The 106,772-nt window shown below is 37.2% G+C and overlaps 3 protein-coding genes, 15 non-coding genes and 2 pseudogenes across 18 annotated transcripts; 19 read left to right on the top strand and 1 right to left on the bottom strand.

The window, feature by feature from the left end:
- The first annotated feature begins 24,909 nt into the window (after nucleotides 1-24,909).
- LOC140153829 (5S ribosomal RNA) lies at nucleotides 24,910-25,022 on the top strand (annotated as a pseudogene).
- A 9,427-nt stretch (nucleotides 25,023-34,449) lies between these two features.
- LOC140153804 (5S ribosomal RNA) lies at nucleotides 34,450-34,568 on the top strand. Its single transcript, XR_011859151.1, has one exon. It is a non-coding gene; the product is annotated as a 5S ribosomal RNA (ribosomal RNA).
- Nucleotides 34,569-36,392: 1,824 nt separating this feature from the next.
- LOC140153805 (5S ribosomal RNA) lies at nucleotides 36,393-36,511 on the top strand. Its single transcript, XR_011859152.1, has one exon. It is a non-coding gene; the product is annotated as a 5S ribosomal RNA (ribosomal RNA).
- A 1,831-nt stretch (nucleotides 36,512-38,342) lies between these two features.
- LOC140153826 (5S ribosomal RNA) lies at nucleotides 38,343-38,462 on the top strand. The gene has a single exon (XR_011859171.1). It is a non-coding gene; the product is annotated as a 5S ribosomal RNA (ribosomal RNA).
- Nucleotides 38,463-40,304: 1,842 nt separating this feature from the next.
- LOC140153806 (5S ribosomal RNA) lies at nucleotides 40,305-40,423 on the top strand. Its single transcript, XR_011859153.1, has one exon. It is a non-coding gene; the product is annotated as a 5S ribosomal RNA (ribosomal RNA).
- A 1,833-nt stretch (nucleotides 40,424-42,256) lies between these two features.
- LOC140153807 (5S ribosomal RNA) lies at nucleotides 42,257-42,375 on the top strand. The gene has a single exon (XR_011859154.1). It is a non-coding gene; the product is annotated as a 5S ribosomal RNA (ribosomal RNA).
- A 1,846-nt stretch (nucleotides 42,376-44,221) lies between these two features.
- LOC140153809 (5S ribosomal RNA) lies at nucleotides 44,222-44,340 on the top strand. The gene has a single exon (XR_011859155.1). It is a non-coding gene; the product is annotated as a 5S ribosomal RNA (ribosomal RNA).
- A 1,834-nt stretch (nucleotides 44,341-46,174) lies between these two features.
- LOC140153811 (5S ribosomal RNA) lies at nucleotides 46,175-46,293 on the top strand. The gene has a single exon (XR_011859157.1). It is a non-coding gene; the product is annotated as a 5S ribosomal RNA (ribosomal RNA).
- Nucleotides 46,294-48,119: 1,826 nt separating this feature from the next.
- On the top strand, nucleotides 48,120-48,238 carry LOC140153812 (5S ribosomal RNA). The gene has a single exon (XR_011859158.1). It is a non-coding gene; the product is annotated as a 5S ribosomal RNA (ribosomal RNA).
- Nucleotides 48,239-50,087: 1,849 nt separating this feature from the next.
- Nucleotides 50,088-50,206, top strand: LOC140153813 (5S ribosomal RNA). Its single transcript, XR_011859159.1, has one exon. It is a non-coding gene; the product is annotated as a 5S ribosomal RNA (ribosomal RNA).
- Nucleotides 50,207-52,047: 1,841 nt separating this feature from the next.
- On the top strand, nucleotides 52,048-52,166 carry LOC140153814 (5S ribosomal RNA). Its single transcript, XR_011859160.1, has one exon. It is a non-coding gene; the product is annotated as a 5S ribosomal RNA (ribosomal RNA).
- A 1,840-nt stretch (nucleotides 52,167-54,006) lies between these two features.
- On the top strand, nucleotides 54,007-54,125 carry LOC140153815 (5S ribosomal RNA). The gene has a single exon (XR_011859161.1). It is a non-coding gene; the product is annotated as a 5S ribosomal RNA (ribosomal RNA).
- Nucleotides 54,126-55,955: 1,830 nt separating this feature from the next.
- Nucleotides 55,956-56,076, top strand: LOC140153828 (5S ribosomal RNA). Its single transcript, XR_011859173.1, has one exon. It is a non-coding gene; the product is annotated as a 5S ribosomal RNA (ribosomal RNA).
- Nucleotides 56,077-57,902: 1,826 nt separating this feature from the next.
- LOC140153816 (5S ribosomal RNA) lies at nucleotides 57,903-58,021 on the top strand. The gene has a single exon (XR_011859162.1). It is a non-coding gene; the product is annotated as a 5S ribosomal RNA (ribosomal RNA).
- Nucleotides 58,022-59,854: 1,833 nt separating this feature from the next.
- LOC140153817 (5S ribosomal RNA) lies at nucleotides 59,855-59,973 on the top strand. The gene has a single exon (XR_011859163.1). It is a non-coding gene; the product is annotated as a 5S ribosomal RNA (ribosomal RNA).
- Nucleotides 59,974-61,806: 1,833 nt separating this feature from the next.
- On the top strand, nucleotides 61,807-61,925 carry LOC140153818 (5S ribosomal RNA). Its single transcript, XR_011859164.1, has one exon. It is a non-coding gene; the product is annotated as a 5S ribosomal RNA (ribosomal RNA).
- Nucleotides 61,926-76,832: 14,907 nt separating this feature from the next.
- On the top strand, nucleotides 76,833-78,850 carry LOC140152407 (uncharacterized). Its single transcript, XM_072174712.1, is given in 5 exon segments — nucleotides 76,833-76,954; nucleotides 77,916-78,007; nucleotides 78,010-78,204; nucleotides 78,207-78,729; nucleotides 78,732-78,850. Coding segments are annotated over 5 exon segments (1,041 nt in total). The 5' UTR covers nucleotides 76,833-76,842.
- A 406-nt stretch (nucleotides 78,851-79,256) lies between these two features.
- On the top strand, nucleotides 79,257-81,943 carry LOC140152408 (uncharacterized; the record flags this gene model as incomplete). The annotated part of the gene is made up of 3 exons (XM_072174714.1): nucleotides 79,257-79,396; nucleotides 79,739-79,836; nucleotides 81,358-81,943. Coding segments are annotated over 3 exons (753 nt in total), but the record flags the coding sequence as incomplete, so codon positions are not given.
- A 3,366-nt stretch (nucleotides 81,944-85,309) lies between these two features.
- LOC140153766 (uncharacterized) lies at nucleotides 85,310-87,307 on the top strand (annotated as a pseudogene).
- Nucleotides 87,308-91,067: 3,760 nt separating this feature from the next.
- LOC140152409 (uncharacterized) lies at nucleotides 91,068-104,754 on the bottom strand. Its single transcript, XM_072174715.1, has 6 exons — nucleotides 104,674-104,754; nucleotides 103,371-103,579; nucleotides 102,238-102,282; nucleotides 100,009-100,112; nucleotides 98,314-98,507; nucleotides 91,068-93,954 (listed from the first exon to the last, which is right to left on the bottom strand). The coding sequence occupies exons 2-6, from the start codon at nucleotides 103,552-103,554 to the stop codon at nucleotides 91,593-91,595; spliced, it is 2,889 nt and encodes a 962-aa protein (XP_072030816.1). The 5' UTR covers nucleotides 103,555-103,579; nucleotides 104,674-104,754; the 3' UTR covers nucleotides 91,068-91,592.
- Between the last annotated feature and the right edge of the window lie 2,018 nt (nucleotides 104,755-106,772).

Consider the following 106,772-nt stretch of genomic DNA (forward strand, 5'->3'; position numbering starts at 1 on the left):
ATTTTACGATTTGTGTATTGCAAACCACGCCCCTGTTTGTAAATATCTGCACATTTGATATTGTATCCCATCTCCGGGCATTTGCTCTTATTCAAAATTTTTATTGGAGGAAATATATGTTCTCCCATATCAACATCCATGTAATTTGGTTGATGCTCAGTTGAGTTGACTGAGTTGTTGAGGTAAAGAAGTTACCAAAAATAAATTCGGTTTTGGATAAAATGTGCCATTTTTGCCTACACACCCCTTGGGGAGTTTTGATAAGAAGATATATCCTTTGTGAAAAGTAGCGCTGATACCAAACAGTTACGAAATTTATTTAAAACATTCCAAAATTATGGATTAAACTTTTGTTAGGGCCTACAACTTTAAAGGCCTATTTAGCTGGTACCGACTCCATTCACGTACGACATGTTTTGAAAACACAAATTAAGAAGACAATTCAACACTAAAGTAAACGTATTTACATCTTTTTATTTACATAATTACATATTTACATATATTTATTTACATAATTACATATTTACATCTTTTTATTTACATAATTACATATTTACGTCTTTTTACTTACATAATTACATATTTACATAATTATATTTAAAATATACAATTTACATAATTACATTGTTCATTAGTATTAATGACCTCATTAACATTGATTTTACTTCTAATAGCATATTAATATTTCTGTTGCCTCTTTGTATTCATGTCATTAATATGCATCTCTTAATAAACATTCCTGTAACCTCATTAATATACACAAGTACATTAATATTCAACAGATATGAAGAATTACATGAATATTAATGAGGTCATGATTACCAATGTGGTCATTAATAGTCACGTGCCCTCATTAGTATTCATGATCTCATTAATATTGCTGTTACCTAATTAAAATCCAAGTCATTAATATTCATCAATTAATAAACATTCCTGTAACCTCATTAATATACACAAGTACATTAATATTCAATAGATATGTAAACATTACATGAATATTAATGAGGTCATGAATACCAATGAAGTCATTAATAGTCATGTGACCTCATTAGTATTCATGATCTCATTAATGCTGCTGTTACCTAATTAAAATCCAAGTCATTAATATTCATCAATTAATAAACATTCCTGTAACCTCATTAATATACACAAGCACATTAATATTCAACAGATATGTAGAAATTACATGAATATTAATGAGGTCATGAATACCAATAAGGTTATTAATTATCATGTGATAGTAATAGAAAATTACATAATTACTGTCTTCAGTAGATAGCAATAATAATTTACATAATTACTGACTTCAGTAGATAGCAATATAAATTTACATAGTCTTCAGTAGACAGGAATAATAAATTACATAATTGCTGTCTTCAAAGGATAGCAATACTAAATTACATAATTACTGTCTTCAGTAGATAGCAATAATAAGTTACAAGTCATTAATATTCATGAATTAATAAACATTCATGTAACCTCATTAATATACACAAGTACATTAATATTCAACAGATATGTAGAATTACATGAATATTAATGAGGTCATGAATACCAATGAGGACATTAATAGTGTGACCTCATTAGTATTCATGATCTCATTGATATTGCTGTTACCTAATTAAAATCCAAGTCATTAATATTCATGAATTAATAAACAATCCTGAAACCTCATTAATATACACAAGTACATTAATATTCAACAGATATGTAAACATTACATGAATATTAATGAGGTCATGAATACCAATGAGGTCATTAATAGTCATGTGACCTCATTAGTATTCATGATCTCATTAATATTGCTGTTACCTAATTAAAATCCAAGTCATTAATATTCATCAATTAATAAACATTCCTGTAACCTCATTAATATACACAAGTACATTAATATTCAACAGATATGTAGAAATTACATGAATATTAATGAGGTCATGAATACCAATGAGGTTATATTAATGAGGTTTCAGGAACATAATTACTGTCTTCAGTAGATAGCAATAATAAGTTACATAATTACTGACTTCAGTAGATAGCAATATAAATTTACATAATTACTGTCTTCAGTAGACAGGAATAATAAATTACATAACTGCTGTCTTCAAAGGATAGCAATACTAAATTACATAATTACTGTCTTCAGTAGATAGCAATAATAAGTTACAAGTCATTAATATTCATGAATTAATAAACATTCATGTAACCTCATTAATATACACAAGCACATTAATATTCAACAGATATGTAGAATTACATGAATATTAATGAGGTCATGAATACCAATGAGGACATTAATAGTCATGTGACCTCATTAGTATTCATGATCTCATTGATATTGCTGTTACCTAATTAAAATCCAAGTCATTAATATTCATGAATTAATAAACAATCCTGAAACCTCATTAATATACACAAGTACATTAATATTCAACAGATATGTAAACATTACATGAATATTAATGAGGTCATGAATACCAATGAAGTCATTAATAGTCATGTGACCTCATTAGTATTCATGATCTCATTAATACTGCTGTTACCTAATTAAAATCCAAGTCATTAATATTCATCAATTAATAAACATTCCTGTAACCTCATTAATATACACAAGCACATTAATATTCAACAGATATGTAGAAATTACATGAATATTAATGAGGTCATGAATACCAATGAGGTTATTAATTATCATGTGATAGTAATAGAAAATTACATAATTACTGTCTTCAGTAGATAGCAATAATAAGTTACATAATTACTGACTTCAGTAGATAGCAATATAAATTTACATAATTACTGTCTTCAGTAGACAGGAATAATAAATTACATAATTGCTGTCTTCAAAGGATAGCAATACTAAATAACATAATTACTGTCTTCAGTAGATAGCAATAATAAGTTACAAGTCATTAATATTCATGAATTAATCAACAATCCTGTAACCTCATTAATATACACAAGTATATTAATATTCAACAGATATGTATAAATTACATGAATATTAATGAGGTCAAGAATACCATTGAGGTCATTAATAGTCATGTGACCTCATTAGTATTCATGATCTCATTAATATCATGCTTGCATTTATTGTGGCATTAATTTTACAGTTACTGGAACTATCTTGTATTCCCCTGTACATGGTGCACATGCAAATCATTAATAAACCGAGAACTAGAGATGGATTTGAACCATCCAATCTCAATGTTGAGATTGCTACCAGAGTCTAGATTTTTGGTGTACTATACATTTGCATGTTATCCATGTTAAGTTTTAAAAAAAATTTCCTGTAACCTCATTAATATACACAAGTACATTAATATTCAACAGATATGTATAAATTACATGAATATTAATGAGGTCATGAATACCAATGAAATCATTAATAGTCATGTGACCTCAATAGTACTCATGACCTCATTAATATTGATGTTGCTTTATTAATATTCATGCAATTAATAATCTTGAATGCATTAATAATAATGAATTAATAAACATTCCTGTAATTAATGCAAGGACATTAATATTCATGAGTTACATGTAAAACAATACTATAAAACTGTAAAACCACAGCATTCAGTTGGTATCAAGCATCAAAATGCTTTGCTTGAGTTACCTACAATCTATTTTTGGAAGCGTTTTTCCTCCTCAGCAGCTCCTCATCAACTTCATGCTTGAAGTGATCGGTGACCGTATTGTAATAGGACAGAATGTAAATATCTTCTGTGTGCTGCAATCAATCACAAATCAATTGATAATCAATCAAATCAATAATCATCATCAACCACCAAATCAATATTGAATCAAACAATCAATAACAATATCCAATCAATTGATAACAAATTAATAATTAATAATCAATCAATTGATAATGAAATCAATAATCGATCAATCACTGACCAATCAGTCAAACAGATCAATCACCAACCTATCAGACAATCATCAATGAGTCACCAATCAATCACAAATTAATCAATACATCGTTCGCTCATTCTCATCCCACTCCCAGATATATATAGTAACATACGATTCAGCACACCACATATTTATCTTGCTTGTATTTATTGTGGTGTTAATTTTACAGTGACTTGAACTATCTTGTATTCCCCTGTACATGGTGCATATGCAAATCATTAATAAACCGAGAACTAGAGATGGATTTGAACCATCCAATCTCAATGTTGAGATTGCTACCCGAGTCTAGATTTTTGGAGTACTATACATTTGCATGTTATCCATGTTATTTTTAAAAACAATACATGAATATGCCCGATGTGGCTTGACGAAATACAGCATTTCTTTATCACTGTACTGCGAGAAGTCCTTCTTCCCTTTGCGGATGGCTTGGATGACTTGGTCCATGTCATGTTTGTTGTATGCCAGTACATTGATGAACACTCCATACTTGGCAGTGACTGCTTTATCCCACCAGTGGAACCAGTGCCAAATGTCAAGTCTGATGACCATACCATCACCAATCCAGTCTTGGAAGATGGATTCTAGCCATGAGGTCCCACCATCCCTAAAACAAATGCAAACAGAATTGAACAGAATTAATAACCAGTTCCACCTTATCCCATATAAATCTATATAGTGAAAATAAGCACACTTCATAGATTTGTTGGCCAAAGTGATTATTTGATCCACGATACAAAAATATAATCACTTTTTATTAATATTGGTAACAATTTCAAACCTTTGATAATTATGTAATTCTGCCTCAGTACCACGCAGTGTATTTTTATACAGGGATCTGTCATACCTTTTTGAGGTACACTATAAAAATTAGACTGAGCGCAGTCTTAAACACGATGTCAATGACGTGGCGTCAGTACGATGCACTGGGCACAAGACTAGAATATTTGTTTACATCCTATTTTTGAACCATCAGATATGTTTATTATTCTTGATATTAAGGGGGTACTACACCCTCGAGAAATTTTGTCTATTTTTTGCATTTTTCTTAAAAACTAATAACACAGTGGTACATGTATCAACAGTTATGTATATTATTGGGGCAAGGTATCCAATTACTACACTGGAATTCCAGTGACCCAAGACAAGCGGTTCGTTATTTATGATAAGAAATAGGGTACCGCTAGGATGTACCTCATTTCCTATATACTGAACCGCTTGTCTTGGGTAACTGAAATTTCAGTGTAGTAATTGGATTCCTTGCCCCAATAATATACATAAATTTTGTTACCATTGTGTTATTATTTTTGAGAAAAATGCAAAAATAGTCACAAATTTACCACAGGGGTGTAGTACCCCCTTAAAAACATACATAACAATGTTCTTATATGGCTACATGAGTGTAAGATTTATGATACTGTTCTGTGTGATATTATAGGCCTACATATAGTGGAAATTTCATCTGAATGAACACAGCTGCTAAAAGCATGACAATTGTCTGTGTACACGGTGTGATGAACGCCCAAGTGTGAGTGGTGGCACCAGGAATATATTCGGGGGGGGCATGGGGGGGGGGAAGTGAATTTTAGGGTGTAAAATTGTCAAAAATTGTGCAAAATTGCCGCAAAAAGTGGAAATTTACATTTTTTTGGGGATGTCCCCTTGCCTCCCCCCCCCCCGTAGCGCCGCCACTGCCACGTGTGCGTAACGTGGGAGAGAATTTAACCGTGCCACGTTTTTTTTGTGTTTCATAATTTGAAAGATTGCGTACGTACAGCAGTTGACAGCTGTATTCATTCAAATAAAATTTTAGTATTGCAAGTTGCGCTAGCCTATCCAGTTCGGGTAAGTGCAACGACTAAATACGATTTATGTGTTCACCCTGTTCCCATGTGCAGAGTGCATCACACACAATGAATGGAAAGACCCTGTTCAACAAACTCGATACCTGTACCGTATAAAACTTGCAGGCTATAATGATGAGTTTACGTATCACACTCGACTCGGTTTTCTTTCAGTTCCGTATACAATCCTATCTAAATACACACACACGCCTGATTCCAGTTAGTCGGGATTATGCACTTTCAGTTTCTCGCGCGTTTGAACGGGAATTGGATTGCGTACTGTTTCGATGTCTAGTGAGCAAATTTCTTCAATATTTTGAGAAAATGATGTCAAACTATTCTATATTGTTTCCCTAATAAAATTTTGCCAATAGTATGTTTAAAGTTGATTTTGTGTTTTTGATCGCAAAGATCAGATATTTTCGTGCCGATTCGAATTCATGAACCCTTCGCAAGGGTGCCGATTTCAGCAGAACTTTGACGATAATTTTGCCTTTTGGACACTAAAATGCATTCGATCCTTAATTTTGTTTTTTTTCAACCAGGAGTCTTAAATTAGCAAGCATGAATAAGGTTGGTACCACTTTTATATACATTGATAAAAATTTTAAGATTTTTTTTCAAGTTTCTAACCGGCGCAAATCGTTAAGTGTGTATTTCCCATTGACATCCAAAATGGGAAATACGAGTCTGATGGACATAGGAACGGCGTCCATGAGACTCAGCGAGTCTAGTTCCAGTAGTACTATCAAGACACAACATGATGAGTATGATCATCATCAAGCACAGTACAGATCAGAATCACACACTATAAGCTTCCCTAATTAACATTTTCTAACTCACTGAGGTGTTTCAGTAGTCAGCACACATCGTGCCGATTGAAACATGTGGCGTAGTGTAGTATCAACAGCAGTACAGACTCACTACACTATAGTACAGATACGGTACATAATATGTGATAATGTGCTACATCATGACATATATAGAATTTAAGCTTACCTAAATTTACGTTTTTTCACTCACTCAGGGGTTTCAGAGTACACCGTGCATGAACATAGCACTGCTGACGGATCCCGATGTCTTCCTGTCCATTTACCATTTTTATTCGTGCTCTTATTTACTCAAAATTACTGTTTATTTGTGTGTCTTCGAGTGAATGAATTCTTTCGCGAGTATCAAAACAGCTGATCGACCTTTGACCATTATCATGAAGGAAGGTCACAAAGGTCACTCGTCCTCAACATTGGTCGGTGATTGGTCTGTTGAGCAAAGGGCTTGCTCAACAGAGCTCAGTGATTGGTCCGTTGAGGAAACCGGCTGCTCAACAGGGCTCAATGATTGGTGGGTTGAGTGCCCGATTAGATCCTTGGATGGGAGAGCGCCTGGGAATGGGCTATGACCCCTCCAAGGACCTATTGCTCAACACGATCACCGGAAGTCCTGGGCCCGATCACCGGAAGTCAACTGCCACGCCCACTAAATAAAAAATTCCGTTAAAAAGGCAATGAAAAAAGTGCCCATGATGTAGATTGTAAATGTTTGACATAATTTATTGGGAATAATAGTAGGAATGAGTGAACTGGGTTATTTTACGATTTGTGTATTGCAAACCACGCCCCTGTTTGTAAATATCTGCACATTTGATATTGTATCCCCATCTCAAAATGTGGAAATGCCCTCCGGGGGATTGGGCTTGTTTATTTGCTCGCCTTATTCATTTTCAAAGGAATTTTTATTGACAGTTTATTTGAAACTTTATACATGTTCTCCCATATCAACATCCATGTAATTTGGTTGCGCTGAGTTGAGTTGACTGAGTTGTTGAAGTAAAGAAGTTAAAAATAAATTCGGGTTTGGGATAAAATGTGCCATTTTTGCCTACCAGTTTCAGTTTCAGTTTCCTTGGGCTGGAGTTTTGATAAGAATATATATCCTTTGTGGAAAGTAGCGCTGATACCAAACAGTTACGAAATTTATTTAAAACATTCCAAAATTATGGATTAAACTTTTGTTAGGGCCTACAACTTTAAAGGCCTATTTAGCTGGTACCGACTCCATTCACGCACGACATGTTTTGAAAACACAAATTAAGAAGACAATTCAACACTAAAGTAAACGTATTTACATCTTTTTATTTACATAATTACATATTTACATATTTACATATTTACATCTTTTTATTTACATAATTACATATTTACATCTTTTTATTTACATAATTACATATTTACATCTTTTATTTACATACTTACATCTTTTTATATACATACACAATTTACATTTTTTATTTACATACTTACATAATTTATAATTACATTGTTCATTAGTATTAATGACCTATATAAATATTCATGAGTTTTAGAGGGAATATTCATGATTACATTAAACATTCCTGTTACCTCATTAATATACAAAAGTACATTAATATTCAACAGATATGTAGAAATTACATAAATATTAATGAGCATATTAATATTTCTGTTGCCTCATTTGTATTCATGTCATTAATATGCATCTCTTAATAAACATTCCTGTAACCTCATTAATATACACAAGTACATTAATATTCAACAGATATGTAGAATTACATGAATATTAATGAGGTCATGATTACCAATGTGGTCATTAATAGTCACGTGACCTCATTAGTATTCATGATCTCATTAATATTGCTGTTACCTAATTAAAATCCAAGTCATTAATATTCATCAATTAATAAACATTCCTGTAACCTCATTAATATACACAAGTACATTAATATTCAACAGAGATGTAGAAATTACATGAATATTAATGAGGTAATGTAGACCAATGAGGTCATTAATAGTCATGTGACCTCATTAGTATTCATGATCTCATTAATATTGCTGTTACCTAATTAAAATCCAAGTCATTAATATTCATCAATTAATAAACATTCCTGTAACCTCATTAATATACACAGTACATTAATATTCAACAGAGATGTAAACATTACATAAATATTAATGAGGTCATGAATATTAATGAGGTCATGAATACCAATGAGGTCATTAAGAGTCATTTGACCTCATTAGTATTCATGATCTCATTAATATTGCTGTTACCTAATTAAAATCCAGGTCATTAATATTCATTAATAAACATTCCTGTAACCTCATTAATATACACAAGTACATTAATATTCAACAGATATGTAGAAATTACATGAATATTAATGAGGTCATGAATACCAATGAGGTCATTATGAGTCATTTGACCTCATTAGTATTCATGATCTCATTAATATTGCTGTTACCTATTGTCATTAATATTCATGAATTAATAAACATTCCTGTAACCTCATTAATATACACAAGTACATTAATATTTAACAGATATGTAGAAATTACATGAATATTAATGAGGTCATCAATACCAATGAGGTCATTTATAGTCATTTGACCTCATTAGTATTCATGATCTCATTAATATTGCTGTTACCTAATCAAAATCCAAGTCATTAATATTCATCAATTAATAAAGATTCCTGTAACCTCATTAATATACACAAGTACATTAATAGTTATCTTGTATTCCCCTGTACATGGTGCACATGCAAATCATTAATAAACCGAGAACTAGCGATGGATTTGAAGTTTTGAACCATCCAATCTCAATGTTGAGATTGCTACCAGAGACTAGATTTTTGGCGTACTATACATTTGCGTGTTGTCCATGTTAATTTTAAAAACAATACATGAATAGGCAGAAAACTTTATTATTTCACCCTGGAACAATGTACAGTGCTCATTATGTACAGACACGCGTACACAGGTTGTCAAGGCCAAACACTGTAACCACATTAATATACACAAGTACATTCATATTCAACAGATATGTAGAAATTACATGAATATTAATGAGGTAATGTAGTCGAATGAGGTCATTAATAGTCATGTGACCTCATTAGTATTCATGACCTCATTAATATTGCTGTTACCTAATTAAAATCCAAGTCATCAATATTCATCAATTAATAAACATTCCTGTAACCTCATTAATATACACAAGTACATTAATATTCAACAGATATGTAGAAATTACATGAATATTAATAAGGTCATGAATACCAATGAGGTCATTAATAGTCATGTGACCTCAATAGTACTCATGACCTCATTAATATTGATGTTGCTTTATTAATATTCATGCAATTAATAATCTTGAATGCATTAAAAATCATAAACATTCCTGTAATTAATGCAAGGACATTAATATTCATGAGTTACATGTAACACGTTACACTTACACGTGGCATTAATTTTACAGTTACACTGGAACTATCCTGTTTTCCCCTGTACATGGTGCACATGCAAATCATTAATAAACCGAGAACTAGAGATGGATTTGAACCATCCAATCTCAATGTTGAGATTGCTACCAGAGTCTAGATTTTTGGTGTACTATACATTTGCGTGTTAATATCCATGTTCATTTTTTAGTCCACGATGGGGGTTCATAAAAAAAAATTACTCCGGTCACCAACATATTCATGACCCCCTGCTGAAGAAAATGACATCCCCTAACAATGGGAATGCAGCTGTACATATTGTAGTGCACGCTATTGAACTCACCAGTGTTTTAATACTTTACGTTGTATTTGTACATGTATACTCCGGTCACCGACATATTCATGACCCCCCCCCACCCCGAAGAAAAAGACATCCCCTAACAATGGGAATGCAGCTGTACATATTGTAGTGAACGCTATTGAACTCACCAGTGTTTACTTAACGTTGTATTTGTACATGTATACTCCTGTCACCGATATATTCATGACACCCCCCCCTCCCCCGGCGAAGGAAATGACATCCCCCTTATGTAGACACACGTACACAGATTGTCAAGACCGACACAATTAAGAATTGGAATGCAGCTGTACATATTGTAGTGCACGCTATTGAACTCACCAGTGTATACTTTACATTGTATTTGTATATACTTCTGTCACCGACATATTCATGACCCCCCCCCCTCGAAGAAAATGACAGCCCCCCTTATCAGGTTTATGTAGACACACGTACACAGATTGTTAATGTCAACACGTACACGTCTAGCAATGGGAATACAGCTGTACATACAGAGCGTGGTGCACGCTATACTATTGAACTCACCCCTGTTTACTTTACGTTGTATCTGTACATGTATTATTACTGTGTCTGTGTGTAAAGCTTACCGTATTGTGACACACAGCGTAGCTATCTTTGTTGCTCTCTCAAGTCTTATTACGAGAACAACTTCAAATATCAAAGTCACCACAAGTTGACGATTATTCTACACTACATAAATATACTTCTTAAGTTCAGATTTACTCAAGAAATAAGCAGATTTTCTGCTGTGAAGTTTCTCGCTTACTCGTACAGTCAGTGGACACGGGCGCTGACATCTTGGCTTGGAAATTTTGACCCGGGGTCAACTTGCTCAACTCCTTAACAGAGTTGGCTGATTGGTCTGTTAAGGAATAGGTTTGCTCAGTGATTGGTGGGTTAAGCAAAGTGTCTGCTTAACAGAGCTTAATGATTGGTGGGTTGAGCAATAGAATAAGCACTTGTCTGGGAGCACGCCTGGGAATGGGCGATGACCCCTGCAAGTGCTTATCCTGGTTGAGCAACCACCAAAATTTGGTGATTTTCCAGAGGGCGCTAGACCATTTGATGAATTTTACCATTTTAGGGCTAATTTGTCCATCTGTGGGCCGATTTTAGAGCTAATTCGGCTGATTTTAAGTTAATTTGTTCTTACATTATGAACATCTTATTTCTGCTTCGGATCTGCTGAAAATTTAAGCCTATCTTTTAAATAGCAATGCACGTCTTCCACTATTTATTTTATTTATAGCAACAGCTTTATAGAAAAGGGTTGCAATTCATGTTTTCCATTATGTTGGAATTGTTACCTATATAAAGTTTTGAAAAACACAAAGAAGAAGACAATTCAACACAAAAGTAAACATATTTACATCTTTTTATTTACATACATATTTACATCTTTTTATTTACATACTTAAATATTTACATCTTTTTATTTACATACTTAAATATTTACATCTTTTAATTTACATACTTAGATATTTACATCTTTTTATTTACATACTTAGATATTTACATCTTTTTATTTACATACTTACATCTTTTTATATACATACTTACATATTTACATCTTTTTATTTACATACTTACATAATTTACATAATTACATTGTTCATTAGTATTAATGACCTATATAAATATTCATGAGTTTGGTAAAAAGAGGGAATATTCATGTGATCTGATTAGCATTGGTGATTAAACATTCCTGTTACCTCATTAATATACAAAAGTACATTAATATTCAACAGATATGTAGAAATTACATAAATATTAATGAGGTCATGAATACAAATGAGGTCATTAAGTCATGTGACCCCATTGGTATTCATGATCCCATTAATATTGCTTTTACCTAATTAAAATCCAAGTCATTAATATTCAACAATTAATAAACATTCCTGTAACATTGTTAATGTACACAAGTACATTAATATTCAACAGATATGTAGAATTACATGAATATTAATGAGGTCATGAATACCAATGAGGTTATAAGAGTCATTTGACCTCATTAGTATTCATGATCTCATTAATATTGCTGTTACCTAATCAAAATCCAAGTCATTAATATTCATTAATAAACATTCCTGTAACCTCATTAATATACACAAGTACATTAATATTTAACAGATATGTAGAAATTACATGAATATTAATGAGGTCATGAATACCTATGAGGTCATTAAGAGTCATTTGACCTCATTAGTATTCATGATCTCAATAATATTGCTGTTACCTAATCAAAATCCAAGTCATTAATATTCATCAATTAATAAAGATTCCGGTAACCTCATTAATATACACATGTACATTAATATTCAACAGATATGTAGAAATTACATGAATATTAATGAGGTCATGAATACCAATGAGGTCATTAAGAGTCATTTGACCTCATTAGTATTCATGATCTCATTAATATTGCTGTTACCTAATCAAAATCCAGGTCATTAATATTCATTAATAAACATTCCTGTAACCTCATTAATATACACAAGTACATTAATATTTAACAGATATGTAGAAATTACATGAATATTAATGAGGTCATGAATACCAATGAGGTCATTATGAGTCATTTGACCTCATTAGTATTCATGATCTCATTAATATTGCTGTTACCTAATCAAAATCCAGGTCATTAATATTCATTAATAAACGTTCCTGTAACCTCATTAATATACACAAGTACATTAATATTTAACAGATATGTAGAAATTACATGAATATTAATGAGGTCATCAATACCAATGAGGTCATTAAGAGTCATTTGACCTCATTAGTATTCATGATCTCATTAATATTGCTGTTACCTAATCAAAATCCAAGTCATTAATATTCATCAATTAATAAAGATTCCTGTAACCTCATTAATATACACAAGTACATTAATAGTTATCTTGTATTCCCCTGTACATGGTGCACATGCAAATCATTAATAAACCGAGAACTAGCGATGGATTTGAAGTTTTGAACCATCCAATCTCAATGTTGAGATTGCTACCAGAGTCTAGATTTTTGGCGTACTATACATTTGCGTGTTGTCCATGTTAATTTTAAAAACAATACATGAATAGGCTTTCAAGAGAAAACTTTATTATTTCACCCTGCAATGTACAGTGCTCATTATGTAGACACGCGTACACAGGTTGTCAAGGCCGACACTGTAACCACATTAATATACACAAGTACATTCATATTCAACAGATATGTAGAAATTACATGAATATTAATGAGGTAATGTAGACGAATGAGGTCATTAATAGTCATGTGACCTCATTAGTATTCATGACCTCATTAATATTGCTGTTACCTAATTAAAATCCAAGTCATCAATATTCATCAATTAATAAACATTCCTGTAACCTCATTAATATACACAAGTACATTAATATTCAACAGATATGTAGAAATTACATGAATATTAATAAGGTCATGAATACCAATGAGGTCATTAATAGTCATGTGACCTCAATAGTACTCATGACCTCATTAATATTGATGTTGCTTTATTAATATTCATGCAATTAATAATCTTGAATGCATTAAAAATCATAAACATTCCTGTAATTAATGCAAGGACATTAATATTCATGAGTTACATGTAACACGTTACACTTACACGTGGCATTAATTTTACAGTTACACTGGAACTATCCTGTTTTCCCCTGTACATGGTGCACATGCAAATCATTAATAAACCGAGAACTAGAGATGGATTTGAACCATCCAATCTCAATGTTGAGATTGCTACCAGAGTCTAGATTTTTGGTGTACTATACATTTGCGTGTTAATATCCATGTTCATTTTTTTTAGTCCACGATGGGGGGGGGGTTCATAAAAAAATTACTCCGGTCACCAACATATTCATGACCCCCTGCTGAAGAAAATGACATCCCCTAACAATGGGAATGCAGCTGTACATATTGTAGTGCACGCTATTGAACTAACCAGTGTTTTAATACTTTACGTTGTATTTGTACATGTATACTCCGGTCACCGACATATTCATGACCCCCCCCACCCCCGAAGAAAAAGACATCCCCCTAACAATGGGAATGCAGCTGTACATATTGTAGTGAACGCTATTGAACTCACCAGTGTTTACTTAACGTTGTATTTGTACATGTATACTCCTGTCACCGATATATTCATGACACCCCCCTCCCCCGGCGAAGGAAATGACATCCCCCTTATGTAGACACACGTACACAGATTGTCAAGACCGACACAATTAAGAATTGGAATGCAGCTGTACATATTGTAGTGCACGCTATTGAACTCACCAGTGTATACTTTACATTGTATTTGTATATACTTCTGTCACCGACATATTCATGACCCCCCCTCGAAGAAAATGACAGCCCCCCCCCTTATCAGGTTTATGTAGACACACGTACACAGATTGTTAATGTCAACACGTACACGTCTAGCAATGGGAATACAGCTGTACATACAGAGCGTGGTGCACGCTATACTATTGAACTCACCCTGTTTACTTTACGTTGTATCTGTACATGTATTATTACTGTGTCTGTGTGTAAAGCTTACCGTATTGTGACACACAGCGTAGCTATCTTTGTTGCTCTCTCAAGTCTTATTACGAGAACAACTTCAAATATCAAAGTCACCACAAGTTGACGATTATTCTACACTACATAAATATACTTCTTAAGTTCAGATTTACTCAAGAAATAAGCAGATTTTCTGCTGTGAAGTTTCTCGCTTACTCGTACAGTCAGTGGACACGGGCGCTGACATCTTGGCTTGGAAATTTTGACCCGGGGTCAACTTGCTCAACTCCTTAACAGAGTTGGCTGATTGGTCTGTTAAGGAATAGGTTTGCTCAGTGATTGGTGGGTTAAGCAAAGTGTCTGCTTAACAGAGCTTAATGATTGGTGGGTTGAGCAATAGAATAAGCACTTGTCTGGGAGCACGCCTGGGAATGGGCGATGACCCCTGCAAGTGCTTATCCTGGTTGAGCAACCACCAAAATTTGGTGATTTTCCAGAGGGCGCTAGACCATTTGATGAATTTTACCATTTTAGGGCTAATTTGTCCATCTGTGGGCCGATTTTAGAGCTAATTCGGCTGATTTTAAGTTAATTTGTTCTTACATTATGAACATCTTATTTCTGCTTCGGATCTGCTGAAAATTTAAGCCTATCTTTTAAATAGCAATGCACGTCTTCCACTATTTATTTTATTTATAGCAACAGCTTTATAGAAAAGGGTTGCAATTCATGTTTTCCATTATGTTGGAATTGTTACCTATATAAAGTTTTGAAAAACACAAAGAAGAAGACAATTCAACACAAAAGTAAACATATTTACATCTTTTTATTTACATACATATTTACATCTTTTTATTTACATACTTAAATATTTACATCTTTTTATTTACATACTTAAATATTTACATCTTTTAATTTACATACTTAGATATTTACATCTTTTTATTTACATACTTAGATATTTACATCTTTTTATTTACATACTTACATCTTTTTATATACATACTTACATATTTACATCTTTTTATTTACATACTTACATAATTTACATAATTACATTGTTCATTAGTATTAATGACCTATATAAATATTCATGAGTTTGGTAAAAAGAGGGAATATTCATGTGATCTGATTAGCATTGGTGATTAAACATTCCTGTTACCTCATTAATATACAAAAGTACATTAATATTCAACAGATATGTAGAAATTACATAAATATTAATGAGGTCATGAATACAAATGAGGTCATTAAGTCATGTGACCCCATTGGTATTCATGATCCCATTAATATTGCTTTTACCTAATTAAAATCCAAGTCATTAATATTCAACAATTAATAAACATTCCTGTAACATTGTTAATGTACACAAGTACATTAATATTCAACAGATATGTAGAAATTACATGAATATTAATGAGGTCATGAATACCAATGAGGTTATAAGAGTCATTTGACCTCATTAGTATTCATGATCTCATTAATATTGCTGTTACCTAATCAAAATCCAAGTCATTAATATTCATTAATAAACATTCCTGTAACCTCATTAATATACACAAGTACATTAATATTTAACAGATATGTAGAAATTACATGAATATTAATGAGGTCATGAATACCTATGAGGTCATTAAGAGTCATTTGACCTCATTAGTATTCATGATCTCAATAATATTGCTGTTACCTAATCAAAATCCAAGTCATTAATATTCATCAATTAATAAAGATTCCGGTAACCTCATTAATATACACATGTACATTAATATTCAACAGATATGTAGAAATTACATGAATATTAATGAGGTCATGAATACCAATGAGGTCATTAAGAGTCATTTGACCTCATTAGTATTCATGATCTCATTAATATTGCTGTTACCTAATCAAAATCCAGGTCATTAATATTCATTAATAAACATTCCTGTAACCTCATTAATATACACAAGTACATTAATATTTAACAGATATGTAGAAATTACATGAATATTAATGAGGTCATGAATACCAATGAGGTCATTATGAGTCATTTGACCTCATTAGTATTCATGATCTCAGTAATATTGCTGTTACCTAATCAAAATCCAGGTCATTAATATTCATTAATAAACGTTCCTGTAACCTCATTAATATACACAAGTACATTAATATTTAACAGATATGTAGAAATTACATGAATATTAATGAGGTCATCAATACCAATGAGGTCATTAAGAGTCATTTGACCTCATTAGTATTCATGATCTCATTAATATTGCTGTTACCTAATCAAAATCCAAGTCATTAATATTCATCAATTAATAAAGATTCCTGTAACCTCATTAATATACACAAGTACATTAATAGTTATCTTGTATTCCCTGTACATGGTGCACATGCAAATCATTAATAAACCGAGAACTAGCGATGGATTTGAAGTTTTGAACCATCCAATCTCAATGTTGAGATTGCTACCAGAGTCTAGATCTTTGGCGTACTATACATTTGCGTGTTGTCCATGTTAATTTTAAAAACAATACATGAATAGGCTTTCAAGAGAAAACTTTATTATTTCACCCTGCAATGTACAGTGCTCATTATGTAGACACGCGTACACAGGTTGTCAAGGCCGACACTGTAACCACATTAATATACACAAGTACATTCATATTCAACAGATATGTAGAAATTACATGAATATTAATGAGGTAATGTAGACGAATGAGGTCATTAATAGTCATGTGACCTCATTAGTATTCATGACCTCATTAATATTGCTGTTACCTAATTAAAATCCAAGTCATCAATATTCATCAATTAATAAACATTCCTGTAACCTCATTAATATACACAAGTACATTAATATTCAACAGATATGTAGAAATTACATGAATATTAATAAGGTCATGAATACCAATGAGGTCATTAATAGTCATGTGACCTCAATAGTACTCATGACCTCATTAATATTGATGTTGCTTTATTAATATTCATGCAATTAATAATCTTGAATGCATTAAAAATCATAAACATTCCTGTAATTAATGCAAGGACATTAATATTCATGAGTTACATGTAACACGTTACACTTACACGTGGCATTAATTTTACAGTTACACTGGAACTATCCTGTTTTCCCCTGTACATGGTGCACATGCAAATCATTAATAAACCGAGAACTAGAGATGGATTTGAACCATCCAATCTCAATGTTGAGATTGCTACCAGAGTCTAGATTTTTGGTGTACTATACATTTGCGTGTTAATATCCATGTTCATTTTTTTTAGTCCACGATGGGGGGGTTCATAAAAAATTACTCCGGTCACCAACATATTCATGACCCCCTGCTGAAGAAAATGACATCCCCTAACAATGGGAATGCAGCTGTACATATTGTAGTGCACGCTATTGAACTAACCAGTGTTTTAATACTTTACGTTGTATTTGTACATGTATACTCCGGTCACCGACATATTCATGACCCCCCCCACCCCGAAGAAAAAGACATCCCCTAACAATGGGAATGCAGCTGTACATATTGTAGTGAACGCTATTGAACTCACCAGTGTTTACTTAACGTTGTATTTGTACATGTATACTCCTGTCACCGATATATTCATGACACCCCCCCCCTCCCCGGCGAAGGAAATGACATCCCCTTATGTAGACACACGTACACAGATTGTCAAGACCGACACAATTAAGAATTGGAATGCAGCTGTACATATTGTAGTGCACGCTATTGAACTCACCAGTGTATACTTTACATTGTATTTGTATATACTTCTGTCACCGACATATTCATGACCCCCCCCTCGAAGAAAATGACAGCCCCCCTTATCAGGTTTATGTAGACACACGTACACAGATTGTTAATGTCAACACGTACACGTCTAGCAATGGGAATACAGCTGTACATACAGAGCGTGGTGCACGCTATACTATTGAACTCACCCCTGTTTACTTTACGTTGTATCTGTACATGTATTATTACTGTGTCTGTGTGTAAAGCTTACCGTATTGTGACACACAGCGTAGCTATCTTTGTTGCTCTCTCAAGTCTTATTACGAGAACAACTTCAAATATCAAAGTCACCACAAGTTGACGATTATTCTACACTACATAAATATACTTCTTAAGTTCAGATTTACTCAAGAAATAAGCAGATTTTCTGCTGTGAAGTTTCTCGCTTACTCGTACAGTCAGTGGACACGGGCGCTGACATCTTGGCTTGGAAATTTTGACCCGGGGTCAACTTGCTCAACTCCTTAACAGAGTTGGCTGATTGGTCTGTTAAGGAATAGGTTTGCTCAGTGATTGGTGGGTTAAGCAAAGTGTCTGCTTAACAGAGCTTAATGATTGGTGGGTTGAGCAATAGAATAAGCACTTGTCTGGGAGCACGCCTGGGAATGGGCGATGACCCCTGCAAGTGCTTATCCTGGTTGAGCAACCACCAAAATTTGGTGATTTTCCAGAGGGCGCTAGACCATTTGATGAATTTTACCATTTTAGGGCTAATTTGTCCATCTGTGGGCCGATTTTAGAGCTAATTCGGCTGATTTTAAGTTAATTTGTTCTTACATTATGAACATCTTATTTCTGCTTCGGATCTGCTGAAAATTTAAGCCTATCTTTTAAATAGCAATGCACGTCTTCCACTATTTATTTTATTTATAGCAACAGCTTTATAGAAAAGGGTTGCAATTCATGTTTTCCATTATGTTGGAATTGTTACCTATATAAAGTTTTGAAAAACACAAAGAAGAAGACAATTCAACACAAAAGTAAACATATTTACATCTTTTTATTTACATACATATTTACATCTTTTTATTTACATACTTAAATATTTACATCTTTTTATTTACATACTTAAATATTTACATCTTTTAATTTACATACTTAGATATTTACATCTTTTTATTTACATACTTAGATATTTACATCTTTTTATTTACATACTTACATCTTTTTATATACATACTTACATATTTACATCTTTTTATTTACATACTTACATAATTTACATAATTACATTGTTCATTAGTATTAATGACCTATATAAATATTCATGAGTTTGGTAAAAAGAGGGAATATTCATGTGATCTGATTAGCATTGGTGATTAAACATTCCTGTTACCTCATTAATATACAAAAGTACATTAATATTCAACAGATATGTAGAAATTACATAAATATTAATGAGGTCATGAATACAAATGAGGTCATTAAGTCATGTGACCCCATTGGTATTCATGATCCCATTAATATTGCTTTTACCTAATTAAAATCCAAGTCATTAATATTCAACAATTAATAAACATTCCTGTAACATTGTTAATGTACACAAGTACATTAATATTCAACAGATATGTAGAAATTACATGAATATTAATGAGGTCATGAATACCAATGAGGTTATAAGAGTCATTTGACCTCATTAGTATTCATGATCTCATTAATATTGCTGTTACCTAATCAAAATCCAAGTCATTAATATTCATTAATAAACATTCCTGTAACCTCATTAATATACACAAGTACATTAATATTTAACAGATATGTAGAAATTACATGAATATTAATGAGGTCATGAATACCTATGAGGTCATTAAGAGTCATTTGACCTCATTAGTATTCATGATCTCAATAATATTGCTGTTACCTAATCAAAATCCAAGTCATTAATATTCATCAATTAATAAAGATTCCGGTAACCTCATTAATATACACATGTACATTAATATTCAACAGATATGTAGAAATTACATGAATATTAATGAGGTCATGAATACCAATGAGGTCATTAAGAGTCATTTGACCTCATTAGTATTCATGATCTCATTAATATTGCTGTTACCTAATCAAAATCCAGGTCATTAATATTCATTAATAAACATTCCTGTAACCTCATTAATATACACAAGTACATTAATATTTAACAGATATGTAGAAATTACATGAATATTAATGAGGTCATGAATACCAATGAGGTCATTATGAGTCATTTGACCTCATTAGTATTCATGATCTCATTAATATTGCTGTTACCTAATCAAAATCCAGGTCATTAATATTCATTAATAAACGTTCCTGTAACCTCATTAATATACACAAGTACATTAATATTTAACAGATATGTAGAAATTACATGAATATTAATGAGGTCATCAATACCAATGAGGTCATTAAGAGTCATTTGACCTCATTAGTATTCATGATCTCATTAATATTGCTGTTACCTAATCAAAATCCAAGTCATTAATATTCATCAATTAATAAAGATTCCTGTAACCTCATTAATATACACAAGTACATTAATAGTTATCTTGTATTCCCCTGTACATGGTGCACATGCAAATCATTTATAAACCGAGAACTAGCGATGGATTTGAAGTTTTGAACCATCCAATCTCAATGTTGAGATTGCTACCAGAGTCTAGATTTTTGGCGTACTATACATTTGCGTGTTGTCCATGTTAATTTTAAAAACAATACATGAATAGGCTTTCAAGAGAAAACTTTATTATTTCACCCTGCAATGTACAGTGCTCATTATGTAGACACGCGTACACAGGTTGTCAAGGCCGACACTGTAACCACATTAATATACACAAGTACATTCATATTCAACAGATATGTAGAAATTACATGAATATTAATGAGGTAATGTAGACGAATGAGGTCATTAATAGTCATGTGACCTCATTAGTATTCATGACCTCATTAATATTGCTGTTACCTAATTAAAATCCAAGTCATCAATATTCATCAATTAATAAACATTCCTGTAACCTCATTAATATACACAAGTACATTAATATTCAACAGATATGTAGAAATTACATGAATATTAATAAGGTCATGAATACCAATGAGGTCATTAATAGTCATGTGACCTCAATAGTACTCATGACCTCATTAATATTGATGTTGCTTTATTAATATTCATGCAATTAATAATCTTGAATGCATTAAAATCATAAACATTCCTGTAATTAATGCAAGGACATTAATATTCATGAGTTACATGTAACACGTTACACTTACACGTGGCATTAATTTTACAGTTACACTGGAACTATCCTGTTTTCCCCTGTACATGGTGCACATGCAAATCATTAATAAACCGAGAACTAGAGATGGATTTGAACCATCCAATCTCAATGTTGAGATTGCTACCAGAGTCTAGATTTTTGGTGTACTATACATTTGCGTGTTAATATCCATGTTCATTTTTTTTAGTCCACGATGGGGGGGTTCATAAAAAATTACTCCGGTCACCAACATATTCATGACCCCCTGCTGAAGAAAATGACATCCCCTAACAATGGGAATGCAGCTGTACATATTGTAGTGCACGCTATTGAACTAACCAGTGTTTTAATACTTTACGTTGTATTTGTACATGTATACTCCGGTCACCGACATATTCATGACCCCCCACCCCGAAGAAAAGACATCCCCTAACAATGGGAATGCAGCTGTACATATTGTAGTGAACGCTATTGAACTCACCAGTGTTTACTTAACGTTGTATTTGTACATGTATACTCCTGTCACCGATATATTCATGACACCCCCCCCCCCCGGCGAAGGAAATGACATCCCCTTATGTAGACACACGTACACAGATTGTCAAGACCGACACAATTAAGAATTGGAATGCAGCTGTACATATTGTAGTGCACGCTATTGAACTCACCAGTGTATACTTTACATTGTATTTGTATATACTTCTGTCACCGACATATTCATGACCCCCCCCTCGAAGAAAATGACAGCCCCCCTTATCAGGTTTATGTAGACACACGTACACAGATTGTTAATGTCAACACGTACACGTCTAGCAATGGGAATACAGCTGTACATACAGAGCGTGGTGCACGCTATACTATTGAACTCACCCCTGTTTACTTTACGTTGTATCTGTACATGTATTATTACTGTGTCTGTGTGTAAAGCTTACCGTATTGTGACACACAGCGTAGCTATCTTTGTTGCTCTCTCAAGTCTTATTACGAGAACAACTTCAAATATCAAAGTCACCACAAGTTGACGATTATTCTACACTACATAAATATACTTCTTAAGTTCAGATTTACTCAAGAAATAAGCAGATTTTCTGCTGTGAAGTTTCTCGCTTACTCGTACAGTCAGTGGACACGGGCGCTGACATCTTGGCTTGGAAATTTTGACCCGGGGCCTGGGAATACCGGGTGCTGTAGACTTTTGCATTCTGATCCTTCTTTTTTTATTTTTACTCCTGATCGTGTTTGTGTCCTCTATCTGATGTGATGATTTTTTTCTATGTACAGAGCGGCTTTGTTCAAAATAGGATTTTTTTTTTCTCAATTTCTGGAGCACCCGGCCCCGGCATGATAACTTAAAATTAATGGCTACCAGATCACAATGCGCCACCACACAACACCAACATTGAGTCGATCGTGGTCAGCTGCTGGATGGGAGACCAACACCTTTTTGTATAAAAATGGGCCTTTAATGATAACGGACCCAAAAATACCAGATGGGCTGGTGGTGCCTAGCTATCGTTTTGCAATTGCCAAAAATAACCCGCTATAATCCAACTGCAACTTACTATTTTTATGGAGTAGACCTACGGCGTGGTAAAATACTTGCAAATAGGCGTTTAGCATCTCAGGCATCTTCAAGTAGAAATTTCTCCTTTCCACATTATTATAGACACATTTCCTTTTGGTAAAAAAATACAGACGTAATTAGATGAGCGCGAAATATCAGTAGGCCTTTAGCTGCAGCTGAACGGGACAGAGCATCTTCAAAACACGTGTTGACAAACTGCTGTCCACGATTGTTGTGATTGTTGTCATGCGACAATAACTATTGTAATGCGTATAATGTGCGTAATGCGTACGCGTAAACTGAAGTCATTGTTTCACCTTCACCCGCATATGTCCGCGCCCTGACGCCGACGCGCTTGATATTGGCTCGTGCGTGTCAACATGGTCAATGCGATTCAGGTACAAAATAAATCAAACATGTCTCATCTGATGTGTTATGTGCTTCTGAAAATGCAAATGACGCGTTTTGTTTGTTTGTTTGTTTGTTTGTTTGTCAAGGGATAGGCCTACATGTTGGTTTTATGTGTCGCAAAATGATTTATTTATTTACTTTTTTTTTCGTTTCGAGCTCTTTAGCTGTTTCGTCTGGTAGGCCTATATCAATTCAATATTTTCTATCTACTGCATTTTATTTTCCATTTTTATGTAGTAAATGGTTCATTTTAAAACAAGTCTATTTTTAATATCAAATAACATATTTCATTAAAAAACACAGATCTAAACAGAAGACGTAAGGGGGGGCTGTCATTTTCTTCGGAAGAGGGGTCCCAAATTTACAAAAAGTCGGCATCAATAAAATTGCGACCCCCTATCGGCAACAAAAATTTTATAACCCCCACACCCCCCCTACCAACGATATACAATTTTACTAGTGACCCCCATTTTTATTTCCAAACATTTATGACCCCCAGTATATTTGGGACCCTTGCGGTATTGGCTTTCCCGTAATTCAAATGTAAAATGAAGGTGCAATAAAACAACGTTTTCGATAATTCAATTTTTTTTCTAGTAGCCTACTCTAGTCTTTTAGGCCAGGCTTTTAGGCCTATTTATTTCATCTGATTGTCCATACTTGTGAGATCTGCAAGTGAATTTCGATTTTATCCCATATAAATGTTTAGTTTGCTATCTACTGAAGATAGCTCGAACCAAAGTGGTAAATCGAAGGAATGCGTTTCTAATTTTACTCCGCCAAAGACAACCAATTTACCTTGTGAAAGCGGGAGTTGGTAAACTTACGCTGACCGGACGTGCAACCCGTGATATATTATAGTTCCTCAAATGAAAAGACTGGGATCTCATCAGAATAATGCACACTTTGATTGATTACAGTAACTTGTAAGTTTCATGAGAAGATGTCACAAATGTGTGCACAGTATTTTAGAAATGATTGAAAAAAGGTCAATGCTGTAGCTATAAGTAAGCTAAATTTGCATCTTCAAATGTCTACGGCCATACCACGTTGAATACACCGGTTCTCGTCCGATCACCGAAGTTAAGCAACGTCGGGCCCGGTTAGTACTTGGATGGGAGACCGCCTGGGAATGGCGTATGACCCCCCCAAGGACCTATTGCTCAACACGATCACCGGAAGTCCTGGGCCCGATCACCGGAAGTCAACTGCCACGCCCACTAAATAAAAATTCCGTTAAAAAGGCAATGGGCGTACCTTAGAAAAGTGCCCATGATTTAGATTATTGTAAATGTTTGACATAATTTATTGGGAATAATAGTAGGAATGAGTGAACTGGGATATTTTACGATTTGTGGATTGCAAACCACGCCCCTGTTTGTAAATATCTGCACATTTGATATTGGATCCCCCATCTCAAAATGTGGAGGGGATATGTCGCCCTCCCGGGGGATTGATGCTCATGCTTGTCATTAATAATACCACAAATAAATCGGATATACTTCACGATCAAGGACTTTCATCACTCGGCCAGCAACTGTATTATTATCAATATCATAACTTCACATTTATCTTGACAGTTTATTTGGAAAGTAGCGCTGATACCAAACAGTTACGAAATTTATTTAAAACATTCCAAAATTATGGATTAAACTTTTTTGTTAGGGCCTACAACTTTAAAGGCCTATTTAGCTGGTACCGACTCCATTCACGCACGACATGTTTTGAAAACACAAATTAAGAAGACAATTCAACACTAAAGTAAACGTATTTACATCTTTTTATTTACATAATTACATATTTACATATTTTTATTTACATAATTACATATTTACATCTTTTTATTTACATAATTACATAATTACATATTTAAAATACACAATTTACATAATTACATTGTTCATTAGTATTAATGACCTCATTAACATTGATTTTACTTCTAATAGCATATTAATATTTCTGTTGCCTCTTTGTATTCATGTCATTAATATGCATCTCTTAATAAACATTCCTGTAACCTCATTAATATACACAAGTACATTAATATTCACAGATATGTAGAATTACAGAATTAGAATTACATGAATATTAATGAGGTCATGATTACCAATGTGGTCATTAATAGTCACGTGCCCTCATTAGTATTCATGATCTCATTAATATTGCTGTTACCTAATTAAAATCCAAATCATTAATATTCATCAATTAATAAACATTCCTGTAACCTCATTAATATACACAAGTACATTAATATTCAACAGAGATATAGAAATTACATGAATATTATATTAATGAGGTAATGTAGACCAATGAGGTCATTAATAGTCATGTGACCTCATTAGTATTCATGATCTCATTAATATTGCTGTTACCTAATTAAAATCCAAGTCATTAATATTTATCAATTAATAAACATCCCTGTTACCTCATTAATATACACAAGTACATTAATATTCAACAGATATGTAAACATTACATAAATATTAATGAGGTCATGAATAACAATGAGGTCATGAATACCAATGAGGTCATTAATAGTCATATGACCTCATTAGTATTCATGATCTCATTAATATTGCTGTTACCTAATTAAAATCCAAGTCATTAATATTCATCACTTAATAAACATTCCTGTAACCTCATTAATAAACACAAGCACATTAATATTCAACAGATATGTAGAAATTACATGAATATTAATGAGGTCATGAATACCAATGAGGTTATTTATAGTCATGTGATAGTAATAGAAAATTACATAATTACTGTCTTCAGTAGATAGCAATAATAAGTTACAAGTCATTAATATTCATGAATTAATAAACATTCATGTAACCTCATTAATATACACAAGTACATTAATATTCAACAGATATGTAGAATTACATGAATATTAATGAGGTCAAGAATACCAATGAGGTCATTAATAGTCATGTGACCTCATTAGTATTCATGATCTCATTAATATCTTGCTTGTATTTATTGTGGCATTACTTTTACAGTTACTGGAACTATCTTGTATTCCCCTGTACATGGTGCACATGCAAATCATTAATAAACCGAGAACTAGAGATGGATTTGAACCATCCAATCTCAATGTTGAGATTGCTACCAGAGTCTAGATTTTTGGTGTACTATACATTTGCATGTTATCCATGTTAAATTTTAAAAGAAAATTTCCTGTAACCTCATTAAAAGTACACAAGTACATTAATATTCAACAGATATGTAGAAATTACATGAATATTAATGAGGTCATGAATACCAATGAAGTCATTAATAGTCATGTGACCTCATTAGTACTCATGACCTCATTAATATTGATGTTGCTTTATTAATATTCATGCAATTAATAATCTTGAATGCATTAATAATAATGAATTAATAAACATTCCTGTAATTAATGCAAGGACATTAATATTCATGAGTTACATGTAAAACAATACTATAAAACTGTAAAACCACAGCATTCAGTTGGTATCAAGCATCAAAATGCTTTGCTTGAGTTACCTACGCTCTACTTTTGGAAGCATTTTTCCTCCTCAGCAGCTCCTCATCAACTTCATGCTTGAAGTGCTCGTAATTCGGTGACCGTATTGTAATAGGCCAGAATGTAAATATCTTCTGTGTGCTGCAATCAATCACAAATCAATTGATAATCAATCAAATCAATAATCATCATCAACCACAAAATCAATATTGAATCAAACAATCAATAACAATATCCAATCAATTGATAACAAATTAATAATTAATAATCAATCAATTGATAATGAAATCAATAATCGATCAATCACTGACCAATCAGTCAAACAGATCAATCACCAACCTATCAGACAATCATCAATGAGTCACCAATCAATCACAAATTAATCAATACATCGTTCGCTCATTCTCATCCCACTCCCAGATATATATAGTAACATACGATTCAGCACACCACATATTTATCTTGCTTGTATTTATTGTGGTGTTAATTTTACAGTGACTTGAACTATCTTGTATTCCCCTGTACATGGTGCACATGCAAATCATTAATAAACCGAGAACTAGAGATGGATTTGAACCATCCAATCTCAATGTTGAGATTGCTACCAGAGTCTAGATTTTTGGCATACTATACATTTGCTTGTTATCCATGTTATTTTTAAAAACAATACGGTACATGAATATACCTGATGTGGCTTGACGAAATACAGCATTTCTTTATCACTGTACTGCAAGAAGTCCTTCTTCCCTTTGTGGATGGCTTGGATGATTTGGTCCATGTCATGTTTGTTGTATGCCAGTACATTGATGAACACTCCATACTTGGCAGTGACGGCTTTATCCCACCAGTGGAACCAGTGCCAAATGTCAAGTCTGATGACCATACCATCACCAATCCAGTCTTGGAAGATGGATTCTAGCCATGAGGTCCCACCATCCCTAAAACAAATGGAAACAGAATTGAACAGAATTAATAACCAGTTCCACCTTATCCCATATAAATCTATATAGTGAAAATAAGCACACTTCATAGATTTGTTGGCCAAAGTGATTATTTGATCCACGATACAAAAATGTAATCACTTTTTTATTAATATTGATAACAATACATGGGTAATTTCAAACCTTTGATAATTATGTAATTCTGCCTCAGTACCACGCAGTGTATTTTTATACAGGGATCTGTCATACCTTTTCAAGGTACACTATAAAAATTAGACTGAGCGCAGTCTTAATATGATGTCAATGAGGTGGCGTCAGTACGATGCACTGGGCACAAGACTAGACTATTTGTTTACATCCTATTTTTGAACCATCAAATATGTTTATTATTCTTGATATTAAGGGTACTACACCTAGAGAAATTTTGTCTATTTTTGCATTTTTCTTAAAACTAATCATGTTGTTATGTATATTAGCTCAAGGTATCAATTGTCATTGATTCCTTGCCCCAATAATAATAACTTTTGTTCATTGTGTTATTATTTTTGAGAAAAAAAAAATAGTCAAAAATTTACCACAGGGGTGTAGTACCCCCTTAAAAACATGTATAACAATGTTCTTATATGGCTACATGAGTGTATGATTTATGATACTGTTCTGTGTGATATTATAGGCCTACATATGGTCGAATCCAACCAAAAGTGTTCACGGGTCAAAAATAAAAGTCCGAAATAAAAATGTCTCCACAATTTTTTCCTTTTGCCCATTGATTGATGACATATTGTCCTTATAGGAACCAAAAGTGCCATTACTAATCTTGAAAAATAAATCCATCGTGTGATAGTAAATGTGATATCAAAACCCAATGTTACCTACGAATACCACTAGTGATGCTTTCACTATCGCAATACTAATCAACCTAAAACAAATGGAATATTCCCATCAACGCAGTGTAATAATAGACCACAGGGTGTCAGGAAAATGCTAGCTCAACCAGAAAATATTTGTTTTTATTTTTATAACGCGATCAATATGATCTTAGTCAATTTATGCTAGTTTATTTTTGAAAATGAAGTTTAGGTCAGTTTCTGTATTTTAGTATGAATCAATTTACACATTGTATAAAACTAGTAGGATATATGTTTTCAAGAATATTAGGAATTATACGCATAGGCTACACCTAACGCTTTATACAATGAAAAGGTGAAGAAACCCGGTATTCGTAGGTAACATGAGCGATTTAACAATATCTATATTGAGTTTAGAGGTTTAAACTTTGCTATTATGGTAATGAATTAATAAAATGGTAGTTTTAGATCTCTTTCAGATGGTACGTCCAAATGAATAAATGCTATTACCTTAGATCAAAAAATGTTGATGCTTTTAGCAAGATTTTGACCACTTCATTTTGATATACAAGTAGTTAATCAGCAATTTTACATAAAAAATAATTGTTGAATGAATCCGTATATGGGTAATAATAGTGTCCTGGGGTACCGCTTAAAGTTTTTGACAATTAATTTCCATTGGTAGTGACACTTCATTACACACGTCATGTATTATGCTGTATTCGTAAGTAACATTTCAGTATTTGTAGGTAAGAATTAGACTTTTGGTGGATATCGCAATCAAAACTTCATTTTATAAAGCACTTTGAATGTATTATTTTCTGTATGTCCGTTTATTGATACTTTAGACCCTATCATGTATTAATAAAATCGGTTCACAGCCGGTTGAAAGAGGATTGAAGTAAGAAACAAAGGCACTAAAGTGACTTTAATTTGCTTAATTGCACACAAACGCTTAAAACCGTTATTGCAGACTTGTGAAGTCCATCTTGGAGTCAGTTACGTCTTGTGGCCTTTCGTTTGAGGGCAACTACAATTAGCTTTATACCAGGGTCCATCACTGTGTTGTCTTGATCATGAGACAATGAGAACAGTCGTTTTTCCATGGTATTCGTAGGTAACCTTAGCAAAAACGTCAAAAGTTACCTTCGAATAAATCAATTTGGACACAAATAACTCAGAAACCAGAAGGTCGGTAAACATTTAAAATGAAGCACACATGACAGTTGACAAATACAAAGTATTTATCCCTTCTAATCTTCTTTGAATCTGATTTTTCTTTCAAATGAGCAGTCTATTTCAGTACATATTTTTCAACAATTAAGCCGTATTCACTTTTTGCATGGTGGGCATGTATGTGAATCAAACTTTCATTGACATATGATTTGATAGCAAACATAAGGCCTTCGTTATGTACCAATATGGGCAGTGGCATGAATGGCGGTGTTTCACAATACTTTCATGATTCAAATTGTATTCGTAGGTAACATTCGGTTACAAAAATTTATAATACTTGCTTTTATTATTGACATCAGAAATATTTAAACGCAGGCTATTGAAACTTGGTAGAAATAAAGAGTGTATTACCCTGCACCTATTGCTTAACTATTGTTTACTATTCTCTCACTTTGTGGAAATGACACAGCTTTTAACATGTATTCGGAGGTAATGCATATTTTTACCAAACCTACCTTTGTGCCATTTAGAATTTCTAACAATAATAATAAAGATGTCCGAATGCAATGCATTTCAGTATTGGACATATCAAAGCTTGTATCAATTGCGCATTTATTAGTGATTTCCATTTTTAAAGACATATCTAGTGCTACAAAAATTGATTCGTAGGTAATGTAAAAAAATACCAGTCAAAAAAATTATCACAAAAAAATTCATAATTATGTACAAATATGTGAAAAAATTGAACAGGCAATCTTTGAATACACACCTTTCAGGAAATCAATTTAGATTCAATCCAATGACTTATTTTCATAACTGATTTAGATGTTTTTTAAAATACTTTAAGAAATATTTTGAAAAAATGGGTAAAAATAGCATGTTTTGGGGTCTCTGTGTCTAAGTTTTTTTACAGAAGGGGTCTTATTATATATGAAGATTGTGACCCGGATGATCAAGCGAATAAACACAATAAAAAAGCGAATGCCAATTGATTAATACTTTTAAGTTATGGCCCTGAACATGCCGTGTACACTTTTGTTGGATTCGACCATATAGTGGAAATTTCATCTCAATGAACACAGCTGCTAAAAGCATGACAATTGTCTGTGTACACGGTGTGATGAACGCCCAAGTGTGAGTGGTGGCACCAGGAATATATTCGGGGGCATGGGGAAGTGAATTTCAGGGGTAAAATTCAAAAATTGTGCAAAATTACCACAAAAAGTGGAAATTTACATTTTTGGGGATGTCCCTTGCCCCCCCCCCCCCGTAAAGCGCCGCCACTGCCATGTGTGCCTAACATGGGAGAGCATTTAACCGTGCCACATGTTTTTTTGTTTTCATAATTTGAAAGATTGCGTACAGCAGTTGACATTGACAGCTGTATTCATTAAAATAAAAATTTTAGTATTGCAAGTTGCGCTAGCCTATCCAGTACGTGGCAGTTCGGGTAAGTTCAGCGACTAAATACGATTTATGTATTCACCCTGTTCCCATGTGCAGAGTGCATCACACACAATGAATGGAAAGACCCTGTTCAACAAACTCGATACCGGTACCGTATAAAACTTGCAGGCTATAATGATGAGTTACGTATACACACTCGACTCGGTTTTCTTTCAGTTCCGTATACAATCCTATCTAAATACACACACACGCCTGGTTCCAGTAGTACTATCAAGACACAAGATGATGAGTATGATCAGCATCAAGTACAGTACAGATCAGATACACACACTATTTATAAGCTTCCCTAATTAACATTTTCTAACTCACTGAGGCGTTTCAGTAGTCAGCACACATCGTGCCGATTGAAACATGGGGCGTAGTGTAGTATCAACAGCAGTACAGACTCACTACACTACCATAGTACCATGACTACAGAATTTAAGCTTACCTAAATTTACGTTTTTTCACTCACTCAGGGGTTTCAGCGTACACCGTGCATGAACATAGTTCTGCTAATGGATCCCGATGTCTTTCTGTCCATTCTCCATTTTTATTCGTGCTCTTATTTACTTCAAATTACTGTATTTCTGTGTCTTCGAGTGAATAAATTGTTTTCGCGACTATCAAAACAGCTGATCGACCTTTGACCATTATCATGAAGGAAGGTCACAAAGGTCACTCGTCCTCAACATTGGTCGGTGATTGGTCTGTTGAGCAAAGGGCTTGCTCAACAGAGCTCAGTGATTGGTCCGTTGAGGAAACCGGCTGCTCAACAGGGCTCAATGATTGGTGGGTTGAGTGCCCGATTAGATCCTTGGATGGACCGGGTGCTGTAGACTTTTGCATTCTGATCCTTCTTTTTTTATTTTTACTCCTGATCGTGTTTGTGTCCTCTATCTGATGTGATGATTTTTTTTCTATGTACAGAGCGGCTTTGTTCAAAATAGGATTTTTTTTTCTCAATTTCTGGAGCACCCGGCCCCGGCATGATAACTTAAAATTAATGGCTACCAGATCACAATGCGCCACCACACAACACCAACATTGAGTCGATCGTGGTCAGCTGCTGGATGGGACCAACACCTTTTTGTATAAAAATGGGCCTTTAATGATAACGGACCCAAAAATACCAGATGGGCTGGTGGTGCCTAGCTATCGTTTTGCAATTGCCAAAAATAACCCGCTATAATCCAACTGAAACTTACTATTTTTATGGAGTAGACCTACGGCGTGGTAAAATACTTGCAAATAGGCGTTTAGCATCTCAGGCATCTTCAAGTAGAAATTTCTCCTTTCCACATTATTATAGACACATTTCCTTTTGGTAAAAAAATACAGACGTAATTAGATGAGCGCGAAATATCAGTAGGCCTTTAGCTGCAGCTGAACGGGACAGAGCATCTTCAAAACACGTGTTGACAAACTGCTGTCCACGATTGTTGTGATTGTTGTCATGCGACAATAACTATTGTAATGCGTATAATGTGCGTAATGCGTACGCGTAAACTGAAGTCATTGTTTCACCTTCACCCGCATATGTCCGCGCCCTGACGCCGACGCGCTTGATATTGGCTCGTGCGTGTCAACATGGTCAATGCGATTCAGGTACAAAATAAATCAAACATGTCTCATCTGATGTGTTATGTGCTTCTGAAAATGCAAAATGACGCGTTTGTTTGTTTGTTTGTTTGTTTGTTTGTTTGTCAAGGGATAGGCCTACATGTTGGTTTTATGTGTCGCAAAATGATTTATTTATTTACTTTTTTTTTTTCGTTTCGAGCTCTTTAGCTGTTTCCCTACTGTTTCGTCTGGTAGGCCTATATCAATTCAATATTTTCTATCTACTGCATTTTATTTTCCATTTTTATGTAGTAAATGGTTCATTTTAAAACAAGTCTATTTTTAATATCAAATAACATATTTCATTAAAAAACACAGATCTAAACAGAAGACGTAAGGGGGGCTGTCATTTTCTTCGGAAGAGGGGTCCCAAATTTACAAAAAGTCGGCATCAATAAAATTGCGACCCCCTATCGGCAACAAAAATTTTATAACCCCACACCCCCTACCAACGATATACAATTTTACTAGTGACACCCCCCCATTTTTATTTCCAAACATTTATGACCCCCAGTATATTTGGGACCCTTGCGGTATTGGCTTTCCCGTAATTCAAATGTAAAATGAAGGTGCAATAAAACAACGTTTTCGATAATTCAATTTTTTTTTCTAGTAGCCTACTCTAGTCTTTTAGGCCAGGCTTTTAGGCCTATTTATTTCATCTGATTGTCCATACTTGTGAGATCTGCAAGTGAATTTCGATTTTATCCCATATAAATGTTTAGTTTGCTATCTACTGAAGATAGCTCGAACCAAAGTGGTAAATCGAAGGAATGCGTTTCTAATTTTACTCCGCCAAAGACAACCAATTTACCTTGTGAAAGCGGGAGTTGGTAAACTTACGCTGACCGGACGTGCAACCCGTGATATATTATAGTTCCTCAAATGAAAAGACTGGGATCTCATCAGAATAATGCACACTTTGATTGATTACAGTAACTTGTAAGTTTCATGAGAAGATGTCACAAATGTGTGCACAGTATTTTAGAAATGATTGAAAAAAGGTCAATGCTGTAGCTATAAGTAAGCTAAATTTGCATCTTCAAATGTCTACGGCCATACCACGTTGAATACACCGGTTCTCGTCCGATCACCGAAGTTAAGCAACGTCGGGCCCGGTTAGTACTTGGATGGGAGACCGCCTGGGAATACCGGGTGCTGTAGACTTTTGCATTCTGATCCTTCTTTTTTATTTTTACTCCTGATCGTGTTTGTGTCCTCTATCTGATGTGATGATTTTTTTCTATGTACAGAGCGGCTTTGTTCAAAATAGGATTTTTTTTTCTCAATTTCTGGAGCACCCGGCCCCGGCATGATAACTTAAAATTAATGGCTACCAGATCACAATGCGCCACCACACAACACCAACATTGAGTCGATCGTGGTCAGCTGCTGGATGGGAGACCAACACCTTTTTGTATAAAAATGGGCCTTTAATGATAACGGACCCAAAAATACCAGATGGGCTGGTGGTGCCTAGCTATCGTTTTGCAATTGCCAAAAATAACCCGCTATAATCCAACTGAAACTTACTATTTTTATGGAGTAGACCTACGGCGTGGTAAAATACTTGCAAATAGGCGTTTAGCATCTCAGGCATCTTCAAGTAGAAATTTATCCTTTCCACATTATTATAGACACATTTCCTTTTGGTAAAAAAATACAGACGTAATTAGATGAGCGCGAAATATCAGTAGGCCTTTAGCTGCAGCTGAACGGGACAGAGCATCTTCAAAACACGTGTTGACAAACTGCTGTCCACGATTGTTGTGATTGTTGTCATGCGACAATAACTATTGTAATGCGTATAATGTGCGTAATGCGTACGCGTAAACTGAAGTCATTGTTTCACCTTCACCCGCATATGTCCGCGCCCTGACGCCGACGCGCTTGATATTGGCTCGTGCGTGTCAACATGGTCAATGCGATTCAGGTACAAAATAAATCAAACATGTCTCATCTGATGTGTTATGTGCTTCTGAAAATGCAAAATGACGCGTTTGTTTGTTTGTTTGTTTGTTTGTTTGTTTGTTTGTCAAGGGATAGGCCTACATGTTGGTTTTATGTGTCGCAAAATGATTTATTTATTTACTTTTTTTCGTTTCGAGCTCTTTAGCTGTTTCCCTACTGTTTCGTCTGGTAGGCCTATATCAATTCAATATTTTCTATCTACTGCATTTTATTTTCCATTTTTATGTAGTAAATGGTTCATTTTAAAACAAGTCTATTTTTAATATCAAATAACATATTTCATTTAAAAACACAGATCTAAACAGAAGACGTAAGGGGGGGCTGTCATTTTCTTCGGAAGAGGGGTCCCAAATTTACAAAAAGTCGGCATCAATAAAATTGCGACCCCCTATCGGCAACAAAAATTTTATAACCCCCTACCAACGATATACAATTTTACTAGTGACCCCCCCATTTTTATTTCCAAACATTTATGACCCCCAGTATATTTGGGACCCTTGCGGTATTGGCTTTCCCGTAATTCAAATGTAAAATGAAGGTGCAATAAAACAACGTTTTCGATAATTCAATTTTTTTTTTTCTAGTAGCCTACTCTAGTCTTTTAGGCCAGGCTTTTAGGCCTATTTATTTCATCTGATTGTCCATACTTGTGAGATCTGCAAGTGAATTTCGATTTTATCCCATATAAATGTTTAGTTTGCTATCTACTGAAGATAGCTCGAACCAAAGTGGTAAATCGAAGGAATGCGTTTCTAATTTTACTCCGCCAAAGACAACCAATTTACCTTGTGAAAGCGGGAGTTGGTAAACTTACGCTGACCGGACGTGCAACCCGTGATATATTATAGTTCCTCAAATGAAAAGACTGGGATCTCATCAGAATAATGCACACTTTGATTGATTACAGTAACTTGTAAGTTTCATGAGAAGATGTCACAAATGTGTGCACAGTATTTTAGAAATGATTGAAAAAAAGGTCAATGCTGTAGCTATAAGTAAGCTAAATTTGCATCTTCAAATGTCTACGGCCATACCACGTTGAATACACCGGTTCTCGTCCGATCACCGAAGTTAAGCAACGTCGGGCCCGGTTAGTACTTGGATGGGAGACCGCCTGGGAATACCGGGTGCTGTAGACTTTTGCATTCTGATCCTTCTTTTTTATTTTTACTCCTGATCGTGTTTGTGTCCTCTATCTGATGTGATGATTTTTTTCTATGTACAGAGCGGCTTTGTTCAAAATAGGATTTTTTTTTTTTTTTTCTGGAGCACCCGGCCCCGGCATGATAACTTAAAATTAATGGCTACCAGATCACAATGCGCCACCACACAACACCAACATTGAGTCGATCGTGGTCAGCTGCTGGATGGGAGACCAACACCTTTTTGTATAAAAATGGGCCTTTAATGATAACGGACCCAAAAATACCAGATGGGCTGGTGGTGCCTAGCTATCGTTTTGCAATTGCCAAAAATAACCCGCTATAATCCAACTGAAACTTACTATTTTTATGGAGTAGACCTACGGCGTGGTAAAATACTTGCAAATAGGCGTTTAGCATCTCAGGCATCTTCAAGTAGAAATTTATCCTTTCCACATTATTATAGACACATTTCCTTTTGGTAAAAAAATACAGACGTAATTAGATGAGCGCGAAATATCAGTAGGCCTTTAGCTGCAGCTGAACGGGACAGAGCATCTTCAAAACACGTGTTGACAAACTGCTGTCCACGATTGTTGTGATTGTTGTCATGCGACAATAACTATTGTAATGCGTATAATGTGCGTAATGCGTACGCGTAAACTGAAGTCATTGTTTCACCTTCACCCGCATATGTCCGCGCCCTGACGCCGACGCGCTTGATATTGGCTCGTGCGTGTCAACATGGTCAATGCGATTCAGGTACAAAATAAATCAAACATGTCTCATCTGATGTGTTATGTGCTTCTGAAAATGCAAAATGACGCGTTTTGTTTGTTTGTTTGTTTGTTTGTTTGTTTGTTAAGGGGATAGGCCTACATGTTGGTTTTATGTGTCGCAAAATGATTTATTTATTTACTTTTTTTTTTTTTTCGAGCTCTTTAGCTGTTTCCCTACTGTTTCGTCTGGTAGGCCTATATCAATTCAATATTTTCTATCTACTGCATTTTATTTTCCATTTTTATGTAGTAAATGGTTCATTTTAAAACAAGTCTATTTTTAATATCAAATAACATATTTCATTAAAAAACACAGATCTAAACAGAAGACGTAAGGGGGGCTGTCATTTTCTTCGGAAGAGGGGTCCCAAATTTACAAAAAGTCGGCATCAATAAAATTGCGACCCCCCTATCGGCAACAAAAATTTTATAACCCCCACACCCCCCCTACCAACGATATACAATTTTACTAGTGACACCCCCCATTTTTATTTCCAAACATTTATGACCCCCAGTATATTTGGGACCCTTGCGGTATTGGCTTTCCCGTAATTCAAATGTAAAATGAAGGTGCAATACAACAACGTTTTCGATAATTCAATTTTTTTTTCTAGTAGCCTACTCTAGTCTTTTAGGCCAGGCTTTTAGGCCTATTTATTTCATCTGATTGTCCATACTTGTGAGATCTGCAAGTGAATTTCGATTTTATCCCATATAAATGTTTAGTTTGCTATCTACTGAAGATAGCTCGAACCAAAGTGGTAAATCGAAGGAATGCGTTTCTAATTTTACTCCGCCAAAGACAACCAATTTACCTTGTGAAAGCGGGAGTTGGTAAACTTACGCTGACCGGACGTGCAACCCGTGATATATTATAGTTCCTCAAATGAAAAGACTGGGATCTCATCAGAATAATGCACACTTTGATTGATTACAGTAACTTGTAAGTTTCATGAGAAGATGTCACAAATGTGTGCACAGTATTTTAGAAATGATTGAAAAAAGGTCAATGCTGTAGCTATAAGTAAGCTAAATTTGCATCTTCAAATGTCTACGGCCATACCACGTTGAATACACCGGTTTCTCGTCCGATCACCGAAGTTAAGCAACGTCGGGCCCGGTTAGTACTTGGATGGGAGACCGCCTGGGAATACCGGGTGCTGTAGACTTTTGCATTCTGATCCTTCTTTTTTTATTTTTACTCCTGATCGTGTTTGTGTCCTCTATCTGATGTGATGATTTTTTTTCTATGTACAGAGCGGCTTTGTTCAAAATAGGATTTTTTTTTCTCAATTTCTGGAGCACCCGGCCCCGGCATGATAACTTAAAATTAATGGCTACCAGATCACAATGCGCCACCACACAACACCAACATTGAGTCGATCGTGGTCAGCTGCTGGATGGGAGACCAACACCTTTTTGTATAAAAATGGGCCTTTAATGATAACGGACCCAAAAATACCAGATGGGCTGGTGGTGCCTAGCTATCGTTTTGCAATTGCCAAAAATAACCCGCTATAATCCAACTGAAACTTACTATTTTTATGGAGTAGACCTACGGCGTGGTAAAATACTTGCAAATAGGCGTTTAGCATCTCAGGCATCTTCAAGTAGAAATTTCTCCTTTCCACATTATTATAGACACATTTCCTTTTGGTAAAAAAATACAGACGTAATTAGATGAGCGCGAAATATCAGTAGGCCTTTAGCTGCAGCTGAACGGGACAGAGCATCTTCAAAACACGTGTTGACAAACTGCTGTCCACGATTGTTGTGATTGTTGTCATGCGACAATAACTATTGTAATGCGTATAATGTGCGTAATGCGTACGCGTAAACTGAAGTCATTGTTTCACCTTCACCCGCATATGTCCGCGCCCTGACGCCGACGCGCTTGATATTGGCTCGTGCGTGTCAACATGGTCAATGCGATTCAGGTACAAAATAAATCAAACATGTCTCATCTGATGTGTTATGTGCTTCTGAAAATGCAAAATGACGCGTTTGTTTGTTTGTTTGTTTGTTTGTTTGTTTGTCAAGGGATAGGCCTACATGTTGGTTTTATGTGTCGCAAAATGATTTATTATTTATTTATTTACTTTTTTTTTTCGTTTCGAGCTCTTTAGCTGTTTCCCTACTGTTTCGTCTGGTAGGCCTATATCAATTCAATATTTTCTATCTACTGCATTTTATTTTCCATTTTTATGTAGTAAATGGTTCATTTTAAAACAAGTCTATTTTTAATATCAAATAACATATTTCATTTAAAAACACAGATCTAAACAGAAGACGTAAGGGGGGGGGGGCTGTCATTTTCTTCGGAAGAGGGGTCCCAAATTTACAAAAAGTCGGCATCAATAAAATTGCGACCCCCTATCGGCAACAAAAATTTTATAACCCCCACACCCCCCTACCAACGATATACAATTTTACTAGTGACCCCCCCATTTTTATTTCCAAACATTTATGACCCCCAGTATATTTGGGACCCTTGCGGTATTGGCTTTCCCGTAATTCAAATGTAAAATGAAGGTGCAATAAAACAACGTTTTCGATAATTCAATTTTTTTTCTAGTAGCCTACTCTAGTCTTTTAGGCCAGGCTTTTAGGCCTATTTATTTCATCTGATTGTCCATACTTGTGAGATCTGCAAGTGAATTTCGATTTTATCCCATATAAATGTTTAGTTTGCTATCTACTGAAGATAGCTCGAACCAAAGTGGTAAATCGAAGGAATGCGTTTCTAATTTTACTCCGCCAAAGACAACCAATTTACCTTGTGAAAGCGGGAGTTGGTAAACTTACGCTGACCGGACGTGCAACCCGTGATATATTATAGTTCCTCAAATGAAAAGACTGGGATCTCATCAGAATAATGCACACTTTGATTGATTACAGTAACTTGTAAGTTTCATGAGAAGATGTCACAAATGTGTGCACAGTATTTTAGAAATGATTGAAAAAAAGGTCAATGCTGTAGCTATAAGTAAGCTAAATTTGCATCTTCAAATGTCTACGGCCATACCACGTTGAATACACCGGTTCTCGTCCGATCACCGAAGTTAAGCAACGTCGGGCCCGGTTAGTACTTGGATGGGAGACCGCCTGGGAATACCGGGTGCTGTAGACTTTTGCATTCTGATCCTTCTTTTTTATTTTTACTCCTGAGCGTGGTTGTGTCCTCTATCTGATGTGATGATTTTTTTCTATGTACAGAGCGGCTTTGTTCAAAATAGGATTTTTTTTCTCAATTTCTGGAGCACCCGGCCCCGGCATGATAACTTAAAATTAATGGCTACCAGATCACAATGCGCCACCACACAACACCAACATTGAGTCGATCGTGGTCAGCTGCTGGATGGGAGACCAACACCTTTTTGTATAAAAATGGGCCTTTAATGATAACGGACCCAAAAATACCAGATGGGCTGGTGGTGCCTAGCTATCGTTTTGCAATTGCCAAAAATAACCCGCTATAATCCAACTGAAACTTACTATGTTTATGGAGTAGACCTACGGCGTGGTAAAATACTTGCAAATAGGCGTTTAGCATCTCAGGCATCTTCAAGTAGAAATTTCTCCTTTCCACATTATTATAGACACATTTCCTTTTGGTAAAAAAATACAGACGTAATTAGATGAGCGCGAAATATCAGTAGGCCTTTAGCTGCAGCTGAACGGGACAGAGCATCTTCAAAACACGTGTTGACAAACTGCTGTCCACGATTGTTGTGATTGTTGTCATGCGACAATAACTATTGTAATGCGTATAATGTGCGTAATGCGTACGCGTAAACTGAAGTCATTGTTTCACCTTCACCCGCATATGTCCGCGCCCTGACGCCGACGCGCTTGATATTGGCTCGTGCGTGTCAACATGGTCAATGCGATTCAGGTACAAAATAAATCAAACATGTCTCATCTGATGTGTTATGTGCTTCTGAAAATGCAAAATGACGCGTTTTGTTTTGTTTGTTTGTTTGTTTGTTTGTTTGTTTGTCAAGGGATAGGCCTACATGTTGGTTTTATGTGTCGCAAAATGATTTATTTATTTACTTTTTTTTCGTTTCGAGCTCTTTAGCTGTTTCCCTACTGTTTCGTCTGGTAGGCCTATATCAATTCAATATTTTCTATCTACTGCATTTTATTTTCCATTTTTATGTAGTAAATGGTTCATTTTAAAACAAGTCTATTTTTAATATCAAATAACATATTTCATTAAAAAACACAGATCTAAACAGAAGACGTAAGGGGGGGCTGTCATTTTCTTCGGAAGAGGGGTCCCAAATTTACAAAAAGTCGGCATCAATAAAATTGCGACCCCCTATCGGCAACAAAAATTTTATAACCACCACACACCCCTACCAACGATATACAATTTTACTAGTGACCCCCCCCATTTTTATTTCCAAACATTTATGACCCCCAGTATATTTGGGACCCTTGCGGTATTGGCTTTCCCGTAATTCAAATGTAAAATGAAGGTGCAATAAAACAACGTTTTCGATAATTCAATTTTTTTTTCTAGTAGCCTACTCTAGTCTTTTAGGCCAGGCTTTTAGGCCTATTTATTTCATCTGATTGTCCATACTTGTGAGATCTGCAAGTGAATTTCGATTTTATCCCATATAAATGTTTAGTTTGCTATCTACTGAAGATAGCTCGCTCCAAAGTGGTAAATCGAAGGAATGCGTTTCTAATTTTACTCCGCCAAAGACAACCAATTTACCTTGTGAAAGCGGGAGTTGGTAAACTTACGCTGACCGGACGTGCAACCCGTGATATATTATAGTTCCTCAAATGAAAAGACTGGGATCTCATCAGAATAATGCACACTTTGATTGATTACAGTAACTTGTAAGTTTCATGAGAAGATGTCACAAATGTGTGCACAGTATTTTAGAAATGAAAAAAAAAAGGTCAATGCTGTAGCTATAAGTAAGCTAAATTTGCATCTTCAAATGTCTACGGCCATACCACGTTGAATACACCGGTTCTCGTCCGATCACCGAAGTTAAGCAACGTCGGGCCCGGTTAGTACTTGGATGGGAGACCGCCTGGGAATACCGGGTGCTGTAGACTTTTGCATTCTGGTCCTTCTTCTTTGTATTTTTACTCCTGATCGTGTTTGTGTCCTCTATCTGATGTGATGATTTTTTTCTATGTACAGAGCGGCTTTGTTCAAAATAGGATTTTTTTTTCTCAATTTCTGGAGCACCCGGCCCCGGCATGATAACTTAAAATTAATGGCTACCAGATCACAATGCGCCACCACACAACACCAACATTGAGTCGATCGTGGTCAGCTGCTGGATGGGAGACCAACACCTTTTTGTATAAAAATGGGCCTTTAATGATAACGGACCCAAAAATACCAGATGGGCTGGTGGTGCCTAGCTATCGTTTTGCAATTGCCAAAAATAACCCGCTATAATCCAACTGAAACTTACTATTTTTATGGAGTAGACCTACGGCGTGGTAAAATACTTGCAAATAGGCGTTTAGCATCTCAGGCATCTTCAAGTAGAAATTTATCCTTTCCACATTATTATAGACACATTTCCTTTTGGTAAAAAAATACAGACGTAATTAGATGAGCGCGAAATATCAGTAGGCCTTTAGCTGCAGCTGAACGGGACAGAGCATCTTCAAAACACGTGTTGACAAACTGCTGTCCACGATTGTTGTGATTGTTGTCATGCGACAATAACTATTGTAATGCGTATAATGTGCGTAATGCGTACGCGTAAACTGAAGTCATTGTTTCACCTTCACCCGCATATGTCCGCGCCCTGACGCCGACGCGCTTGATATTGGCTCGTGCGTGTCAACATGGTCAATGCGATTCAGGTACAAAATAAATCAAACATGTCTCATCTGATGTGTTATGTGCTTCTGAAAATGCAAAATGACGCGTTTTTTTTTTTTGTTTGTTTGTTTGTTTGTTTGTTTGTCAAGGGGATAGGCCTACATGTTGGTTTTATGTGTCGCAAAATGATTTATTTATTTACTTTTTTTTTTCGTTTCGAGCTCTTTAGCTGTTTCCCTACTGTTTCGTCTGGTAGGCCTATATCAATTCAATATTTTCTATCTACTGCATTTTATTTTCCATTTTATGTAGTAAATGGTTCATTTTAAAACAAGTCTATTTTTAATATCAAATAACATATTTCATTTAAAAACACAGATCTAAACAGAAGACGTAAGGGGGGGGGCTGTCATTTTCTTCGGAAGAGGGGTCCCAAATTTACAAAAGTCGGCATCAATAAAATTGCGACCCCCTATCGGCAACAAAAATTTTATAACCCCCACACCCCCCTACCAACGATATACAATTTTACTAGTCCCCCCCCCCCCCCCCCATTTTTATTTCCAAACATTTATGACCCCCAGTATATTTGGGACCCTTGCGGTATTGGCTTTCCCGTAATTCAAATGTAAAATGAAGGTGCAATAAAACAACGTTTTCGATAATTCAATTTTTTTTTCTAGTAGCCTACTCTAGTCTTTTAGGCCAGGCTTTTAGGCCTATTTATTTCATCTGATTGTCCATACTTGTGAGATCTGCAAGTGAATTTCGATTTTATCCCATATAAATGTTTAGTTTGCTATCTACTGAAGATAGCTCGAACCAAAGTGGTAAATCGAAGGAATGCGTTTCTAATTTTACTCCGCCAAAGACAACCAATTTACCTTGTGAAAGCGGGAGTTGGTAAACTTACGCTGACCGGACGTGCAACCCGTGATATATTATAGTTCCTCAAATGAAAAGACTGGGATCTCATCAGAATAATGCACACTTTGATTGATTACAGTAACTTGTAAGTTTCATGAGAAGATGTCACAAATGTGTGCACAGTATTTTAGAAATGATTGAAAAAAAGGTCAATGCTGTAGCTATAAGTAAGCTAAATTTGCATCTTCAAATGTCTACGGCCATACCACGTTGAATACACCGGTTCTCGTCCGATCACCGAAGTTAAGCAACGTCGGGCCCGGTTAGTACTTGGATGGGAGACCGCCTGGGAATACCGGGTGCTGTAGACTTTTGCATTCTGATCCTTCTTTTTTATTTTTACTCCTGATCGTGTTTGTGTCCTCTATCTGATGTGATGATTTTTTTCTATGTACAGAGCGGCTTTGTTCAAAATAGGATTTTTTTTTCTCAATTTTCTGGAGCACCCGGCCCCGGCATGATAACTTAAAATTAATGGCTACCAGATCACAATGCGCCACCACACAACACCAACATTGAGTCGATCGTGGTCAGCTGCTGGATGGGAGACCAACACCTTTTTGTATAAAAATGGGCCTTTAATGATAACGGACCCAAAAATACCAGATGGGCTGGTGGTGCCTAGCTATCGTTTTGCAATTGCCAAAAATAACCCGCTATAATCCAACTGAAACTTACTATTTTTATGGAGTAGACCTACGGCGTGGTAAAATACTTGCAAATAGGCGTTTAGCATCTCAGGCATCTTCAAGTAGAAATTTATCCTTTCCACATTATTATAGACACATTTCCTTTTGGTAAAAAAATACAGACGTAATTAGATGAGCGCGAAATATCAGTAGGCCTTTAGCTGCAGCTGAACGGGACAGAGCATCTTCAAAACACGTGTTGACAAACTGCTGTCCACGATTGTTGTGATTGTTGTCATGCGACAATAACTATTGTAATGCGTATAATGTGCGTAATGCGTACGCGTAAACTGAAGTCATTGTTTCACCTTCACCCGCATATGTCCGCGCCCTGACGCCGACGCGCTTGATATTGGCTCGTGCGTGTCAACATGGTCAATGCGATTCAGGTACAAAATAAATCAAACATGTCTCATCTGATGTGTTATGTGCTTCTGAAAATGCAAAATGACGCGTTTTGTTTGTTTGTTTGTTTGTTTGTTTGTTTGTTTGTCAAGGGGATAGGCCTACATGTTGGTTTTATGTGTCGCAAAATGATTTATTTATTTACTTTTTTTTTCGTTTCGAGCTCTTTAGCTGTTTCCCTACTGTTTCGTCTGGTAGGCCTATATCAATTCAATATTTTCTATCTACTGCATTTTATTTTCCATTTTTATGTAGTAAATGGTTCATTTTAAAACAAGTCTATTTTTAATATCAAATAACATATTTCATTTAAAAACACAGATCTAAACAGAAGACGTAAGGGGGGGCTGTCATTTTCTTCGGAAGAGGGGTCCCAAATTTACAAAAAGTCGGCATCAATAAAATTGCGACCCCCTATCGGCAACAAAAAATTTATAACCCCACACCCCCCTACCAACGATATACAATTTTACTAGTGACCCCCCATTTTTATTTCCAAACATTTATGACCCCCAGTATATTTGGGACCCTTGCGGTATTGGCTTTCCCGTAATTCAAATGTAAAATGAAGGTGCAATAAAACAACGTTTTCGATAATTCAATTTTTTTTTCTAGTAGCCTACTCTAGTCTTTTAGGCCAGGCTTTTAGGCCTATTTATTTCATCTGATTGTCCATACTTGTGAGATCTGCAAGTGAATTTCGATTTTATCCCATATAAATGTTTAGTTTGCTATCTACTGAAGATAGCTCGAACCAAAGTGGTAAATCGAAGGAATGCGTTTCTAATTTTACTCCGCCAAAGACAACCAATTTACCTTGTGAAAGCGGGAGTTGGTAAACTTACGCTGACCGGACGTGCAACCCGTGATATATTATAGTTCCTCAAATGAAAAGACTGGGATCTCATCAGAATAATGCACACTTTGATTGATTACAGTAACTTGTAAGTTTCATGAGAAGATGTCACAAATGTGTGCACAGTATTTTAGAAATGATTGAAAAAAAGGTCAATGCTGTAGCTATAAGTAAGCTAAATTTGCATCTTCAAATGTCTACGGCCATACCACGTTGAATACACCGGTTCTCGTCCGATCACCGAAGTTAAGCAACGTCGGGCCCGGTTAGTACTTGGATGGGAGACCGCCTGGGAATACCGGGTGCTGTAGACTTTTGCATTCTGATCCTTCTTTTTTTATTTTTACTCCTGATCGTGTTTGTGTCCTCTATCTGATGTGATGATTTTTTTTCTATGTACAGAGCGGCTTTGTTCAAAATAGGATTTTTTTTTCTCAATTTCTGGAGCACCCGGCCCCGGCATGATAACTTAAAATTAATGGCTACCAGATCACAATGCGCCACCACACAACACCAACATTGAGTCGATCGTGGTCAGCTGCTGGATGGGAGACCAACACCTTTTTGTATAAAAATGGGCCTTTAATGATAACGGACCCAAAAATACCAGATGGGCTGGTGGTGCCTAGCTATCGTTTTGCAATTGCCAAAAATAACCCGCTATAATCCAACTGAAACTTACTATTTTTATGGAGTAGACCTACGGCGTGGTAAAATACTTGCAAATAGGCGTTTAGCATCTCAGGCATCTTCAAGTAGAAATTTCTCCTTTCCACATTATTATAGACACATTTCCTTTTGGTAAAAAAATACAGACGTAATTAGATGAGCGCGAAATATCAGTAGGCCTTTAGCTGCAGCTGAACGGGACAGAGCATCTTCAAAACACGTGTTGACAAACTGCTGTCCACGATTGTTGTGATTGTTGTCATGCGACAATAACTATTGTAATGCGTATAATGTGCGTAATGCGTACGCGTAAACTGAAGTCATTGTTTCACCTTCACCCGCATATGTCCGCGCCCTGACGCCGACGCGCTTGATATTGGCTCGTGCGTGTCAACATGGTCAATGCGATTCAGGTACAAAATAAATCAAACATGTCTCATCTGATGTGTTATGTGCTTCTGAAAATGCAAAATGACGCGTTTTTTTGTTTGTTTGTTTGTTTGTTTGTTTGTTTGTCAAGGGATAGGCCTACATGTTGGTTTTATGTGTCGCAAAATGATTTATTTATTTACTTTTTTTTTCGTTTCGAGCTCTTTAGCTGTTTCGTCTGGTAGGCCTATATCAATTCAATATTTTCTATCTACTGCATTTTATTTTCCATTTTTATGTAGTAAATGGTTCATTTTAAAACAAGTCTATTTTTAATATCAAATAACATATTTCATTTAAAAACACAGATCTAAACAGAAGACGTAAGGGGGGGGCTGTCATTTTCTTCGGAAGAGGGGTCCCAAATTTACAAAAAGTCGGCATCAATAAAATTGCGACCCCCTATCGGCAACAAAAATTTTATAACCCCACACCCCCTACCAACGATATACAATTTTACTAGTGACCCCCCATTTTTATTTCCAAACATTTATGACCCCCAGTATATTTGGGACCCTTGCGGTATTGGCTTTCCCGTAATTCAAATGTAAAATGAAGGTGCAATAAAACAACGTTTTCGATAATTCAATTTTTTTTTCTAGTAGCCTACTCTAGTCTTTTAGGCCAGGCTTTTAGGCCTATTTATTTCATCTGATTGTCCATACTTGTGAGATCTGCAAGTGAATTTCGATTTTATCCCATATAAATGTTTAGTTTGCTATCTACTGAAGATAGCTCGAACCAAAGTGGTAAATCGAAGGAATGCGTTTCTAATTTTACTCCGCCAAAGACAACCAATTTACCTTGTGAAAGCGGGAGTTGGTAAACTTACGCTGACCGGACGTGCAACCCGTGATATATATATTATAGTTCCTCAAATGAAAAGACTGGGATCTCATCAGAATAATGCACACTTTGATTGATTACAGTAACTTGTAAGTTTCATGAGAAGATGTCACAAATGTGTGCACAGTATTTTAGAAATGATTGAAAAAAAGGTCAATGCTGTAGCTATAAGTAAGCTAAATTTGCATCTTCAAATGTCTACGGCCATACCACGTTGAATACACCGGTTCTCGTCCGATCACCGAAGTTAAGCAACGTCGGGCCCGGTTAGTACTTGGATGGGAGACCGCCTGGGAATACCGGGTGCTGTAGACTTTTGCATTCTGATCCTTCTTTTTTATTTTTACTCCTGATCGTGTTTGTGTCCTCTATCTGATGTGATGATTTTTTTCTATGTACAGAGCGGCTTTGTTCAAAATAGGATTTTTTTTTTTCTCAATTTCTGGAGCACCCGGCCCCGGCATGATAACTTAAAATTAATGGCTACCAGATCACAATGCGCCACCACACAACACCAACATTGAGTCGATCGTGGTCAGCTGCTGGATGGGAGACCAACACCTTTTTGTATAAAAATGGGCCTTTAATGATAACGGACCCAAAAATACCAGATGGGCTGGTGGTGCCTAGCTATCGTTTTGCAATTGCCAAAAATAACCCGCTATAATCCAACTGAAACTTACTATTTTTATGGAGTAGACCTACGGCGTGGTAAAATACTTGCAAATAGGCGTTTAGCATCTCAGGCATCTTCAAGTAGAAATTTCTCCTTTCCACATTATTATAGACACATTTCCTTTTGGTAAAAAAAAATACAGACGTAATTAGATGAGCGCGAAATATCAGTAGGCCTTTAGCTGCAGCTGAACGGGACAGAGCATCTTCAAAACACGTGTTGACAAACTGCTGTCCACGATTGTTGTGATTGTTGTCATGCGACAATAACTATTGTAATGCGTATAATGTGCGTAATGCGTACGCGTAAACTGAAGTCATTGTTTCACCTTCACCCGCATATGCCGCGCCCTGACGCCGACGCGCTTGATATTGGCTCGTGCGTGTCAACATGGTCAATGCGATTCAGGTACAAAATAAATCAAACATGTCTCATCTGATGTGTTATGTGCTTCTGAAAATGCAAAATGACGCGTTTTTTTTGTTTGTTTGTTTGTTTGTTTGTTTGTTTGTGGATTTTAGGCCTACATGTTGGTTTTATGTGTCGCAAAATGATTTATTTATTTACTTTTTTTTTTTTTTCGTTTCGAGCTCTTTAGCTGTTTCCCTACTGTTTCGTCTGGTAGGCCTATATCAATTCAATATTTTCTATCTACTGCATTTTATTTTCCATTTTTATGTAGTAAATGGTTCATTTTAAAACAAGTCTATTTTTAATATCAAATAACATATTTCATTTAAAAACACAGATCTAAACAGAAGACGTAAAGGGGGGGCTGTCATTTTCTTCGGAAGAGGGGTCCCAAATTTACAAAAAGTCGGCATCAATAAAATTGCGACCCCCCTATCGGCAACAAAAATTTTATAACCCCCACACCCCCCTACCAACGATATACAATTTTACTAGTGACCCCCCCCCCCCCATTTTTATTTCCAAACATTTATGACCCCCAGTATATTTGGGACCCTTGCGGTATTGGCTTTCCCGTAATTCAAATGTAAAATGAAGGTGCAATAAAACAACGTTTTCGATAATTCAATTTTTTTTTCTAGTAGCCTACTCTAGTCTTTTAGGCCAGGCTTTTAGGCCTATTTATTTCATCTGATTGTCCATACTTGTGAGATCTGCAAGTGAATTTCGATTTTATCCCATATAAATGTTTAGTTTGCTATCTACTGAAGATAGCTCGAACCAAAGTGGTAAATCGAAGGAATGCGTTTCTAATTTTACTCCGCCAAAGACAACCAATTTACCTTGTGAAAGCGGGAGTTGGTAAACTTACGCTGACCGGACGTGCAACCCGTGATATATTATAGTTCCTCAAATGAAAAGACTGGGATCTCATCAGAATAATGCACACTTTGATTGATTACAGTAACTTGTAAGTTTCATGAGAAGATGTCACAAATGTGTGCACAGTATTTTAGAAATGATTGAAAAAAAGGTCAATGCTGTAGCTATAAGTAAGCTAAATTTGCATCTTCAAATGTCTACGGCCATACCACGTTGAATACACCGGTTCTCGTCCGATCACCGAAGTTAAGCAACGTCGGGCCCGGTTAGTACTTGGATGGGAGACCGCCTGGGAATACCGGGTGCTGTAGACTTTTGCATTCTGATCCTTCTTTTTTTTTTTTTTCTCCTGATCGTGTTTGTGTCCTCTATCTGATGTGATGATTTTTTTTCTATGTACAGAGCGGCTTTGTTCAAAATAGGATTTTTTTTTCTCAATTTCTGGAGCACCCGGCCCCGGCATGATAACTTAAAATTAATGGCTACCAGATCACAATGCGCCACCACACAACACCAACATTGAGTCGATCGTGGTCAGCTGCTGGATGGGAGACCAACACCTTTTTGTATAAAAATGGGCCTTTAATGATAACGGACCCAAAAATACCAGATGGGCTGGTGGTGCCTAGCTATCGTTTTGCAATTGCCAAAAATAACCCGCTATAATCCAACTGAAACTTACTATTTTTATGGAGTAGACCTACGGCGTGGTAAAATACTTGCAAATAGGCGTTTAGCATCTCAGGCATCTTCAAGTAGAAATTTCTCCTTTCCACATTATTATAGACACATTTCCTTTTGGTAAAAAAATACAGACGTAATTAGATGAGCGCGAAATATCAGTAGGCCTTTAGCTGCAGCTGAACGGGACAGAGCATCTTCAAAACACGTGTTGACAAACTGCTGTCCACGATTGTTGTGATTGTTGTCATGCGACAATAACTATTGTAATGCGTATAATGTGCGTAATGCGTACGCGTAAACTGAAGTCATTGTTTCACCTTCACCCGCATATGTCCGCGCCCTGACGCCGACGCGCTTGATATTGGCTCGTGCGTGTCAACATGGTCAATGCGATTCAGGTACAAAATAAATCAAACATGTCTCATCTGATGTGTTATGTGCTTCTGAAAATGCAAAATGACGCGTTTTGTTTTTTGTTTGTTTGTTTGTTTGTTTGTTTGTTTGTCAAGGGATAGGCCTACATGTTGGTTTTATGTGTCGCAAAATGATTTATTTATTTACTTTTTTTTTTCGTTTCGAGCTCTTTAGCTGTTTCCCTACTGTTTCGTCTGGTAGGCCTATATCAATTCAATATTTTCTATCTACTGCATTTTATTTTCCATTTTTATGTAGTAAATGGTTCATTTTAAAACAAGTCTATTTTTAATATCAAATAACATATTTCATTTAAAAACACAGATCTAAACAGAAGACGTAAGGGGGGGGCTGTCATTTTCTTCGGAAGAGGGGTCCCAAATTTACAAAAAGTCGGCATCAATAAAATTGCGACCCCCTATCGGCAACAAAAATTTTATAACCCCACACCCCCCCTACCAACGATATACAATTTTACTAGTGACACCCCCCATTTTTATTTCCAAACATTTATGACCCCCAGTATATTTGGGACCCTTGCGGTATTGGCTTTCCCGTAATTCAAATGTAAAATGAAGGTGCAATAAAACAACGTTTTCGATAATTCAATTTTTTTTTCTAGTAGCCTACTCTAGTCTTTTAGGCCAGGCTTTTAGGCCTATTTATTTCATCTGATTGTCCATACTTGTGAGATCTGCAAGTGAATTTCGATTTTATCCCATATAAATGTTTAGTTTGCTATCTACTGAAGATAGCTCGAACCAAAGTGGTAAATCGAAGGAATGCGTTTCTAATTTTACTCCGCCAAAGACAACCAATTTACCTTGTGAAAGCGGGAGTTGGTAAACTTACGCTGACCGGACGTGCAACCCGTGATATATTATAGTTCCTCAAATGAAAAGACTGGGATCTCATCAGAATAATGCACACTTTGATTGATTACAGTAACTTGTAAGTTTCATGAGAAGATGTCACAAATGTGTGCACAGTATTTTAGAAATGATTGAAAAAAGGTCAATGCTGTAGCTATAAGTAAGCTAAATTTGCATCTTCAAATGTCTACGGCCATACCACGTTGAATACACCGGTTCTCGTCCGATCACCGAAGTTAAGCAACGTCGGGCCCGGTTAGTACTTGGATGGGAGACCGCCTGGGAATACCGGGTGCTGTAGACTTTTGCATTCTGATCCTTCTTTTTTATTTTTACTCCTGATCGTGTTTGTGTCCTCTATCTGATGTGATGATTTTTTTCTATGTACAGAGCGGCTTTGTTCAAAATAGGATTTTTTTTTCTCAATTTCTGGAGCACCCGGCCCCGGCATGATAACTTAAAATTAATGGCTACCAGATCACAATGCGCCACCACACAACACCAACATTGAGTCGATCGTGGTCAGCTGCTGGATGGGAGACCAACACCTTTTTGTATAAAAATGGGCCTTTAATGATAACGGACCCAAAAATACCAGATGGGCTGGTGGTGCCTAGCTATCGTTTTGCAATTGCCAAAAATAACCCGCTATAATCCAACTGAAACTTACTATTTTATGGAGTAGACCTACGGCGTGGTAAAATACTTGCAAATAGGCGTTTAGCATCTCAGGCATCTTCAAGTAGAAATTTATCCTTTCCACATTATTATAGACACATTTCCTTTTGGTAAAAAAATACAGACGTAATTAGATGAGCGCGAAATATCAGTAGGCCTTTAGCTGCAGCTGAACGGGACAGAGCATCTTCAAAACACGTGTTGACAAACTGCTGTCCACGATTGTTGTGATTGTTGTCATGCGACAATAACTATTGTAATGCGTATAATGTGCGTAATGCGTACGCGTAAACTGAAGTCATTGTTTCACCTTCACCCGCATATGTCCGCGCCCTGACGCCGACGCGCTTGATATTGGCTCGTGCGTGTCAACATGGTCAATGCGATTCAGGTACAAAATAAATCAAACATGTCTCATCTGATGTGTTATGTGCTTCTGAAAATGCAAAAATGACGTTTTTTTGTTTGTTTGTTTGTTTGTTTGTTTGTTTGTCAAGGGATAGGCCTACATGTTGGTTTTATGTGTCGCAAAATGATTTATTTATTTACTTTTTTTTTTCGTTTCGAGCTCTTTAGCTGTTTCCCTACTGTTTCGTCTGGTAGGCCTATATCAATTCAATATTTTCTATCTACTGCATTTTATTTTCCATTTTTATGTAGTAAATGGTTCATTTTAAAACAAGTCTATTTTTTTTTAATATCAAATAACATATTTCATTTAAAAACACAGATCTAAACAGAAGACGTAAGGGGGGGGGGGGGCTGTCATTTTCTTCGGAAGAGGGGTCCCAAATTTACAAAAAGTCGGCATCAATAAAATTGCGACCCCCTATCGGCAACAAAAATTTTATAACCCCCACACCCCCCTACCAACGATATACAATTTTACTAGTGACCCCCCATTTTTATTTCCAAACATTTATGACCCCCAGTATATTTGGGACCCTTGCGGTATTGGCTTTCCCGTAATTCAAATGTAAAATGAAGGTGCAATAAAACAACGTTTTCGATAATTCAATTTTTTTTTCTAGTAGCCTACTCTAGTCTTTTAGGCCAGGCTTTTAGGCCTATTTATTTCATCTGATTGTCCATACTTGTGAGATCTGCAAGTGAATTTCGATTTTATCCCATATAAATGTTTAGTTTGCTATCTACTGAAGATAGCTCGAACCAAAGTGGTAAATCGAAGGAATGCGTTTCTAATTTTACTCCGCCAAAGACAACCAATTTACCTTGTGAAAGCGGGAGTTGGTAAACTTACGCTGACCGGACGTGCAACCCGTGATATATTATAGTTCCTCAAATGAAAAGACTGGGATCTCATCAGAATAATGCACACTTTGATTGATTACAGTAACTTGTAAGTTTCATGAGAAGATGTCACAAATGTGTGCACAGTATTTTAGAAATGATTGAAAAAAGGTCAATGCTGTAGCTATAAGTAAGCTAAATTTGCATCTTCAAATGTCTACGGCCATACCACGTTGAATACACCGGTTCTCGTCCGATCACCGAAGTTAAGCAACGTCGGGCCCGGTTAGTACTTGGATGGGAGACCGCCTGGGAATACCGGGTGCTGTAGACTTTTGCATTCTGATCCTTCTTTTTTTTTTTTTTACTCCTGATCGTGTTTGTGTCCTCTATCTGATGTGATGATTTTTTTTCTATGTACAGAGCGGCTTTGTTCAAAATAGGATTTTTTTTTCTCAATTTCTGGAGCACCCGGCCCCGGCATGATAACTTAAAATTAATGGCTACCAGATCACAATGCGCCACCACACAACACCAACATTGAGTCGATCGTGGTCAGCTGCTGGATGGGAGACCAACACCTTTTTGTATAAAAATGGGCCTTTAATGATAACGGACCCAAAAATACCAGATGGGCTGGTGGTGCCTAGCTATCGTTTTGCAATTGCCAAAAATAACCCGCTATAATCCAACTGAAACTTACTCTTTTTATGGAGTAGACCTACGGCGTGGTAAAATACTTGCAAATAGGCGTTTAGCATCTCAGGCATCTTCAAGTAGAAATTTCTCCTTTCCACATTATTATAGACACATTTCCTTTTGGTAAAAAAATACAGACGTAATTAGATGAGCGCGAAATATCAGTAGGCCTTTAGCTGCAGCTGAACGGGACAGAGCATCTTCAAAACACGTGTTGACAAACTGCTGTCCACGATTGTTGTGATTGTTGTCATGCGACAATAACTATTGTAATGCGTATAATGTGCGTAATGCGTACGCGTAAACTGAAGTCATTGTTTCACCTTCACCCGCATATGTCCGCGCCCTGACGCCGACGCGCTTGATATTGGCTCGTGCGTGTCAACATGGTCAATGCGATTCAGGTACAAAATAAATCAAACATGTCTCATCTGATGTGTTATGTGCTTCTGAAAATGCAAAATGACGCGTTTTGTTTGTTTGTTTTTGTTTGTTTGTTTGTCAAGGGATAGGCCTACATGTTGGTTTTATGTGTCGCAAAATGATTTATTTATTTACTTTTTTTTTTCGTTTCGAGCTCTTTAGCTGTTTCCCTACTGTTTCGTCTGGTAGGCCTATATCAATTCAATATTTTCTATCTACTGCATTTTATTTTCCATTTTTATGTAGTAAATGGTTCATTTTAAAACAAGTCTATTTTTAATATCAAATAACATATTTCATTTAAAAACACAGATCTAAACAGAAGACGTAAGGGGGGCTGTCATTTTCTTCGGAAGAGGGGTCCCAAATTTACAAAAAGTCGGCATCAATAAAATTGCGACCCCCTATAGGCAACAAAAATTTTATAACCCCACACCCCCTACCAACGATATACAATTTTACTAGTGACACCCCCCATTTTTATTTCCAAACATTTATGACCCCCAGTATATTTGGGACCCTTGCGGTATTGGCTTTCCCGTAATTCAAATGTAAAATGAAGGTGCAATAAAACAACGTTTTCGATAATTCAATTTTTTTTTCTAGTAGCCTACTCTAGTCTTTTAGGCCAGGCTTTTAGGCCTATTTATTTCATCTGATTGTCCATACTTGTGAGATCTGCAAGTGAATTTCGATTTTATCCCATATAAATGTTTAGTTTGCTATCTACTGAAGATAGCTCGAACCAAAGTGGTAAATCGAAGGAATGCGTTTCTAATTTTACTCCGCCAAAGACAACCAATTTACCTTGTGAAAGCGGGAGTTGGTAAACTTACGCTGACCGGACGTGCAACCCGTGATATATTATAGTTCCTCAAATGAAAAGACTGGGATCTCATCAGAATAATGCACACTTTGATTGATTACAGTAACTTGTAAGTTTCATGAGAAGATGTCACAAATGTGTGCACAGTATTTTAGAAATGATTAAAAAAAAGGTCAATGCTGTAGCTATAAGTAAGCTAAATTTGCATCTTCAAATGTCTACGGCCATACCACGTTGAATACACCGGTGCTCGGCCGATCACCGAAGTTAAGCAACGTCGGGCCCGGTAGTAGTACTTGGATGGGAGACCGCCTGGGAATACCGGGTGCTGTAGACTTTGCATTCTGATCCTTCTTTTTTTTTTTACTCCTGATCGTGTTTGTGTCCTCTATCTGATGTGATGATTTTTTTTCTATGTACAGAGCGGCTTTGTTCAAAATAGGATTTTTTTTTCTCAATTTCTGGAGCACCCGGCCCCGGCATGATAACTTAAAATTAATGGCTACCAGATCACAATGCGCCACCACACAACACCAACATTGAGTCGATCGTGGTCAGCTGCTGGATGGGAGACCAACACCTTTTTGTATAAAAATGGGCCTTTAATGATAACGGACCCAAAAATACCAGATGGGCTGGTGGTGCCTAGCTATCGTTTTGCAATTGCCAAAAATAACCCGCTATAATCCAACTGAAACTTACTATTTTATGGAGTAGACCTACGGCGTGGTAAAATACTTGCAAATAGGCGTTTAGCATCTCAGGCATCTTCAAGTAGAAATTTCTCCTTTCCACATTATTATAGACACATTTCCTTTTGGTAAAAAAATACAGACGTAATTAGATGAGCGCGAAATATCAGTAGGCCTTTAGCTGCAGCTGAACGGGACAGAGCATCTTCAAAACACGTGTTGACAAACTGCTGTCCACGATTGTTGTGATTGTTGTCATGCGACAATAACTATTGTAATGCGTATAATGTGCGTAATGCGTACGCGTAAACTGAAGTCATTGTTTCACCTTCACCCGCATATGTCCGCGCCCTGACGCCGACGCGCTTGATATTGGCTCGTGCGTGTCAACATGGTCAATGCGATTCAGGTACAAAATAAATCAAACATGTCTCATCTGATGTGTTATGTGCTTCTGAAAATGCAAAATGACGCGTTTTGTTTGTTTGTTTGTTTGTTTGTTTGTTTGTCAGGGGATAGGCCTACATGTTGGTTTTATGTGTCGCAAAATGATTTATTTATTTACTTTTTTTTTTTTTCGAGCTCTTTAGCTGTTTCCCTACTGTTTTCGTCTGGTAGGCCTATATCAATTCAATATTTTCTATCTACTGCATTTTATTTTCCATTTTTATGTAGTAAATGGTTCATTTTAAAACAAGTCTATTTTTAATATCAAATAACATATTTCATTTAAAAACACAGATCTAAACAGAAGACGTAAGGGGGGGCTGTCATTTTCTTCGGAAGAGGGGTCCCAAATTTACAAAAAGTCGGCATCAATAAAATTGCGACCCCCTATCGGCAACAAAAATTTTATAACCCCACACCCCCTACCAACGATATACAATTTTACTAGTGACACCCCCCCATTTTTATTTCCAAACATTTATGACCCCCAGTATATTTGGGACCCTTGCGGTATTGGCTTTCCCGTAATTCAAATGTAAAATGAAGGTGCAATAAAACAACGTTTTCGATAATTCAATTTTTTTTCTAGTAGCCTACTCTAGTCTTTTAGGCCAGGCTTTTAGGCCTATTTATTTCATCTGATTGTCCATACTTGTGAGATCTGCAAGTGAATTTCGATTTTATCCCATATAAATGTTTAGTTTGCTATCTACTGAAGATAGCTCGAACCAAAGTGGTAAATCGAAGGAATGCGTTTCTAATTTTACTCCGCCAAAGACAACCAATTTACCTTGTGAAAGCGGGAGTTGGTAAACTTACGCTGACCGGACGTGCAACCCGTGATATATTATAGTTCCTCAAATGAAAAGACTGGGATCTCATCAGAATAATGCACACTTTGATTGATTACAGTAACTTGTAAGTTTCATGAGAAGATGTCACAAATGTGTGCACAGTATTTTAGAAATGAAAAAAAAAAGGTCAATGCTGTAGCTATAAGTAAGCTAAATTTGCATCTTCAAATGTCTACGGCCATACCACGTTGAATACACCGGTTCTCGTCCGATCACCGAAGTTAAGCAACGTCGGGCCCGGTTAGTACTTGGATGGGAGACCGCCTGGGAATACCGGGTGCTGTAGACTTTTGCATTCTGATCCTTCTTTTTTTATTTTTACTCCTGATCGTGTTTGTGTCCTCTATCTGATGTGATGATTTTTTTTCTATGTACAGAGCGGCTTTGTTCAAAATAGGATTTTTTTTTCTCAATTTCTGGAGCACCCGGCCCCGGCATGATAACTTAAAATTAATGGCTACCAGATCACAATGCGCCACCACACAACACCAACATTGAGTCGATCGTGGTCAGCTGCTGGATGGGAGACCAACACCTTTTTGTATAAAAATGGGCCTTTAATGATAACGGACCCAAAAATACCAGATGGGCTGGTGGTGCCTAGCTATCGTTTTGCAATTGCCAAAAATAACCCGCTATAATCCAACTGAAACTTACTATTTTTATGGAGTAGACCTACGGCGTGGTAAAATACTTGCAAATAGGCGTTTAGCATCTCAGGCATCTTCAAGTAGAAATTTCTCCTTTCCACATTATTATAGACACATTTCCTTTTGGTAAAAAAATACAGACGTAATTAGATGAGCGCGAATATCAGTAGGCCTTTAGCTGCAGCTGAACGGGACAGAGCATCTTCAAAACACGTGTTGACAAACTGCTGTCCACGATTGTTGTGATTGTTGTCATGCGACAATAACTATTGTAATGCGTATAATGTGCGTAATGCGTACGCGTAAACTGAAGTCATTGTTTCACCTTCACCCGCATATGTCCGCGCCCTGACGCCGACGCGCTTGATATTGGCTCGTGCGTGTCAACATGGTCAATGCGATTCAGGTACAAAATAAATCAAACATGTCTCATCTGATGTGTTATGTGCTTCTGAAAATGCAAAATGACGCGTTTTGTTTTTGTTTGTTTGTTTGTTTGTTTGTCAAGGGATAGGCCTACATGTTGGTTTTATGTGTCGCAAAATGATTTATTTATTTTTTTTTTTCGTTTCGAGCTCTTTAGCTGTTTCCCTACTGTTTCGTCTGGTAGGCCTATATCAATTCAATATTTTCTATCTACTGCATTTTATTTTCCATTTTTATGTAGTAAATGGTTCATTTTAAAACAAGTCTATTTTTAATATCAAATAACATATTTCATTAAAAAACACAGATCTAAACAGAAGACGTAAGGGGGGCTGTCATTTTCTTCGGAAGAGGGGTCCCAAATTTACAAAAAGTCGGCATCAATAAAATTGCGACCCCCCTATCGGCAACAAAAATTTTATAACCCCCCCCCCCCCCTACCAACGATATACAATTTTACTAGTGACCCCCCCCCCCCCCCCATTTTTATTTCCAAACATTTATGACCCCCAGTATATTTGGGACCCTTGCGGTATTGGCTTTCCCGTAATTCAAATGTAAAATGAAGGTGCAATAAAACAACGTTTTCGATAATTCAATTTTTTTTCTAGTAGCCTACTCTAGTCTTTTAGGCCAGGCTTTTAGGCCTATTTATTTCATCTGATTGTCCATACTTGTGAGATCTGCAAGTGAATTTCGATTTTATCCCATATAAATGTTTAGTTTGCTATCTACTGAAGATAGCTCGAACCAAAGTGGTAAATCGAAGGAATGCGTTTCTAATTTTACTCCGCCAAAGACAACCAATTTACCTTGTGAAAGCGGGAGTTGGTAAACTTACGCTGACCGGACGTGCAACCCGTGATATATTATAGTTCCTCAAATGAAAAGACTGGGATCTCATCAGAATAATGCACACTTTGATTGATTACAGTAACTTGTAAGTTTCATGAGAAGATGTCACAAATGTGTGCACAGTATTTTAGAAATGATTGAAAAAAGGTCAATGCTGTAGCTATAAGTAAGCTAAATTTGCATCTTCAAATGTCTACGGCCATACCACGTTGAATACACCGGTTCTCGTCCGATCACCGAAGTTAAGCAACGTCGGGCCCGGTTAGTACTTGGATGGGAGACCGCCTGGGAATACCGGGTGCTGTAGACTTTTGCATTCTGATCCTTCTTTTTTTTTTTTTACTCCTGATCGTGTTTGTGTCCTCTATCTGATGTGATGATTTTTTTTCTATGTACAGAGCGGCTTTGTTCAAAATAGGATTTTTTTTTTCTCAATTTCTGGAGCACCCGGCCCCGGCATGATAACTTAAAATTAATGGCTACCAGATCACAATGCGCCACCACACAACACCAACATTGAGTCGATCGTGGTCAGCTGCTGGATGGGAGACCAACACCTTTTTGTATAAAAATGGGCCTTTAATGATAACGGACCCAAAAATACCAGATGGGCTGGTGGTGCCTAGCTATCGTTTTGCAATTGCCAAAAATAACCCGCTATAATCCAACTGAAACTTACTATTTTTATGGAGTAGACCTACGGCGTGGTAAAATACTTGCAAATAGGCGTTTAGCATCTCAGGCATCTTCAAGTAGAAATTTCTCCTTTCCACATTATTATAGACACATTTCCTTTTGGTAAAAAAATACAGACGTAATTAGATGAGCGCGAAATATCAGTAGGCCTTTAGCTGCAGCTGAACGGGACAGAGCATCTTCAAAACACGTGTTGACAAACTGCTGTCCACGATTGTTGTGATTGTTGTCATGCGACAATAACTATTGTAATGCGTATAATGTGCGTAATGCGTACGCGTAAACTGAAGTCATTGTTTCACCTTCACCCGCATATGTCCGCGCCCTGACGCCGACGCGCTTGATATTGGCTCGTGCGTGTCAACATGGTCAATGCGATTCAGGTACAAAATAAATCAAACATGTCTCATCTGATGTGTTATGTGCTTCTGAAAATGCAAAATGACGCGTTTTGTTTGTTTGTTTGTTTGTTTGTTTGTTTGTCAAGGGGATAGGCCTACATGTTGGTTTTATGTGTCGCAAAATGATTTATTTATTTACTTTTTTTTTCGTTTCGAGCTCTTTAGCTGTTTCCCTACTGTTTCGTCTGGTAGGCCTATATCAATTCAATATTTTCTATCTACTGCATTTTATTTTCCATTTTTATGTAGTAAATGGTTCATTTTAAAACAAGTCTATTTTTAATATCAAATAACATATTTCATTTAAAAACACAGATCTAAACAGAAGACGTAAGGGGGGCTGTCATTTTCTTCGGAAGAGGGGTCCCAAATTTACAAAAAGTCGGCATCAATAAAATTGCGACCCCCTATCGGCAACAAAAATTTTATAACCCCACACCCCCCTACCAACGATATACAATTTTACTAGTGACACCCCCCCATTTTTATTTCCAAACATTTATGACCCCAGTATATTTGGGACCCTTGCGGTATTGGCTTTCCCGTAATTCAAATGTAAAATGAAGGTGCAATAAAACAACGTTTTCGATAATTCAATTTTTTTTTCTAGTAGCCTACTCTAGTCTTTTAGGCCAGGCTTTTAGGCCTATTTATTTCATCTGATTGTCCATACTTGTGAGATCTGCAAGTGAATTTCGATTTTATCCCATATAAATGTTTAGTTTGCTATCTACTGAAGATAGCTCGAACCAAAGTGGTAAATCGAAGGAATGCGTTTCTAATTTTACTCCGCCAAAGACAACCAATTTACCTTGTTAAAGCGGGAGTTGGTAAACTTACGCTGACCGGACGTGCAACCCGTGATATATTATAGTTCCTCAAATGAAAAGACTGGGATCTCATCAGAATAATGCACACTTTGATTGATTACAGTAACTTGTAAGTTTCATGAGAAGATGTCACAAATGTGTGCACAGTATTTTAGAAATGATTGAAAAAAAGGTCAATGCTGTAGCTATAAGTAAGCTAAATTTGCATCTTCAAATGTCTACGGCCATACCACGTTGAATACACCGGTTCTCGTCCGATCACCGAAGTTAAGCAACGTCGGGCCCGGTTAGTACTTGGATGGGAGACCGCCTGGGAATACCGGGTGCTGTAGACTTTGCATTCTGATCCTTCTTTTTTTTTTTTTACTCCTGATCGTGTTTGTGTCCTCTATCTGATGTGATGATTTTTTTTCTATGTACAGAGCGGCTTTGTTCAAAATAGGATTTTTTTTTCTCAATTTCTGGAGCACCCGGCCCCGGCATGATAACTTAAAATTAATGGCTACCAGATCACAATGCGCCACCACACAACACCAACATTGAGTCGATCGTGGTCAGCTGCTGGATGGGAGACCAACACCTTTTTGTATAAAAATGGGCCTTTAATGATAACGGACCCAAAAATACCAGATGGGCTGGTGGTGCCTAGCTATCGTTTTGCAATTGCCAAAAATAACCCGCTATAATCCAACTGAAACTTACTATTTTTATGGAGTAGACCTACGGCGTGGTAAAATACTTGCAAATAGGCGTTTAGCATCTCAGGCATCTTCAAGTAGAAATTTCTCCTTTCCACATTATTATAGACACATTTCCTTTTGGTAAAAAAATACAGACGTAATTAGATGAGCGCGAAATATCAGTAGGCCTTTAGCTGCAGCTGAACGGGACAGAGCATCTTCAAAACACGTGTTGACAAACTGCTGTCCACGATTGTTGTGATTGTTGTCATGCGACAATAACTATTGTAATGCGTATAATGTGCGTAATGCGTACGCGTAAACTGAAGTCATTGTTTCACCTTCACCCGCATATGTCCGCGCCCTGACGCCGACGCGCTTGATATTGGCTCGTGCGTGTCAACATGGTCAATGCGATTCAGGTACAAAATAAATCAAACATGTCTCATCTGATGTGTTATGTGCTTCTGAAAATGCAAAATGACGCGTTTTGTTTGTTTGTTTGTTTGTTTGTTTGTTTGTCAAGGGGATAGGCCTACATGTTGGTTTTATGTGTCGCAAAATGATTTATTTATTTACTTTTTTTTTCGTTTCGAGCTCTTTAGCTGTTTCCCTACTGTTTCGTCTGGTAGGCCTATATCAATTCAATATTTTCTATCTACTGCATTTTATTTTCCATTTTTATGTAGTAAATGGTTCATTTTAAAACAAGTCTATTTTTAATATCAAATAACATATTTCATTAAAAAACACAGATCTAAACAGAAGACGTAAGGGGGGGCTGTCATTTTCTTCGGAAGAGGGGTCCCAAATTTACAAAAGTCGGCATCAATAAAATTGCGACCCCCTATCGGCAACAAAAATTTTATAACCCCACACCCCCTACCAACGATATACAATTTTACTAGTGACACCCCCCCCCCCATTTTTATTTCCAAACATTTATGACCCCCCGTATATTTGGGACCCTTGCGGTATTGGCTTTCCCGTAATTCAAATGTAAAATGAAGGTGCAATAAAACAACGTTTTCGATAATTCAATTTTTTTTCTAGTAGCCTACTCTAGTCTTTTAGGCCAGGCTTTTAGGCCTATTTATTTCATCTGATTGTCCATACTTGTGAGATCTGCAAGTGAATTTCGATTTTATCCCATATAAATGTTTAGTTTGCTATCTACTGAAGATAGCTCGAACCAAAGTGGTAAATCGAAGGAATGCGTTTCTAATTTTACTCCGCCAAAGACAACCAATTTACCTTGTGAAAGCGGGAGTTGGTAAACTTACGCTGACCGGACGTGCAACCCGTGATATATTATAGTTCCTCAAATGAAAAAAGACTGGGATCTCATCAGAATAATGCACACTTTGATTGATTACAGTAACTTGTAAGTTTCATGAGAAGATGTCACAAATGTGTGCACAGTATTTTAGAAAAAAAAAAAAAAAAGGTCAATGCTGTAGCTATAAGTAAGCTAAATTTGCATCTTCAAATGTCTTAAAATCCTGTCCATCAAAATTAATCAAAATTACATACAGGACTGCCTCAATACTCTACTCTAAACACATGTCAGTAACCAAGCAGTTGTCCAACGGACACAACAGCAAAATGCACTGATATGGAAAAGTTTCCTGGACCACATTCACAGCCCAATTGGCATCCAGCAAAAGAACGCCATATTGAATCACAGGTCACAGCAAACAATTGTAACAGCATGAAGTTAAAAACATTAAAGAGAGTAAAAAAAAACTTACCAGGATCATCATGTCACATGTACAAACAAAATAATGAAGTCCTTTTGTAACGGGTATGTCCACCGTGCGCTTGCACGCATGCTGGACCACATTCACAGCCCAATAATTGACACCGAGCATAAGAAATCTGTGAGAATCGTTGAAGAGATTTTTGCTTCAATGACACAAGAGAAATGTGCACTGACATGTGACATGATGATCCTGGTAAGTTTGTTTTGACTTTCTTTAATGTTTTTAACTTTAATGTTGTTGAAATTGTTTGCTGTAACCTGTAATTCAAGATGCCGTTCTCAACAGATGGGCTGTGAATGTGTGGTCCAGGAAGCGGTTCCATATCATTGCATTTTGCTGTTGTGTCAGTTGGACAACTGCTTGGTTACTGACATGCGTTTAGAGGCAATCCTGTCTGTAATTTTGGTTAATTTTGATGGACAGGATTTTAAGATATGACCTTGTGAAAAATTATAAGTTTTTTTTGGCTTAGTGTATATTCAATAATTATTTCATTACGGTTATTAAAACACAATACTTTTAATCGAAATTTGACCTTTTTTGCCATAAATTCCCCTTAAAAAATACGTATTTTTTCAAAAACTTGGTACTTTTAAAAAGCCAGAACTTCTTTAGAAGTTGAGAGCCCAATTTTTTTTAAACTATATATCTGTCAACAAGGGTACACTCTAGCTATTACACCATACACGTACAAAATATCAACCTTTACATTTACACCCCTTCAATGTTGGGGTAAAATGGCACTTACAATTTTTGTCCAAAAATGTGTTTTTCTACTTAAAATTAAAGGATCTTTTAAAAGAGTGACAAGCTCTTTCTTCATTTGCAAGGACTACCAAAGCATGCGCCTATCTGAAGAAAAAAAATTAAAAATAATATCACATCTTATTTATTTGTGGCATTCGACCAAACTTTGGCCTTTTTTTTAAATGAAAATTGTAATTTTTGGTCATTTTCGACTAAATTTTGTTTTGTCCATTACCATGCCAACAGGCCAAATGCAACTTTTAAATGTCATTTTAAAATGTCCCCTAAACCCTTTCCATGCTAAAAGAATCAAGGATTTCTATTTTTTTGAGTTTGTCCACATATTTAAAATTTTGCTTGACGGTAACAGACCCCCAGTCTTAAGCCTATCTTTCAAAACGCAATGCACGTCTTCCACTATTTATTTTATTTATAGCAACAGCTTAAATAGAAAAGGGTAGCAATTCATGTTTTCCATTATGTTGGACGATTGTTACCTATATAAAGTTTTGAAAAACACAAATTAAGAAAAAGATAATATTTTCTAGCTACCACTATTAGATGTATTAGATGTTACAAAAATAGCATTGCCAGTTTTCTCACCCACCTAGAATATTGTGTAATATGCAATGCAAAATCCCTCTTTTTTGCAATTTTTTTCATTAGTAAAAGTTGTATTTAACTTTAAAACTCAATAACTCTCAAGAAGAGATTTCCTGATTAAAGTCAGGGGTTGGATGATAATAACCATGAATGGGGATGATCAACCAACCATAAAAAAATTGGGCTCTTTACCCCATAACGAAGTTTCACTTTTAAGAAAGTTCGCTATTTTCGATAAAAATGAGCTTATTACGAGGGGGTATCAAAAAGTTTTAGAAATCGCCCAGAAGTGAAAAAGCTATATCAATGAAATTTTGTCAGTGCAATCACTGGTCCTTATGTACACTATGGTCCAAAAATGGTCTCATGAGTATGTTTACTTTTTTTTACAGGAGCTAGATGTCACTACCTGCCTATGTAACCGCATAACCAGCAAAATGGAGAAAATTTAGGCATGCAGCATGATTAAGTTCCATTTTAAGGGTTACAGTGCCCTGAAAATCTGTGATGAAATAAAAATTCCTTTTCCAAAAAGCGACAGTGACATATCACAATCACCACCGAAGATATCTTTCCTTTTATCATCAATTTTCTAGGCACTGCAACCCTTCAAAAGCAGGATCTTAATAATGCTGCTTGCCTCAATTTTCTCAATCTTGCAGTTTATGCGCAGTAACTGGGGCAGCAGGTTATTGGCATCTAGTGCCACCTGTAAAAAAAGTAAACATACCTATGAGACCGTTTTTGGACCATGTACCTAAGGACCAGTGATTGCACTGACAAAATTTCATTGATATAGCTCTTTCACTTCTGGGCGATTTCTAAAACTTTTTGATACCCCCTTGTACATAGCACTTTCACAGTATAAAAATCCTTTATTCAGTATCGAAGTTACGTAATGTTACTATGCCAACGGGATCACGCGCCAGAGTAATGAACTACGATCGAAACAATCACCACACAAAGTATATGGTACTCGAAGGATATCAAAATAGCGTGATCCGGTAACCAAGAGAAATACGTAACCACTTCGATGCTGAATTGGCTTGTGATTTGCAAATAACATACCCATATTGGACGATTGTTACCTATATAAAGTTTTGAAAAACACAAATTAAGAAGACAATTCAACACTAAAGTAAACGTATTTACATCTTTTTATTTACATAATTACATATTTAAAATACATAATTTACATTATTACATTGTTCATTAGTATTAATGACCTCATTAACATTGATTTTACTTCCAATAATATATTAATATTTCTGTTGCCTCTTTATAGTCATGTCACACAGCATCATCATCCCTATATCTTTGTGTCAAAAATTGCAGTGATAGTACGGCCAATCCTCTCATTTTTTCAACAGCTACGCATGGCGATTTTGTTCGAGATAGGCCGAGCGACTCAGGCTAAGCATACCATTTGACACGATATGAGATTCCACAGAGCCTGCCACAGAGTTTCTATTCTATGTTTTTACGATTTTGCATGATCAGTATCCCATATGATATTGCTATTACAAGAAAATTCGATTTGTTGTCAGGTAAAACCCAGGTTTTATTTCCAATACACTAACTGGAAATGCAATACACTAATTAGCAGGGACTGCTGTTTGCTGTGGATATATTTTACTGCATTTTATCCGTAACAATTTTGAAATCGTTCATCAAAATTGTGATATATTCAACTGTTTGAGAATTCCAATTATATAAAGGAACATGTGTATATAATATTAAATCACAAGTCTATACAATACACACTATGCCACTTTCTTTATCAATAGAATATTGATTTCAATCGAATTGAATACATCTCTCTATTTTGAGTTTGTAGTTCACCACTGAGCGATCTAGCGATCGATTGCTAGCCAATCAGATAGAACTCCTTTTCTATGCTCGGTGAAATACCAATCACCCGTCAGCTCACCAACGGAGTATTAAGTTTATATTTATAATATAGGGTGTCAACACTGTGTGTCATTAATATTCATCTCTTAATAAACATTCCTGTTTCAACAGATATGCAGAATTACATGAATATTAATGAGGTCATGAATACCAATGAGGATATTAATAGTCATGTGACCTCATTAGTATTCATGATTTCATTAATATTGCTGTTACCTAATTAAAATCCAAGTCATTAATATTCATCACTTAATAAACATTCCTGTAACCTCATTAATATACACAAGTACATTAATGTTCAACAGATATGTAGAAATTGCATGAATATTAATGAGGTCATGAATACCAATGAGGTCATTAATAGTCATGTGATAGTAATAGAAAATTACATAATTGCTGTCTTCTGTAGATAGAAAGAATAAATTACATAATTACTGTCTTCCGTAGATAGCACTAACAAGTTACATAATTGCTGTCTTCAGTAGATACCAATAATAAGTTACATAATTGCTGCCTTCAATAGATAGCAATAATAAATTACATAATTGCTGTCTTCAGTGGATAGCAATACTAAATTACATAATTACTGTCTTCAGTAGACAGCAATGTATAAATTGCATAATTGCTATCTTCAGTAGATAGCAATAATAAGTTTCATAATTGCTGTCTTCAATAGATAGCAATAATGAATTACATAATAGCTGTATTCAGTGGATAGCAATACTAAATTACATAATTACTGTCATTAGTAGATTGCAATAATAAGTTACATAATTACTGTCTTTCGTAGAGAGCAACAATAAATTACACAATTGCCGTCTTCAGTAGATAGCAATAATAAATTACATAATTGCTGTCTTCAGTGGATAGCAATAATAAGTTTCATAATTGCTGTCTTCAGTAGATAGCAATAATAAGTTACAAGTCATTAATATTCATCACTTAATAAACATTACTGTAACCTCATTAATATACACAAGTACATTAATATTCAACAGATATGTAGAAATTACATGAATATTAATGAGGTCATGAATACCAATGAGGCCATTAATAGTCATGTGACCTCATTAGTATTCATGATCTCATTAATATTGCTGTTACCTAATTAAAATCCAAGTCATTAATATTAGCAATATCTAAACGTTTGACTTAAAAACTTACCTCAGTGATGCTTCATTTAGACGCTATGATGGACCAAAAATGAACTTGCCGATTTAGAAAAATAGAGCGGATTTTTGAAGATTATTTTGTAAATATATAATCTGGTGACTTGTGACGTTTGGTCAAGTTAGAAAATGAGAAGGGGCGTCCAACTGCAGCAGATAGACTTTTTTTGGTGATTTAGAAGGTAAAATATACAATATGGCAAAATTATCCGTGCACATTTGACAGCTGTTTATCCACATTTTATATATGGAAGATGCCTGTCACCATGTCTACCATGTCTACCGATCATCCATCATGAGTGTGACTGGAGAGATACTGTTAATGGATGGAACAAAACAGGTAGATATTTTCTTTTTCTGTTTGTATTATTATCATTGCTAATTCAGTTTCTTTTTAAAACAGTACTATGGCACAGTAAAATATAAAAAGAATCTAAAAAAAAAAGAGCCAGAACATTGACAGAACAACAACACTAAAGTAAACATGATAATACACCATAATGAAAAATGCCAAATATGGACAATGCCAAATATGGACAAAAATATTAAAGCTCAGTTCAACATATTCAATGGGGGGTTTTACTTGAAGTGGAAAAAGTGAATCACTTAAAAAAATGAACTTTTTATTTTCCTGTTGACCTTGTTTGTAGTGACTGTCTCCCCACATAAGTTGTACTTAATGTGGGTTCATAGCACTAAATCCCCGGCTAAATCCGCCTGTGAAGCAGTTTCTGGCAAAAGTTTATCATGCCTATAGCCACAACTTTGTATAAAAATTGTGCAAAATGGGTACAATATTGTTGAAAATTGTGTTTTACTAGAACTTTTGAATGTGACCTCTACCATTTTGAAAAAAAAATGCAAAAATTTGAGCGATGTGTACGATGATGTGCAGATGAACACACGAGGTCAAAACGCAGTTAGCAGTCGCATGTAAACATTGCAGCTGTAATTTTGTGTGTATTTGCATGTTCCCTACATACAGGTTCTTAAGAAAATTCAGGGAGATGGAAAAGGCACCATGCATTATGTTACCAGTGTGCTGAATGAGTGGGGGCAGTTTCTGACAACTGTTGTGGTCGCCTCCGAATCGCAGAATTGCTACAGGAAGCTTGCTCAGGGACTCGTGGCACGCTTTAAACATGTCAATGCTGCAGCGCTAAAGGTGCTCTACGCTGACAACAACTGTTGTAGGTATGTCAAGTATTTTGTGCTTATTTGTACCTATTAGTAATTTGTCGCCATATCAACTTTTCACCAGGATCTTAGTGTACATCTTTTATTACCAGGAATTTATCAGAATCATTTCTCTTTATGGGGAAACAACATACTGACCGGCGAACATAGGTTTGTCCGCTAAAGTCCTTTCAAATTTAACTCATCTTTTTGTGTTTTAACTGTACAAACACTTAAATTCATCAACCTCTTCATTAACCTTATAATGCATTAGCATTAAGGGTTTGTTCTTTTTCAAGCAATTTTGTTGCTCAAATAATCACTTTGGCAAACAAATCTATGAAGTGTGCTTATTTTCACTATAGATTTATGTGGGGGAAAAGTGGAAATGGTTATCAAATTCTGTTCCATTTTGTTTGTTTTAGGGATGGTTGTACCTCATGGTTTGAATCACTCTTTCAAGACTGGATTGATGATGGTATGGTCATCAGATTTGGCACTGGCTCCACTCTTGGCTCCACCGGTGGGATGCTGTTGTGATAGGGCAGTCACATGCAAGTATGAAGTGTTCATCAGTGCTCTGGCTGGTGCAGTACTGGCTTACAACAAACATGACATAGACCAACTCATCCAAGCCATCCGCAAAGGGAACAAGGACTTCTCACAGTACAGTCATAAAGAAATGCTGTCTTTGGTCAAACCACATCAGGCATCAGCTTGTGTGCACCGAAAGTGACGCGTGGTGTCCAGGTAAACTGATGTTATTATTTTGTGCATTTTCTGGCTTCCTGTTTAAGTTGTCTCAGACCTGTCCTACAAAATTATTATTAAGTCAGAAGAACTGATTTACACCTGTTACCTTCATGACAGACAGAATAGAATTTACATGGATACATTTTAACCTTGACTTATTCCCTAAGGAACTTAGACCAAAAGCGGGGCTTCATCTTTAAGCACATGGTCGCTGGTTCCTCTCCATGGTCAGAAATCATGAGCACTAGTCTATTTGGATAATATTGTTGACATCTGAATAAAGTTGTCTAAACCCTGATGGAAGACAGATGTTGAGTGATATATATAGTAATGCGTACAGTGATATTGTATTGACTTAGTGATATATATAGTAATGCGTACAGTGATATTGTATTGACTCCTTCGCTCTTTCACTCACTTACTGTGTCCATCAAATTAGCATACATTCATTATAAAGTGCATTATGATAGGTATTATAACATTTCATTTGAAAAACATGTATTCTAATGTGATGATTCATTTTCTGTCCCTCTTATCTTCCAGGTCTATCTCATCTCCTTTGCCGTGCAATGGAATAACCGCATGGAAAAACTGAAGGTGGCTGGAGGGGAAGGACGACTGACTTCATGTGTCAATCCACAACAAATTCAAAGACTCAACCAGCATGCAGAGATCTTGTTTGGGAAGGACCATTTGTTTGAGCCCAATTTTTCTGCACCAATGGCCACCCCAGGCAACTATGAAGACCCTTTGCCATGCAATGGAATAACCGCATGGAAAAACTGAAGGTGGCTGGAGGGGAAGGACGACTGACTTCATGTGTCGATCCACAACAAATTCAACGACTCAACCAGCATGCAGAGATCTTGTTTGGGAAGGACCATTTGTTTGAGCCCAATTTTTCTGCACCAATGGCCACCCCAGGCAACTATGAAGACCCTTTGCCGTGCAATGGATTAGCCGCATGGAAAAACTGAAGGTGGCTGGAGGGGAAGGACGACTGACTTCATGTGTCAATCCACAACAAATTCAAAGACTCAACCAGCATGCAGAAATCTTGTTTCGGAAGGACCATTTGTTTAATTGAGCCCAATTTTTCTGCACCAATGGCCACCCCAGGCAACTATGAAGACCCTTTGCCGTGCAATGGAATAACCGCATAGAAAAACTGAAGGTGGCTGGAGGGGAAGGACGACTGACTTCATGTGTCAATCCACAACAAATTCAAAGACTCAACCAGCATGCAGAGATCTTGTTTGGGAAGGACCATTTGTTTGAGCCCAATTTTTCTGCACCAATGGCCACCCCAGGCAACTATGAAGACCCTTTGCCGTGCAATGGAATAACCGCATGGAAAAACTGAAGGTGGCTGGAGGGAAGGACGACTGACTTCATGTGTCAATCCACAACAAATTCAAAGACTCAACCAGCATGCAGAGATCTTGTTTGGGAAGGACCATTTGTTTGAGCCCAATTTTTCTGCACCAATGGCCACCCCAGGCAACTATGAAGACCCTTTGCCGTGCAATGGAATAACCGCATAGAAAAACTGAAGGTGGCTGGAGGGGAAGGACGACTGACTTCATGTGTCAATCCACGACAAATTCAAAGACTCAACCAGCATGCAGAGATCTTGTTTGGGAAGGACCATTTGTTTGAGCCCAATTTTTCTGCACCAATGGCCACCCCAGGCAACTATGAAGACCCTTTGCCGTGCAATGGAATAACCGCATGGAAAAACTGAAGGTGGCTGGAGGGGAAGGACGACTGACTTCATGTGTCAATCCACGACAAATTCAAAGACTCAACCAGCATGCAGAGATCTTGTTTGGGAAAGACCATTTGTTTGAGCCCAATTTTTCTGCACCAATGGCCACCCCAGGCAACTATGAAGACCCTTGGCCGTGCAAAGGAATAACCGCATAGAAAAACTGAAGGTGGCTGGAGGGGAAGGACGACTGACTTCATGTGTCAATCCACGACAAATTCAAAGACTCAACCAGCATGCAGAGATCTTGTTTGGGAAGGACCATTTGTTTGAGCCCAATTTTTCTGCACCAATGGCCACCCCAGGCAACTATGAAGACCCTTTGCCGTGCAATGGAATAACCGCATGGAAAAACTGAAGGTGGCGGGAGGGGAAGGACGACTGACTTCATGTGTCAATCCACGACAAATTCAAAGACTCAACCAGCATGCAGAGATCTTGTTTGGGAAGGACCATTTGTTTGAGCCCAATTTTTCTGCACCAATGGCCACCCCAGGCAACTATGAAGACCCTTTGCCGTGCAATGGAATAACCCGCATAGAAAAACTGAAGGTGGCTGGAGGGAAGGACGACTGACTTCATGTGTCAATCCACGACAAATTCAAAGACTCAACCAGCATGCAGAGATCTTGTTTGGGAAGGACCATTTGTTTGAGCCCAATTTTTCTGCACCAATGGCCACCCCAGGCAACTATGAAGACCCTTTGCCGTGCAATGGAATAACCGCATAGAAAAACTGAAGGTGGCTGGAGGGGAAGGACGACTGACTTCATGTGTCAATCCACGACAAATTCAAAGACTCAACCAGCATGCAGAGATCTTGTTTGGGAAGGACCATTTGTTGGAGCCCAATTTTTCTGCACCAATGGCCACCCCAGGCAACTATGAAGACCCTTTGCCGTGCAATGGAATAACCGCATGGAAAAACTGAAGGTGGCTGGAGGGAAGGACGACTGACTTCATGTGTCAATCCACAACAAATTCAAAGACTCAACCAGCATGCAGAGATCTTGTTTGGGAAGGACCATTTGTTTGAGCCCAATTTTTCTGCACCAATGGCCACCCCAGGCAACTATGAAGACCCTTTGCCGTGCAATGGAATAACCGCATAGAAAAACTGAAGGTGGCTGGAGGGAAGGACGACTGACTTCATGTGTCAATCCACGACAAATTCAAAGACTCAACCAGCATGCAGAGATCTTGTTTGGGAAGGACCATTTGTTTGAGCCCAATTTTTCTGCACCAATGGCCACCCCAGGCAACTATGAAGACCCTTTGCCGTGCAATGGAATAACCGCATGGAAAAACTGAAGGTGGCTGGAGGGGAAGGACGACTGACTTCATGTGTCAATCCACAACAAATTCAAAGACTCAACCAGCATGCAGAGATCTTGTTTGGGAAGGACCATTTGTTTGAGCCCAATTTTTCTGCACCAATGGCCACCCCAGGCAACTATGAAGACCCTTTGCCGTGCAATGGAATAACCGCATAGAAAAACTGAAGGTGGCTGGAGGGGAAGGACGACTGACTTCATGTGTCAATCCACGACAAATTCAAAGACTCAACCAGCATGCAGAGATCTTGTTTGGGAAGGACCATTTGTTTGAGCCCAATTTTTCTGCACCAATGGCCACCCCAGGCAACTATGAAGACCCTTTGCCGTGCAATGGAATAACCGCATAGAAAAACTGAAGGTGGCTGGAGGGGGAGGACGACTGACTTCATGTGTCAATCCACGACAAATTCAAAGACTCAACCAGCATGCAGAGATCTTGTTTGGGAAGGACCATTTGTTTGAGCCCAATTTTTCTGCACCAATGGCCACCCCAGGCAACTATGAAGACCCTTTCCCGTGGCAATGGAATAACGGCATGAGAAACACGGAGGGTGGCAGGGGGGGAAGGGGGGGTGGCTTCATGTGTCAATCCACAACAAATTCAAAGACTCAACCAGCATGCAGAGATCTTGTTTGGGAAGGACCATTTGTTTGAGCCCAATTTTTCTGCACCAATGGCCACCCCAGGCAACTATGAAGACCCTTTGCCGTGCAATGGAATAACCACATGGAAAAACTGAAGGTGGCTGGAGGGGAAGGACGACTGACTTCATGTGTCAATCCACGACAAATTCAAAGACTCAACCAGCATGCAGAGATCTTGTTTGGGAAGGACCATTTGTTTGAGCCCAATTTTTCTGCACCAATGGCCACCCCAGGCAACTATGAAGACCCTTTGCCGTGCAATGGAATAACCGCATAGAAAAACTGAAGGTGGTTGGAGGGGAAGGACGACTGACTTCATGTGTCAATCCACAACAAATTCAAAGACTCAACCAGCATGCAGAGATCTTGTTTGGGAAGGACCATTTGTTTGAGCCCAATTTTTCTGCACCAATGGCCACCCCAGGCAACTATGAAGACCCTTTGCCGTGCAATGGAATAACCGCATAGAAAAACTGAAGGTGGTTGGAGGGGAAGGACGACTGACTTCATGTGTCAATCCACGACAAATTCAAAGACTCAACCAGCATGCAGAGATCTTGTTTGGGAAGGACCATTTGTTTGAGCCCAATTTTTCTGCACCAATGGCCACCCCAGGCAACTATGAAGACCCTTTGCCGTGCAATGGAATAACCGCATAGAAAAACTGAAGGTGGCTGGAGGGGAAGGACGACTGACTTCATGCGTCAATCCACAACAAATTCAAAGACTCAACCAGCATGCAGAGATCTTGTTTGGGAAGGACCATTTGTTTGAGCCCAATTTTTCTGCACCAATGGCCACCCCAGGCAACTATGAAGACCCTTTGCCGTGCAATGGAATAACCGCATGGAAAAACTGAAGGTGGCTGGAGGGGAAGGACGACTGACTTCATGTGTCAATCCACAACAAATTCAAAGACTCAACCAGCATGCAGAGATCTTGTTTGGGAAGGACCATTTGTTTGAGCCCAATTTTTCTGCACCAATGGCCACCCCAGGCAACTATGAAGACCCTTTGCCGTGCAATGGAATAACCGCATAGAAAAACTGAAGGTGGTTGGAGGGAAGGACGACTGACTTCATGTGTCAATCCACGACAAATTCAAAGACTCAACCAGCATGCAGAGATCTTGTTTGGGAAGGACCATTTGTTTGAGCCCAATTTTTCTGCACCAATGGCCACCCCAGGCAACTATGAAGACCCTTTGCCGTGCAATGGAATAACCGCATAGAAAAAACTGAAGGTGGCTGGAGGGAAGACCGCCGACTTCATGTGTCAATCCACAACAAATTCAAAGACTCAACCAGCATGCAGAGATCTTGTTTGGGAAGGACCATTTGTTTGAGCCCAATTTTTCTGCACCAATGGCCACCCCAGGCAACTATGAAGACCCTTTGCCGTGCAATGGAATAACCGCATGGAAAAACTGAAGGTGGCTGGAGGGGAAGGACGACTGACTTCATGTGTCAATCCACAACAAATTCAAAGACTCAACCAGCATGCAGAGATCTTGTTTGGGAAGGACCATTTGTTTGAGCCCAATTTTTCTGCACCAATGGCCACCCCAGGCAACTATGAAGACCCTTTGCCGTGCAATGGAATAACCGCATGGAAAAACTGAAGGTGGCTGGAGGGGAAGGATGACTGACTTCATGTGTCAATCCACGACAAATTCAAAGACTCAACCAGCATGCAGAGATCTTGTTTGGGAAGGACCATTTGTTTGAGCCCAATTTTTCTGCACCAATGGCCACCCCAGGCAACTATGAAGACCCTTTGCCGTGCAATGGAATAACCGCATGGAAAAACTGAAGGTGGCTGGAGGGGAAGGACGACTGACTTCATGTGTCAATCCACAACAAATTCAAAGACTCAACCAGCATGCAGAGATCTTGTTTGGGAAGGACCATTTGTTTGAGCCCAATTTTTCTGCACCAATGGCCACCCCAGGCAACTATGAAGACCGTTTGTTGTGCAATGGAATAACCGCATAGAAAAACTGAAGGTGGCTGGAGGGGAAGGACGACTGACTTCATGTGTCAATCCACGACAAATTCAAAGACTCAACCAGCATGCAGAGATCTTGTTTGGGAAGGACCATTTGTTTGAGCCCAATTTTTCTGCACCAATGGCCACCCCAGGCAACTATGAAGACCCTTTGCCGTGCAATGGAATAACCGCATAGAAAAACTGGAGGTGGCTGGAGGGGAAGGACGACTGACTTCATGTGTCAATCCACAACAAATTCAAAGACTCAACCAGCATGCAGAGATCTTGTTTGGGAAGGACCATTTGTTTGAGCCCAATTTTTCTGCACCAATGGCCACCCCAGGCAACTATGAAGACCCTTTGCCGTGCAATGGAATAACCGCATGGAAAAACTGAAGGTGGCTGGAGGGAAGGACGACTGACTTCATGTGTCAATCCACAACAAATTCAAAGACTCAACCAGCATGCAGAGATCTTGTTTGGGAAGGACCATTTGTTTGAGCCCAATTTTTCTGCACCAATGGCCACCCCAGGCAACTATGAAGACCCTTTGCCGTGCAATGGAATAACCGCATAGAAAAACTGAAGGTGGCTGGAGGGGAAGGACGACTGACTTCATGTGTCAATCCACAACAAATTCAAAGACTCAACCAGCATGCAGAGATCTTATTTGGGAAGGACCATTTGTTTGAGCCCAATTTTTCTGCACCAATGGCCACCCCAGGCAACTATGAAGACCCAGCAGAAGAAGAACTTTTGGGAGTGGAATATGCCTACTGCCAGTTCACTGATTTCTCTTCCAAGAAATATTACATTCAAAAAGGTGAGAAACACTTTCATAGCATCCAAAAAGATAAAGTTCTTTCCCATGTCCTAAGACGCATAGGGTGGTACCTATCTATGTTTTCTTAGCCTTGAAATGCACAGCTTTTTAAGTTTGTAAGTTCCATTTATCAGTTTGTGTTTTAAAATGTACCTCATAAAATAGTTACAAAAATCTTGCATTTGACAACTGTGCTTTTTTACTTTTGCATTGTAATTTTGCACTGATTATGGACTAACTCTAGTCTAAGCTATTGTTGGCAGAAAGAACAAAATAAGTTGTTTGACAAATAGACTTGCAATTTACCTAATGGGTTGTCCACATTTATGACCCATACGTAATGATGAAGTCTCTAAAATTTGTATCCAAGTTATACTGGGTGTTTACACTGAGCACTCTGTATTTTTACTTGGTATTACCCGGTAACCCACAATCCGATTCAGGCAACACCCACCACGTTTCTACAGGCGCTTAAAATAAGGGTTGCGGTGTGTACCGGAAGTACTGAAAGTATTTTCCTGACCCCAAGCTGCTTTTAAAGTCACAATGTGATACATGAAATCAACATAGAAGATGTTCAACACCCAGCAACCGTTAACCGCTGTGTTTCCACTGGCAGAAATAACGGGTGTCACACCACATCGTCTACCTCATGAGGTGGATCACGGTTGCCGGGTGTCCACACTGCATCACTCCGAACCGATCTGTTTCCACTGGGCACATTAACCGGTAACACTCTAAACTAAACCACATTACCCGCCAACCGTTCCCCAGTAGAAACACGCAGATAGTAATTTGTTATTTTTGGTGAAACAAATGAGAGCTGACATTCTTCAGTTATTTTAACCATACAGAATTTAAAGGGGCTTCTTAGTGTTACATATGGGTCAATTAGCGTAGACATTGTATTCCATTATTGGTTGTCTACATGTTTGTATTTTATTCTTCTTTTTTTATACAGCTGAAGAAGAGCAATCCAATGAAGAAGAGATGGAGTCCGAGTCCGAGTCCGTTGAAGATGAGGGCACAGATGCAGACGCGAGTGACAATCAAGTGGACAAAAAAAAATTCCCATGGACTCAATCAATACCAAGCATGCTGTTGTGACCAAGGAGGAGCTGGTAACAGATGAAATCAGCCCCACCCTGGAAGATGTATTAATGACACCAATTAGCCATCTGCCTGGCTTTGATGATGTAGAGAACCTGGCACTCCTCCTCCTACAACTTTCAGCTGCAGGTGACCATGCATCATCTCATCCCTGTCAGCCTCAGAATGGATAGCTGCAGAAGTTAGTCAACTTTTGGAACATGACAAATCTGCCAGAAAGTTTGTCAAAAGGTATGAGTCAAAGTGGGGTTATACCTTATTTGGTAGGTGCTTAGGGGCTGACAGTCAGGAAACCAGTGCTGTACAAAAGACAAAATTTGGTTGGATGAGATATGCACAGGCAGCTGAAATCACGGAGGAGTCAAGGCTTCTCTACATACTCATCAAAATGCTAAAGAATCGTCCGCATGTTGGTGGCTTGTCATCTCCTACAAAAGTTGCGGCAGTGATCAAAGCCAGCTACAAACGGATTGTTGACAGAGTTTGCGATGATCCTGTCTTGTCTTGTGTTGACATTCCCCTGCCAAACATTAATGCTAAATCGATCACAGCGTTCTTTTCAAGACAAGACAAGAGATCAAACATTTTTGCAACTGCGCAACCAAAAGTGGCAACTCATCAGAAAGTATTGTCATCACAACCAATGCCAGCTGCATCCAAGCTCCCTTAGTTCCTTCAATCACCATCTTATATACCCAAGTACAATACAAAGATGTTCCCCACAAGTCTGGTAAGCGACTTGGTGAGAAGAGGTTTTTGATTGTTTGTTTGCTCATATGGATGTGATCATGATCCAGAATTTTAATTGTGTTGAGTACTTTCAGGTAATCATGGCACGCCATCTGAGTCTGAGACCTGTCCCGAGTGCAACAAAGTATTCAGCAACAATTCCAACATGGCACATCACATGAGGATGCATGAGAATACTTTGAAAGAGTCATTTCCGGTATGCTCACTTTGCAAAAAGTCATTTGCGCACAAACAGTCTTTGAAAAGACATATGCGACAACACCTGTATCCAGAGATCCCCCTATACAAAACTGGTCAAGCCCTTTTACAAAGCACTTCACAATCTGGAGAGGTTGCAAAGCAGAAGAAGAATGTTGTCAAAGTCTGGTGGGATGCCAAGACTGCGGAGAAGGCTGCCAAAGTCACTGGCGAGGAGCTTTGAAAATCCAACATCGTCGTGACATTTGGGAATTACGCAGGCTGCACTTTCAAGTGGCTTTTGGAAAACGATGTTGGTTGGAGAGTGTGGCTGTTGGATGAGTTCAAGAGAAAAGGCGAGACATCACCTCGTCTAAAGTGGCAGAAGGAGCACCTATTGAACCTGTGAAATTCCACCTTGATAAACATCAGAAGGTAATGCATCAATGAATTTTATGAGTTTGATATGAAATTGCTATTGATTTGTTTCTGAAATAGTGAATAAAATGCAAAAAAAAGTTTTTCAACAAATATCTGTACATGTTTTATGAAAGTTAACAACAGGGGAAGCTTATACAGAAGTGTACCAGAACAAAAGTGATTCTCCTAGATTTCAAAATGACTGAAGAAGTTTTTATACTGAGAAGTGGCATGGACAAAAAGCAACATTGTGGCATGCTATGTTGTTTGTGTGTTGCTCATTAATTTCACAGTTGACAAAATTTGATATTTCCCCCTCAATTGCAGGAAAGAGAACAGAGAGAAGAGAAAGAGCGCCAAAGAAACCTTATCATTCCTGGTGATCCTGATGATTTTAAAGATGGAAGAGCTTTTAGCTGCTGCAGGTAACTTATAATATCACATAGAAAAATAATTCTTGACTGGTTATTCAAGTCAATTTCAACAACTCTTCCTATACTTTTGTACAGGAGCCAACCATTGTTAATCCGTGATGAACACACACTTTTGCAGTAAGGGTATAGCGTATACGTGAACGCCAGTGCACATCCGCGTTACGCGTAAAATTCGTCATGTCTGGAATCTGTGTGCGTATCAGTTGAATTCAGTATTTTGGAAGCATATCGGATTGCCGTTTTATTCAGTTTTATTGCTGATATTAACAGAAATCACTGATCCTTTTGTAAGGCTGACTGTCAATGATCAACTGACATTCCTCATGAAACAATCATGTGAATTTTACGATCTTTTTCGTTGTTGAAAGGCATTCAATCATGTTTCACCGTTGTTCATCACCGATTAACAACTCACGTCCGGCGCGTCTGCGTGGTTTAATTCGCTCGGGCAGCTAAAGCTGTCGGGCACATCATTCAATGCTTAGGGATTCAATCATGTTTCACCGTTGTTCATCACCGATTAACAACGATGCATCCGCGTCGTCTGCGTGGTTTACTTCGCGTAAAGCTGCCCTCGCGAAGTAAACCACGCAGACGACGCGGACGCATCGTTGTTAATCAGTTGCTCGCGAAGTAAACCACGCAGACGACGCGGACGCATCGTTGTTAACTCACGTCCGGCGTGTCTGCAGTGAGTTTACGCTCGGGCAGCTAAAGCTGCCCTCATGAAGTAAACCACGCAGACGCGCTGACGCATCGTTGTTAATCGGTGATGAACAACGGTGAAACATGATTGAATCCCTAAGCATTGAATGATGTGACCATGAATTCCAACCAAGTTCTGATGTCAGATGAAGTATTTTAATAATTATGTAGCGTCTATGGTGTTGGAGTTAAAATATTTAACAATTAAATTGACACAGAAGGATCATGATGTTTTGTATCCAATACAACAGTGCAAGTTGTTTCATGCATGATACCTGACTGACATAAGAATATCATTCATTTTTTACAGCTCCATGTGGGTTTTTATTTAAAGCCTTAATGTACGATTTCCGTCAAATTTTTATTTTGTTATTCTTTATTCAAAATGTTGAAATAATATTAGTAATAACATAACTGCCGGGAAGGGTTGCTGTCCATTTTAAGTTGAAATAACAAGGTAAAGTGAAAGAAAACCCACTGGTTATTTTGGCCATTTAACATGGGAGGACATATTATCATAATTTAAAAATTATGATAATATGTCGAACTTTGCTCTGTTGACCTACAAAGACAACAAATTTGGCCGATTCCATTTAGGTGCAAGTTGGGACATGTGTAAACATTACAAATATGCAAAAAATCAGGTTTGAAAAAATTAACCAATTTCATATTATAAGATCGTACATTATGGCTTTAAGTACTTATTAATATTTTCATGAATGGTTAATTTTCAGATGGTAGTCTCCTTTAGTCTGAGGTCCCTGTAGATAGCTACCAAGATAACCATTGGAGATCTGCTTCCATCAGATGATGCGCCTTCATCGAATGCATCTCAGGAAGAACAGGCAGGATCATCATCACAGACAGGTGACTCTACTGTGTTAGAGGGGTGGCAAATGTCATGGGAACAAGGAATGTATGCCCCAAATATCAGCTGGTTGAAATCTGATGGACCGTATGGGATCTTGGAATCAGCAAGGTCATACACAACAGCCAAAGGAACCATCGGTACTAGACAGATATTCAAGAAAAGGATGGAGTTCAGCCCTCCCCCACTTACCACCACAATGGGAGGGACGTTGCCTCCAATGCTCTCCTTCTTTACCACACCTGCCTTGTTTTGGAGACCTGTTGGGGTTATGGATGTGAAGATACGATGCCCCAATGCCAAGTGCCCTGCACCACCTGATACGTTCTTGAATAAGTTGAGCTATGGAAGTGTTGCTAGACAGGTGTGTGGTATGAGGTACAACTACACTCTGCTGACTGAACGATTGAGATGTAATGATTGTCTACGGCTTTGTCGTCAGCAAGACAGTTAAGGATGAGCAGCCGATTCAATACTCATGGCATGCCTACAGCCCTGACATCCTAATGAATCTGAACCCAGCAATCAGGAGTACATGTATGTTTCCAGCAGTTATTTGTGGGAAGCGTGCCATCGATAAGAGTGTTGTCACCCTTCTGAATGACAGGCTGAATGCTGTATCCATGGCAAAGGTTCAACGCATGACACAAAATAGACATGATGAGTGGTACGCTGAGAGGCGCGATCTGTACCAGACACTTCTGAAGCTCACCCTGCAAGTCTTCTTCACAGCGAGGAATACTTCCCTTCACTAACGTCACCTACACTCCACCTATCAGACCAAGGTGGAGTGTAGGTGACCAGCGTCCTTAATGAATGGGGTCAGTTCCTGACTACAGTGGTGGTAGCAGATGAATCGAAAGGTTGCTATGAACAACTGGCTCGTGGGTTGATCAGCCGATTTAAGCGCACCAATAGAGGTTATCCACTGTACTCATGTGGGACTTCTAACAAAAGGCGCTGGTTCCCGTAGTATTCCTTATTCAAACCAATTCAATGCACGACCTTGGAGTTACCTGCATGACTCTTGGCGGGCTATTTTGAAACAGTCATGGTTGCACATGCAGGTACTTCTTTTGAAAGTCCTTAAAGGCCCTTTCAGTGATTTCACAGGAACATTAAAAAAAATGGAAATTTGTCAGAGTTGCTTAGAAATAAAGAATAAGTCTACAGAATTTCATTAAACCACTTTTCCCCTGAATACATCGACAAATTAGTCTAAAAGAAGTTTTAGAAAGGTTTTCTACTTCAACTCAGATCGACTCGAGAAAATCGAGATTTTCGTACAGTGCGCCACCAATCGACTGGAAAAACTTCCTAGTCCAGTGTTTCTAACACGGGGAAGTAGAGTCTAAATTGATTTAAAACAGACGCTTAATTTTTGTAGTAGAAAACAAAATCAGCAATTAAAGGTCACCGAGGCAAACTAACGGTCAATTCAAATATGAAAAACAGTTAAAAGCTGTTAAAATTGTGTATTTTGTTTAAAATAGTAGCTACTGATGTAATAAGTAGTAGAAACAATACGCAACGCGTGTTGGTGCGATGGAGAGTGAGCTTCTTTTCGATCTCGAGTCGGACTTTTTGTACTGTCAGTATCAAAAGTCCAGAATCATGCAAATGCTTTATTTTGTCTAAAATACACGGCTTTCGACCGAACCACTAGCAGGCTATGTTAGCACATCTATGCCAATTACAAAGGTACCAAAATCTGAATTTTGATGATTTTTACGATCGCCTGGATGAGCAAATCACTGAATGGGCCTTTAACAAGGTATAGCAGTCGTTGATAGGACATGCAGCTTATAGAACACGGATAACCTCTATGTACCTGCCCCCACGATCATGTATTCAGACAACAACTGTTGTCGGTGAGTTGACTTCATTCATGCACTTTTTATTTTAATTTTTAATTATGCAGCATGAGCAGCTTTTTTTACAATCTAAGCATTGCAGTTTAGAATTACAGAGAAGAGTTAATATGAAAGCAGACAATGATGCAGTCAAACATTTGAAAGACATCTTTATGAAGGATAGATGAATTCAACTTTTATATCAAAATGGATTGTAAGTAACTCAAGGGTGTACAATGATAGTTGTGATTGAATCAACGTGAATATCATTTTAATCTCTATTGTCTTCTCCAATATCAGGTGGCAGTTTTTACTCTGAGGACAGGATGCTTCACATGTCTTATCTTATAATGTCTTTTCTCCAGTTCCGTTCACATGTAGTAATTACAAATACAAAAATACTATGTTATCTTTTTGTTGCAGTGCCAGTGGATCATCATGGCTGGAGTCTCTCTTTGCTGACTGGGCAGTTGAAGGAATGGTGGTAAGGCTAGACATACGACATTGGCTTCACAGATGGGACGCAGTTGTGATTAAACAGAGTCATGCAAAGTATGGAATCTTCATGAGTGCTCTTGCTGGGGCTATTCTTGCATACAACAAGGACGACATCTTGAAGCTAGTGAAAGCAATCCGCAAGGGTGACGAGGAACTGTACTCCAAGTACACAGATGAGCAGATGCTATCCTTCATCAAGCGTCATCAACTGAAGTCCTGCATCCGTCGAGTAACACGGGGTGTCCAGGTAGGCATAATTTCCTGTATAATTTTTTCATAAAAAACCTCTATATTTACAGATATCTGAGGATGATCTACCTACCATGTGTTGAACTAACTTGCAACATTGAATAAAGCTTGTCTCATGTATGATTGAAATAAGAATTGTGGAACTATGTACAATCATTAGATTTATCCTGTCTACGTATTTTGTATTGAGAACCATGTTTGCCGTTTACCTTTCTTTGTAACAGAAGTTTAACTGATGCCTTTGTTTTAACTCTAAGGAAACAATAATAGGCCTATGTATAGTACTTGCAGAGAGATTAATTATGCATGGACTATATCAATGTTATTTTGCAGGAGAGTGCAAGTACAGTTGAGGTCATTCTTCGACAGTTCAAGGGCCCAGCTGGTCTAGACATTGATGGCATTCATCTCTTCAAGTCCCACAAAGCTGTTGACAACCACTGGAACACTGCTAGCAAACATCTTGGATGCATGCAGGTAAGTTTGCAAGGAAATTATGAGATTTTTCAATAGCTGAAATGCTGAAGACATACATCCCATAATCAACTGGAAGCTGCAAGTGAATGAAGGTCTGCCAATATCATACATAGAATCTGTACTTTGTTATAACGGGATAAACCACAAGTAAGTTAAGTTATTTTCAGGTATTATAGCGCAGAGATACAAAGACTGTAAACTATATGAACCATTTATTTTCATTCTTCAGGATCCACCCAACATCCCCTTGTATGTGGCCACAAAAACTGTGACTCTCAACGGTGTGCAACTGACACTATAGGTGTCGTAGGGGCAGCAATACACTGGAAGGTCTCCACAGCCATATGAAAAATGCCGTTCCATCAAAGCGGTGTGGAATCATGCCATGGCAGGTAAGCTTTGTTTAGCATTATATAAGATAAAGTTTCAGAACATTATAATTATTGAACAACTCTTTAAAGATGACTATGTTCCACTAGTATATCCTGGAGTTGATAGAGAAGAGGTACAAGTGTACATGAGATTGTGTCTAAGAAAAAAGGTATGTTTCTTTCCTTTCTTTCACTCATGGTCTAAGAAAAAAGGTAAGGATTTTTACTTTAATGCCTTTTCGCTTTCTATGCTGAATTATCATGGTTATGATTGGTGGAATCTCTTGTTTTTATCCATTTTCTTTAGGTATATCTCATCTCGTTTGCCATCTAGTGGAATACCAGGATGGAATCACTGAAGGTAGCTGGGGGACAAGGAAGACTTACCACCTGTGTTGATCCTCGACAGATACAGAAGCTAAACAAGCAAGCATCAGTCGGTGATGATCATCTATTTGAGCCCAACTTCAGTGCCCCCATGCCATTCCCAGAGAAGTATGACAATCCAGAAGAGGACGAGTTACTTGGGGTGGAGTACGCCTACTGTCAATCTACAGATTTCACTACCAAGGAGTACTACATTAAGAAAGGTTTGTTGCAAGACTGGCAGACTGAAAAAATGTCAAATTCAAACACAAAGAACACTGAGTTTTGTTACAAGACAGCAGTATGACAAATGTAAAAGCCTATTTAACTGTCAAATGCCAAATGCAGACACAAGGAATAGTTTCCAATGGGTGCATTTCTTGTATCTATGGTTCAGGACATGGTTGATTATAGGGAGGAGGTGAACATAAGAAAAATCCATACATCTTTGCTATGGTCTCATACATGTATTTTTGTCATTTGTAATTTTCTTTTCTGCAGTGAATGAACAACAGATGCAAGCCGAAGAGGAAGACAACATGGAAGAAGAGCAAGAGGAGGAGGAGGACATGTCAGATGATGAGGGCATGGAAGATCTTGGGTCTGAAGAAGATGAGATTAATGCTGACCATTGGGTTCTAGGTGAGGAAGAGAGTGTAAGAGAGGAAGCCAGTCCAGCGCTAGAAGACGTCATGATGAGCTCGAGCCATCTACACCTTCCCGGTTATGAAGAGGTTGAGGGTCTAGTCCTCTTACTACTGGAGTTGGCTGACGATAGTGATTCCCATATTATACCGGCCCATCTGAGAGAGAAGATAGTAACAGCAGCAGGACAGCTACATGACCATGACAAATCAGCAAGAAATTTAATCAAAAAATATGAATCCAAATGGGGTTACACCATATTTGGTAGATGCCTTGGAGCTGACTCGCCAAAAACCAGCGCAGCACAGAAAACCCAAGTTTGGCTGGATGCGGCATGCCCAAGCAGCGGAAATCAGTGAGGAATCGTGCCTCCTGTATCTTCTGATCAAGATGTTGAAGAATAGGCCTTTGGTTTCTTCACCAACCAAAATCGCCAACATCATCAAGGGACAATACAAGAGGATTGTAGACAGAGTTAATGATGACCCTATCCTAGCTGAGCAGGCACTTCCATTACCCAACATCAACGCCAAATCCATCACCAGCTTCTTAATAAACAGGAGAAAAGGGCAAACTACCTGGCTACGTCTCTTCCCAAAGTGCCAACTCATCAAAGAGTGGTTTCAGATGTACCCATGCCAGAAGCTGACACTCTCCTTCATCTCTTCCCCCACCATCTCACGCGGAAGTACAGTATTCCAGTGCACCACCTGAGTTTGGAAAGAGACGAGGTGAGAAGAGGCGTCCGCAGTTTGATGACGATATACCTCATAGTAGCATGTCCACTAGTCAGCCTGCTCTGTCAGAAGCATCAACCTCCACGAAGACCCCTAAGCTACAGTCACTTGCTCCCAAACCAAGCTTTTCTCAGGCGTCCACTGCACCGATTCTGTTGGTTGTGCCGTAACAGCCAAGGGCACATTCAGTCAATCTCCAACCATCATCAACTACAGGTTTGCCATTTACACTGCAAGCACCACCATCACCACCACCAAAACCCAAACCTATGCTTCCAAAGGCTTTAAAAGAAACTGTGTGCTGCATGTCAGCATCCACACTGTGGCGGACACCGTAAGTGCTACACACCATCCAAAGAGAAGACAGAAGGCAGCACACAGAAGATATTTACATTCTGTCCTATTATAAGATGGTCGCTTATGGCAGGATTTGAAGAGGTGTATGACAATTATGAGCACTTCAAGCGTGAAGTTGATGAGGAGCTGCTGAGGAGGAAAAATGCTTCCAAAAAATAGAGAGTAACTCAAGCAAATCATTTTGATGCTTGATACCAACTGAATGCCGTCATTTTACAGTTTTATAGTATTGTTTTACATGTAACTCATGAATAATAATTAATGTCCTTGCATTAATAACAGGAATGTTTATTAAGTCATGATTATTAATGCATTCAAGATTATTAATTGCATGAATATTAATAAAGCACCATCAATATTAATGAGGTCATGAGTACTAATGAGGTCACATGACTATTAATGACTTCATTGGTATTCATGACCTCATTAATAATCATGTAATTTCTACATATCTGTTGAATATTAATGTACTTGTGTATATTAATGAGGTTACAGTAATGTTTATTAAGTGATGAATAGTAATGACATGAATACTAATGAGGTCACATGACTATTAATGACCTCATTGGTATTCATGACCTCATCAATTTTTAAAATGAATGCATGGTATCAGCTCATTATGTGGCCGAAGCAACCCGTACAGGAATCATTGTACACTTGCCTGCGCACAATTAAAAGAGCGGGGTAAACCTTTAATGACAATGAAATTATGCATCTCAGATGCATGTAGATGTTGAGGAGAGGTGGTTTATAATCAGCGTTCGAAATTTTGGTTGTCCGGTTGCCCGGGACAACTAAAAAAGTCGCCGGACAACCAAAAATACTGATTCGGTTGTCCGCCGGACAACCATAAATCTAGCCAAAATTCACATTTGTAGGCCTACGGACAACCAAAAACTTAGACGGACAACCAGAAATTGTAATCTGGTTGTCCGTGGGACAACCATTTATTTTTCCTAAATTCGAACACTGTTTATAATCGTGTGATACAACTCCCTATGTCATTTTTAAAATTGCACAAATTTCCAAACAACGGTTCCAATGCTCACAATGATTAAACTTTTGCTATCAAATTTGGTATCAACCTTCCAAGGAAAGTGTATAGAAAATTATAATATAAATTATTTTGCCATAAACTCATCAGACTCTGGTTAAATGGGGATGGAACTTGTGGCGACTTTCTAAGACATTAATCTTTAAATAGTAGAGGGCATAAATAACATCAAAAACACTTTTTTGGTTATTTTTCTTAGTGCTGAGTTTTTTTGTGTTCTATTTGACCTATCTCAGCATGAAATGACAAAATTTTTGGCGTGGGGTCCAAGAAAAAAGTGTGCAGGGCAAAAATCCAAGATGGCCCGTTTTCCACATTTATAGCCATAACTTTGTCATTTTGAGGTCTTTTTGATTGTGGTGTCTAACCCTATGTTTAAGGGGTCAAGCATTCTATTTATGCAACTAGAAATAGTCACAAACCATCAGATGTTGAGTTAATAACTTTTTAAACCAAATTTACTCCATTTTTCCCTTACTTAGCAAATTTCATAAAACATATCTTCGATTTAAGGAGCATTCTTTAAAATGTAACACTGCTTCCTCCTAGAGAAGTTTCAGGTTCAAATTGCACGAATTTCCAAACAACGGTTCCTATGCTCACAATGACTAAACTTTTGCTATCAAATTTGGTATCAACCTTCCAAGGAAAGTGTATAGAAAATTATTATATAAATTATTTTGCCATAAACTCATCAGACTCTGATTAAATGGGGATGGAACTTGTGGCGACTTTCTAAGACATTAATCATTAAATGATATCCCAAAGAAAGTATACATATCACAATAATCAGTTCTTCCATCTAAATTAAACTGAAATGAAAATATTAACAAAATAGTATGAATCTATTATAGCCTTATTTATTTCCTCTCCAAAATATAATAATTTGTTTATTTTTGGACAACAATTTAAAAATGTTGCCCTTTGAAAGCTATTTTTCACATATACAAATATTGACTGCTATAATGGGCATGGTTGAAATTATAGTGTGATTCGGGTGTAAGGAACTTAACACACGGAGCTCTAGAGCATTTATTAAAAAAATATGCCCTGTGCAAAGTCATGAAGGCATATACCTCCACAATTTCAACCAATCAGATGGCAGCAGTCTCTGGATGAGATATAAAATTGAATACCTGAGTGGAAGAAGGGCCCAACTCCAATTTTTTTACAAAAATGAGTCAGACTCAGCATTTTATTGCCAGCAGATTGTTCTTCCTTGTGTGTGAAAGATGAGCCAAATTCCACTCTCTAAATAGTCTTCCATGTACACTTAATCATGGTTTTCATGGAAGAAAGGCCCAACTCCATGGAGTTGGGCCCTTCTTCCATAAATATTGGGTTAAAGAGGAATTTCGTTCATCCATGAAATCTGCTTTTCACTGCAATAAACTTTTGTGCTAACATATTACATGCTTCTACTTGTGCAATTAATTGATAATTACCAACTTTCTGTAGCTATTTATAACACATCTGCTTACGGCACTTGCATTATATTAGTGGAAAAAGGGCCCAACTCCAGCCCGTATTAAGACCTGTACCGTTGCCATGGAAACATTATATATAATTTTGAATGTATGTAATATTGTATGTTCATATATTAAAGGTCCCCTGAAGATGAAAACATTCTGTCTGTAAAACTTTTCCAAATATTAAGTTTTTCTTAATATCTCAAAAACAGTTTTGATGGAGTTGGGCCCTTCTTCCACTCAGGTATTCAATTGAATGTACTGTTACACAAATTACATTTAAAACAATCTAATTTTAAAAACAAGACTAGAATATACAATGTTTACTTTGATACCATTAACGGAGCATGTTCCACAAGTACTATAGTGACATATCATGCCCATGTAGGCATAAAACACACATTAATCAAATACTACAGATAAACATAACTAGGTTTTTGTGCAACACTTTCAAACCCCAGCTTTCAAACAGAACATGAACATTAGGCAAGTCCAATGCCCATGTTTTGTTTGCAACTTGTTTCACATAAATGTTTATCAAAATCTGATTTTACTTATCCACTTTTTTCACAAAACAACTGGTATTTGCATTACCTCTCAGGGCAGTATCTAATTTTCTTTTTTTTCAACCAGCCTCCTGGGCTGATAACATCCAAAAGTTACTACAGTTTGTCCTCTCTGAAGTACAAAGTGATGACAAAGTGCGCGTATACAGTGTGTAAACAGTGCGTAGTGCTGCATCTCTGCTGCAGGTATGTGTGCCTTCAAAGCCGGCACAATGCGTATGTCCGTGTTGGTACTTTGAACTTCAGAGTAAACTGACTGTAACCCAAATCTGAACCTACCAGCCCAAAAGTCATGACTTGAAAGGTGAAAATAAAGATTCATATAATTACCGGAATCTAATTGAAAATCATAGACGGCATTACAATTGAGTTTTGGTTTGCAAGATGTTTTTTGGGAATCAAATTTTGATGTTTTAATCATTAGATGTAGTGTCAGCACTCACATTTCATACCACCAGGAGGGCATGTCGTGGACATGCGGGTGGGTACTATGTACACAGTACGGCCCTGAAACCTCTTCTGTAAGGGCTATAACTAAAACCTAAAACCTTCAATCTTCATTTCAAGAAATCACACTCATGTTACATTACACAAGTTTAAAGTTGTAAACATTATTTGTATTAATTTTACATTTCACATAAATTTATGCTTATGATAATTAAAGGAGCATTTTGTGATCCTAGCATCCTCTTTTTATGACATTTTTCAGTAGATATCTACAAAAAAAAACTTATTCCGAAAATTTCAGTTGAATCCGATTTTGTGTTTGCGAGTTATGCATGATTATGTGTATTACGCTGGCCCATATGCCACTGTTGTACAGTAGAAACTCATTATAACGAAGTTGTCAGGGACAGAGAAATTACTTCTTTATATCCAAATTTTGTTATATCAGGGTTGTAAAAACAATAAATAACAAAAGAATTATGTATCTTGGTTCTGGGAAAATACTTCTTTATAACAGGGTTTTTCTGGTATCAGATTTCGTTATAATGAGGTTTTACTGTAATTTTGTCCTGGTATACCAGAACGAAATTCAAATTTGACAATATTTTTGCTAAACGAATTAATCTGCAAGAAATATTTGGTACATAAACATTATGAAGCCTGAGGTATCAAGTGGTATAAAAATCTCAACATTAAAAAAAAAAAGAAGTGGGGGGATGAGGCTGTGCATCACGAAATGCCCTTTAATTAGTGAAGAACGTGGATAACTTGACGCAAATAATTTCAGTATTGGACATAAAGCATGCATCAGATTCACATGATATTCGGAATCAATGAACAATCTGATAATTTCCTTGCATCTATCAGGAGTACATTCACGAATATTCTGTTTGCGCTGCTCCTCAGTGCGGTCACAACTGCCAGAACTAGGTTTTCCCGAAACTTTGGAATAAAAAACAACAGATCTTGTTGTGCAAGGCAGTTTGCCCTTATGGCAGCAGCTGGACTCCCTTTTGGATAATCAAAAAACTGTCTCTGAGTTTGACTATGTTGCTGTTGGACAGTCCTTTGACCAAGTAGGAGACTCAAATGGGGGAAACAAACGAGTTCTTTGAAAAAATTCCAAGTTTGGTGCCATCACATGCTAAAACTTTGGGATTTGTTCCACGAACTTGAAATGCTTGTCTGAAATTTGCCATCCAAGAAAAAATAAAATCAATAAAAGTTTGTCGACTCATGAAAGACTCTCCTGGAGGATAGCGTTCATTGACAATACTGCAGTATCCTGAAAATGTAATTGTTGAGTTCATCACATGACTTACATAATCCCACCCAATTTCATCTCCACATGCTGTATATATCGACAAAATGTGCAGGCCATCTTGCCTTCCTGAATATTCAAGTACACATTCTGCTTCTTCATTCAAACATTGTCTATCACAAATTACCAAGCTAACAATGCCATTGTCTGTGTAGAGTTGAGTGGGGTTAGTAAAACGTTTTACCACTTTTCCACTTGGGTATGTATCATCATAGTAGAGTTTGCCACATTTACATACCATAGCTTTATCCAAGTTGGGAGACACTTCCATACATTTATTGTCGCTTAAAGAAGCACGAAGTCTTGACAATTTTGAACGAAGAAACACAGGATCATGTCGATTCCTTGGGACATGTTTGCTAATGCTAGGAAAGACCCATAATCCGGTACTGGGATCAAAGTTTTCCTTATTCAAATCGGTACCTGGATCCAAATTATCACAAATTAAATGGACAACGTCTTGGGGAATGCCATCTAGCTCACCACTATCATCATCATCATCAGTTGCATGACACAAACATTGCCACTGCTCTCTGTTTTGATGAATATTCTTCAAATGCTCACAAACCGCATCACTATCTATGTCTTTGATCTTTCGGGAATGTCCGGAAGGCGACGTTTTACATTTTCCAGACAAACAAGAAAATATATTACGATTAAAATTAACAACAGAACAAGATTTCAAATCATGGGACAGTACAGAAAACTTATGAAAAGCACTATCTCTATCAAGACGAAAAACAGGGATATTTAAGCTTTGTAGAGATCCTTGAATTTTGACATTAAGGTGAGTCTGGTGGATGCGAGAAGGAGAATCAAATAACATGTCATACAAGGGATCAACATATTTATTCAGGAACCTGATATGAAAACAGGTGTTATCTTGATTAATTGCGGTCACCAGTGATTGCATTTGACAATTGCAGAAGTATGACACCTGATTCTGTTGGGAACACTTGCTTCGATATACGTGGACAAACTGATTCTTTTTAAAAGACGCAGAGTCCAGGTTAACATCATTCATGGCAATAACATCAATATCCTCGGAATGGATACGCCACTGAAGACAACCCTCTGACAACAAATGATGAACAAATTTAATGAACAGAGTTTGTTTAAAAGTACAAAAGTCATCATAATGCTGGTCATGTGGGGGTGTGCAGGTAGAGCGTTTTAAGGGGTCTTGGGATCCAGGACTCCTTGATTTGGCAGGTCCCTCTGATTTGGTCCCCTTAATTTTGTGTGTCTGTCTAGATTTAGATGCCTGGACCCCTTTATTTGCCAATTTGGCCCCCTGGACTCGGCAGGTCACTGCTGGGGTTGTGTTGGTGTCCGTTTTATTACTATTTCCCTGAACATGTTCAGTTGGACTACAAGACCGGACAACCTTAACCCTGGTACTATTTTGAGGTAGATTCCTCTTTACCTGTGGAACAGTGGCAGGTTCATCACTATCAGCCTGCAATATCTTGATGATGTCTTTATTATGCCTACCAAATCGTTGAAAATATAATATTCTGTTTCTCTTTGAGGTCGGAATGTAATTTGAGGTAGGATGCTTATCCTCACCTCTGAATTCACCGGTTCCTGATGAATAGTGCTGGCACACCAATACGCCCTGCCTGCCATTTGGCCCAGTATCATTATCTATCGAGTTTATGATTCTGGCCTGTTGTTGAAAAGAAATACAATCCCATGCTGTGATCTTCCCTACAAAGTCATCAAATCTCTCTGCTGGTGCACTTTCAGTTCCATGCAATCTGTAATTTGACATTACGTCAGAGGAATCGCTGTATACTCCTTGATCTACATGAAAATCACTAGACCTATCCAACTTACCCGGATCAATTGCCTTGTCGATATGGACAACAATACCTAATATGGATGCAGCGGGTACATTACATGCAAGTAGCTGTTTGACGGAATTATCTACTGAAAATTTGTTTGTGAAGATAATTTTACTCCATCGCCTACCACTTCCTACTTGCCTCTCAATCTGTTTACCTAAATCGTTTGTGGTCATGACTTGCCATGATACTGGGTCAATGCGGCTATGTGGTAACTTCTCTTGGAAATGCTTTGATGCGCCCTTGTACAGTCCCCACTCCATCCACCGTGTGTAGTGCCTGCAAAGTATGGTAAAAAAAATAAAGTGACATAGGATTTAACTTTTTGTTAGTACTTGCTGTCAAGTGAAACTAAATAATCTAGTTTCATATACACATTTCGCTTCTGTACTTCCATATTCAAAAAATAACGATAGGATAATGAATAATAACAAGTGCAATTCTGATGCAACCATCACCATGCGCGGAAATTATCTTAAATGTAAAGTTGCTGCAAAATTAGTGTGCATTTTATTTTCAACAATTGTGATCGGAAGGCATGCAATTGATGCAATCAGCACAGTAAAGTGACTACTTTGTATAGTCCACTGGACCACATAGTATCATTACCACTGGTGAAAAAGTATCATTCACAACATTAATGTGTCTGTGATCTTATATTACCCTTGCATGGGGGGGTAACACATGGAGACTGTTATGTCCAAGAAATATACAAAGTATATTGATGGTGAAAATTTGTTATAAGATTTATCATGTTAAATGGGCACAATTAGCTGGTGGGGTAAGTGGGAGGGGGGTGTCAAATGGTGTTTCACTCTCTGGCGATGTGACCGCCTGAAGTAAAGTGTTTTGAAAAGCTGTATATCTGTACTTAACGAAATGTCATGATTTAGTTAAGGGTTGGGGTATGAACGCTTGGACAGTATTTATTTTGGGACATCAGAGCACATCAGACATATCGAATTGCATTCTGAATACGAAGAATGTCATTCTGATATCAAATAATTCTGATTTTTTGAAATTCGCAATTTAGTACACATTTTATGGCAAATCATTAAAAATTGATATTTTTGATATTTAACAGTACTTGAAGTAAACTTTATAAATCTGATGATTTATACTTGAAGTGTATGTAGGTGGGATGACAAATCAATTGAAAATTTTGACCTTTCATATTGAAGATATGGATTTTTTTCCTAAACACCAAAAAAAAAATTAGGTCTTTTGGGAAAAAATCCATATCTTCAATATGAAAGGTCAAAATTTTCAATTGACCGTCGGCTTTTCCTCCTGCTACTGCTACATACACTTTAAGAATATGTCATTAGATTTATATAATTTACTCGAGGACTGTAATATATCAAAAATTTGAAAAATATCAAATTTTTATAATTTGTCATAAAATTTTTATTATATTGTGATTTTCAAAAATGAAAATTATTTGATATCAGAAAGACATGCTTCAGATTCAGAATGCAATTCGATAGGTCTGAGGTGCTCTCATGTCCCACAAAAATACTGTCGAACGTTAATAAACGCTCATTTTGGATCCCTTAAGGGGTTACAAATGGCTGATATTTTTCCATAGGCTTACGTGTTCAAATCATTCAGTAGCCTTATTTGCTAATTTTCTCAAAATTCTGTTAATCTAAAATTGTCTAAATAAGACAGATTTATAGTACACACCTTTATCTACGATTAGGATACCAAAGGATTTCAACTTGGAATTTCATCAGAGCAGATAGTGCGATATTTTTTGAAATAATGATATTTATATTATTCTCAGTAATATTTGCTTAGTAACAAAGTATTTTAAGTATTAAAAATTATTCAATCAATTTTGGGTTTACTATTTGACCTGTATCTTCTAAACTAGAGGTCGCACACAGTAGGTGCAATGTACTTATTTCATCTCATGAGTAAGATTGTTAATTTAGTAAAGTTTGAAATCAATTTGACAAAAATGATATTTTCCCCCTATGCAGGACCCAGCATGACCTTGATTGGGAGAAAAGTTGATTTTTTAAAAATCAAAATTAATGATCATGGTTTGGTGGTGGTAGTTGCCATCTGGCAAGCAGAGTTCCCAGGTTTGACCCCCCCTCCCTGGCATCTCAGAAACAAACCAAAGGGAGGTTAGGGCTAATTTCTTATCTGATACTTAGAGAATAAAGGTATTGTTTTTAGCCGTTAGAGTGCATCTAACGTCTCATATAACACGGGCGACATCATTATTTTAAGTAAAACAACGAGCCCGTGTTATATGAGACTATAGATGCACGACAGCGGCTAAAACAATACCTTTATTCTCATTCTTAAACATTTCAATTCAAATAAAAATATCATAATTATTACAAATTTAAATCAAATTAAACTCTACATTTTACAAGGAATTACCTTGGGCTTAAAATCGATCAGTCCCGTTGTTGCTATGCGTCTCCGATTGGTTCAAATAGCGAGTACGAGTATCGCGGCTATGTACACGTGCTGACCCGTGTGATATCGTGTCATATCACACGGGTAAGAACCAATAAGATTGCAGGAACGTTCTCAAGTGTTTAAGAATCATAGTTGTTTACATTAGTCACATAAGCTAGTTACACACTCATTCTTATTGATCATAATATGGACTAATTCGGGTAACACTCTTATTTCCAGGAGTATAACTGATTATTTTGCTAAACTTAAAAAATCATAAAAAATCATAAAAATCATAAAAATAATGGAATGCAATGTAACTTTTGAGATTTTGTCTGAAAACCATTTAACATTGGGTCAGTCCATGTCGAAACAGATTGAGTGTACACCCACCCTCTTGGATTTTGCTCTCCTTTGGCTCAGGGGTACCTTTCATGGACCCCTAGGTGAGGTCACAAGAAAAAATTCAAATTCAATTTCGTTTCGAATGGCGGGCCATCTAAGTTTGGCGACCTTGACCAAAATTGGGAATTTAAGGTGTCCAAATGACAAAGCGCTCTCTTTGAGAGGCATTTTCTTCTTAATTAAATCAGTTGTGACCCTCTTTTTGAATGTGGTCACTCACTGGCTGTGTCTGAAATGCCTAATGCCAAAAAAGATTGATTTCGTAATTTCGTTGGGATTTCAGAGGTGGTCAAAATCAGCACTTCATACTGTTCAATCAAATTATCTTTGATGATGAAGGACCCATGATAATGCCACAGTGCACTTATAGGTCCTAATTATGTTCAGAATGGATTAACCATGTGCCAATGTCTATGAGCAATTCAAAAAAAAGAGAAATTTCTAGACCCCCCTACAGAATTTTAGGCGCCCCTAAAGTGGTTCAGCCACAAATGGCGCTTAAAATCGGCAAATTTTGACACCTAATAACTTTAGGTGTACACCAGATATGAATTTCTAGTCTTTTGCATCTGAAAGAATATAGTCTAATGTTACTAGGAACATAAGATTTGTTTTGTATTTTTGTGTTTTGATACTTTCAAAAGGTCGTTGACCTATGAACATTTTTAAATCATAGCGCCTCCTGAAAGGTCTGACACAAAACAAACTATACATTTTTGGAATCCTCATGACCATACGAGTAATTTGATATATTACTTGACATAATTGGGAGCATTCTGAAAATTTGACCCCCATAACCTGTACTTTGCATGTGCATCGTTGCCAGGAAGTGCATTTTTGACCCCCTTAAAAATCCATACAGAGGATTAGAAAGTAGTTTTTCTTATTACTTGACTCAAGAGCAACTTGAAATATCAGGATAAATAATACAAATGGCTATAAAGTGATCAAAATATAAAAAATATCATACTAAAATTGGCATTTTGTACCGTATCCTGTATGCATGGTATGTTAGGCAAAAATGACTATTTTTGAAAGCGCCAACTTAATACTAAAAACACAAAAATACAAAACAAATCTTATTTTCCTAGTAACATTAAACTACATTCTTTCAGATGCAAAAGACTAGAAATTCATATCTGGTGTACACCTAAAGTTATTAGGGGTCAAAATTTGCAGACTTTAAGTGCCATTTGTGGCTGAACCACTTTAGGGGTGGCCTAAAATTCTGTAGGGTCTAGAAATTTCTCTTTTTTGAATTGCTCATAGACATTGGCATATGGTTAATCCATTCTGAACATAATTAGGACCTATAAGTGCACTGTGACATTATCATGGGTCCTTCAAAATCAAGATAATTTGATTGAACAGTACGAAGTGCTGATTTTGACCCCCTCTGAAATCCCAACGAAATTCAAATCTATCTTTTTGGCATTAGGTATTTCAGACACAGCCAGTGAGTGACCACATTCAAACAGAGGGTCACAACTGATTTAATTAAGAAGAAAGTGCCCCTCAAAGAGAGCACTTTGTCATTTGGACCCCTTAAATTCCCAATTTTGGTCGAGGTCGCCAAACTTTGATTGCCCGCCATTCATAAACTAAATGGAATTTGAATTTTTCTTGTGACCTCACCTAGGGATCCATGAAAGGTACCCTGAGCCAAAGGAGAGCAAAATCCAAGAGGGTGGGTGTACACTCAATCTGTTTTGATATGGACTGACCCCATTAGTGACTGAAAGTTTGGACCTTCATAATGGTCGATGATCATCAGTGTAAATGGATGTATTTAACATTGGTTGCAAGCACACTCACCTGTTGTCTCCAATCTGGAATGTGACATTGTACACTGCAGATGAACAGAGTTTGCTGGAGATAGTATCAATGATGGATTGCTCCAAATGATATAAATGCCGTTTCTGCTCATTAGACAGTGATGTTACACACTCCAGCTCCGCTTCATCGTAACGCTCGCATGAGCGTAATAGCCAAGCGTGGTATGGAATAAGCTGAGACAGAAAGGGAAAAAAAGAAAGAAAATATACTGAAAGCTTGCATTCAATGCAGATTAAAATGGATAAAATGTTTGTGGATAAAGCCGGTTGAGATACGAATCCAAATATAATTGCACCAACCAAAATTTAATGGTTTTTAAACATATGGATAAAATCATCCGCTTCTTTTTTTATATATTAGTAAATTGTGATATTACAATTCACATGTATATCAATATCATGAGAAATATTAGGACTAAAAAATAAATACATAATTTGAGCTTAGAATTTCAAAGTGATCAATCCGAGACTTGCATACAAACCGTGTTAAGTCCACAAACTCATGTATCAGATTTTCCTGTGCAATGGCAATGCTATAGTTATTATAGTTTCAGTTGGATGAAATATTACAAAGCAAACACATAGTAACAATACTGTGTAGACTTTGTTTCCCAAATGAGAATAATAGTCTGCATATTGCTATGCAGCATTGTTATGGTAAATAATAGTACAACTCATTGTTGCTAATGTCAAACATGTCACACAAGTAAATGAGCATGATATAGTGTCCGCTTCATTTACTTACGTCATAGCCCGCTGCCTTGAAAATTATTTTCGCTTCAAACGGAGGAAGAACACGTATGAGCCCGAACTTTACCCACACAATTTTTCTTTTTTCAGGAGAAATACGCATAAAAAATGGCAACGAGTGTCAACTTGTAATGTAATAGTTATTCTATTCGAATAGAGAAAAACTTGTGTTTGCAATAGACCTGACCTTTAACATCAACTTTCAAATATTGCAATAACATTGCAATAGAGTTTGTGAATAATGGACATGCTATAATTAAACGTAAATGAGAAATATGCTAACATTTGAGACCATGCCTGTTGACGCAACATGTAAATGTCTCCAACAATAAACACTGTATTTGATAACAAAGGACACAATACCAAGGTTTTTTTAATAGAATGTTTGTATAACATAGACATTCTCAAAATACATTGTTAAATTAATTTGTAAAAGGGCAAAGGAGTAATGCTGCTTTAAAATTTGAAACTCTTTTTACATAAGAGATGAATCAAATATTTCTATTCATTATCAATTTTGTTGCAAGAAGATGTTTATTATACTTGTCACAGTACACTTTACTACATTTTTGTACATGTTTCAGTTTTTTTATGATCTCATTCAATAGAGGTTATCCATGTTACTCATGTGTGACTTTTAACAAAAGGCACTGGTTCCCGTAGTATTCCTCATTCAAACCAATTCAATGCACAACCTCGGAGTTACCTGCATGACTAAGGCCGGCTATTTTGAAACAGTCATGGTTGCAAGTGCAGGTACTTCTTTTGAAAGTCCTAAACAAGGTATAGCAGTCGCTGATAGGATATGCAGCTTATAGAACATGGATAACCTCTATATTTACTTACTCTACATAGTGAAACCATTACATAGTCCAAATTAATTTTGACAAATTTGACTACAAAAAAGGTATATATATATACATACCACGCTGCTCAGCACGCCTGGCATTTTGTTGTTCCGCCGTCGCTTTTCTTGCTCCGTACACTGTATCGGCCCACCCCCAATATCTTGTCTCTGCTTTGAATAGTCTGTTATTATGAAACAAGAGATACAAATGATTAAATGTAAACATACACAAGACTTTATACTGCCAGTCTCCTAGTCTCACATATTTGCAAAACAATTTAATAAAAGAAATTATTCTAGTAGTCTATACTCAACTAAAAATGGTTACATGATTAGAATGCAGCAATAGAATGTATTCAGTAGTACCTCAACCTGTAGTAGCTGAAAAAACTATGGCTAAAAGGTGCACTAGAATTGGCTGCAGTGGCAACTCTTTCCAACAAGCAAATTTTGCTATTAAATTGAAGCATATATCATCCCAACCCATTACTTAAAATCACCATAAAACACTTGCTTTGACACATCACACAGCGATATTTCATCCACGTACCAAATTATTATTTCTCTACTGGACTCGAAAACTTCAAAACTTTTCATCAAAACTCGAAAAATATTGTAAAATTGGAATACAAAATGTCATCATCATATTGGCCTTTGATGAAAATTTTTACCAAAATAGCCCTTCGGAAATTGCGTGAATCTATTCAAATATCAACCCATTTATTTTCTACAATACAGTATGTATTTTGGGGAATATGAGAGTTGTGAAATGATCTTCTACATGCAGGGTTTTGTTTTGAAATTTGTGGTACGGATAGTTTTTGTTCAGTTGCTCGAGATGTTTCGAAAACGCCACAAAATATCGCTGTCAAACATGTCCGTACATTGTATATCAAGAGATGACGCTATTTACTACTAGGGAAATATCGCTGTGCATCACACACCGACATCGCCTGGCTAGTGATTACTTTGTCAGCAGAGATACTAAAATAAATACCCGGGATCGATACACGTGAATTTGCTATGCACAAGTTTGATATGAGAAGAAAATCTTTGGATACCGGGTTAGAAAATGATGAATATCTCCCGTAAATGATTTCGTATAAAGAAACCAGATATTTTGAACAGATATGATAGTCGTTAGCTTGCGTCTTGAGTCAAAAACTGACAATAATTCTGATTTATATGTGCCGAATTATATAGCGCAGTGTATAGGCCAATGGAGGTAATCTAAAAGCATGACCTATGGCTACCATGCTCGACTCGACACACAGTGAGGTCAGTCACCTAGCTAATCGGGGCTATTGTCAATAGCCTTAGTCAGATGTCCTTCGGCCCATTATGCGACTCAAAACTATTAAACAGGTCGATACAAAATGGCCATGCGTGGCGGTGGATTCAACCTACCATGGCGATTTCTGCCATGAAGATATCGGGGCGATGACACTGTCATCAAGAGAGCCATCAGTTAACATTATATAATTCAGCTTTTGGCTGTGATGCTATATTATTTTGTTAAATAAACCTTGAATTGAATAATGGGTACAACATAATGAATCACCCATTTCAAACAAACATGAAATAAACAAATGACATGTTTAGAACAAGTAGTTCAACACTTACATTACATGGGTCAAAATAATGCAATCAGTATCAGACAAAAAAGCTTGGTAAAATAAATTGGCCAAACTAGGTTTGTTTTAAGTAGCTGATAACGGTCACGATCAAAGTTGGTACATGTGTCACTAGAGGTATAAGAACGTTAGTGTTATAGACTTGATGGGGAAGTCCTCTTTTGGTCTATACGCTAGCGCGCTCGCCTCTTAATCTCAGGGTCGTGGGTTAGAGTCCCGACAGGACCGGAAGTGGCTCGAGGAGGCGCAGGATACTTCCGTGAGTGGTTTGTGACATAAATGGTGGCAGCGGTGGTCCCTGGTGTTTCTTAACACTAGGGGGATCCACCCATCGGAAAAGGTTAGGCGTTCACAAAATTGCTGGCCGAGTATTCCTGTTACATCAAGGACGACCAGTCGGGCCGGTACGCCTGGTATCAAGGACGACCAGTTTAAACAGAGGAAGTAAGGCGGGAGGACACGCCTTACGAGGAGGGGGAGCATGTCACGGAGGTATAAGTGTGTTAGTGTTATAGACCTGATGGGGAAGTCCTCTTTGGTCTATACACTAGGCGATCGCCTCTTAATCCCAGGGTTGTGGGTTCGAGTCCTGGCAGGACCGGAAGTGGCTCGAGGAGGTGCAGGATACTTCCGTGAGGGGTTTGTGACACATGTACAACAATATATTGCTCACCTGATAATCCAGGTTGAGGAACGAGGCCTGTCCCTGGAGCCACACCTGCAATGAGAAAAAAATGCTCTGGTGTGGAATATTTACTGTAGATAAAACCTACTTAATACTGTAAAACACTTTAATTTTGCGGTACCTTTATTTTGCGAATTGCAAATGTTTTAACGGGCACTTAATTTCGCGAATCTGGGAATTCGAAGTTACTTTCAAAATTTTAATTTTAATAATAATTCTCTACATTTCATAATCAATTAATATATAAAAAAGGCACATCGAATAAGCATCATCAAAACACAACAAACCTTTATCTATATTAAATTATACTAGTACAATTTTTATTTGTGTCACCTAGTGCGATTTTCATTGGCAGATTCACATTCGGATGCGATGTGTTCAGATCGAAAAAAAAACCTATATCGGTGGATGCTCAAATTGTTGTTCAGTTATAGATGCAGGTGCGGTGTGAACATAGACGAAGTTGTCATCCCAATCCCATACCTGTTTAAATACATGTTTAACATCCGGGTCAACCAGAGGTCAAGTTTTTTGCTTACTCTTTGAATACCAAAGTAAAAAGTTGGTCAGAAGAACCTCTGCCATGAGTGTAATACTTTTATGGGGTCAAAGGTCATGCAGAGGTCATCCAAGGTCACTTTGCTTAGGAATGCTCTGTGACTACAATGTACCAAATTTGGTTAGAGGACATCCCTGGCCAGAGTGAAACACATTTTGCAGCATCATAACTTCGCCCTTACAAATACCCAAAATGCCTACCCCACCCCACCCCACCCCACCCCACCCCAACTCTTCACATAGCATGACCTAAAGGCATGCCAAGGTTCCGACCAGATCCACTATACCATCTAACCAAACTGCTCAACCCATATACTAACTGATCTAACCAAGAACCGTGTCGTTCTAGTTAATACTGTGTACTTGGTTTGTTATTACAGATCACCAAAAATGTTGGCGGATCAACAGATTTCATGACGATCATCAAGACTTTTTCTCGAATTTGCACACTGTATTAGGGTCTTGGGTTTCCATGGAGCTTGGGGTGTTTGATGTCATTGGTGCCTAATGAAAATATATTCTCTTTTTTCCAAGATTCTTGTAACTCAACATATTATCCATACCTGGTACAAAATGTATATCAATCTGATCTTCTTGCTCCTGTTGTGGGATAGCATCTGGCTGCACTGCTGACAATGATCCTGTAGGCGGCTGCTCCTGTTGTAGGAGAGCATCTGGCTGCACTGCTGGCTGCGCTGCTGATAATGATCCTGTAGGCGGCTGCTCTTGAGAGGTGGATAGCAACATAGTTCTCAGATATCATGCACTGGACCTACAATGTAATAAATATGGAAATCTTTTCGTCAAAGACAGTGGAAATGAACGGGCACCTGGAATTTATTTTCTGTTTATTATTCCCTTTCCCACAGCTCCTTATTATTTTCTGTATAAAAAAATAGACAAGATCAGGAGCACTAATGAAAATATATTCTCTTTTTCTGTGATTTTTAACACATTAAGCCTGTGCGGCAAAAGACGAATCCAATTTCACGCATTCCTGCACCTCAATGGCAGCCATAGCCGCGACAAGGACCCAACTATCTCACCTAAAATTTGAAATGATGCGGCCTTGAAGGGTATTTTAAACTGCATTCTATCACCCGTGTTACACATAGACAAAAGAATGATGACAGTTTACAACACAAAAGAATCTCACATCGAATTTTAAGCAGGTTTAATCCACCCAATTGGGCACTCACAACACCTGTTTGGTGCATGCGGGGACCCTAATATGGCCGACCAAATCATGACCATGACTTGGCTCGTTGGATTCGTCTATACTCAAATGAGGTGTGCACGTATATATAGGAAGAAGAAGATCGTGGTCAGCTGCTGGATGGGAGACCAACAAGTTCTTGTATAATAATAGGCTTTTAATGATAACCACCAATAACTTGCCCCCTCTCGCCTGCCAAAAATCGCTTCCCCACTCTCGGCCGCCTAAAAATCTTTGCCCCCCCCTTGCACATGCCAAATTTTAGGGATCCCAATTTGCAAACCTTATATGGTCTAGATATATGTTGCGAGCACAGCGAGCAGGGAAATTTACATATCAAAGCGTTTCCGTACTGTTTTCGGAAGCCTTTTTAGAGCCCCATGAATGTGTGCCAAAAATCGCTTGCCCCCCCCCCCTCGGCTGGCCAAAATTCGCTTACCCCTTTCGGCTCGCCAACGATTTCTTGCCCCACCACCCCAATTTTCCCCTCCCCAGGGCTCATAATTATTACACAGGCCCTAAAAGCATATTAAGTGTTTTTAACTCCTATTAACACATTTCCTAAATTATCAATTCACTGCAATTATACAATTCTGTTGGTTGGTACATGTAGATGTTTTCACTATTCCATGGTTTCTTCTGTTGCTTACCTAAATATTGATATCATTGCTTTTGAAAAATAATCCGTATAAGGTGCTTTCATCCAACTTTTGTGATGTGGAGCAAAAAAATTGCTGCAAAACCTAAACAAAGAACCAGATGTAATGGTAATTTGATGCCCCTGTCAGACTTTTCTGCCGCTTGTCCGCCATGCGATAAGCGGCAAGACGTATCAACCAATACAAGCCTTGATTGTGTCCGTTTGTCTGCAATGCGTGTGCGCCACACGGCTCAGCGTTAAGCGGCATGGTAGTATAAAACCAGCATAAGTTAATGGCAAGGGTCCAACTTTGTTTATTTTGTTGATCCACATGTAGGCGTTGTTTATATCAATTCTCCTTCAGGTCGTATCTGGCGGATTCGGGTGATTTGTTTGTTCCCGATTGATTTATTATTTGAATTATTCATAGGCCTATTTTTAACAATAGCTTTGATGAAACTGATGAATATGAGAAGTCTATTTCTCCAGGAGTTTCTTTCAATACTTTTCCTTCAGCAGGGATACGGCTACGCACCGTTTCTTTCTTTGAGTTTCTTTTTCTTTCTTTCTTTTCTTGCGATCAGTCCCCTTTCCCATCCTTTTTTATTATCTGTTGAGTGTTGGCCTAGTGACGAAAAGTGTTTTTAGGGGAAAAAATTCTGATTGGATGAAGGGAACACTTGAGGTTTCGACAAAAACCAATCAAAGAGGCCCATTTTTTTTTTTTTTTTCCCGGGCTTGTAGCCCCATAGCTCGTACATTGCTATGCACTGAACCGTGTAGTGTAATCAAAGACTGTGGTGGAGACATTCACTGCTTGTTGTTCTCTGCTTGGAAGCTCTTGGACGAACATGTGTGCTCAGGTGTATCAAGGTGGAAACTGTGCGCATGATGGTTTATAAGAGAATCGTTTTTGTACCTTTCCATATGTTGAGATCACCGCGGGCCTATAAGTTTAACCATGCCCGAATAAGAAGCAGTCAATATTTGTTTATGTACAAAATCTTAAGATTCTTGTCATCTGTTTGGTTAAAAGCATCGATTTTGGGCAGAGAAATTAATAGTTTCAATGCGAACGGTACAAATTTCAATCTGTGATTTACGCGTAATTATAGCGCGCGAAAACATTAACACATGTAGCGTAATATCATTTTACACTGGGAACAAAGCATGGGAATAGTTACTTTTGCGGGTATAGTTTTGACTCTTTTAACCAATCAGATGGCGGGAATCTTTACTTCAGATGAGGTATAACATTTTTTCTATATTCCTTGAGTCAGTAAAATGAAGCAAAACCAAATTTGGTGATTTTCTCAAAAAAAGTTCATTGAAAGGAACCGGTTTATGCTGGCCTTGGATTCTTTGTGTTATTTCCTTTTGAAAATGTAAACTTTTATACTTTTTAAATATCATACAATAACAATGTCTAAAAAAAGCATACGAATTCTGGAATCGGTACTACATGTAGTAGGCCCTAATAATAATAGTAGACTATGCCATAGTCGATTTACTAAATAAAAATATTTTATTAATCATGATGAACGCATTCAGTTGAACTTGAAATTATACTGATATTTATTACATCAAAATACTAGTATAAAATGGTTAGGCCCTTCGCATTTGATTATTAGTTATTAATGACCTCGCAATTAGTGCGCGGTCAGGCAATCAATTTCTTTTGATTGGATTACAGGCTTCAGCAGTATATTAATGAGGTTATGAATTGATTTTATGAATAAAGTGAAGGTGGAGTTGCACTCTTTGTTCATTCATCATTTATATTGTTGATCAATATAATTATAGTCAGAAAATGGCAAGTAGAAGTAGTTGAAAGTTATTTTAAAGGAGAAAATTACAAATAAAAATAAAATAATTAATTATTTTGAGATTTTCAATTTCGGACGCGGGCGGTAAACAGGAAACTAATAATCAAGTGCAAAGGGCATTATGAAAAAGTTTATATAATTGAATACCCGAGTGGAAGAAGGGCCCAACTCCATTTGGCAAAAATGAGTTTATCATATTTTAAAAGACTTATACCGTTGCCATTGTAACATATCATTTCACATGTATGTTATAATGTATGTTCAGTCCCAGTACTAAAGGTCC

The sequence above is a fragment of the Amphiura filiformis genome, chromosome 5 (genome assembly GCF_039555335.1).
Source record: "Amphiura filiformis chromosome 5, Afil_fr2py, whole genome shotgun sequence".
In the NCBI taxonomy this organism is placed as follows: Eukaryota; Metazoa; Echinodermata; class Ophiuroidea; order Amphilepidida; family Amphiuridae; genus Amphiura; species Amphiura filiformis.

Bases quoted from the DNA above. Each gene is read 5' to 3' on its own strand.
- LOC140152409 (XM_072174715.1), bottom strand. From the start codon at position 103,554: ATGTTGCTATCCACCTCTCAAGAGCAGCCGCCTACAGGATCATTATCA. The intron at 100,113-102,237 runs GTGAGCAATATA...TCATAATAACAG, and splicing joins TCCTCAACCTGGATTATCAG to ACTATTCAAAGCAGAGACAA. The intron at 98,508-100,008 runs GTATGTATATAT...TTTCTGTCTCAG, and splicing joins CAGGCGTGCTGAGCAGCGTG to CTTATTCCATACCACGCTTG.